Here is a 144,179-nt window from a genome sequence, read left to right as displayed (position 1 = left end):
CGCTGGATGTTGGTTCATTATGTCTACCCGCAAATGCGTGAGAAAGGTTTAGACGATTACTGGTTTCAACAAGGTGGTGCGCCATGCCACACTGCGAATGCAACAATTGAATTTCTGCAACGGCAATTCCCGGGACGTCTAGTGTCAAAAAGAGGCGACATCGGCCAGTCGATCACCTGACTTAATCCCCCCGGACTTCTTTTTGTGGGATTGTCTGAAAAGTGAGGTTTGCGCCAACAAGTCGCAGACTATTGACCAGCTTAAGGCAAACATTCGTGCCAAAATCGTCGCTATAAAACCCGAAATGCTTGACAAGGGGATGACAAACGCAGAAAAAATATCGCAGTTTGTGATTGCTAATAAAGGTGGCGACTTGATTGATATTGTGTTCAAAAAATTGTTTTAATAAATTGTAAATAACCAAACCAAATAAAAATCCCTCACTTATACAAATCAGTTGTTTTTTTTTTCAATATTTTCATACCGACATAAAAGTCTTATAAAAAAAGAAATCGTAGAAAAATTAGTCGTTGTGCCTAAACTTATCCAAACTGTACTATTCAATTGGTGTAGAAAGAGCAAGGAGAGCTCTTTTGATAGTTGCAAGAGAAAGGTCATATTTCCCTTTTTTTTTAATTTTCTTAATTTTGTTTAAATTTTGCACACCTGGTATTTAGGATAACAGAAAGCCCTTATATGCATGCCAATATTGAAGAAATGTGTTATGAAAGCGTGAGCTACAGTAAATGAGTATCTAATTCAGTAAAATTAATTCAGTAAATTAATATATCTTCAAGCAAATTAAAAGGCTTCATTTTCTTCTTTAATACACAACTAAATGTTTAATGTTTATTTTTTTTCTTTCTTTTAATTTTCTCAACTGTGCTGCTAGTGTGCCTTGCACATTGTCCTGGTGACACTTTAAATTAGAAAGAAGACGCACAGAGTAACTTGAAAAGCATAGTATCTTCCAGGGCATTTGTACATATACATAGGAATAACACCTAAGAGTACAACAAAACAGACAAACTAACTAATATTTCTTTTAAACACATTTTTCCTAACTAAATACATACTTATAGTCTATTTTTCCCAAGCTCACTCTTTTCACATACATTTTGTTAGTGTCACCCGCAGTGTAATCTCTTTCCCCCGCAAATGCCAACCCTAACGTTTTGTATAAAAACCCCGCTATAGTTGAAACTCGTTTATAGTGTTGTTGTACTAAGTAAAAATTAAGCAAAAGTGCGCTTTAAAAAAAATTATAAATGTACCCATTTTTTCCCGGCCTATTCAATGGCGCTTGTTTTGCTTTCTTTCCAAGTGCTTACTTATTTTCTCTCGTACTTATTTACGAGCAATGCAAAAATATCGCCCTGAGCCAAACATTCGTTTCACTACTTTTGAGTGTACAGTAGATTTTAATGCAACCTGCAACGACACTATTTTCTATTCGTTGCTGTTATTTAGTAGCATAAATTGTTGTTGTTGTCGCTGAGTTTATGTTCAATGTTGTTGCTAGCTAGTGCTGCTGGCAATGGTAGGCCATTTTTTGAAATTGCAACGCAGCAGCTCATCAAGGCGACACCGACAACCTCTTAGTATGTATGTACGATATAATAGATGTATATGTATTGTATATACATACATGTGTACATATTCATGTGCATGCAAGTGGCGGTACAACAACAACAAACGTCTTTCATATCGAAGTGCATAAAAGAGGCAGACCGAGTAGCTTTCGGTGAATGTAGGTAGCTGGTAATGGAGGTGCCAATGGCGGACGCCTTCGCTTCCACTCTACCATAGCAACAGCAACAGTAACAGCAACAAAATCAGTCGTTATGTTGATTTCCGTCGCTGCGTCTATTCGCTAGCGAACTACTATATAATGGTGGCCTCATTAGATGATGTGGCTCACAAATAGTGCAAGGATTCTATTCCTTTTTTTCATCTTTGTTTTTTCTATTCCTACGCGCACAAAAATAGTATTGAAAATATACGAAAATATGAAAATGCTGGTTATAAATTACTTAGTGTAGGTGTATATCGCCACGGCCTGTCAACATCCACACGTCCCTTATATGCATTTTTGTTTTAGTACTTACTTAATTACTTAATTTTTTTTTTGTGGCAATGGCAATCAATCGAATGTTCTTTGTTGCATTTTTCACAAATTATGAAAAAGCCGAAAATTAACAATCAATGCATCGTACGTCCGCACTCATGGCCTTAGATATATGTATGTAGGAACTCAATAAAATAGGACAAATACTACAATTTATTGAGGAATATGTACAGGAAGGGATCAGAATAGATCTGTCAGGTCACAGTGCTAAGACCCCTCACAATAATAGGTGCTTTCCATTTCAATTCAACCGGGCTATTCGGGTCATGTTCTTCGATTTCGATGTAACTCAAATATGTTGCTCTCTGGTCAAAATAATGAGACACGTATTTTTTTGTTCGCCCGAAAAAAATTTTTTTCCAGATTTATCGGCAATTTTGTTTTTCGGCTCAAAATTGATTTTTTTTAATTATATAAGAAAACGGTTTTTTTTAAAGGCTCATAACTTAGTCAAAAATGAACCGATTTTAATAATTTTGGCGATAAGCGAATTAAGCGATTTCATGTAGAATCAATGGCAAAAAAGTAGTTAAAATTTTTTTATTTTGGAAAAAACAAAAAGTGCGAAACAGGCTTTTTACTCAAAAATTCCTGGGCATTCAGCTCAATTAAAGTTTGAGATGTCCTTTTGATTTGGAAAAAGTTAAAAAAAAATACACTTTTTGAAATATTGTATTTCGAAAAAAATTTCAAATTTTTTTGTTTTTTGCAAAATAAAAATTTTTCAACTACTTTTTTGCAATTGTTTCTCATGAAGTCACTCGTGCAAGTAATGACGATCATTTTGAACCCAGAATCATTACAATCGGTTAATTTTTGACTAAGTTCTGAGCATTTAAAAAAAAAAGTTTCTTATATAATTAAAAAAAATCGATTTTGAGCCGAAAAACAAAATTGCCGACAAATCTGGAAAAATAATTTTTTCGGGCGAACAAAAAAATACGTGTCTCATTATTTTGACCAGAGAGCAACATATTTGAGTTACATCGAAATCGAAGAACACGACCCGAATAGCTCGGTTGAATTGAAATGGAAAGCATCAATAATAATATGTATGTATGTAGGTTGCTATATTAGTTTAGTGATATGGCAACACTACTGCAAATATGTCAAATTTGGCATTGTCATCACAAAGTTTGACATTTTAATAGCAACCATACTCAGAAAATGTTTTCATACGAGCGACTTTTGTGTTGTTTACAGGTTCTTGAAGCATTCACCTTGGTCAAAAACTGAATTTAAATCGTGAAAAATTTGCGTACGACGATTTTCCATGATCGGCTAACATGTTTTTTAACTTACCAAATCGTTCAAAAAATGATGAGGATATGGGTAGTTATATACATATATGTAATTATGTTATACATTCTGTTAAAAAAATATCGGGAATTGTACAACTGTCCTCTATAGTGTCGCAGAGATTGAGCATGATCTGTCAATTAGCTTTTTTTTGGATTTATCAGTATTTAATTATGTCTGTCAACCGCAGGAGAGCTCTGCGATTTTTTCTATGGATAAAAATATCGAACAAAGAGTTTGTCTTAAATTTTGTGTTTTGAACGGGATTTCGTCTGCCGAATCATTGAAAATGTTACAGAAAGCCTTTGGCGAGCGTGCTTTATCAAAAAAATGGATCTACGAATGTTATAAGGCTTTTGAAGAGGTCCGAGAAGTCGTGAAAGATTTGCTCCGATCTGGTCACCCATCAACGTCTTCAACAGATGAAAACGTCGACGAAGTCAAGGAAATGGTGCTGTTTGAGGGAGGTAGCTCGTGACCTTAGCGTGTCATACGAATCAATTCACAACATTCTACACCATTTATTGGACGTGAAACGCATGGCGGCTCGATTCGTTCCAAGAGAGTTGAATTTCTTTCATACAATTCATCGGAAGAAGGTGGCTGAAGACATGCTTGAGCAAGTGAACTCAGACCCAACGTCCACATCATCATAACAGGTAATGAGACGTGGGTATATTAGTTTGGCATGTAAACCAGTTAATAGGCGGCTGAATGGCGCTATCCACATGAGTCGAAACCCAAAAAACCAAGTCAAAGTCGGTCAAAAGTGAAAGTGATGCTACTCATTTTCTTTGATTATCATGGTGTTGTGCACTCGGTATCTCGAAATTCGTTCCAATTAGTTCTACGGTAAATAAAGAATATTATTTGGAAGTTATGCGACATTTGAGAGTGAATGTGCGTAGGAAACGACCCGATTTGTGGATGGAAAAATCATGGATCTTGCACCGTCTCACAAGGCTCATATTGTGTACACTTTTTTGACCAAAAACTCGACAAATATCATCGAACAACCACCATATTCACCGAATTTATTCCTATGTGACTTTTTCCTTTTTCCAAAACTTCAATTTCCACTCCGTGGATGCCGCTTTGTGTCGATAGAGGCCATTAAGAAGAACTCGCTGAAGGAGCTGAAGAAGATCTCTTCAAACGCATTTAAAATGTGCTTTGATGACTGAGCTAATCGTTGACAAATTTATATTGCTTCGAATGGAACCTATTTTGAAGTCGGCAAAAAAAAATTTTATGATTAAACAATTATTTTGGGTGTTATTGCTCAATCAGGGTAAATTTTTTTGACATAATGTACTTAGTCCTGCCATAAGTTCTGTTACAAGTTAAGTCCGTTATAGATATGAAATTATAATATTTTCTTTTAATGAAGTCAATTTTATATAATCATGTAAATATCAAAAAAAAAATTTAATTTTCATTCGAAATGGTCATCACATGCTTTTACACAAGCCTTCAAACGATTAGCCCATTCAGTTATTGCAGCACGCACGGCTTCCATGGATATTGACGTCGCTGTTCGAGCCAAATATTGTTTGAGACTCTCCCAATCTCTGTGAGGTCTTCGACATTCCATGTTTTCCAATTCTGACCACAAACTGTAATCCAATGGATTCAGATCTGGACTTCCAGGCAGCCAATCTTATACGACTATGAACCCAGGAATATTGTTTTTTAGCCCCTGCTGAGTGGTTTTTGTTTTATGGGCTGGAGCGGAATCTGGCTGGAAGATCCAAAGCTCTCCATTGAAGAGATTACTGCTCAACCTCTTCACCACGCCTTTTAAGACATCCTCCTCGTACACCGTATTTTTTCATGGTAGAAATACGACCGCTATTAGAAAATACTTTTTCTATCATTTGGTGTTTCACTCACGGGGATTCGAACCTGTGCACTTCCAAATGGTAGTCATGCACCAGTTCATTCAGTTACGGAGACCGCCAAGTAGAGTAGAGCACACAAATCTTAAGGATTGAATAAAAAACATTTATATTGGCGTCAGAAGGCTGTTACAGCAAAGCATTCGAGTAGGCGAAGAAAACAGGAACTCTCTCTCTTGCCCTTCGAAATTGTAGAGCTGAAGTTGTAAAGGAGTATTTTAAACAAAAACAACGACTAATATTATAAGTGAAACTGAATAAGAAATGGTGTTTTAAACAGAATGTGAATGAATTTACTCAAAGTGCCTTTAAGTTCCTGATTTGAGTTCTATGAACACTTTTGGTTGAATGAGCAGGTTTTGTACGAATTAATTCACTCTACCTGAATTCTACTGTAAAATTTGTGTCCTTTTTTTAATTTTTAAAATTTTTTTAAGTTTTAGAGGTTGTTCAGGGTCCCTATGAAAAATAGTTAGAATAATTTTTTTAAATAAATAAAGCATTCTGCAGAGAAGATTAAATACTACCGATCCGTATACACCTTATACAAAATTTAGGAAAAAGTGTTTTCCCCATTGAAATCCATTGGTAATGGTATTGGCGACACAAACAAACAACTAAATAGGTATCTAATTTTTTAAGCCAGAGTACAAATAAAGGGCGATGACAACAAGAAAACCACAAAACACTTTTTTCCCCATCCTAATATGCTTCTACATGGCAGTCAACTACTTTTCAAGTTCAATCATTTCGATCTGTGTAGACAGATAATCACGTCTATTTGAAGGCCAATGACACATTTCAAATATTGATAATTAAAACCTGGCCTTGGCCATATGTAGATAAAAAATGTGTCGATACTTCCATTATCACTAAACCCAACACACATCTTTTCGTACATCTTGCATTCGATCTGCTTCGCGCATGTATAATAGGGTCGCCTTGACTTCCTCGGCTTCAGGCTTCCTCTGGCCATGACCATACTAGCGAAGAGAGCCTTCTTTTATTTTTTGCTCAATTGGCGTTATTTTAATGTATAGGTTTTGGAACTTTGTCCAATGGTGTGATCCATGTTGACCGTCTCAGCATTTTCATTTATGCAGCTTGAAGTTTTCTTTCGTGTGGATTTTTTAGAGCCTAGCATTTAGCTCTATATAACAGGGGGACGCGCAGCCGTTTTATAAATTTTGCCTTTTAGATGGAGCGGCATCTTTCTGTCGCATAGTACGCCGGTTAGTGTTTCCTATTTTACCCAATGCTGCACGTTTTCATTGCTTTCTCCGGTATTTGTTACAACGGAGCCCAATTACTTAAACATAAAGACCACGTTTAGTGGGCTGTCGTCATCCAATAGGAATGATGACCTGCTTGCTGATGTTGAATTGGTGGAAAACTCTGCCTTTTTCCTATTTATTTCCAGTCCATAAGACACAAGTTTGTTTTGCCACTGATTGAGTGTGCCTTGAATATCGTCTGGATTTTCGCTCACCAGCAAAATGCCATCTGTGTAGTGTCCACGGAGCATCGGGTTGAGTGTTGGCGGTTTTGTAGTCTTTTACTTTGTAGACTTTTACAGCAAACTCATCACTTTCGCCAGCTACTGCTCTAACTTTTGTACATAGTTACGTTGTCATACATGTCCCGTATTAGTACGTAATATTCTGGTACTCTCTGTGCCCTGAAAGCCTGCCATATTAGCTTATGGGGTACTTTGTCGAATGCTTTTTCAAGATCTATAAAAATAAAATAGAGAATTTTCTTATTATCCCTATACTTCTCTATTAGTATTCTTATTGTGTGAATAGCATCACTTGTGGATTTGCCAGCCATGAAACCACACTGATTTTACTGATCTCTATCAACTCACGTAGTCTATTATGTAGCACTCGCTACGAAATTATGGAGAGAGCAAGTATCCCTAGAGTAAGTTAAAACTGTGGGCAAAGGTTTTGATAGGTGAACATACTTAATTTTAGCCTTCTAGACTGAATGGCGTCGCCATTTTGTTAGAGAAAGACGACGAAGAATTTTCTATCACTTAACATAATTCCGCTAAAAGTTGCTGGTTTATTACTCGTTCTTTTCGCTTAAACAACTCATCTTTACCTCTAACATTTATGAAATCAAAATTCTGTCAGAGTTATATAAAAAAGTTATATGAAATTTTTATGAAAAAAAGTTATATGAAATTTTTATGAAAATTTATATTCTTATTAACTTAAAGAGCCTTGAGAAATAATTTTGGTTTTTTAACTTACAACTTTTCTCGCGAGAATTCAAGTGTGAAAATTTGCTGATGTGACAAGTCATAAATTTTCGATTATATGAATATGATAAACCTGCTGACTGGCGTTAATACACTTAATCATGGTTGATTAAAAGCCAACACAAACAATTTTTTGGCAGTTGTGGCAGCAGCCTCTTTACGACCAATTGTTTATACTTGTATGAGTGGGTTGTTGTTGTTGTTGGGGAAAGCGTGTAGCATGATAAAAATGATGAAATTACTTAATGGTGCGGAAATGTGATGATAAGAAAAAGAAGAAATATGTACTTTTGTACGATTTGCCGAATTCTTTATTTTTTCTTGCTAAAACCAGTTAGCTTGAAAGGCCGAGAAAGATTTATACATAAAAGGGACGAAAATAACTGAAAAATGAGGAAAAGATGTAGTCAAACAAGAATATGAAGATGTAGATGAAGATGTAGTTAAACATGAAGACAAAAATAAAGATGAAGATTAAGATGAAAGATGAAGTAGAAAAGTGCAGACAACTCTGATTGCCACTTGGTACTGTGCGAATGGGCTATTGGCATACCCTAACAAAACTGTTATTGTCCTCTTTACTAATACATGAACGACTCCTTCTGCCCAAGCTTATAGCACTCACAATCCAGCTATCCAAAGAAACCAAACATCTTAGAGTAATCCTCGATCGTAGACTCTTTTGGATGTCACATTAAAACAAAGACATTCACAGCACTGAGAGCCTTCTGGCAGTGCAAAGGTGCCTTTCTCCTAGCGAGATCCCATGGATATACACAGTTATGATAAGACCTATTATCACCTATGCAAGATTAGTCTGCATGAGTAAACCCTCTCTCAGGGGATTCGGGAGGACCGTATCTAGACTACAACGCATCTCTTGCACCGAAGCTTTTCCGACTACTTCAGGCCCGGCATTAGATGCTCTACTTAGTCTACCACCACTTGATGTTTTCATGCAAGGAGAGGCCTTGAAGGCCATCTGCGAGCTGAAACACAATGGGGATTGGTGCGGCTCTGTCCGGCATTGGACAACATAGAAGGCATGGACTTCGATCGAATGATCCTCTCCATGCCACTTGACTCCATGCCATCAGGAATCGTAGACAGGTACAGTGTGGTGCTGCCAGAGGCTCAATTGTGGTCAGCACTGTGAAACACTGTTTTCGCATTTTCGCGGACGGCTCCAGGAGCGAGCGCGGTGCCGGCTCTGGTGGGTTTGTGGAATCCAGTGGGACAAAACTACACTAAGCTCTTGGAATGTATGCATCTGTGTTTCAAGCGGAGGTGTATGCTATTCAAGGAGCAATGAAGGCAGATCTGTATGTGTCTGCAGCGACAGCAAAGCTGCGCTTATGGCCTTAGATAGCCGAACAATTTCTTCAAAGGTAGTTGAGTCCTGTAAATCTAGGCTGAACTATGTCGGTAATATCCTGATGCTAATATGGGTCTCGGGACAAGTGGGTATGTCGGGTAACAAGACCTCTGGCTCTTTAGCTAGGATGGCCCGGAGCCCGTTTCGCCACTCCCTTATTTAGCCATCAAAGCCACGGTTATCAAATAGATCACTTTAACCCACAAGCGAGCTTGGCAGACTGAGAGCCGAGCTACTGTCACAGATTCTCCTCTCATGAAGCAGAAGAGGCTGTAGGCAACTGGTTGAACTGATGACAGGCCACTTTCTATGAGCGAAACACTTGGAAAAGATTGGCATCTCAGACAGTGCACTCTTCCCAGCATATGGAGAGGCGGATGCGATGGCAGACCACCATGAAACGGTACCGAGAGAATTTCGTTCGGTTTCATGTTGGTATATTAAAAGATATGGCTTTGTCGAGTTAGATACGATGGCAAGAAGAAGCCATTTGTATAGAAACTCCAACAGGATAGCATTCCATAAAAAGTGTTGTCCGGCGATATATGTAGGTATGTTCCCCTCACCGCTCATATCCACAGTGGATAAGCAGAAACTTTAAATTTAAAATTTAATTCTAATACCGGACACACTGTATCTAGTGACTAGCTTCAGAGAAATACCCGATCTGAATTCGATTGAAACCTGTGGGAAATGATTAACATGAAACTCAACTGCCAAAACGGACTAATTTTAAATCTTTTGCTTGCTCTAAATATGCGTGTTTGAGATTGAGGCAATAAATTTTCGTGTTTAAAATTTTCCTATGAGTCCAACATCTTCTTTATGGAATGTTGAAGCTTTAAGTGTTTCTTTGTCCACCAAAATTGTTTGAATAAAGGTTTAGGAAAAAAAGTGAAGGAAGACTTAAATATATATATTAATTTTTGATTACAAGTCAATCGTTCCAGGTAGCCCTAGGCCGGTTTGACAGCGTTCCTTCACTTGGAACCAAGTTTTACTACTGAATGGTTGGGAAATATGCTAGAAAACACAAAAATGTCCAATGCCTGTCAAAAAAAAATATAAAAACATGCAAAAGAGATAGTTCCCCTTCATGGCATTACAGCTTAGGTTTTTTATGAGGAGCTTTTTCATGGCAGAAATTCATTTGGAGGTTTGCCATTGCCTGCCGAGGTGCGACCGGTATTAGAAAAAACTTTTTTCTTCATTTTGGTGTTTCACCGAGATTCGAACCCACGTTCTCTCTGAATTCCGAATGGTCAGTCAGGCACAAACACATTCGGCTACGGCGGCCGAATTATAAAATAAAAAATAATAATTAGCTGCGCATTTACCAGCTCCAAAATTAGAAGAGTCCAAAGAAGCCGATGTGTAGTGTTTTAAATTTCGAAATACCTTAATTTTTTTTAACTATTAACAATATGGCAATATGAACAGATTAGGAAAGTTAAAACAACCCTGTATTCGTCAAATAATTTTAAGTGAAACTACACCCCCTTTTTTGTATCATGGAAAAACTTTTTGCAGAAGCATAAGGCGGAAAAATATTAAAAAATGAGATGGACGAATTTTTTGAATTTCATGATCATTGTTAAAAATCCTATGGTAATTTAACTTTCCGAAATTTCTCCAAATTCACTTAATTTAATTGGTTTTTTTGATTTTTATAGCTAAAGTTTAAGTTAAAAATCTTTCCGTGTTAGTTCCGTATAAATTTAGATTTTTTTTTAATTTATGTATGCACTACAAGAACACTATTTTCAAAGTTGTTGAAGACTATTCTTAAATTAAATTTTGGACGCAGCTGTAAACAGCTTGTTTTATGACTTTTTCAATTACTTAGATTGGTTGGTTAACAAAACACATCTCCATAATTTCAGGTAGAGTCCAAATTCCATTCATTTGCACCTGACACATAAAGAAGTCTAATATACGAGTTTAAGTAAAGTTGAAAAAACGTAAAGCAATTTACATTTATTGTAATTTAATGTACATAGGTTGAATGCGAGTTGAAATTAAAAACGTAATGACATTAAACAGAGCCATGACTGGCTCAACGGCGCTGATTCGGTCGACTGTCGCTGTGCAATCATTTGAACTTCATAGATAAGCGAACGACTGGGTTTTAAGTGAGGGTGGCTTGATGACAACGCACACATGCACAAACACTTATATATTCAACGTAAAAGTGCAGCATTGACAGTGTAAAATATTTGTATACATAATTTGTGCGCACACATACATACACACTCATACACTCATATATAGTATCGCAGTTAAATACAGTGGGGCAAATAAATTGCAACGGTTAAACGCATTTTAACTCACTCAACGGCACACATTCCGACATAACTTCACTACCACTTCCGCATATTTACTCCCACCATTCCTTGCCCGCTCTATTCTGCTCGGTGCAAATGAAGTTCGAGTTAAAAATCTACTCCATCCATCCTCACATACCCCACTTTGCTGCTCGTTAATTCGACAGCGCGATTTTCATTAAACAACGTCAACACCAGCCGGCCAACTTAATGCACTCAACCCGAGGCGGCCATGCCTACGCCTACTCGTAGTTTATGTGTGCGCCCATATATTGCATGTGTGGCAAATAAACAGCATGCTTTTACACGCACACATAAATGCCTACGAGCGTATGCGTGTAGGTGGTTATAGTGGCTTACTCGCTGTTCGCATCAATACTCGTTTGTTTTTAATGAGTTTACTGGCAGCTTTGGTGTTGAAGATTTTGTTAATTTTCGGCGAAAATTTGTTGGCTCTTTAATAAAGTCGGAGTGGTGGCAGTTTTTCTGTGAGTTAAATACGAGCTGAATACAGTCGAATTTTTGTGAATAGGTATGAATGTATGTATGCGCATACAATGTACATTTGTAGTATATTTATGGGGCAAGGAAATGGAAAAATGAACTTTGGAGGAATTTTATGATAGCTAAATGCTTAGAAATGGTATTTCACTATTCGGTTTATAGCTGACACTGCCTTTACTATAACAGATGAAATAAAGAGGGTCCTTAAATTGGTGTTCACATCCCCCGGAATTTTTTTACCAATACCGGATGCCAATTCTCATCACACTTAGCATGACAAAAAATTAAAAAATACAATCATGGGTCCAAAATTGTATGCCAAAAAATATAAAATGGCGAATATAGCTGTAAATGCCATTCTTCAATTCGTATAATAAACTTACCCGATAATATCTCGTGGCTCCACGATAATCCTATAATAAATTTGAAAACAAAAAAAATATTTTTTTTTTATATATTTGGGACCTGGGATAGTTTGATTTGATTTGTAATATAAAGTCCGACGAATGACCAAACATAAATTTCAAAGCCAATAAACTGTACCAAGTATATGTAATTTATTAACTATTCTAGCAACTCTTCCTAAACCTACTTGCGCGAATGAAAAAAGTGTATGACAAAAAATGGAAAATAGTTTGAAGTGAAAATTGTATTAGCTCAGGCGATTAAAGCAAATTTGTTTACGATTTCTTTAAACCAACATAGCTTAAATCACCCATTATTAAATAGAGGAAATAACAGGTTTCAACCAAAAAGTCTTTTGGTCTTAGTATTTTCGAGGTAAAATAGATTTTAATTTACAACTATGTACATTGAAAGAAGGTGCCAGCTACTACCATTGCACTACCATTGGAGACGATTCCTTAGCAATAACTTTTCTTACACAATTATTAAATTATTGGCAAATATGAGTATCATTTTATAAAGGGATGGAAAAGAGAGTTTTATTTTTAGAAAAAACGAGATCTGTGAAGCGTGTGCAATTTTTCCAAAGATATTTGAAACACTGAACACTGCCTTCTCTGCTTTATTACGAAATTATTTCTTCTTCGGTGGTCCAAGTAGGAGTTCCCGCCATGACGAGGACAATTATTCTCGCTGTGCTAGTAACTTAAAATTTAGTTGATTTACCAGGTAGATACCTATGAAATGAGTCTTTCAGATATTAGTCCATAGATGTCGCCAGGAGTATTTTTAAGCCTTAATGTCTTGTTTTTTTCGTTTATCATCTGTCAACAATATTCGGTTCATTGTTTGTTCCGTTTCATACAACAATGCATTTTTATCGCTCTTAAAAATGTCGAATTTCAAACTACAATTTGCGGACATCTTGATTTTCTGTTATCAATTGAAGAAAAAAGCTTCTCAAGCTCATCAAATGCTTATAGAAGCTTATGGTGGGCATGCTCTAAGTAGAGCACAGTGCTTCAGGTGGTTTGAAAAATTCCGAAGTGGTGGAGAACGAGGACCGTGGCCGGCCAAAATAGCATAAAACCATTTCCAAACGTTTGAAAGACATGGGAATTGGTGGAGACGTACGATTGGGAACCGCTGGTGTATGCGGCTTACTCACCAGACTTGGCGCCTTCCGATTATCATTTGTTTGCATCGATGGGCCACGCACTTTCCGAGCAGCGCTTCAATTCTCACGAAGAGGCAAAAAAATAGCTCGATCATTGGTTTGCGGCCAAAGACGGCAAATTTTTCTGCCGCGGCATTCACAATTTGCGTTAGAGATGGGAAAAATGTGTCGCTAGCGATGGCTATTATTTTGAAGATTAAATTGAACTAAAAAAAGTCTCATTTCATAGGTATCTACGATGGAAGTCGAAAAAATGAACGACCGTTTTCGAGAGTTGCACATTTTTTATTGTATTATTTGAGGTTAAAAAAATGTATTCCCTACGTTTTTGAAATATTAATTGAAATGCAAATTATTTGCATACATTTCAAACCTAATATCACCAAAAACGGATGAAAAATAAGAAAGGAACACAATATTAAGCTAAAATAGTTAATTACAAACTTTCACACAAACACGCAAAAAGTACAAGCGTAATGTACTGCATTCGAAGAAAACTGGGATAGAAAAATTCGGCGCATGTACGTACTTATATTTCGATTGAACCAAGTAGCGTTCACACGCTGTTTTATTTCCTAATAGCTACTTTTCATTGAACTCTATTGAACTCTTTAAAGAACCCTTATATTCAATATTTCGACACGAGAGCTGAGCTCCACCAGGTTGTTAGTTCTGCCGAAATTTAAACCCTTGGTATTTAGAAAAATGTTCAATTAAAACCTTAGAAGTGGTTTACTGTTCATCTCTGCTGTGAGCGCACATAACTATGGCCCGATACCTTTAAAAATTGAGGGCATCATAAGCTTTACCGACTTGCTGTGCCCAGACACTGTTTAATTTTAGATTGTTTAGCCATCCTGAACCAAGTGATTTGATCAAGGAACGAATATGGAATTGGTCTTTACTCGGTAGATCTGTACACTAGACAGTTATATTATTATCTGATAACTGAAGCTTCATCCAAGTTGTCTTTGCTATAGAGAGGGCGAGTAGTGTTCTAGTTACATTGTAGTCCGTTACGGACTAAGAAATGGCCTTACATTCGATGGTAGGGTGTACGAAATATTTACTGGATATACAGCGCGGGCCCTAACAACTGTTGTACTTTTTTGAAGCTATGCTGTGTAAGAATAAACGTTAATAGATTTTAATTAATTATAAATTGTGTTTTTTATGTTTATTGCAAAATTAGTTGGTAGTATTTGAAAGCGTATCAGCTGCTATTAAATATTTGGAAGCCATGGAAGCAAAAGGATTTTTTTAATATATTTTTTGAAATTGTATTGCACATATATAACAGTAGTTAAGATCATAAAACTGCGTATGAGATAGTCCAAGAGGGCTAGGAAATATATGTATCAATATGAAATAGATATCTGTACAGTCTATAATTGAAGCAAATAACCAATTAACCAAAGGAAATGACCATGCTCCTTCCGTCCCCTTGGCGCTTATATACAGCCAAGGGCTACTCTAGCGGTATTACACTAAATGCTGGTTCTATACTATCGGAATTACCCAAACTGTCAATTCAGCGGCATGCCTCAACAATTTTTGGGAAAAGTTTTATGCTGTGGCTGGAAGGAAGTTCAGTGCTCTTCCAGTAGATCTGTGGGCGGCAATAAGATTGAACACCTTAAGTAAGGGCTACCCAACCACGGTATACGTATTTTGGAACTTTGCGGACTGTATAGGTGGACTATACACTTCCGCCTACAACTGCCATCACACTGTTCAGAGAGTGAAAACGCGACGATGTAACCACATAAACAGATCTCTCAGAGCTTGAGGGTGAGGTAGCATCTCCTTCAGCTTTCGGCTCCATGAATACTTCAGTGTTTGGCTACCATGGAGAAGGACTTTTTTCTAAAACAGAACATGACAAAAATTATTTCCGTTCAATAATAAATATAATATTAAAATAAAAATTTTGTAATATTCATAATTTAATTTTTTTTACTCGATACTTGAATATACGCGATACTTTTACCGATATTTATTCAGTACTAACTAAAGAAGCAAAACAAATGATGCTGAACAAGGACAAGGCGAAGTACCCCTGTTATCAAACAGTCGACACAATCGCGTATCTGCGCCCACGTCACTGTTGACAGTTATTATTTCGAGGTTGTAAGAGATTTCGTTTATTTAAGAACCAGCGTTAACAACGATAACAATGTCAGCCTTGAAATTCAAAGGAGAATCTCTCTTGCCAGCAAGTGCTACTTTGGACTAAGTAGGCAAATGAGTAGTAAAATCCTCTCTCGACGAACAAAACTAACACTTTATTAGGGCTGTCATCATGTCCGTCCTATCGTATGGCCCAGAAACTTCCGTAATGAGAACATCCGATGAGATGTCCCTTAGAGTGTTTGAGAGAAAGTTATTACGAAGGATTTTTAAACCTTTGCAGGCGATAAAGCAATGAGTTGCATGCGCGATTAAAAATCCTGCGACTCCTCTGGCTGGCTCATGTCATCCAAATGGATGCAAACGCTCCGTCTCTAAGAGTATTCGATGCGGTATCAGTTAGTGGTAACAGAGGAAAAGGAAAGCCTACTCTGCGGTGGAAAGATCAGGTGGAGAAGGACTTGATTTCACTTTGTCTGCTCACCTGGCACCAGTTAGCACGAGAGAGAAATGATTGCAACGCTATGTTAAACTCGACCAAAATCGCTTAAACGATTATCACGCCAGTCAAGAAAAAGAAGTTTCATTACTCGATCCTTTGTTCCCATACCAGAAACAAGTAAAAGCTTGTATGTTTATTTTTATCGGTATCGAATGATGACAAATTTGTCATCAGACATATCGTTCAAAAAAACTGCAAAAAGGTTTTTACAAAAAAATTAAAATTTCAAAAACTCTTCTTTAAGAAGATAAAAAGAAAAAAAAAATATTAAAATATCAAAATTATCCACTTTTCTTTGTAAGTACATTCAAATCACTAAAAACTTGTAAATTATATTTGTTTATTGGTAACGTTTGTACGACCATGCTCAAACGAGGGTCATTTTACTTTAATACTATAATTTTAAATATAAATATATCAAAAAAAAATTTTGTTACTACTCGCCTTAGTGAAAAAAAAAATTTGCCAACAAAATGATACCTACAAATAAGTTTAAGGGTGTCATTGGTTTTCAGCGCTACCGACACCTTTAGTCATTTATTATTTGTAAGAAACTATTGAAGAGCACAAAACGCCTCAAAAGCCTTACAAGCTTTGCAAAAATGGAAAAGGGAGAGCAAACAGCTGAAGAAGCCAATTTGCTACTGTATTCATATATATAGTACGTACAACTTATGCCTACTCGAATAAATTTAATGCACAATTGTTCTACACAATAGAACTTCACATTTTGTTCTATGTAACTTAAAGCCAATCTAAATCACCAAAAAAGAAACTAAAAGACGAAGGCAACCACCAAACATTTCACATCGCCAAGGACATCAAAGATAGCAGTCGATGGGTGGCATTTCGCTCAATGATACAATTAAGTGGTCACAGACAATTACGCCAGACATACAGGGGCGTTCAATGAAATAGAAACACCACCACATTTTTAGTGAAAAGTAGAAAGAAATGGTAGGTACTAGTATCACTTTATTAAAAACAAAAATATGCACTATTCTGCAGAATTGGCAAGCAACTGGGTGAAGTTTGTCTTCTGCAGTGAATAAACGTGAAAACTTCGGGAATATCCGCAAGAAGATGAAACGCCAATTCCAGAGAAATGTGCCAACTGCTTTGCAGAAGGGTAAAGTAGTTTTGAGAATACTTAAAAACATCCTAAAGGACCGATTATCGATATTTCACCGATGACTTGTAAAGACGTTCTAACAAAAACAATATTAAAATGGCAATTTTAAGTTCGGTCAAGACACATTAGACAGGTAGTAACAGTAAAACAAAAGCAGAAGGAGCAATGTGTTTTGTTTTTGCTTTTGGTACCTAAGGCGGCAAAATCCAGAGTAATAAAATATTTATTATACATTAAATAGAAAAAAATCAATTCAGTTGCTCTCCCGCTCCTACCTGCTCAATGGGCTTTCGGTCAGTGTATAAAATAAAATTTTATTTCCGGATTTTAATTTTAGAAAACTTTTTTGTGAACTTGTCCCGATCGATTCCAATTGTTTTCTACTTTATTTTAAAATATTTCATTTCATACTTCAATTCCAAGAACATTCGTTTTGTTTGAGTAAATTTAAAAATGTTACAGTATTTAGAAAAGCCGCCAAGCCTAATTTTATAAAAATTAACAACCATCCTTTATTTACAATTTATTTACAATATAGACATGCATAAAATATAAAGTGTTCAAAATGAACATAGAGGAACAACAAGTTCTCTATTTTTGGCTAAGGTTGTAGCCTGGTTTCAGGCTACTTGGGTTGCTTCCAATTCTCTTGTGGTACAGCGAATTCATGTATTTGTGGACGTCCCTGTCTGCTTTGACTCCCAAGGGGTGTAACACAGTTCTGGCGATTTCGTTATTTGGTCGACGAAGAATATGGCCTAGTCAAGTCCATTTTTACTCCGAATTTCTATTTCGACTGGCCTGGTGTCTGTGCCTAACAAAAGCTCTTCATTTGAAATATGGTTTGGCCAGAAACTTCGTAGTATTTGTCGTAGGCATCGGTTGATAAAAATTTGGAGTTTGCGACTTATTTCCTGTGCCAAGGTTCAAATTGTGTCCCATTGCCTTGGCACTGCAGTTCAAAATTCTTATTATTGTGCTCAGTGAGATGTTACTGCATCTCCAAACTTTATTGGGTGTAAAAAAGGCACTTCTCACCATATTTGTACGGCCGTTGATATCTTCTTCGGATCCGCCATCTTTAGTAATTTTACTGCCAAGGTAACAAAAGCTGTCAACATCTTCAATGGCCTGACATCAATTGAGAGCGGGTTTACATTTGATGTATACGCATACGCTTGGTTTTTCGTGTATTGATTTTAATATAATAATAATTTGCTAAGTGTTTAGTCGAGCATTTCCACTAAGAAGGTATGTACGGCCTCATATTTTTACACAAATGGACTTACAGTTTTATGCCAACACCAAATAGCAGATAAACATTTTGTGAGAAATAATGTGAAAAAACATAGAATTATTGGAAAAAGATGAAAGGGAAAATATTTTTTTTTTAGTGCACGAATTAGTTAATTAACCACCTAATTTGAGAGAATCAACTTTTTTGAAGGATATTATCAGCGGCGAGTGTTCAGCAGCAAAAAATTCTGGGCGAATTAGTAGAATTTCTTTGCAGATAAGCTGAGCAAATGTAACTGAGTCGTCGTCAAAATAATCCTGTCTCAGAATATGGCGATGCATAAGGGGCGAAGATCTCGGTTTTCCTTATATTGTTGATCGAAAATTGAGATAGGAAAAAAATCAGAAGTTACAAAAAAAAGTTTTCGAGAACATTTTAGACGCTAAACGTGAAGATTACACATTTCTGCAAGTTAAGGCTCCATAACATACATTGAAAAGGATTAAAAATTCTTGCTGAAGATAAAATTAATTTTTTAGTATTTAAAAATTTTTAAATTTAACTTTTTCAAAACGTGCTTTCCGGTGCCTATCAGTTTTTCTTCACTACACATAAAGCGGCTCCCTTAAATGTGGAGACTCCCTAAAATGTGGAGATGCCCCATTTGTTTGGTAGCATAGAGACGTTGTATATTTTTCATGATTCAGCGTTTTACTTTTAGTTACACTAATCGAGTCACTACTGTAACTGTATTAGAATAGTGTGAATAGAAATAAATTCTATTGTCAATATCACACTTTTATTCCACGCATTAGAATCAGGTTTTGCCTTAAATAGTTTGCCTTTTTCTTCTGCCTTTCCACCGATTTGGCGACATTCGGCAAAAGGCCATTCACACACACTCTTCCATTGGCACTACGCAGGTAAGCGGTGAATCATGTTGGGTGATAATAAATGTTGTTTGCGGTTAAGGGTTAATAACTACAAAAGATGCGCCACAAAACGTGGCAAATAACAATAGAGTGCGAGCATAAAAACGTCACCAAAACGGCAGTAAAGTAAGTGTAATAAATAAAATACAGAAAAAGGAAAGATGTCAAAAGCAGACAAAGTCTGTCGACAATCTATTTGGAACAAACAGAGCGGGTAGGCAATTGCAAGAGGCTTTTAAAGCCCTAATATACCCATAGAAAAGGCAATTGACTTGGTATTAAAGTGTCTCAAACTTTATTCTCCTAATACTGCATGTGTGCTTCGAACTATTCGTTTTCATTTTTCTTTTTTTTTTCTTTTTTGAAACTCATTTATTTTTTTTTTTCTAACTATTTTTCTGCTGCTGCTGTCATTTTAAGCTTTGAGCGCATTACGAGTAAATATGTGTACTGAAGTGGTAATGCAGTAATGCTAATGAAAAACTTTGCCACCTCACATGCACTCGCCGACCTAAGGCATTTATAGATAATGTAAGAGATATGTAAGCTCTGGGGTTGTTACGTCCTTGGAGTATGGGCTGGCTGGAGTTCACATGTGTAGCCACTTATTAGCTTGCTTGCGCTTGTACTATATGCATGCATTTCCCTATTTATGTATGTGCGTGTATGAATTGGTTGTTTGTATCTTCTTGGCTGCTTGCTGTTGGATATTTATGTGACTTACAAGTCCCACGCAGACAGGCGTAAATTTGTCAACGCAGCAGAAATAGCATCAGTACAAGGACAACAAAGGCGATGCAACATGCGAGTGTAGTTTAACTGCTGCATTTCCTGTTCCCACCGCAGCAACGCTACGGTTGTGATGCAGAACAGTTTGAGGAAATGTTTAATAGAATAAGTGCACGTTAGTAAATACATTTATGGAAGGTACCTAAGTACTTTTAATAAGCAGCTTTAAATAAATTACTCCAGCAGGGATTCTAGATAGATCTTTTTAACTAAAATATTACTTTAATTGATTAAAATTTTATTAATTTAGTTTTACGTGTATTGAGTTATAAAAATTGTATTAATTTTCCAATAAAAATAAAATAAATTAATTAAAAATTGCCATGTACACTTCTGTTAGGTGTTTAGCCGAGCTCCTCCTCCTATTTGTGGTGTGCGTCCTGATATTGTTCCACAAATGGGGAGTCCTACAGTTTTAAACCGACTCCGTATGGCAAATAGTTTTTTATGAGGAGCTTTTTCTTGGCAGCAATACAATCGGAGGTTTGTCACTGCCTGCCAAGGGGCGACCGCTATTAGAAAAAACTTTTTCTATTATTTGACGCACTGCCGAATGGTAGCCACGCACCAACTTATGGCTATACGGCTACGGCGGTCGAGTTTTTCTAATAGATGCCTTTAATTATATGTATCTCTAATGCATAGGGTTTCCCAAGAATAGGTGTTATTGGTGAATGGATTGCGCTATCGAAAGATGATTAACGATTTTTTCTGGCCGGAATTGGATGGAATTGATCTGGACAACGTTTATTTTCAAAAAGACGGCACTGCGTGCCACACAAGCAACGAAACCATTGATCTTTTACGGGAAAAGTTGTCGGACCGTTTTATCTCTCGAAGAGGTGATCACAATTGGCCACCGAGATCTTGTGATTTAACACCTTGTGACCTTTTTCTTTGGGACCACGTGAAAGAGAAGGTCTACGCCAACAAGACCTCAAAGATGGAATTAGTGAGGCCATCGAAGACATAGGGCAGCCACTTTGCAATTCGGTTATGGAAAATTTCAAGAAAAGGAAGGCCAATTGTCTAAAAATTGTAAAAGAGATGAAAAAGACTTTCAGGCACGTTTGTCGATTTCCCAGAAGCTAAGCATGGCACGCGCTTGAAACCACATAAACAGGCTGCATACAAAAATAAGTTCGATCTATGGGTGTCACACGAATTAACCAAACAAAATGCTCATGATGCAAATTACTATCGGCATATTTATGAAACGTGGCTAAGGGGAAAAGATGTAATCGAATAGACATAAGCTGGCGAAAACGGAGGTCAAACCAAGATTGACAGTTATGAGGGATTGTAGTTGGTATTGCTAGGGAATCATCTGCGCTGAGCTGCTTACTTAAAGCCAAACCTTTAAAATTGCCCACAAGCAAGCTTTGGACCATAAGAGAGGAATAGTGCTCGACCAGGATACCGCCAGGCTATATAAATCAATAGGGTTTCACTAAAAGTGTTGTGAACTTGGCTGAGTTGGCACAGTTATATGCAAAATAACTAAATAAACATAACCCAATACCGGTCACTGGCCTTGGGAGACCATGCCAGGAAGATGGAGTGGCCGTACAGCTGCAATCAAGAAGAATCTAAAGCAACAGTCTTTCACTATATGTGTGAGTGCCCAAGTCTGGGTGCTGTACAACATAAAATGCTGGGTGAATTCTCGATAGTTAATATGGAGGAAATTACAAAAAAGAAAATTGACAACAAAGGCAGATTCGTATTCAAATCAAATCAAATTCGACTAATAAAAATCAGTGGTGCTAGTTGGGTCTGGCTGTGTCACTCAGGCAACACCTTCACCACCACCACACGAGTTCGCGCAAAGAATTCGCATGAAGTGAATTTCCATCTGCGAATCGCAGCTGAATTACAACTAAATCGACTTATTTCTGAAGCGAGCGCGAAGCGAAACAGGTGGTGGTCGAATCCTAATGAGCCGGCATACGTAGTAATCCAGAGGATTATTGTCTGGGGAGTTAGGCAGCCATATGTTCGGTGGTTGTAGAAACTTTCAGCCATCCAATCTTGTGTCGCCATCGCTTTGTGTGAAGAAGCAGAGTCTTGTTGAAATATGTATGGGCTGTCATCGCCTACACTATTAATCCAGGGTTTCACTACTGCCTCTAGACCCTCGATATTTGCAGCAGAATTCACAATCCTTGAGTAAAGAAGTGTAGTGGCATGACATGTCCTTTTTTGCTCACAGCATCTAGAAGCATAACAGTGGCTAGAAGCTTCATTTGCCTGACAACAGTAGCCTCTGTAGGATTGGAACTTAGGCATCTGTCATTTCTGCGGTTGGTCTTTTAGTCTTGGTCAAAATGTTTTTCGTCAGAAAATCAAAACATCTCAGGCACCTCAGGGTGTTTAATTTTGTTTATAAGGCGTTTTGATCGGATAATTCACTGTTTTTGTGTTTACTCTGACATAAACTGTCTTCTGCACATAATATGGAGATTTACTGGAGATTTTCATGGACAACTCGGCAGATTTTTAATCAATTTCTCTATTGCGAACTGTTTTTTAAACATTAAGCAATATTTTTACTTAAAGCTATTTAATTTATTTAACTAATTTTAAGATACATAATAATTTATGCCGTCCGCCGTAGCCGAATGGGTTGGTGCATGACTATCATTCGGAATTCGGATAATCTCTGTGAAACACCAAAATGAAGAAAAAATTTTTTCTAATAGCGATCACCCCTCGTCAGGCAATGGCAAACCTTCGAGTGTATTTCTGTCATGAAAAAGCTCCCCATAAAAAATATCTGCCGTCCCTCTATTTATGGAACAACATCAAGACGTACGTCACAAGTAGGAGGAGAAGCTCGGCCTTTTTACTAATTTATACTAATTTATTATCATATGAGGTCTTTTGCAGGTCTGGTGAAGCTTATGAGATTTGCAATTATTTCTGTGATAAAAGCTTTTGAGTGCGATTGGAGTCGTGTGTTGTGTGATGCGTATTTTTGTATTTCTTCAGTTATTGTGAGTACTTTGAGATCTCCGTGAATTTGTGCATTTGTAGTATTATATAATAAGAGTAATTTGTGATCGTTCTGAGGGTTTTCGCGTTTTCGTTTTCCATATCGGGTTCAAGAAACCTGAGTAAAGTGATAGCTTACTTTCGAGAGAAGCATGAGAATTTCGATATAGTAGCCAATATAGGCTTCTAAGTTTTATTTCTAGAGCCTTACGTTTGGTGAAAATATGGGTTTTCCATATGAGTTTGCTATCAAGAGGCATAGCTTGGGGGATGATTATATTAATGAGCTTAACGCGAGGGCAAGTTTTTCGATTTAGTGTAAAAGTGACTTGAGACGATTTTCTCTCGTTGGACGTACTGCGCCACTCTTCAAACCCTTTTTATTAAATCCCTCCTGTAGTTTTTGGTAGGCCACAGGGGAGTCAATTGTGAGTACGCCAGTTCCGACTATTGGTTCTCCAGAAACTGGGCCCATAATACTACCTTGGGGTACACCAGCTGAACTTGCACATAGTTCAGACTGTTCTTCGCCTTGTTTGACAAAGAAATATCGATTTTCGAGGCAGAATAATAATTATGTTATAGTTTATTGGTAGAGTGTCTTTTATTTTATAGAGTAAGCCATAATGCCAAACGCGGTCAGATGGATATATCGATCGGTAGATATATCGAGAAAAGCCGCTGCGCAAAAATTTTTTTTGTTCAAATACATACTTTGTGTATGCTGTTTATGAGTCTATGTACTTGATCGATGATACTGTGTTTTTTCCTAGAACCGAATTGGTGATTTGGGATAATATTTCGGTCTTCAATTATAGCCATCATTCTTTTGAGAAAAATGGATTCCATTACTTTAGAGGCAATAGGTAATAGGCTGATTCGACTTGTTCAGCGCTTTTTCTTGGTTTAAGAGTAATTTTTTCTTGTGGTAATTTTCATTGAGGGGAAACAAAGCCAGATGTGAATGTTATGGAATTATATATAATATGTACGAAAGTAGGAAAGTGAATCCTTCTTCTAAACTCGTCAGATAAGACCTCCAGAACCCTTAAGCTTCCTCGCAAGAACCCACTTGTTGAATAAACTTTGCAGATCGAGCAGTGTCAGAACGTGTCCTCGTGTTTTTTGCGTTTTGCAACAGATTCTGCATCGCCACCTGATGCTTCCAATACACGGCGAAACTTATGGTCGATTGAATAGACACACTTAAAAAAATTAGGAATTTCGAAAACGGTGTAATTTGCACATATAAGGACGAAAACTGCATACTCTTCATTTCATGAATTAAATTGTAGTACTCCGTGTCTCATCTTAAAAAGAGCAAAAAGAAAAATAATGGTTTGGCCCAAACACTCGCTTTCCGGTTAGAAATAGCTGCTATTCGTGTAAATGGTAACTTGCATGATAACTGGAGACCTGTGTGAGTTATGGTGATGTACAATACTTTTTATGGGCATTTGATGCTCATTTTATTTCACGTCTTATCCTAGTTTCTGGTGCAATTATGCTTTATTACATTCTTTTCCTATTATTTCTGTCCTCTCCGTAATTTACTATTATTTTTTCACAAGCACAATTAACATTTTATCTACCAACAGAGTTTTCACATGAACTCTTCATGAGCCGGCTCTCCGATTCGTTGACAGCGTGGACAGCCCATGAAAACAAAAGTATTCACAAATACCGTTGTAATCATAATACTGGCAGAAACAAAAGCATAATTGGAATAACAATTTTAAGCCGTTTATCACAAGCGGATGTGTTTGTTTCCTTCGCTGCTGAGCTTGCGCTGCAAGGAGACTGCTTGCTTTTATTCTGTGGTAGCATTGTCATTTTGCTTTTTCTCTACTCCATTTTCACTTTCGCATATTCACTATTTTTTCAAAATTTTCTCTACCTTTATCCATTTCAGAATCCGACTCAGTGGAGGCAAAAAAATCATTAAAGTTTTCAGTGCACTTATTTGTCCAGTAAACCAAAATCGCCAATTTTTTTAGAAATTATGCAGTTGTTTTTTTTTAAGGTCGGAAGTGAACTGAGAGTAGGCGAACATGGCGCAAACCACGACTAAACCACCCATGACTCAGTTGATCAGTTGATTAACATAACGGTCAATTTCGATTATTTCTGTGATTTTATCGACATTTTCCTTAACATCAAAAATTCCTGAACAGAATCGACGAAACCATTGCAAGTATTTTGCAGTTACAGTATCGGCACCATAAGCACCATTCACAATTTCAGCGGCCTGGCTTGCATTTAAGCCTTTATCAAAGAAAAACTGGGAAATGCCCCGAATTTTCTGTTTGTTGACCTCCTTGCAAAAGCAAAAGAATTTTTTAGTGTGAAATGTCACCTTGACCACGAGCACAAACTTCAATTTGTTTGATCGATACTTTAGGAGATATCGATTACTACATCCATCTATCGAGAAAATAATGGATTTCTTTTTCCCAAACTAATTTTTTGTGGATTTGTTCAATGTTGAAAATTTTAAAATAGAGTTTTTAAAGTGAAATATCATCGGTTAGATTTAGCCCTTAAAAAAAATGCATTCAAATTTTATAAAATTAAAAAAATTAAAAAAAAACTTAACAAATTATTAAAATAAAATTTTGTAAAATTTTTCAAGATTTTTTTTGTCATTTTTGGCACTTAAGTTCCCTTAGTAGATGTTATTTATGTTATTTTAATAAAATAAACCATTCAAAAAAATATTAAAAAAAAAATAATTTTTTTGGTTCAAACTTTTTCGGAAAAGATTTTTTTTCGTAATTTTTGACACTGTAAGAAAAAGAAATATTTTTTTGGTTACAACTTTTTGGGAAATTTTTTTTTTTTTGCTACTGTAGTTTCCTCAGTGGAGTACTTACGACTACAACCATTAACCTTTAAAATATATTTTTGACAATATGAACTTTTTCACATTTTTTTTTTAATAAAAAAATATTTTTTTGTGGTTCAAAATTTTTGGGAAAATATTCTTTTTTTTCGTCTCTTTTGGCAATGTAGTTCCCTTAGTGGAATATTTACGACTACGTTTAATATATTAAAACCATTAATTTTAAGCTTTAAAAAATATTTTTCATAAAATAAACTTTTTAACAATTTTTTTTTTTTTTTTTTTGAAAAATAAAAAATATTTTTGTGGTTCAAAATTTTTGGGAAAAGATTCTGTGTTGTCATTTTGACACTGTAGTTTCCTCAGTGGAATATTTATGACTACCTTTAATATTATATTTAATAATTAATAAAACGTGTTTTTTTTTAGTCCAAACTCAGAAAACTTTTGCTCATTGGCTAGCACAAATGTAAACGTATGTGCGTATGCATGTATCTGATGTGGGTGTCGTTGAAAACGATCATCTAAACGCATAATTTCTACACAATTCCTGAAAATAATATCCAAAGTCTGCAGCAGTCTACCTTTCGAAGTTTGTTTTTATGTCCTTCTATTGCTGTTGTTCTTGTTGTTATTGTATTGTGTATTCAAAGCCAACGCAGCAACTTTGCTTTCCAACACATAAGGAAGTGATAAGTCGTCAATGGCAGCAAAATGCGTTCTATAGTGCGGCTATAAAGTCAAACCAATACATGAACACCCACATACACACATCCGAATGCTTGAACCCATTTGCATATGCTACGTTTTTTTTTTCACAGCATTGGTTTAGTATTGAATTGTGGAGGCCATCCATCAGTGGTTCTCACTCGATTGGTCATATGTGGGTACATGCATACATATAAACAACAAACTCGCACGTGTATGTGCACTTTACGCCATTCACGCATATGCTTTTGTTTTTTTTTTCTTTATTTTTTGCAGCTGCGTTGTTCACATCTCTCTTTCACCGATTCTACAGGATGTTTTTGCTACTCTGTAGGTATTTTTGTGATTCGCCCGAAAATGTTTGTCATTAAGCTCTTACCAGCCATTGTTTCTATCCCGCTACGAAAAAGCTGCAATGTCAAAATCATTCACTAGTGAATTTCGCATCGTAACAAGATTAATGATGTCATACAATGTTCACTTGAAGCGCTGAAGGCATCAAGCAATAGTGGCCAACAAATTGTGCTGGACATCTGATTGGCCCATTGTGCATTGAAGTGTAAGCGTTTGCGATGAATGTTCATATTCACTGGAAAGTTGCATACGCTTGTTATGATAAGAGCTGCCTATGAATGGTAGCTTTTTAAGCGAATTCTGGAACAGAAAACGTGGTGATGGTGGCAATAGCTAATCAACAATATTCAAAATAGTTTATGTTAACGAATGTCACGTGACCCAGAGTGCGGGTGAAATATGGTTAGCTTAGAAGGGTTGCGCTTAAAACGGGTTCACTTGGTGTACAAAACACCTTTTGGGATGATCAGGAGAGGTATCATTAGGTATCATTCTTAGGCTATTCTGACCTTTGTGCTAATCCAAGGAGGCTCATCAGCGATACTGTTCTTACTAGGGTTCATTCGATCTCCACAGAGTCGCGTTGCTGTGTCAGGAAATGATTTCCGAAGACCTATCCTTACATACCTTTAAACCCCGCGCACCTTTCGGCGAATCGAATCAGCTCTTCCAGGAGACTATTTCTAAACTGTTTAGATCCCCTCCATTTGTGGAACAACATCAAGGCGCACGCCTCTAACAGGACGAGGAGCTCGGCCAAACACCCAAAAAGGGTGTACCCGCCAATTATATGTATATATTAGATCAACGCCAGAAATCTTAAGAGGCCTCTTCGAAGTGGCTTCTTTAGCTTAAGTAATAATCATAAGTGACGGCCATGTGACTAGTAGTCCTTTACTTCCTAAGTAAATACGTAAAAAGTTGTATGTTCGCTTTCGAGAACCTCTGTATGTTTCACATTTTTCTTATTTCGAACGTAGGCCCAAAAAAGGAACGCGATAATCTGCAATTTAGTCCGTCTAGCTGCCTAATCTTCTTCTCGACTTACAAAAAGAAAAGATCCAGAGGGTATTGCTTGCTTCAGCTCGATTCTTTTTTCAAGCCTTAACTGCACGCAGCCTTCTATTTGCTCATTTTCCGAGGCACCACTATCTCCAAGTTCCAAAATTGGTTAACGCTGTATTTTCCATTGGATTTTAGGGATCTTCAATATTATTAAACAAATTTTCAGTTGGGCACTGCAGATCCAAAGAGCAACCAGAAGAAGACCGAGTTTAGAACCAGCCGTATCCATCATACTTACCAACTTTTCCGCCACATTAATTGCATAGACCTCGATTTGAGAAGTAAGAGAGAGGTCTGTAAGTAGTTAAACTTCTGTTTTAGAGAATTGTTGGTAAAAGAAGCCAGATCTTTGCCAATGTATTTTTGAATCATTTATGAAGAGTGGAATCTGATTCTGACGACAGCCAGTTCTATACAACCGGAGCAACCCAGATTAGGCTGTTTCAACAACAAGTGGAATCTGGTCATCGCTTAAAAATTGCTATTCATATTCTAATAGTCCCTTTGGTTCCATTCAAGACCTAGCTTCTGCGCGATATCTGCAGCCTGTTAAGCACCCTAAGTCTCAGTACAGTGTACTTTACCAAAAGGTTCCCGGAATATATTCAGAAAATTCGAAACGCAAGTTTATGCCTCAAAAGTGATATTATCGCCTTCAAAGTACTCCGCATCAACAGCAACATATTTATGTTAAGTTTGATCGAGCTTCAAAAATTTCCGGAACTTTAAGTATTTTTGGTGCAACCATCCGAACCGTCTTTGATTTTTCCTTTACTTCATTTTCGTTGTAAAAACGCGTTCCCCGTAGTGGGTTTTTGACTCGATCACACAGAAAAAAAAACCCAGGGAGCCATATATGGTGTTTTCGATGGCTGTTGGATGGTATTCGTTTCATTCTTGGTCAAAAATTCACGGACAATGATGGCATTGTGCGACGCTGGGCTGTCATGATGCGAAATCCGCGAGTTGTTTTCCCACAAATCCTTTCTTTTCTGGCGAATTGCTTCACGCAAACGTCTCATAACGCCCAAATAATTGTCCTTATTAACTGACTGAACATCTGGCAAAAATTGTGTTGTATATTATCGTTGTAATCCATAAAAACCGTAAGTATTGCTTTCTTTTTTGACCAAAAACTACTCGGTTTTTTTCTTGGTTCATGTGAGACTAGCCGATCAATCGCCTGATGTCTGGATTGCGTGTCGCACTCTTAAACCCATCTCTTGTCTCTAGTAATGACGATTTGATGAATGTTGGGTCGGATTCACCCTTGGAAATTATGTTTTGGCGATATTTGATATTAACGCAGTCCTTTTTTGCATGAAATTCAGATTATTTGTGGCCAACTTTCCAGCAACATGGCGCAAAGCCAATTCGTTAACTCCAATACCCTCAATGGATCCATAAGCAATGTTCAAGTCCTCTGCCAGTTCTATAATGATTAATTTTTGGTTATTAATCAACTTTCACTTTATTGACGTTTTTATCAGTTTTCGATGTCGATGGCCTACCATTATGTTCGTCATCGCCGATGGACTCATGATCTCTTCTGAAGCGTTCATGCCGCCCGTAAATGGCTGTTTTCTTAAGAGTAACATTACTGACAGAGTTTACCAAAATTTCTAAGGTTTCCGCACCAATGAATCCATTTTTAACGCAAAATTTTATACAAACTCCTGATTGTAAATTCAATTCCACTTTTAAAACTGTAAAAATCGAAAACGCGAGCAGAGATAGATTTACTTAAGATGGCGTAACTTTTACAAATGTCAAGCAAAGGCAAGATAAAATTTTGATAGAAGTGTTACCACATCAACCTAATAAAAAACAGCAGTGCTCAAATCAGTTGACTTAGAGTATCACCTGGCGGTTGTTCTGGGAGCTTTTTGTTCAATGTGGTATGTCTGTACGTGAAGTAATCAGAATTAGTGCATATGAAAAAGAAATATGCACTTCAACCTTGACGTCCATTATGCTCTTATTCAGCTAATATATCCTGGACTCAATCCTCACAGCCCATTGAGGTCTTAGATTTCCAAATCATAAACCATTTCAGCGGATGTCGATTGTGATGAATCGTTGCCTAAAACTAGGGCATAATGAGACATATGAAGGATAGTTGAACAACACGAGCTTACTTTTAAAACTGTAAAGCATCGCAATACATTCTCACCTACTCGTAAGGCATATTTACGTAACACGAATATGTACAGTCCTTTGCCAATTTATTGACTGCATCAACTAGTAAAAAAGTGTCTACGTACGGGCGGAGTTGAACTTTTTGGACTATTACAAACAACCGTCAGGTGTACAAAGTTATATTACCCTAATGCACTACTCTGTGCACGGATATGCAAATAATAGGACTATGAATAAGTTCGTGCGGTTTTACAACAGATGGCGTAACTTGATTATTATTCCATCGATCCACATTTCCAAACATTCATTGGAGAGCTACTGTCGTAAGGCACAAACGTCAGTATAAGTTTTTTATTTGAAGCGTAAACAACAATATTTTTACCACACTTGAAAATGTCGAATTTCGTGCCAAATAATGTGTTTTTGCGTGGAATTCTTCTTCATTATTTTAATATGAAGAAAAAAGCAGCCGAAAGTCATCGTATCTTGGTGGAAGTTTATGGTGAGCATGCTCTAGCTGAGCGAACGTGCCAGAAGTGGTTTGCACGTTTTAAAAGTGGTGATTTTGGCTTGGAAGACGAAGAACGCGAGGGTGCGCCGCCAAAGTTCATGGATACCGAATTGGAGGAATTGCTCGATCAAGATCCGGCTCAAACGCAAGAAGAGGTTGCAAAAACTTTGGGAGTTGATCAATCAACCATTTCCAAACGTTTAAAAGCCATGGGAATGATCCGAAAGGTAGGCCATTGGGTGCCGTATGAATTGAAGCCAAGAGACGTTGAACGCCGTTTTATGGCATGCGAACAACTGCTTCAACGGCACAAAAGAAAGGGTTTTTTGCATGGAATTGTGACTGGCGATGAAAAGTGGGTCCATTACGACAATCCAAAACGTCGGGCAACGTATGGATACCCTGGCCATGCTTCAACATCGACGTCGGCGCAAAATATTCATGGCCTGAAGGTTATGCTGTGTATCTGGTGGGACCAGCTGGGTGTTGTGTATTATGAGCTACTGAAACCGAATGAAACGATTACGGGGGATGTCTACCGACGACAATTGATGCGTTTGAGCCGAGCACTGCGAGAAAAACGGCCGCAATACGCCGATAGACACGACAAAGTTATTTTGCAACATGACAATGCTCGGCCACATGTTGCACAAGTGGTCAAAACATACTTAGAAACGCTCAAATGGGATGTCCTACCCCACCCGCCGTATAGTCCAGACCTTGCGCCATCCGATTACTATCTCTTCCGATCGATGCAACATGGCCTGGCTGACCAGCACTTCCGTAATTACGATGAAGTCAAAAAATGGATCGATTCGTGGATTGCGGCAAAACCGACCGAATTTTTCACAAAGGGAATCCGTGAATTGCCAGAAAGATGGGAAAAAGTAGTAGTAAGCGATGGACAATACTTTAAATTTGTAACCATTTTACGTCAATAAAGTTTCAAATTTCGAAAAAAAACCGCACGAACTTATTCATAGTCCTATTAATTGTAAGAAAAAAAAAATTAAAAAAAACAATGTTCTATCGCGACCTAACACAACAAATCACAACCTGCCACTGTAATGTATCTAAACCGCCAATGTCATCACCGGCTATGTTCCTAATATTGAGAAAATGTTAAAATCACGTAGCCTTAGCCACGTAACTGGTTTGTGGCACAGACGATGAGAATTGGCAATATTTTCCTTTTCAATTTGCAATAAAATAACTGCTTGAGCCGAAGGTGTTAGGAAAGTAGAAAAAAAAATCTTTCTCCCAATGGAACAGATAAGAATTGCAACAAATGTCGTGGCACAGAGTGATAGGAAATACATAAACAAACAAGATTTTGTAAATATGTGTAGTTGTGTAGCAGAGCAAGTTTAAAGGAATAGGGAAAAGTATTGACGGTATTACTGGTGAAAGATTGAACTTCGAATTATAAGACAAAATAAATTTTTTATATAATATTTTTCTTTTCAGTTTAGGGTTAAGAATTTATGTTTTTAATATTAAAGCTTTGAATGATGATTTTAAAAGTATGCAGAAATAATCACACATTTCACCAAACTTAAATTGATTTTTAAGAAGAGTAAAATTTATTGGTATAGAACGTACTCTGTGGGCAAAAAGTAAGGTGAATTTATTTGTCAAACTTCGCGGGATTAAAATTTCGCTCTAGTTATTATATTTTTTTCATGAGTTGGCAGCACTGTTAATAACATCTGGGCCAACTTTCATGTGAATGTCATTATCAGTAATATATTTACGCTTGTGCTTACCAAACGACCAAGAGTACATTTTTCGATTTTTACAATGCGTGATTTGATTGAGCAGAGAAGTGCCATCAAATTTTGTTTACGGAATGAAATTTCGGCTGCGGAAACGTTTAGCATGTTGCAGAAGCCATTTGGTGATTCGATCATGTCGCAGAAAAATATTTATAAGTGTACAAAGACTTCAAAGAGGGTCGAGACGGACGACCATCGACGTCAACAGATGACCAACACGTCAATAAAGTGAAGGAGTTAGTGCTCAAAATCGTCGGTTGACTGTTAAAGACCTTACTGATATAATCGGAATATCAGAAGGATCTATGAAAACCATTTTGAAAGACCATTTGGGCCTACGAAAAGTCAAATCTCGTTCTTGGAAAAAAGTCGTCGCGTTGATGTGTGTGAAACAATGCTTTCAGGCTATCAGGACAAGCTCAAATGGGAGATGAGACTTGGATTTATGTAAGTCGTTCAAAAATAAAGGTCATGATGACAGTTTTTTTCGATTTTCGTTGTGTGATGCACTATAAATTCCTTCCACCTGGCCAAAATGTCAATAAGAAATATTATTTGCAGTCGATAACGCCCGCTGTAAGTGCAAAGGCATTTTGAACCTTAACTTTCTTCTTCTTAATTGGCGCTATAACCGCTTATGCGATTTTGGCCGAGTTTAACAAAGCGCGCCAGTCGTTCCTCTCTCATGCTAACCGACGTCAGTTGGACACATCAAGTAAAGCCAATTTATTCTCCACCTGTCCTTTCCAACGCAGAGGAGGTCTTCCTCTTCCTCTGCCACCACCAGCTGGTGTTCGGACGACATGACCCAGCCAGCGTTGCCGCTGGATCTTTATTCGCTGCGCTATGTCTATGCCGTCGTAAAGCTCATACAGCTCGTCGCTCCCTCGCCTAAGATATTCGCGTTGCCAAGGTGCAAAACTCCAAATATCTTGCGCAGAATCTTTCTCTCAAACACTCCAAGCGTCGCTTCATCGGATGTTGTCATCGTCCACGCTTCTGTGTCATACATTAATACAGGCATAATGAGAGCCTTTGTTCGTCGAGAGAGGACTTTATTACTCAGTTGCCTACTTAGTCCAAAGTAGCACTTGTTGGCCAGAGAGATTCTACGTTAGATTTCAAGGCTCACATTGTTATAGGTGCTAATGGTGGTTTCTAAATATACGAAGTATTTTACAACCTCGAAGCTATAACTGTCAACAGAGACGTGGGCGCCGATACGCGAGTGCGCCGACTGTTTGTTTGATGACAGGAAGTACTTCGTTTTGTCCTCGTTCACCTTCAGACCCATTCGCTTTGCCTCGTTATTCAGTTTGGAGAAGGCAGAAAAACAGCGCCCTATGATGTCAATATGAACCCTATCTCACCCGCCAAAAAAAAAAAACAAATGGCTGTCCAAACCATGACAGAACCGCCTCCGAAAGTACAAGTCGTTCTCTCGTCCTTTGTCTTCCTTTTATCATACCAATACATTTGGGAACCATCTGGTCCGTCTAGATTGAACTGTTTTTCATCGGAAAAAATTTATTTTTCCCATTCATCTTCCCAGAATTGGTGCTTTTCAATGATTGTCAATCTGTCCCGTTTGTGTCGTGTGGTTAACTTAAGTTTAGGTACTCGTTGTACATATTCCAGCTGGATTCTACGTAGACACCAGAACCGGAGCCGTGCTCGGTCCTGGAGCCAGCCGTGAAAATGCGAAAACAGTGTTTGCCAGGCTCATTTTCAGAGTTTGACCACAATTGAGCCTCTGGCGGCACCACACTGTATCTCTTTTCAAGTACGACTCCTTCTCAGTTGTCTCATGCCGGATAGGAGCCGTGCTAATTCCCATTGTGTCTACTTGGATGAAAACATCTAGTGGTCGTAGACTAACTAGGGCATCTAATACCGGGCCTGAAGTAGTCAGAAAAGCTCCGGCGCAACAGTTGAATACAGTGCGTTGTTGTCTCGATAAGGACGTCCTAACTCCCACGAAAGAGAGTCTACTTCCCCAGAACACTATTGCATAAGTGATAATAAGTCTTATCATGGTTGTGCATATCCATATGATCTTGCTATGAGAAAGACCCTTTTGCGCTGCCAGAAGACTGTCACTCTTTTGGATGTCTTTGTTTCAACGTGTGACTGCCAAATGAGCTTTTTATCGAGGGTTACTCCAAGATATTTGATTTCTTTGGGTAGCTGGATTGAAATTCATTTTAGCTTAGGCAGAACGAGTCCATCAAGACTTCTCCTCCTTGATAGGGTTTGCCGATAGCCCATTCGCAAAGCACGAATTGTCAATCATATCCAGATTTGTATGCACTTTTCTACAGATGTTCATAAACGAAGGGCTCGTTAACAAACAGGCAACGGTGTTCACATATGCTTGTGCAGCATTTAACGATCGATTACCTTACACCAGAGCAATGGAGACAACACACTGCCTTGGTTGCAGCCTCTATTAACCCCGGTTGACACCAGCAGATCTTCCTCTGCTCACACCGTGACGATTCTTTGGGCCAGCATCGAATTAATCCAATTCGTCAGCACCCAGTCTACGCCATGCCTACGAGCAGAGCTGCACATACTATCAAAAGTGGCAGGGCTATTTAACTTATTTATGTATTTATATCTAAACGTGTAACTTCCCAAATATAGCACTAAGTTTTGATTTTCTACCACTTCTCTTGGTACATCCGTACTTTTCTTTCAAATGGAAGTAAAGCCAAATCACAGTTTGCTTTAGTAAATATCATCATAAACATCTTATTCTTGTAACTTTTTCGTGCAATGTATACCTTTACTTTTATTAATTTTTTATATATTTACTTTTTTGATTTTCTATTGCTACACTTTTTTACATATTTATTCACACAAATTTAGCCATAGTTTTAGTTTTTACTCACGTTTCCACTTTTAACTTTAATTTAAAAACACGTACCAAAAAAACCGTTTACTTTTTTTTTTAATCTTCATAATATATCATATGTGCATTTAGTATGCGCATCCTGCCAGAAAGAGTACAAAGTGTAATCTTCATGTTAGTCATAATAAAAATATTAATTTCCCACACCTGCATTTCAATGCGAAACTACTTCAGCTTAGCTTCACACATAGCATACATTTAGGCACTGATGCGCACCACCCATCATTTGTTAAGTGTTTTGTGGCAACTTTGCGGAAAGTACTAACTCTTATTTACATACACGTATTTTGTTTTTTTTAATTTCTGTAATCCGTGCAACATATCTTTACACATTGATGCACATACTGAAAACAAACTAGGAACAACAGCAACCACAATGAAAAAAGTGTTGCAGTCAAACTAACAAATTAAAAAATGCAAAACCGGAAAACAAAGTAGAAAAGTAATGTTTATTTACAACGTAAAAGCTTGAGTGAATGTGGGCATTTGGGTTTATTTGCTGGTGTTGCTCTTTGTTGAGACAGGAGTTAGCCACTTGACATAGTATAGGAGGACGCATAGTCTCCGTGGGATCGAGCGCAAAACTAAAGAGCAGATCTAAATAGGATTTTTTTTCAAAGAAATAAAGCTACAAATTTTAAATTTGAAGGTTATAATAGCTATTCATTTAAATTTATTATTTTGAATATTTATTGGCAAATCATAGATTTTCATTACCAAGGATAAGACCAGTGGTGCATTAAACAACTGCTGGACCCGGCAGGGTACAGACTGGATTTAAAGGATATTCACCTTCACGAACCCTCGTCCCGGAAACCGTGTTTGGGGTCAAACCACCATCCAAAGCAAACGCGATCTAGACACTTTGGCAAGTTAAGCTCCTACTTATCGAAAACTGTCCTACCTCAACACGTGGTCTGCATGCAAAGATGCTCGGGTATTGCACTAAACACCTCTTCACAGGTTTACTCAAACATACCCATCTATTAATATTAATAATATTTCTGTCCGCTTTGGTCCAGCTTATCGAAACAGTCTGTTACCTGAGCTCATCGTTAGATGATATTCACGTTGACAACTGATCACTTCACCGCTCTAAGCAGGTATATATAAATTACTACAACAACAACACCAAAAACAAACAAGGATGCGATCAATCGGGAAGACAACATCAACTATGGCGACAGTTATGTTTAATGGCGTAAGTAAGATTCTCACTAAACAAGACTAAACGCAAAGAATGTTATCGGTAAACGAGTGCACTTGCCTGGTAGGAACATTTAATGGTTTATTCAAGTGTGAATGAATGAATAAAATTGAGGTTTGCCCTTTGATCTCTTCACCTTTTTGCGCTCTACTCATCACAGAATCTCATCCAAATCCAGTTCCCTTAATAAACTTAAGATAGAGTTGGGTTGGGCTGAGCGTATATGCCTTTTTCTGGCTGCAACCGGCCGAGATGCCTCAAGTTTCTCCATGCTATAGCATCACATTCAAGAAAAAGGTGTGTTCGATTCTCCCGAGACTGGTCGCAGAAACGACAGGAGTCAGCGGGCCATATCCCAATCCTGTGCAGATTACAGGACCATCTGCAATGACCTGTGAGAATACGTGTGAGCATTCTATCCCTATATTCATATATACGAGGTGTGTTCAAAAAGTATCGTGAAGTTTGTGTTCTGTCAAAAATTATTTATTTATTCATTAATATCTATTTTGTCCCCTTCAAAGTAGTCCCCATGAGATATTATGTACTTATGTCAACGTTTGTTCCAATCTTCGAAGCACTTCAAAAAATATTTTTTTTTTTTTATCTTGTTCAGCTCCTCCTTCGATTTCGTCTTTATCTCGTCAATCGTAGCGTAGCGTCGTCCTTTCATGGGCCTCTTCAGTTTCGGGAACAAGAAAAAGTCACAGGGGGCCAGATCTGGGGAATACGGTGACTGTGGCATCATTAGTGTGTTGTTTTTGGTCAAAAAGTCGCGCAGAAGCAACGATGTGTGAGCAGGGGAGTTATGGTGATGCAAGAGCCAATTTTTGTTCTTCCACAAATCCGGACGTTTCTGGCGGATTGTTTCGCGCAAACTGCGCATAACTTGCAGGTAATATTCCTTATTGACCGTTTTACCATGTGGAAAGAACTCATGATGCACAACTCCCCTGCAATCGAAGAAAACGGTAAGCAAAACTTTTACATTCGACCGCACTTGGCGCGCTTTTTTCGGTCTTGGTTCGTTCAGCAGCTTCCATTGAGATGATTGAGCTTTGGTTTCCACGTCATAACCATAAACCCACGATTCGTCACCAGTTATGACCCTCTGGAGCGAATTTGGGACAGAGTCCAACATCTCATTAGCAATTTTCATGCGATGCTGATTTTGGTCGAAATTGAGCAGTTTGAACTTTGCGGCCAAAATCATTGAAAAAAATCAAATGGCATGAGCCAATTGATATGTCTAGGTCCTCAGCAACTTCTCTAACGGTGATTCGACGATTGGCCAATACCATTTTCTTCACTTCATTAATTTTTTCATCTGTTGTTGAAGTGCTCGGGCGTCCGGCCGAACGCTTTTCGTCGTTCACATCTTCCCGACCTTCTGAGAACATTTTGTACCACCGATAAACGTTGCTTTGGTCTAAAGTAGCTTCTCCGTGTGACACAGTCAATGTTCGGAATGCATCCGTGCACTTAATTTCGGTTCTTTGATCCATCTGGGGCAGGTAAAAATCGAAGACGAGCCGAAACACGTGCAAGCAAAGCAGCTGTCGACAATTAACTGAACATTCAAAATAGCCGAATTCATCGGCATGAGTGAGAGACATGAGTACCAACATATCGCCACAAAAAAATCGAAATTCGAATATACGTATCCTGCGAAAATTCAAAATTCGCGATACTTTTTGAACTCACCTCGTATATGTATATAATTAGCGCTTACACCTTTTTTGGTTGTTTAGTCGAGCTACTCCTCCTATTTGCGGTATGCGCCTTGGTGTCAATCCGCAAATGGAGTCACCTACAGATTTAAGTCGACCCCGAATAGCTTTGGTTTTTTATGAGAAGATTTTTCACGGCAAAAATACACTCGAAGGTTCACAATTGCCTGCCGAGAGGTATCCGCTATTAGGAAAAACCTTTCTATCATTTAGTGCTCCAAGCTCATCCCGGGTCACACCTATTATCTATATTATTATTAAACTTAAAAATAACCCGAATTAAATTCCATGTATTAAATTTTGTTTCCAATTTAATCCCCCATAGCCTCAATACACTTGTCAATTATTGAAATGCCCACTATAATTTTGACCGTCAAAACATGTTTTTTGTTTTAAATACCGTCTCTTGCATATTTCCTGGTCATCAAAAATTTAACTTCTTGCATACCTATGTAGTTATCGTGAAGCTCTCATGAGCTCGAAAGCCTCTCTTATTTTTATATAGCGCAAATGGTATTCCCTACCCCACGAAGTTCATTCTGCGTTCATAGTAACACATTAAAAGAAACACAAATTGCAACCAGGATAACTAACAAAGAGAAGCGGGTGCCCACAGGAAATCCATGAACGGTCATGCAACTAAACATTGATGTGCAGTCATTCAATGAAGATATGCAACTTTTTTTGCAAGTTAAACTTTTCCTGTGCAACGTTCTATGAGAACATACACACGCACAAACATATGTACATGCGTGCCGACATACTTACATATGAATTGCATGTGTAGGTATGTATATGTGTCTATGTATATGTACTGCCTATGTAAAAGTAAATTATTAAAAAATTAATGGAGAACTTTAATGTTGTCTGGCTGGCAAAAATAGTGATGCCAGACCCAGATTCTGTGAAACAAACATTGTTCTACAAGCCAAAAACTAAGCTAAGGACTTGGAATACCAAATTTTAGTACAAGATGAAATCCAAAATAAACAATACTGAGCTATAATAGAAACGACAGAAGCTTTGTTCTGATAACTTCGAGTTTATTTATTCAAAATAGTCCCCCTCTGGCCTCGATACACTGTTTTGCGCGATCTAAAAGTTTTTCAAAAGGATGTTTCAGGTCACTGACCGGAATGTTCTTCAGGATATCGGTACAATCCTTTTGTATGGCCTCTATGCACGCAATTCGTTTTCCTATCATGGCCAAATGCAATTTTCCGAATAGGTAGAAGTCACAGGGAGCCATTTCAGGCGAAAACGGTGAGTTATTGATCGTTAAAATGCGATTTCTAGTCAAAAAATCAATCACAAAAGGGGATCGATCGCGGTATTCAAGGCAAATTCGACGAATGCTATGCAACAAATGCTTCAAAACGCCAAGATAGAAAATTGCATTGACGATTTGACCCGTTAGCATGAACTCCTTGTGGACAATTCCCTTGGAATCGTAAAAACAAATGAGCTTCGACTTGATTTTTGACTTCTCCAAACGCGAGTTTTTGAGTGGTGGCTCGTCTGGGGCCTTCTATTTGGCTCATTAACGCTTAATTTCAGGTTGGATGTTGGAAACACCACGTTTCATCATCAATTACAATTTTGTAAAGGAAGTTCGCGTGTTCTCTCGCCTCTTTAATAGGTAGGTCTTTCGAATGTTGAATTCTGAACAATTTTTGATCCTCAGTTAACTTGTGCGGAATGAAACGTGCACTTGAATTTCAACGATTCCCGATTCCATCAATTTCAACGATGATTTCGGTTAATTTTTGATAAATTTACGAACAATTTCGATGGAATTTTCGGTGATTACAGATTTTGGGCGGCCCGTATGTTCATTGCCATTTATGTCCTCACAACCATCTCTGAAACATGTAAACCACTCATGAACTTTGGTACGAGATAGACAATCATCGCCATAAACTTCTTTAATCAATTCAAATGTTTCGGTAAACGTTTTACCGATTTTGAAACAAATTTTGATATAAGCTCTTTGATCGAAACTCATTTTTCTTCCGATGACACAAACATACTGATACTTTAGACGCAATAACTTCGCTTCCCCTGAACCGAATATCACCAAGCTTTCATTGGAAGTCAGCTGGGGATTTAACTTCCAACGCACTAACGCATTAAAAAGATGGTGCCATCAAAAACATTTTTATGACGCCAGTCGTGCTTATTTTGGACTTCACCTTGTATTACAAAATATTGGTTGGAGTACTGGCGGGACACTGTCTCACCCCACATCACACAGCCAAAATGGGATTAGTCCAGAGCGATGCCTGTAACACATGCAACGAAGCGAATGCTAGCGTATTACTCTGCCACTGCCACTTGTAGGACTAGGAAGATGTGCGCAATGAATTATATAAAATTATATCTTCGACTCCAAATGCATAGCACTGGGCATAGGGCCCTACGGGTCGAAGTGAAATATTTTTACACGTCAACCAGCACTAAACTAACCTACAAAAACAATTGAAGGTAGTGAACGAAGGCAAGACGAGGTACCTCCTGTCATCAAACAAACATTCGGCGCACTCGCTTATCTGCACCCACGTCACTATTGACAATTATTATTTCGAGGTTGTAAGAGACTTCGTTTATTTAAGAACCAGCATTAACAACGATAACAATGTCAGCCTTTAAATCCAACGGAGAATCTCTCTTGCCAACAAGTCCTCTATCGTTGAACAAAGCTAATATCCGTTATATTCCGTGAATAATTTTTTGTATGCAAACATCGTCCAAAAGTGAAATTATGGGTAAAATACGCACGAACTTGTGGACTGACCTGATACTTTATAAGTCTCGCATCACGCCCGTCCTAGTGTATGATGCATAACCTTGAACGATGACGTTATGCGGACCTTTGCCTATTGAAGACGGCGAGTATCGCAGGCGATGGAACTTTGAATAAAGGTCCGAAGACTCTTTTGGATAGGTCATCTCATCCGAATGGGAGCAAACGCTCCGTCTCTGAAAGTATTTGATGCGGTACCAGCTGGTGGAAGCAGAGGAAGAAGAAAGCCTCCTCTGCGTTGAAAAGATCAAGTGGAGGAGGACCTTACTTCACTTGGAGCGCACGAGAAAGAAACGACTAACGAGCTTTGTTAAATCGTTTGTTAAAACCATTTAAGCGATTACCGCGAAAACCAAGAAGAAGACAATTAATTCCCCGCAATCAGCACAGTTTTGTGTTCTCAAAAGCATTCAATAAAGTTAGTCATTAAATTTTGACTTCTAAACTAGGAACTAGCTAGTTTGCATTTTCGTTCAATATTTTTATCTTGTGTAAAAATCTACTGTGCAGTCGCTTTGTTAACAGTTGTTATTGTGCATGTACTCCAATGCCAATACTTTCAAAACGGCGTCCGGGGCTCTCACAATGCAACTATTAGGCCCTTCTTCTTCTTAATTGGCGCGATAACCGCTTACGCGATTTTGGCCGAGATTAACAAAGCGCGCCAGTCGTTTCTTTCTCGTGCTAACCGGCGCCAATTGGACGCACCAAGTGAAGCCAAGTCCTTCTCCACCTGATCTTTCCAACGCAGAGGAGGTCTTCCTCTTCCTCTGCTACCACCAGCTGGTACCGCATCGAATACTTTCAAAGCCGGAGCGTTTGTATCCATTCGGACGACATGACCCAGCCAACGTAGCCGCTGGATCTTTATTCGCTGTGCTATGTCTATGTCGTCGTAAAGCTCATACAGCTCATCGTTCCATCGTCTACGATATTCGCCGTTGCCAACGTGCAAAGGTCCAAAAATCTTACGCAGAATCTTTCTCTCGAACACTCCAAGCGTCGCTTCATCGGATGTTGTCATCGTCCAAGCTTCTGCGCCATACGTTAGGACGGGCATGATGAGAGTCTTGTAGAGTGTTAGTTTTGTTCGTCGAGAGAGGACTTTACTGCTCAATTGCCTACTTAGTCCAAAGTAGCACTTGTTGGCAAGAGAGATTCTACGTTGGATTTCAAGGCTGACATTGTTATCGGTGTTAATGCTGGTTCCTAAATACACGAAGTCTTTTACAACCTCAAAATTATAACTGTCAACAGTGACGTGGGTGCCGATACGCGAGTGCGCCGACTGTTTTTTTGAAGACAGGAGGTACTTCGTTTTGTCCTCGTTCACCACCAAACCCATTCGCTTTGCCTCTTTATCCAGTTTGGAGAAGGCAGAACTAACAGCGCGGTTGTTAAGGCCGATGATGTCAATATCATCGGCATACGCCAGCAATTGTACGCTCTTATAAAAAATTGTGCCTGAGCGATTAAGTTCTGCGGCTCGTACGATGCTCTCCAACATCAGGTTAAAGAAGTCACACGACAGCGAGTCACCCTGTCTGAAACCTCGTTTGGTATCAAACGGCTCGGAGAGGTCCTTCCCAATTCTGACGGCGCTGCTGGTGTTGAGCAACGTCATCTTACATAGCCGTATTAGGCCCTTTGCTATTCGTTATTTTTATCAATGGAATATCAACTTGTTTTATTAACTCTATGTAGATTTGTTCTATATTCTGCTGACTTGAACATCTTTTTAACAATTTAAAACTCCTCAGCCTCCATGAAGATCCAAGTTAACCTCAATAATGTTTCACCCTGGTATCCACAATTCAATTTAAGAAATTGCCTTCACCTATCATTCTCCAAAACGCGTGTCGATATCCCCACTTATTTTTATTGCATTGACGGCACTCGGCTATCCGCTCTTAACGAGATAAATGACTGAAGTGTAATTTTTGACTCGAAATTTATATTTAATACCCTTCTACGAGTAAATTGCACCATTGCTAATCCGTATTTAGTACCAGCTTTTATGTATCATTTAAGCTCAGACTTCACAGATCTCTATACTTTTCAGCTATTAGTCACTCGTATGCTCCAAGGTGGAATATGCGTCTTTTAGCTGGAGACCTCATCACGTATGTTTGTCATACGAGTGGGTTCAAAAAACGTGCGTGCATCTTACTCTTCGCTCGTTGAATTTTGCCCTTCCAGTTCCCTCAAACAGAGCTAGATGTGCACTAATTAGTTTAAAATCTTTTCAAAACAGAATCAAATATTCTTTCGATTACATTTGTTTTTGACTTTATGAAGGGTGTAATTGATTCTCCATACCTTTTAGAGCGGAATATACCCGGTATATTTTCTCAGTTGATCTTCTTTGTCTTTCCTCTACTTCCTCAACAAAGAAAGGAGAAGTTACCGATTCCTAGACAATAAAATAGTTCTTGGATGTTGGATTAATGAGAACTCGAAGCAGTCCAAGAAATTAAGACTCAAATAAAAATGGCAAGATCAGCATTCTGCAACTATAAAGAAGTGCCCTGAGGTCATAAAATTAGCATGCAGTAAAAAATTCTTTCGTCAAGTACTACGTAGGCAGCTTCTCACGACGTTTAAGGGGGGGGTAGGGTCACAAAATCGAAATTTTTTTTCTTCACTCATCTTATAGTAAATCATTTCAAGAATGTTGTGTCAAAATTTTAAGTAGATCGGAGCAGAACTCTCAAAGTTATAGCCTTTGTAGGCACTCTACCTCGAATGCGGAGCATCGATAATTTCTCAGAGTCATTTTTCAAACGCGTTTTTCCCGAAACGACTTCTTAAAAGTCGGTGCCAATCACAACTCCGAAACTATTCAACCGATTCTTATCAAATTTGGCACACCTTTTCTAAATCAAAAATACCACCCCCCTACACTGTTTTTTTTTTATTTTTTGTTTTTTAAGGTTGTTTTTCACTTACAAATATGGCGAAATTTTTCGCCAAAAATGCTCGTTTTACGTTTTTTTGCCACCAAAACTTATATACAAAAATGAAAAAAAAAAAATTTTATTAATGGAGGGGGGAGCATTACGTCATACTTTAACTGAAAAATTCGACTTTTTTAGTTTCAGATGATTCTACGACGAATGCCGATTGGCACCGCAGAGCACCTCTCGAAAAACATATCTCCAAAAAAACTCTGTCATGGGCTTATTTGTCAATATTTTATTATTAATATTTTTTAAAAACTTATTGAAAAGATGTACAATAACATGTAACTGATTTTGTTAAAGTATCTTAAGCCATATTTCTGTAAAAAATTCACAAAAAAAGTGTTTTTTTTTAGCGCTAAACCCTACCTCCCCCTTAAGCGAAGAAAGACAGGTTACTTAGGGCATATTCTACGAAATCGTAAGAACAAAATGTTGCAGTTCATCCTGGAAGACGAAATAGAAGGAAGAGGATGTATAGGAAGAAATCCAATATCATGGTTGCGTAATATTAGACACTGGACAGGCATAAGAAACAGCAGAGAGTTGTGGAATGTGACAAGAGGCAGAGAAGCTTGATTGCTGCCTGGTTATCAATAAAAATAGCTCTGTTGGTCTAGTTGAATTCAGGGTTAAGGGAGCACACCTTTCTATTTCCTAGTCTTCGTTTTAAAAATAATTACTTACGTTCTTGCCTAGTGCTTCCCTGGTCTGCAGACACCAGTACCTTCATCGGTGAGTGATCCGTTCGTGTATGATGTTCTGTTTTACATAACCCTTCTGAAGTTTATTTATTACCCAGTTCAGTCTTGGGAAACCAGATCATCGCTAACATCATGTCCGATTGCATTGAGATCTCAGGGATTAGTACAGCAAGAGCATCAAACCTCCTGCGATTTTCATGAACGCCTGAGCCAATGGTAGCTTTAGTTGTTCCTAAATAATACACAAATATTATATTAATAGTCCATGATTTGTAAATAAATTCCACGTAAAATGATAATTAAAATTTCTCCATCTCAGCTGAGAATTGTAAACAAAAAAATATTAACTCTAATTCTTTTGGTTACGTATATTTATTTTCTAAGATGTGTTAATAAATAATATTTTTTTTTATTGAATTTTTATTTTTGGAAGGGTTAAAAGCAAAGTACATTTATGAACAATTGTTGAAAGTGTATAAGTACTTCTCGCCATCAATTAGTACAATAGAAAGATGGGTTACTGAATTTACACATGATCGTACAATCCTTGACGACGATCCACGTCAAGGACGTCCATAAACAGCGGCAAACACGGCAAAACACATTCGAATGCGGCCTTCAGCCATTTTGACAATGGCTAAAATCCACGAATTAAGGCTCGAATTATTGGAATATCCACAGTATTAACGAGCTTTGGCCCCTAGCGATGACTTCCATTTGTTTCCAGACCTATAAAATGCATGCGTGGAAAGCGTGCTTCATCAAATGATGAGGTCATAACAGCTGTCGAAGCGTATTTTGAAGCTCTTCCAGATTATCACTTTAAAGATAGAGTATATAAATTGGAATCTCGTTGGAACAAGATTATTGATGCGCAGGGAGACAATACTGAATAAAAAGTGTATTTCTGTATGTATGTGTATCATAAAATTGTGTTTTTCTTGTCGAACCGCAAACCTATCGAATAACCTAGAATATTCTTGGTGGAGCAAAATAAATCATCTAATTAGTTTTTAAATCACTTTTTTATAAGTATTAGATAAAAAACGAACGTGTGAAGCACTATACTTTGACGTAGCCAAAGCTATTGACACAGTAGGGCACGCAGGAGTTCTACAAAAACTCTTGACTTATTTACCAACAGACTACTACAAATTATTGAAAATTTATATAACTGGAAAATAATTTTATGTAAAATTCGAAGATAAGTATTCTGATATACTAACAATGGAAGCAGGTGTACCGCAAGGTAGTGTCCGTGGGCCGCTTCTTTACCTTCTTTATACAGCTGATATCCCTACATCGGCAACTAAGAACTCTCTAATAGCAACATTTGCAGACGACACTGTCTTGCTAGCATCAGACAAAGATCCAAGAACGGCTGCTTATAAACTTCAGGAATTACTTGACAACACCACTCAATGGTTCGAGAAATGGGGCATTAAAATAAACGAAGGTAAAACCGCCCACTTCACATACACTAACAAGAGAAAAAACAATACAATCCAATATTCATAAAGTATCCACCACAACACAAGGGCAAAATACTTGGGTATGATTATAGACAATAAACTTAACTGAAAGTTACACATTGGACAAGAACGACGCGAAATCAAGACTAGGTTTAAACAACTTCATTGGCTTTTGGGAAAAAATTCAACGCTCTCACTAATATAGAAAATAAGATACAAATATACAAAATAATTATAACACCAATATGGAAATATGGCTCAGAGCTTTGGGGAACTGAGAGCAGTACAAATATAAAAATTATACAACAAACGCAAAATAAGATACTTCGTATAATATCAAAAGCAGAATGGTATATACTAAATGATAATATCCATCGAGAACTTAAGGAGGAACGCCACTGTGAAGGGTAAAAAAATAGTCGATTTTGGGAATTTTTTTTGTTCGAGGATCGGACAAAAGGCAATATATTATATATGTATTAAGCTATATTGATGTAAATTTTTATTAAAAAATATTGAAAATTTACAAATTTATGTAAATAAACGTAACGAGTTAAAAAAATGACATCTTCTGGTAGCAGAGATACAGCAATGAATAATCATCTGAAATCAATAACCCAAAAATTGTATTAATCTACACAATAGTGGCTATCGTTATACGTAGCCTGTTTTTTTTTTTTTTTGGACAAAATGGTGGTGATTTAAATGTCAATGTGTGTTTTTCACCATTTTTTATTTTCAACAAGCCCAATGCGATAAAAAAAATTTTGAAAAAAAAAGAAAATTAAAATGGGTTCATTAGTCTTCGAGAAATCGTTGCCACCGTATAAAAAAAAATTCGTTTCGAGAAAAACGCTTTTGAAATAAAGCATCGTATCGTAAGCGCTACGGGGCCGAACCGACGGGCGCTCACTTAAGTGCACATAGAATCGGGAATAAAGCGAATTTCGCTTTAAAATTTTTACCACATTTTCTTGAGTAGTTATACTAACAATTTATACAAAAAAACGATTTTTTTGAATTTTCACAGTGGGAACGCCTCTTAAAGTAAAAAGAGTCCATGAAGAAATACGCAACAACAGCTTAAGACACACAAATCGACTACTAGAACATTCTAACAGGGAAAATCGGTAACTTTCATTAAAAGAGGAAACCGAGACGAGGAGACTTAAGCGCAAACGACCAACTTCAGATGTAAATGGTGTCACAATTTTATGAATAAGAATGAATAAATATATAATTAAATAACGAGTTAATTTTTAAAGCAAATGTATATAGGTTTATTGGCTTCTAAATACTGTTGAAACCCAAAAAGAAAGAAAAATTGTAAATATTTTAAGTTGAAATAGAAACAATAACAAAGGGTTAAAAAAAACAAAAAGAAAGTAATAGTAACTTAAATATAAATAACTAAGTTTAAAAATAAATATTTAAAGTATCAAAAATCTTTATTTTGTCCTTTTCGCGCTTCATTGCATCATACAATATGTTTGTATATTGCAGCTGTCTAGTTCCCAAGTGTCAAATATGATTGACGTACGATGTCCTTTGCCAAAATTAAAAATTTTCCAATAAGGCGATTCATTTTGCGCCACCTTGTATCATTAATACTATCATGCAAAATTATAAAAAAAAAATTATATTAAGTTATTTTCGGGTAGTTTTCAAAGTTAGTTGATGCGCTTATAATTATTTCACTGAAGTTATGCACCTCAACTAACTAAAGACTTCGAGTGGGAAATGGTAAGAACTTTTTAATTCATCTAATACAATATTTTGTCATCTCCTTTCGACATCTTTTCTCACTTTTATAAAGAGCCTTTATTTGAAAAAAAAGTTGTAATAGGCTTACTAAAAAGGAATGAAAGCATTTACTTAATCAGTTTGAGCAGTAGCCAATAACAACGAGGTGCAATGCATTTATTCCCCGCAATATAAATCTTAGTCGCAATGTAATTAAGTGCAGTAGCAGCTGAATTTGTATGGAAAGTTGTATGAAGGTGTGAAGCAGAACTTAGATTTCTGTTTCTAATGCGACGGTCCTGTTTATGGAAACTTTTTTCAACTTTTTGAGAGAAATATAAGAGCTTGTTTTTCGTGCTCATATTTGGTTGCCCAGTTGGCGTAGCGCCAGCAACATGTAGCCAGCCTCTGCGTGTGGGTGTGTTTGCGAAATGGATGCGTTGCACAGCAAAATGTCGCCTAATTAACTAAAATGCCATACAAACAAATACCAGTAAATTTTTAACAGTTGCAACGGAGTACTTAGTTGCAAGGGAGAAATAGAAATTTGCGGCAAAATTGTTTTTCCGATTTTTTTGTAATAAAAAGTAAAAGCTGAACACGAAAAAGGTCGACCTACATCTACTAATGTGCTGCTTCGTAATAGTAAATCATTAAACATTACACTTCCGATCTGCCTCCCAACGTGGGTGTGTGCACACTTCCATAGATAGGTGGCATTCAATACTGGGTACAGAGCAATTTTGCTAAATCATAGTGCAAACCGGTAGCTTGTAACAAATTGGGTGTTATTGAGCGGAAAGTCTGTTGATAAGACAACAAGACTTCTTACTCATATCAGCCGCAGTAAAAGCGGCAATTCGTTGTAGTAGTAGTAGTGGTCGTAGTAGTGCCTTTAACGGTTATGCAATAGTCATTCGTCATTTTCCACGCTCATTGAAATGTGTCATCAACATTAACGATGTCGCATCAACATTTTTCCATTGTCATCAACGCAATCAGCATCGAAGAAGGCCGCGTCAGTTGATGTTAACGCAAGCAAAGTGGAGGTTTTATCTATTTAGTATGTAAACGATTTAATGGCGGAAGCAAAGATAGCAAAAAAAAAAATATAAAAAAATAACACCAAAAGTAAGCAAAAACAAAGCACGTCAAAGAAAAAAAGGAAAAGTGAAAAATTAACTACACCCTCCTAACCACAAACAACAAACATCATTAAAAAGCCAATTGAGCCGAGCAGAAGAGATAGATGGCACCACCTTCCATGTACGCGCTTCACCAAATACACGCACACACACGTACATTTTTTTTCCTCGTCCATACTGTACAACAACTCACTATGTGCCACCAGACAGTTGCTTGTAACTGTCGTTAGCACACGCGACATTGTTGGCATTATAAGTGCCAGCAAAATGCCAACGCCAGAAAACAACAACAACATCAGCAGGCTTCATATCCTAGGGAAAGAAACACAACCCCCGGTCGCCGTCAAAGGTCAGAGACCAAAGAGTGTTGCGCGTGAGTGCTGCTGTTGGGTGATTTGTCTGCAACGCATCAAGCTGCAGTTTATGTTGTTGTTATTATTGTAGTATTCGTTAGTCCTTTTTTTTGTGCTGCTTCTGCTGTTCAATCGTCTGTGGTTTCTGTTTTTAATGTCCACTTTGGTGCGACGCATCGAATTAGCTCCTGCTGCCAGTTTCCGACCAATCGTTGAAATGTGTGTGTGTGTGTATTGGTGTGCGGCCAACTAATTGCTTGGGAAAGCGTGAAAATGATAAAACAAAGTGGTTAACCAAGGATATTTTTCATTTGGTGGTTGGAAAAAGCATGAAATTCGAAAAGGTATCACTTAAAATTTTATGAGGAATTTAAAAATCATGGGCCTATTCTAGATTAGCCCGAGTTAAAGCATTAAGCTAGTAACACAAGTGGCAAGAGTCTAGAGTCCTTTTTCAAAAGATCATCACTGCGTTCTACTCATACAGCCAGATGTTATAGGATACGACACTCGAAGTGTAACCAACTTCAGACCGCTCGCGCAGCCGATGCATGGGTATCAGCTGTCTGTTAGTTGGCTAAATGACAGTCCAGGGTATGTTTAACAAGCGCGTAATAGTGGATTTCAAGCGTAGTAGTGTGATTGTGGCTTTAAAATCACAACCAGCGATTGTTCGTGAGCTCGAGCACCTTAAAGTAAATAAAGTTTTTGTTTATCGTACCATCACTCATTACAATGATACTGATAGCATCGCGAAATGTTATGGAAGTGGTAATCAAAAGACTGCAGCGCAACGTGAAATGGTTCAAAAAGTGAAGAAGCGACTTGAGCGAAATCCCCGACGAAGTTCCAATCAAATGGCGAAAGAACTGAAAATATCTGACCGCAGCATCTGCCGCATACTGAAAAATGATCTTAAAATCAAGCCTTTCAAAATCCAAAAGGCGCATGATCTCACACCAAAGCAGCAACAAGTCAGACCTGAGAGAGCGAAGAAGTTGCTTCGGTTGAACGAAAGCGGTCAATTTCCGAACATTGTGTTTTCTGACAAGAAAAACTTTTAATAGGTAATAGTTTGGGCCGCTGTAATCGTAGATGGGCGCTCTCCAATCATTTTCATCGAGCCTGGTGTCAAGAAAAATGTGCAATATTATCGGGAAAACATTCTGGAGATTGCTTTGAAGCCGTGAGCAGACAAACATTTCAGTGGCAGGCCATGGACTTTTCAACAGGACTCGGCACCGTCTCACAACGCTCGAGTGAACCAAGAACGACTAAAAATCAATGTTCCGAACTACATAACGTCCACACAATGGCTTTTTAGTTCACCAGACGCGAATCCGATGGATTATTCTCTTTGGGCCATTTTGGAGAGCAATCTCCGAACTAAAATATTCACCAGTCTCGAGACGCTAAAAAAAGTCATTGTCCGCGAGTGTGCCAAAATACCTGCAAGTCACATTCAGGCAGCTTGCGGTTAGTTTCTGAACCATCTCAAGGCCATAGCTAAGGCAAAAGTAATTCGATTCTTAATTTTGTATTATTTTCACACATTTTTTACTTTGAACTGAATAAAAGTAATTTTGCAAACTAAATGTATCGCCTTTTTAATTGATTACACTTAGAGTGCCGGACCCTGTAGTTTATTTAACGCGTCCACCCATAGCTATATCGAATTATTCGTATGGTTACTTATTATTTAATCTATATTTTGAGCGTTAAATAGGTCAGGAAAAAGCCTACTGCGGTTCATAAGACGTTGCTCCGTGTCGAAAATGAACCATTGCCGCTGATTTTCTTTTCCTAGAAAAGACCCAAAAACCTCTTCTGTTCTTAAAAAATGTGTACAGTTAAGCTGCTCCTAGCCAGCTCATCAGCAAATTCATTACGATGACTTGATCTTTTCTCTGCACCACTTTTCAGGCCTAGATGTCACTCTCACAAAAGCCAAAAACTGAAGCAATAGCAATACTCGACGTTTCGGGGTTAGAACTGTTCCTCAACGTTCTGAGGTTAGAACTATGTTATAAGCCTCTCAGGCTTCTTAACATCAGCCTTGAGCCTTTTCACTGAGTCCGATCACGCCATAGACCTATCAATATGAAGATCCATTGTGGTATTTCCTTCCACTGTTTTCGGAGAGAGAAAAAAGTATATAAGTTGTTATCAAAGAAGATTATTGAGCAAATATTATTTGATGTTCTGCAGCTTCCTGCATCGTTGAAGGAATATAAGAGTACAGAAGAAAAGAATATAAGTACATGTAAATACGTTTTTTCTAAGGTCTCAATTCAAGCGTAACTAGAGAACTCTGGCATATGGTAGATAGCTTCTCACTTTCAGAGCACCTGTTTGACATGATTTGACCGCCCCAGTTATGCCAATATACGCCAATCGCTGCAACTTGCTCATTGTTATATCCAGACCGATTACATCTCGTAAAAGCGGCCTCGTTACCCTTTATTAGGAAACAGATGGCTAAGTCTTATATGTATATAGGCCCATACTAGGTAAAAATCTGATCCAGTGGGTCAATGTTGCAGATAGAGTATACAAAGATACGATAGCGCATATTCCTGTGGCAGAACGATTAGGAAAACGGGGGCGATGAAGCCTAGGTTTTCTACGTGATGCTAAACCTTCTTCCAGTGGACGTGCTTGCCCACTAAAACGTAAAATTCTAAAAAATGAGTGCCAAAAGAACCCACTGTGGAATATTAACCGAATTGTTGAAGATTCTCTGATTTAGTGAGTTATATAATACATATAATATCGACCACAACTGTCATTATCAACGACCACAACTGTCACGTAAACACAAATAGATCGAAGCGGAATGATAAAGTCTCTGATAGTACATATTTCAACCATCTTTGGATATCCTTTTGTTTACATCTTCCCGACTATTACAATGTTTTTCAGGCTAAACTTATGACTATCAAGGAACCGCGATATCAGTAAAATAAGATGCAATATCTGAAAGTGATTGGTTGGTTGGTTGGGTAATGTGGTGATTCATCCAGAATCCAACTAGCGCTTCAGTACCATTTTCTTTCCACATCCTCTCTACCAACTTGTTTCAATTTGTCAGTATTGACGTTCATTTGTGGTTGTATGTCCCTCGGTGCTTGTGGTCTGGTTTCTCCACCTGCATTCCGCGATTTGTAGATATTTAAGGAAATTGCATTATTGATTGCAACCAGTGGTTTGAATACCGATTCTGCCAGAATGTTATTCATGGTTTTTCGTTTAATGTTCTGATATCTCGGTACCCAGATTAAGGTTTACACTCGAGATGGTAAGGCTATTTCTACTTTGTTCCACCAGTTTAGAGGATGTTTTAACTGAATCCAGTGCTTGGATATCCGAAATGAAAGCGATGTTGCACTTGAAAGAGTAGTCTGCAATTAGTAGTCTACAGGCTTCCCCAATTGCCAGTACTTCCGCCTGGAAGACACTGCAAGTAATAGGAAGACGCTCAGATTTTTCAATTCTAAGTCTATGAGAATACGAGGGGTGCCTTTTATATGTCGGGATTAGAGAACAAAAACAAATTTTAATCATCGAAGATCTATACACTTTTGCATGCGTTTGAACCAATTGTCGAAGCACTTTTGCCACTCTGAATGAGGTACCTCCAAAACATGCATTCTGAATGCCGCAACCGCTTCTTCAGGTGTCGAAAAACGTTGACCTCTTAGTTTGTTTTTTACGTACGGGAATAAAAAGAAGTCATTCGGTGCCAAGTCAGGACTATACGGCGGATGACCCATTAATTCGATGTTTTGGGTGCTCAAAAATGCAGTTGTTTAAGCCGATGTGTGAGAGCTCGCATTGTCCTGGTGAAGAGTGATCCGTTTTTGGCGATTGGTTTTCCTAATTTTTTGGAAGACAACTGGCAATTAAATGAATTTACTGTTCTGCGTTGTTCTAGTGGTATGGTGGGGACATGTCCAGTTTTTCCGAAAAAACAGGCGACCATTTGCTTGGAAGTGTTTCGTGCGCGAACAACTTTTGTTGAATTTGACTCATCTTGAAACACCCATACAGTCGACTGCTGTTTACTTTCGGGCTCATACACGTAGATCCATGATTCATCACCTGTCACGATGTCATAGACGTGTTTTGAAGCCCCGCGATCGTATTTTTTGAGCACTTCCTTCGACCAATCGACACGAGTCTTTTTTTTTGAGCGATTGACAAATTGTGTGGCATCCAACGCGAACAAATTTTTTTGACAGTCAAATGTTTATGCAATATTGAATGTAAGCTGGCCCCACTAATGCCTAAGATTATCTCAATCTCACGATAGGTCACATGACGATCTTGCAATATCAGTTCGCGCACACCATCAATGGTTTTCGGAACAACAACTAATTTTGGACGACCTTCACGAAATTCGTCTTGGAGTGAACTACGGCCACGATTGAATTCACCATACCATCGATAAACACTGGTCCTTGATGGAACTTCATCGCCAAAAAACGAATTAAGTACATCCATGCAATGTTGCTGAGTTCATCCACGTCGAAAGTTGTAAAAAATAATCGCACGAAAATATTCACGATTTAATTCCATTTTTGGACCGAGATGAATCTTTTAAGTTACTGTAAACAACACAAATAGCGCTGGTATTTCAAAACGTTCTGAGTACGTAAAAGCCAAAAAATGTCAAACTTTGCGATACAGCTGTCAGTTGCCAGATTGCAACACCAGGGTTGCCAAATCCCGACATATAAAAGGCACCCCTCGTATATACCAGCTCCAATGCCTAAATCCATTTTACCATCTGTGTAGATTGTAGTATCGAAATTGTTTAGTAAAAGCCCCTAAGTAAAGTTGGTGTACATCTGTAATGTTGTTGCTGCGGTTGGGACAATAAAATTGTGTCGCCTGCAAATGTTGCTATAGTTGAGTTGCGTCTGGGAGTGGTATGTCAGAGGTAAATAAGACGTATAGTAGTGGTCCTAGAACGCTGCTATTATTGGATATATGTGTAAGTATTTATCATTGTATTTAATGTAGAAGCATCGATCGCTAAGGAATCTCTGGATAATTAAATAATAGTCCAGTGGTAATATTGTCCTGATTTTATGCCACAGACCTTTGTGCCAAACTTTGTCAAAAGCTTTTGCGATATTATTTATTATCCATGCCTCAATAATTTTTTGTATAACTCGATGTATTTGTTGGATAGTTTAGTGTTGTTTTTTTTTTCGAAAACCGAATTGAGGATCTGGGTAATTCTGTCATGTAAAAGTTTTTCTGCTCTTTTAGATATAGTCGGAAGTAGGCTTATAGCTCGTTGAATGAATATGTATGTATGTATGATGTGAAGTTAAAACTGTTGGATTTTTAGGCGGTTTTGGTAGCACAATGATTTCTGCGACTTTCCTTACTTTTGGGAAGTATTGTAAGCGGAACATAGTCTTAAACACGTTTCTAAGGAGTATGTAAGCCTCAATTGATAGCTCCATAAAGGCTTTGCTTTTTTAGATTTAAAATGTTTAGAATAAATTTTATGTAGTAGGTATGTCCATTGAGCTATTATGACTTACTGTATAGGGAAAAAGTCTTGAATATGCATAGATAAAATTTTATCATTTACCTATCGCTTTTGTTATTAATTAATTAATTGATTTCTGTTGCCCCAGGGGTACTTTTTTATTTTTGTTCTGTATCGATAGAATTTACGTGAGCAATAGTGTTGCATTCATTTCTTTCGAAAATCACGCTCGCAGAACTCATTTCTTTACACCCTTATACCAACTTGCACCGGAAATAAATTTGTTGCATACCCACGGGCGTTTGAATTATGAAATTTAGTGCAATTTTCTTATTAGCTGGCACGCCATTGTGTAAAGTACACTGTGAGGTGTGTATTATTTGGGAGCTACACGGATAGATAATTCTATTGAATAGTTGGGGATATTGAAGCGATAAATTACCACAAAATATGCTCACATTTCAACAAGTTAGTCCTTTTGTCTGTACGACTGTCTCCACCAAACGCCAGCAATAAATACAGTTCATTGTGCGAGCTATGCGTATGCAAGCAAGTGTGCAATAGCACCTAAAGGAATTTAACAAATACCCACTCCACTCGTCAACAATTCCCACTCGAGGATCATTCCAATGCAGAATTTATGGTTTGTAAATTTCTGCAAGTAGAATATTTGTTGCAACGTCCGAGTTAGCACACAGGCGAATACATATCTAAATATACATATACATATTTGTGTGCATGATGTCAGCGCATGAGATGGGTTAAAGAAATGCATGCATAAGTGTTTATTTAGCTATGATTGTGAGCACAGTTGTATGTGTATGTGTGTGTTTGTTGCACAAATATTTGTCGCCTATAAATCACATGAAAATTGCACTAATTGTAATGTTACGCCTATTGTTCAACGATAATATCCTTTTAATCCTTACTGTCACACACCCACACATATGTATATACCCAAGCATAGCAAGTGAAAAGAAAAGTATGCAAATTGTCGCTTACATATACATACATGCATTCATGAGTGTGTGCTTGTTGGTGTGCCTGCGAGTGTGTGGGTGTGAGCACAGCGTGGACACTTGCGAAAATTTTCGAGGAATTCCAACAATGTAGACGTTTTTATGCTAAAACTATTTTTGCATTCAAAAGCATGGAGTAGGTGTGGATGGCAGCGAGCCAACAACAGCAGCGCTGCACAAATCAAAGCGAATTTTTTCGTTATAGAATGGCTGCGAGCCTTTATATAATCGGGGTACGATTTTTTCGGTGCAAACACTTTTGTTCGCATGATTTTTTTTTTCAATTTTTATTGGTACTCTTTTCTAAATTGTCGCGTAATTTCACTTGAAGTAAGCTCTCCCCACCTGCTACAAATAGCCGGTAAAATTTATTTAGCGCACGCGGAAAAAATAAACTTTGGAATTTTCATAAATTCCTACCAATTTACATGAGCCGTACAAACAAAAATTCACAAAGAAAGCTTATACGGAAATATGAGCTCAGTCAAAACTGCTATAAAACGCACAGTGGGTAAAAGTGTTTGAAATATTATATAATAAAAAAAAATTAAATAATAGCAGCGAATCTTATAAATATTTAGGGTTTCTGCAACTTAAAGGAATCAACTACGCTCGATTGAAAGCTGTATTAAAAACGAGACTAAACAGTTGAAATAAAAGCAAAGCAATTAATACCTGGGCCATACCTCTTTTGACTTACTCGTTTGGAGTAATTAAATGGTCTCAAACAGATATCCTTCGGATTGAAACGCTGATACGCACCACTTTTACTAAGTTCCAAAGCCATTACCCCCAAAGCGCTATGGAAATAATATCGCTTCCTCGAAACGCTGGTGGGAGAGGCATCATTAATGTAGCTCTTCTACACTTTTCGCAAACGTCGAACCTATGTTCATATTTTCTTAACAGCGAGTCACCTGTATTTAAGGCTCTCGTTATGGCAGATATTGGCTTTACCCCACTCAGTTTGATAGAGCAGGACTTCCTGCGTTTGTTATAGACATTGGCGTCCCATTGAACAAAAATATTCATGAAACTTACGCAGAGAAAATCAGCAAATACTCCGATTTGGGAATTGACATCAAGCGGCAGTGGAAACTTAGGAAGGTCTTTATATTGCCACAGATCATATCGGCCCATGAACTCGTTCACGTAAATTTGACGGAAAACCTCAAGAAACTCAAATTGGAGAAGCACCTTATCTATGGTCTCCAAAAAGACGCTCTGCTGAATTCTTGCCACATCATAAGAAATTTCCTTTCGTAAATTAGTATATATTTATTGTCACACCTGTACCTATTAGTTCTATTTTAATTTAGAGTAAGATAGTTAAAAACTTTATTTAAAAAGTGCAAACATCTGACTTGCAGCTAAACTTCCGCCTCCCAAAGAATGGGATGTTTAAACATAAAAAATAAAATAAAATAAAAATATTACTCAGATAAAGTTAAATACAAACGGATAAAAGCATGCCATAAGAAGGGTGATCCTACAATCTGTGCCAACTACCGTGGAATTAGTCTTCTAAATATCGCCTATAAGGTTCTAGCGAGCGTATTGTGTGAAAGGCTGAAGCCCACTGTCAACCAACCGATTGGACCTTATCAGTGTGGCTTTAGACCTGGAAAATCCACAATCGACTAAATATTCACAATACGCCAAGTCTTAGAAAATCCCCATGGAGAATCTACACACACCATCTTTTCGTCGATTTCAAAGCTGCATTCGACAGTACGGAAAGGAGTTACTTGTATGCCGCGATGTCTGAATTTGATATCCCCGCAAAACTAATACGGCTATGCAAGATGACGTTGCTCAATACCAGCAGCGGCATCAGAATCGGGAAGGACCTCTCCGAGCCGTTTGACACCAAACCTCGTTTCAGACGGGGTGACTCGCTGTCGTGTGACTTCTTTAACCTGATTTGGGAAAGGATCGTGCGAATCGCAGAACTTAATCGCTCAGACACAATATTTTATAAGAGCGTCCAATTTAAAGATTTTGATTAAGTTTAATTTAAAGGTTGATTATTTGGCGGAGTTCCTGCTCAAATTTGTGGTGTGCGTCATGATGTTTTTCCACAAATGGAAGAACCTACAGTTTTTGACGGAAGAACTTTTTCGTAGCAAAAATACGCTCGGAGAGCCGAGGGGCATCGCTGTTACCGCTTACTTGACCTCCTGAACACCACCATCTCGAGTTTCAAATTAAATTTAAAAAATCTGCTGCAACGATGGAATGCTCTCTCTTGTCTCATGAACGAGACATGAGTCGGTGCGTTGTCATGGTTCAAGATAATGGCTGAATTTCGGCGAGAGAAAATGCGTACTCACATCCGCTTCAAGATACGTCAAACTGTCCAGCCACTACAGAAACTTCTCTACGATTAATCACATCGTGGATATCAAAAAACAAACTATCGCCGTATTCACTGCATTTTAAAATGATTTCCGAGGGTTTTTTGGCAAATTGCATTAAAAATTAGACGGAAACACGTTGCTAGCAGCCTCGGTAGTCTAGGTTCACTAGCCTGCCATCTCAGAGGTTGTAGGTTCGGTCCTCGTACTTTTCCAAATTTACCAACTTTCCCAGTTTCTAAAAAAAAATCCTCCGATTCCATTCCTCAAACCCGAAACCTTATTTTTTCTATCTTTACTCCCGCACAATAGTCAGCGCATTTTTTGCATTCTGGCTGCTAAAGCAACCAAAAAACAAAGAAAAACACACAGTTATACATTGCATCTGTGGCGCCAGCCAGAGGAAGCAGGCAGCCGCAGTAATAGCGCAGACACACGGAATTTAGCAAATTCCTCAACCATCTGTGCGATCCTTCTGCCAGAAAAATGTGACACATAGATGGCGCTTCAAGCAGTAGGAAGGCTTTGTTCCTAAACAAGGATAGGTGGGCATTCCCACTACTTAGGACTGATAGCGGCTGGCTAATCGCCTGTCAGAAATTAAAAATATCATAGATTAACGAAACCAACGCAAGACTGAGTCTTGTCGAGGCCTTATGCTCCCGAGAGGAGTGAACAAAAAAAAAAACGTTGCTTCCAATGTAAGTCACTAGTTTTTACGACTTTACTAGAAAAGTCACTTTTCAAAAACACCCATAAAACACTTGCGAGAAGTGATATCGATTTGAAACATCGACTCAAACTAAAGAGAGGCCCCTAATTTTCGGACAGTGTTGCCAGTTTCCGAGTTATAACTTAATTCCCGGAATTTAATTGCCTCACCTCGTAGTAAGACTAATGCATAACACTATATTTAAGCAGACTTTATGTCCAACCTGTGTTGACCTTAACAGAATATTAGCCTTAGCTCATTTAATTTTTTCTTTAGAATTCAATAATTTACTATTTTTAATTTTCGCAACAACCCAAGGGCATCTATGTTACTCTACCGATATTTAGAATATTTCACGTAACTGTAAGTTTAAGGGGTTACATACGTCCAGTAAATTTATTTTAATGTTTCTTTACAAAGATTAGCATATAAAAAATCACATGACCCAAAGTACAATGGGTCTGCATCATTTCTCCTTGAAATGTTGATGGACCTGTAAACAGAAAAAAATTCTTATAAAATAAATTTGTGGTTATAGTCAGTCGAGCCGGATTTTTTAATTTCGAAAAATTTTGCAATTTACGGCATTTAATGTCATACTTTAATTATGTTTATAAAATTTTTTTATAAAAATATCAAAAATCCGGCTCGACAGACTGTAGAGTAAACACATTCAAATATTTAAAAACAAACACTGTATGAAAAAATATTAAAAACTGTATGAGTTATCATGTAGACCGTCCGGAAAAAGTAAATAGTTTCGATAAAAACGAGTTTAAACTTTCTGCCTCAAACGAAGGACAGCTACCTGTGCGCATCAACTCTCGTCGAGCAGTTACATTTTCTACCATAACTTTGTATCAATGTGGAATTTTTACAATCGACTTTCACAGAAATACGCCCAAAGCTATAAAGAATAATAATCTGTAAAAAAATCGATTTTTTGAAAATTTTGGACGTATGTAACCTCTTAAGTATTAAAAATGTGGAATAAAATAATATAAAAATCAAGAATTTGTTCAGAAAAACTAAGAGTGTAAAAAAACAAACTATTTCACGGAAGCCAAAAAACATTTATAGACAAATTTACTTTTCCAAATCCACTGTCATATCACTTCAAACATGTGTGTGTGCATGTGTGTAAATAGCCATCTCATTGTCTAATAAGCACTTAACGAGATAAGCCCAATTTCATTTCAAAGGAAATTTCGTTAAACTTTCTCGCGTAAACTTTTTGCCTCTATTTGTTTCATTTGGGGTTTTTTTGGCCTGGAATACGAGTACCCGATGTCATTTGATATGCTTTGGAGCAGCTGTGAATAAGGCTTGTCAAAATTACTCATACGCCACTGCACTCTACCCTAAGCCTATTTTAAATCACAATTGGTGAAAGTTGAAATTGAAATTTAAATATAAAAATTACTATTTGCACAAATTTGCGACTCATGAGTGGTGCACTTGAATAAAGTTATGTACATATGGAATTTGGAGAACTTCCTCCTACCTACGAAGGAATATTTGTGAAGTTAAGGCTGCCTCTTCCCATTTATAGTAAGTCAATAGTTATGTTGTGTATTGCTGTGGTATGATACCAATAATATCTACTAAATCCTTGGCATGGACACTTGTACATCAAATGGGCGTAGTCATCTTATTGTGTATTGATATTGGATAACCTTTGCTAGGTGACCAGCAAGAGACATAAAATAATTTTTTTAGACTAACAAGTAAGTATTTATTAAGGCTATACGTCTATTCGATTAATCGAGTAAGTTGAGAAGTATGTGGATCATTAATCAATTATTTGATTAACAAAAGTTTTGCTTAGCAAAAATGAGCAATACTTCAATAATTTAAAAAATTACCATTCAAACAACTTTTCACTTTGTTCATATGTCGTGTAATAATGCAAAGAGTTCCAACCAGTTTAATGTTCGCACATTTTAAGTTTCCTCATTTTCATTTTTACAGATATTAGTTTGAAAATTCGGTGGATTCAACTAAGTATGAGAAAAAAAATTGCTGAAAGCAACTCTGCAAACTTCGAAAAATTGTTTTATTCGAACAACATTTGATCGCTTTTGTAATAATCCATGATTTCCAAAAATGTTGCACGATTTTTTTTAATTTAGCACCCCGATCTGCCATTTATTTCCTCAATTATATTTAATATATAGAACTATGGACACATGTAACTTTACCGCAAATAAGACACACTTTTTTTAAAGCATTCCGCACTAATTTCAAATGAAGTATATTTTGCTGTAGAGGCACGTGGAATTTTTGGATTTGTAGGGTGTGAACATAGGAACACTGCTTCAAATCGTTTTTCACACGCTTAACTCATTTTGTAAAACCAACATAAGCTTTCTTAGTTTCTCATAAAGCTAACAAATTTCACAACGCGATTGCGAAAAAAATACGCGTATTTAAAAGCACTCGCATTTTTTTATAACGAAACTCTAAATTTAAATTTTGGGACAGACTGTAATTCCATTGCTCTCAAAGCCTCATGCCTGAAAGTATGCAATGAAAAATTTTAATACACCTATCCTATATATATACTATTTTACAACAAGAACAAGCACATATGATTATGAACGTGAGTAAATGCACATTTAATAAAAGCGGCACCATGAACACATTTCATGCATACATATGTAGATATATACATACATACATATAAGGCTCAACATAAACGCCACATTAATTCTTATACTCTCGCAGCACTTTGCTCCCGCTGCAGTTCAAATGCTGTTACATCAAGGATGATAAAATTGTGAGAGTAACTGCGACTGTCACGTCACCAAAGCTTTGACAGAGAAGCGAATCAAATGAAAGCAAAATGTGTAAAGTGAAGTTAGTTGATTACGATGTGGTTAGCAAACAAGAATGATATTAACAACATTACGCCCATCAGAGAGTGAGTGACGTCACATTAGCTGAATTGTGCAGTGCTGCCAACCATTTGCTTTTTGTGATAAATTTAGTGCTTTTTTATACCTTAACTGCTAAATTTTTTAAGTTTGATGTTTGTCTCGTTTTTTTAATTTAAAGCTATCGAAACTGTAATTAAAAAAAGACTGTATTATTAATCAAAAGAAGGTTAAAAAAGGTTACTCTGAGAAGAATTTAGTGCTAATGAAAATTTGCTGATTCTTATAAAATTTGATATTTTGAAAGTGCAAATTTAATTTTTTGCTTCTTTTAAGTTAATGCAAGAATATTAAATGTTCTTCTGGCAACTCTTCTTAACATTGAAAACCTTTTTACACATTTTAAAAAGCGTTTAAATTTACTGAATGCGAATTAAACCATAGAAGCGTAATCGTTTCTTATGGTCCTCAATCGTTAATGCGACATAGGACATCAAGAGGTGTATTTATAGTAAAAATTTGCAACAAAATATCAGAAAATACTGAAGAAACCTTAAGGGCATTGTTTCCAAAAAGAGGACCTTATCTTATTACATAACCTCAAATATAACAAAAAAGAGTATCTCTTAAAAAACCCCAAAGATTAAATTGAACATAACTATAACACATTTAATTAGGAAAACGCACATTTTAAAGACAATTTGTCACGCATGCAAAGTTCTTTAAGTAATTCAATAAAAAGTTGGTATTTTATTTTCTTTAAATGAGCATTTTAGTGGATTTTTATATCTAAAGCTGTAGTAGCGAGAGAGAGATTTGACTGCTGGAAAGAGAAGAACATCAACAATAACCTCAACCGTGGATAATGTGGCCAGATGTTAAAAAAAGTAAAGTTAAATAAAACTGAGTGGATTATTGAACTAATTGCTAAGAAATGTATATTTTGCAAGATTATAAACATTACATTTTAATTAGAACAGGCTATAAAATTTTCGTGAAGAAAGAACTAAAACTCCGAGACTAAATAACATAAAAAATGCTGAATCAAGTTACGAAAATGGTAATCTGGCCATACCGGTTAGCAATTGTGCTAATATGACGTCACTTCTTGTCAAATTCGCTGAAAGCAAAGTAACGGTACCACGATAGGCGCCATCTCATCATTATTTCCATCAAGGTTAGCAAATTATGGAAAATTGTGTGTTTTACAAATGACCAGAACGGGGATTCAATCACGAAATTTGTATTGATTTCGATGAAGGCGGTGATCTACTGTATGCAGTATAGAAAGAGCCTCTAATACAAAGATCCCATACCGCTGGATTAGCTCATACTAGCTGCTAGTACATATACAAAATTCGAAACAATTTGAGTTACCGCGAGAGTTACAAGCAAGAACTTGTTTTACTGCCACAAGTCGTGTAAGAATGAGTCTTGTGGTGCGTGTGACCACTGCCCCTTTTTCTTTCACTGAGATTACGTGAATCAACTGATAGCCCTACCAACTGCCCACTAGAATTGGTTTTTTGTGGCCGGAGTTTCGAACATTTGCACTTCCGAATGATAGTCATGCACCAACCCATTCGGTTACGGTGTCTTCCAAACCACCTTTGCGTAGAGAAAACACCTAGCCAGCTCATCAGCCATACAGTTTTCTTTTACAATGCTTGTGCCTTTGAGCCCATTTAGTAAACATACTTTAATAAGGGTTAAGCATGGATGACCATCACGATGTACAAAATGCAAGGATGTGACCAACATCAGGCCGTTAAACGGGCCTCAAAGTACGTTTACAAATGCGGTAATTAGGAATAAATCCACAAAATTAATCTGCCCGTTCACATATGGCAGATTACCTGCGAAATTGACAATCAGCTGTCAATACTGTTGTAAAAGGTCTATGAAGAAAATTGCTTTAGTGGAGTAGTTTTGAGTTTTTGGTTTGTTTAATTATTATTAACGATATGAAGAAAAGATAAGGGGAAGGAATATGGCAGCAATACGCAAGCGAAATTCGATATTACATTTTAGAGTAAGCAATAAGAGGGCCCACGTTTAAGGACACACTTTTTTTTTTTGTTATATGGAAGCATAATTAATAATACTTTACAAAAATTTTATTAGAATTATGTCTACAAACCTTTTTTTTTTTTGCTGGCGTCCATTTTACTTAGTTTTTACTTTGACGTCTCCCTTTCCATTCGTAAAAATAATTATCTATAACACAGAAAACACAGGGTGTCTGTAAAAAAGTATGATATAAGATAATTTTATAAACTCAGATTTCAAGAGAGATATTTTAAATGGGTGATCTTGGGAGTTAAGCACGAAATTAGCGAATTTTAAGGAATATATGTACTGATTTGTTGAGGTACCAGGGATTATGACAGTGATTTGTTTACAACAGAGGTCGGCAAAAACTGAGAGAAAAGAATTCAAAATGTGTGACCACCATCAGATAGTTAACCGGTTCTCAACGAATTTGAAGGGATCAGCTGATTTGCGGACGCAACAGTCGTTTGTTTGCGACTAAACGGAGATTGTATTGGTGATTTAAGCAGAAATCAACGTAGGCATTGGTTATGTTACTCTGTTCCCGTGTGAACAACCAAAGAGAATAGCTTACCGGGTTCAGCCTTCAGCTAGGGTAAAAAACGAAATCGAGCGAGTAAACTGCGACTTCCAAGGATGATGGATTACTAGGTTTGGCCAATAACAAGATGAAAAACAAAATTGTGAGGAGAACTTCGGCTGCACGTCACGGGAGTATTCGCCAGCCAAAATCTGCACGATAATTTCACATACATATATTCACACACTCGTCCAATCAGTCATTGTTCAAGCGCCAACGAAGCAGCATGAGTGAAGACTATGTACATTTTTTTCGTATATCACCAACACAATCTCAGTTTTTTCGTATACAAACCGTTATCATGGCCCCTGGCACGTCAGCCAATCATCTGATTATTTCAAATTTATTGAGAGCCGGTTAACGGCCTGATATTGGTCACACCTTCTGAATATTTTTCACCATGTGAACAACAACTAATTAGAAGGTCATAAGAATACGTGTGAAATGAACGGACACAATTCCTCTGTCGAATTCGCTATAATGGGGCAGCCGAAGTTATTCTCACACTTTTACTTTTACTTCGAATAGCCAAACATTGTGCTCCATCACCCTGAGAAGATCATCTAAAGGTTAAGGGTGTTTGCGCGATCGACTCTTCGCTCATTTCCCTTCCCACCTCATTTGGCGCGATCAACTGCAGCTGAGCTATTGCTTGGTATATGCGTTTCATTATATACAAATGTATTCGGTTTGTCGCATTATATGAACCGATAACTGTAACAACTGTATTTTAAAATAGTAGAAGTACCAACGATGTAAATGCATACGTGCTAAAAACCACTTGCCTAAATGCTTAACATTTTTAATACAAATTTAATACATGGGCGGAAAAGTCCCAGTCCTCACACATAGATGGCACTAGTTTTATTGAATTCATCTCTTTTTCAGTTAATATTAAGCTTAAAAAGACAGCTGTTAAAATTTCACGATATTCTATTCATTAGTTCGTGAGTTATTGTGCTAAGAGTGGTGCTACTTTTGTTATTTTCAAAACAATATAACCAAAAAAGAATTTTGTGTTTTAGTTTTGCATTGCTTCTTGATGGGAAAAAATAGCGTTTAAGCGAATCAATGGATTGAAAAGTGTTATAGGGAATCCGCTCCATCAGAAACACCAATGAAAGGATGGTTTGAGGGCTTCGTGAACTGAACGTGGTCGCAGAGACACCGATGATGCACACTGCAGTGGACGTCCAAATGAGTGATGAGCAAATCAGTAACACCAGAAAACAACAAACAAATCCACAAAATCGTTTTGAATGTGCAAAAGGTGAAGGTGCGTGAGTTAGGTGACATCGTAAAGATATCAAAAGAACTTGTTGGCTTTATATTGCATGAGAATTTGACAATGAGAATTTGACACTCTGTTTAGAGTGGGTGCCGCGTTTGTTCACTGTTGACCAAAAACAAGAACGTGTTGATGATGGAAAACAGTAGCAAAACTACAAGAATTGAACTTCGAACTGCTCCCACATCCACCTTATTCGTCAGATTTGGCGACTAAAAAATAGGATCGCCGGTAAGAAATTTCGGCCGAATGAAGAGGTTATCGCTGCAAGTGAGGCCTATTTTGAGGCAAAAGATAAATCGTACTACAAAAGTGGTATTGAAATGTTAGAGCTGCGCTGGAATAATTGCGTTGCTCTTGATGAAAAAAACGTTGATAAATAAAGTTAATTTTGAACAAAAAAAAACGTGTTTTCTTTGTTAGGCCCGGGACTTTTCAGCCCATGTGTTATGTATGTGCATATGCAAAAAGCATAAGTGTATAAATTCCGCAAGGAAAATAAACGGTTCCTTTTTTCGGAAAGTGGAGTTGTTGTTGCTGTTCTAGCAGCAAAAACATTCCCCATGTATATAAACAATGCACTCAAGCATAGATTATTTACTTAAAATATAAAAACAGTTAACTTGCTGGTTTATAAATATAAAGGCGCGCTTTTGCGAAATCATTAGTTAATCTCATTAGTACCTCGAACTTTCAAGACTACAAACATGTTGCGGTGCAGCATAAAACTTTTGTTAACAATTTTCGTAATTTCAACGGTGCAGGCAGCCCCTTCTCATTGTTCCAGTGAATGCTTGGAGAATAAATTAGACCTAATATTAGAAAAGTGAGGTTTACCTCTTTTTTTTTTTTTTGTCTGCGGATATTTTTGCCTTTACGACTATTTGACTATTTATTTGGCTTTCAGATTGGCGGTATATAATGGCAGTGTGGGACATCTAACCTCACTACCAGAAATCGAAACACCAAGATCATGTTTAGATGAAAAGAACCAAAAAGACAAAAAGGATGAGAAATCAAAGCGTTCAGTGGACAGCCGTCACATGCGTCATTATCGTCGCCGCGATACCAGCAGCAACGAAAGCAATAGCAACAGCAACAGCAACAGCAATAGCAATAGCAACAGCAATAGCAATAGCAACAGCAACCCCAAATGTTCCGAGCGCTTAGCACAGATTTGTCAAAGTAGCGGTATAAGTGAAATCCAGGTGGACGGTGGTGTATCACCCTTCAAAGTGCTCTGCGATGACGATCGTTGGGTGGTCATCATGCAGCGTTTGGATGGTTCCGTTGCCTTTCACAATCGCACCTGGGACTCGTACAAAATGGGTTTCGGTACTATTAGTCAAACGAGCGAATTCTTCTTGGGCCTACAACATTTGCATGAATTCACTGTTAATGACTACTTTGAGCTACGCATTGATTTGGAGGATTTCAACGGTGTAGAAAAATATGCACAGTACAGCGATTTCAACATCCTGGGTGAAACTACCGCGTATAAATTAGGCGTCTTGGGAGCTTACGAGGGCACAGCTGGCGATTCGTTCAAGTACCATGAAGGTCAGCAATTTAGTACGGTGGATCGCGATAATGATGCCAGATCGCAGGGTAGCTGCAGCGAGGAATACAATAGTCCAGGGTGGTTTAAAAATTGCATGGATGCGTAAGTATAGCGGAACTTCTTTACAGTTCATTCGGTAGCATTACAAATACCTATAATAATTTTATATAATAATACTATAGCAGTCTGCACACTGAGGTCGTTATTGTCATATTTCGTTATTCCGTTATCTTTGCTGTGTACGAACTATGCGACAAATAATGAGCTCTTGTCAGTGTGAGGCCAGCTTATGTAAGTAATCTTCTATTCTAATTTATGATTTTTCTTCTTATTTTCAAGTAATATTCTTGGCAACTATTTGCAAGGCGATACAGATAAGTTCAAGGAGGGCATGTTTTGGGAAACTTTCCGTGGTCCAATGTATTCCCTTAAGCGGGTTAAAATGTCTATACGTGCACGGTGTTAAGATTTGTAAGAATATTTGTGTATCGAAAATGTCATGAATAAAATATTTGTTTTATTTGTTAATTTATGTTTTTAAGGAAAGTTAAACAAAAAAATAAATATATATCTCCTATTTTTAAATTAACTACTGGCGATCCTCATATTATTTAATTTACAGTAAAAGCGTAAGAAAGAGTACAAATTTTCATATAAAAAAAATATAAAATAAAATTTGGCTTAAGGGCATAAAAAAGAAATAATATAATTACTTTGATATCAGCTAAGATGAATTCTTTCATTTGACTTCATTTGATTTTTTTTTTTCATAAAAAAACTTCGCACCTTTCGATTCCCTATCTGCTAAATGCAAGCAAACTGGTTTATTTTAAGAAACTTCACTCCGCTTTTCCTCTATTGTCAGCGCAAATAGTTCCGTTATTGAAAAATAAAAACGCTATACAAGCATTTGGACCTCTTGCATATGCTTCTCTTTACAAAAAATGCAAAAAGCTCTGATGGAAATTTGTAGCCCGCATACTTCTCTGAAGTTTCCGCTATTATCACTATCCAGGAGGGTTAGCAACCACTTAAAAGCAATGGAAGACCTATACCCGCTATATCGTTGTTGTTGCAGTAGTGCATCCAGCTCTGTCAGGCACGGTGAAGTTACCGGTCACAGGTCGTCGTCGTCGTCGATCTCATCTAACGGTAGGCTATTTCAAGGGGGTGAGTTTCCGTAAGCCTGCATAATGGAACGTTTGAAATTACTTTAACTAAAAAGAACTAAGTAAATAATTGTTGCTTACACTTCTGTTAGGTGTTTGGCCGAGCTCTTCCTCCTCCATGCGTCTTGATGTTGTTTCACAAAGGGAGGGACGTACAGTTTTAAGCCGACTCCGAATGACAAATGGTTTTTTGGGAAGAGCTTTTCATGGCACTCGTAGGTTTGTCATTGGCTGCCAAGGACCGCTATTGGAAAAACTGTTTCCATCATTTGCTGTTCCATGCGGCCGCCGTGGCCGAATGGGTTGGTGCGTGACTACCATTCGGAGTTCAGAGAGAGAACGTCGTTCCAAATCTCGGTGAAAGATCAATAGCGGTCGCTCCTCGGCAGACAATGGCAAACCTCCGAGTATATTTCTGCCATGAAAAAGCTCCTCATAAAAAATATCTGCCGTTCGGAGTCGGCTTGAAACTGTAGGTCCCTCCATTTGTGGTACAACATCAACACGCACCACAAATAGGAGGAGGCGAAAAACCCAAAGACTGTGTACACGCGAATTATATATATTTTTATATATAGGTATATATATATATATATTTATATATATGTATATATGCATGAATATTCGAACCTATGCACTCCCGAATAGTAGTCACTGGCCTACGCGGCCGCACTAGAGAGTAGAATTAAACTTAAAAGGTCATAAAATTTACTATTTATAAGAGAAGCGCTATTCAGGGTTCGCAGTTCGTAGTAATACTCAAATTAAAATTAAACCTTAAATGTTTCACTTAAGAAATTTATGTTGTTTGATGGTATGAACCACAATTTGGCATATAGAAAATTTTAATATATACCAAAAAATATGTTTTTCATAATTAATTCGTATCGTGGAATCTCGCAGAAAAGTCCTTTGATCCAACTTTAAAGGCATGATAAGTAGCCATTGAAAAATAATTTACTAATGCGGCAAATCGAATGAATTAAAGAAAATGGTCACGCTACGAATCAAGAGGTTACAACTAAAAATCAAATATCCAGAAATATTGTGATGCGCTAAATAAATTCAATGAAGCAAATCAACCCAACCAAAAATTTGTCAAAATACAATCAATAATAGAATCAGAAATGAAAATTCATTTTAAACTAATCGTCAAGATATAAAAAGTGTCAGTTACCACGCCCGACACGTAGAAAGCATTCCATATCAAGAAAAGCGCAAAAGAACGGAGTTCGTATTACACGTGTGCTGTTTCATTCACGAAATCACATTCAATAGTTATAATAAATCACAATACTCCGTATAATTCAAATATTAATAACAAATGCACAAAGCACCAGAAGGAAAGTTAAAATTTGCTGCCTTTCTCACAACGTCAAACGGTAGCGGAAAAGGAAATTAGCGCAATGTTTGCCCATGTACACCCTGTGCTTAAATTACAAGCTAACATGGATAACTAGTAATAGTCAACTTTATATTATAAATGTGCCTGCTATTATTTAAGTACATTTATATTATTTTAAATGACACATGTTTTATTTTATTTTAAATTTCACATGTTCCAAATATAGCATAATATTCTTGATTTTGAATGAAATCTTTTCTAATTTATTAATTTTCACATGATATCGATAACCAGTAACAACCACCACCTCAGTCAGCTGATTTCTCAATTATCGAGAAATGTCAATTTTTCGCTGACGCAAAATGGAATTTTATACGCGATGTAATTGAATATTTTTCCAAATTGTTTTTAAGGTTTCTGTTTTTGCTAGATTATTAGAACAATTATAACAAATCTTATAAGTTGTGCTAAACAGGTGAAAAATTATTGGAAGACATGAAATTTTGTCTATTTATCAAGCGTGTATTTTTCTTGGCAGAAAAGTCGTATCAGCCCAGTGACAAACATAGAGAACAATAAAAGAGTCGCCAAAGGCACCGGCTTGGGAATAATTCTACAGAAACACTTATATTTCGAGCAATGCCGAAAATGGCACAAGTAAAGGATTTACATTTAGGTAAAACCTTGAATGATTTGGAAAAACATTCCGAGATTCCAGAGGCGCGGACGAAGAAAACTCATATGTAAGCGCATACACATGCAAACATATGAATAATTATAATGTACATATTTAATTGGCCATATGCCCAAATAAAACTCATTTCAGATTGGTGGAGTCGGCTCGAAAGCTATTACGTGAAGCGGACAAATATTTTCGAGAAGGTGATGAAGAACTGGCCTATGTATTATATATGAAGTATTTCAACTTACTTCATTGCATACATTTGAAGCCTGACTACCCAGAACATAAGCAGACTGTACGGCAAATACTGGGCGGCAATTCCAACAACAAATTGACCATGAACAAGCTGGAGCAGCTTAGCTCTTCACTGAGTCGACGTTATGAAGCAAAACAACTTGCTAATGGAGCCAAGCAATCTGCAACATTAGTGGCACCTACATTGAAATATAACGAACGTGTACGTGACTACAACGAGCTAAGCGCTTCAGAGAAATTTGACCTGTTGAAAGGGGATACGCCAAGCACAGCGGCTACGAATTTATCAGGTAGTTACTACACGCTGCAACCATTGGGCGTCATAAAATGTGAAGAAATGTTTGAGCTTATGAAGAAGAATAATGTGCTAATAATGGATTGTCGACCGGCTAAAGATTATGAGACATCTTATCTAACATATCCCTACTGTTTTAATGTGCCCGAGGAGCATATAGTTGCAGGGTAAGTGCGCAACTTTATAATTCTATATATCATATAAACATTGAGTGTAATTTATAGCATGTCGGCTGGAAAATTGCAAGACAAATTAGACAGTAGTTCAAAAATTTTATGGTCGGCGCGCTCAGTAAAGGAACAAATCGTCTTAATGGATTGGAATACAAGAGATGCCAACCCTTCGGCAACTTCGCCTATTGCCATACTGCTTGATATACTACGGAATGTAAGTTTTTTTTTTAATTTGTATGCACAAATATCACTTACATATAATATACATTTGTAGTGGGATCCCGACGTAATTTACCGTTCACCTATTAAAATTCTACAAGGCGGCTATGAGTTCTTTATTATGATGTACCCGACCCTGTGCACCAATCCTAGTGTGCAAGCGCCTCAACAGAATAACAATGATTTGGATTTAATAGATGACATTGAATATCCTTCAATAAATGATATTACAATGAAGGAAGATATAAGTGGTCAGAGCTACACATCCAGACCAGGAAGCAGTATGTCGCGTCCACTTACCTTCACCGTCTCACAACCACCACCGAGCGTAGATCGCACTAGTAAAATGGCTGCTATGAAGACGTATGAACAAAAGCAAAAACCTATTGTGGAATTAGCTAAGGAGCAGGAGGAATTGTTGGAGAAAGCGCAAGCTAATGATGAACAATTGAAAAAGGCTTCACAAAAATTGGATACGATATTCGAAAAAAATAAGCATAGTCCAGATAAAAAACCGATGACGGCAACCGAAACAGAATTGCTTTACTATATAATGCAGTTGGAAAGTGAAGCTGCAGATTATGTATGAAAATTTAAAGTTTATATTTGTAAATTAAATATTTTATGACTTCGTTTTTTTTCGCTAATTTACAGAAAACTGAAAACGATCGTCTGCTAGATGAAATTGAAAAGTATAAAAACTTTAAGAAGGAACAAGGTGATGAGTTAACGCCCAACGAAAAGGAAGATCTTGAGAATACTGCACGCCAGATTGAGCATAAAATACAAGAACGACAAAAGCTCAATGAGCAGCTAGAACGGGAGAAAGAACAACGTGATCAGCAGTTAGCTATGACCATTGCGCGCGCAAGGGTACCAATAGACAGAGGAGATGATATGTCCAAACCAAAAATACCACAATTCGATCGATCTGTGAAACCGCATTTGTCCACAGTGACACAGAGCAATGCCACAACTTATATAGTAGATAGACAACGCGATTTCTCACCATTACCCGGTGCAATGGTAAGTACGTAGACGCACGTTGCAATGCATACAAATGAATCACGTTTGAAGTGTCAAAAAAAGATTGAACAACGTAAAAGGAACTGGCAGACTCATGTGCGCCGCTGGCGTCACGGTGTAAACAAATTTCTTGTTTTCTTATTTATTATTGAGCCGTACACTTAAACAAATGTGATGAATTGTAGGGCTTGCTTACAAACTTACTCACGGCATGTGAAGGTACCCCACAAGATACCAACCACCTATTCACATGCGCTATTGAACGCACCCACCTAAAACTGCTCGCTCTCTGGATGCAACCCGTCGAAACAGTTTTCAGTAAGTTTCCTAGGCCTAATGTTAGATGTGTTAGACGATATTGTTGAATGACAGCATCACTCCGGCAGGGCTTATTGTACTGCTACAACAACAACAACAAATTTACTCAGTACAGAGGCATGTAAACCTACATAAAATTTGAGCAATAAAATATAATATCTATATTTTAGAAAAAAGATTCTTCGAAACTTCTATTGCTCCAGTTTATCTATAGCTGCCAAATTTCTAAAAACGAAAAATGTTTTGCGAAATGTTAAAACAACAACTATTATACCTATTTATATATTCACATGTGTATGTTTTTAAAATCGATTTGAGTACATAACACAATATCTGCCCATTTTGCATCATTCCTTTCTTAGTCACGTTTCGCAACATTATACGAGCGTCTTTTAACGACCATGTCAGCAGTCTAGGTTGAATGTGTTAATGACCGACTCTTATTTTCACTAACGTGATCCTCCCCTCTGCAGCTGTTCCATGCGCTCATATACTATATACATACATACATACATATATGTTCAACGTGCAAACATACGCGTGCACATGCACTTACTTACAACAAGTACTGTCTTCTGCCACTTGAAAAGTGTGGAATGCGCCAAGTTTCAATGGCCACCTGCCTATCAAGCCTAAAAAATCAATGTTTGTTGCGTGTGTGCATTTGTCACACACTATTACTCGTGCATATGTACATACATATGTACATGTGCATGTACAAACACACATGCCAATGCTTGCCAGTCACAGCGCCTAAGCATAGGCTAGTTCAAAAACTGACTTCATACTATTACTTTCTTCTAGTGTGTGCCTTTGTTATAGTTAAATATTTTTTAGATACCGCTTAATTTCATATTCTCATGCGGCGCATATGTTTAGGGTAACCCAACTGTCATTTGTTAGTCCGTCTGACCATTGGTGTTTTTTTTTTTGTGTGTGCTGCTCAGCGACTTGCCCAATAGATAACTTGTGTGAGGTACCTTAGTCTGTCGTTGTCTCTACTCAAAGCATGTTGTTGTGCGCGCAATCCGAAACGCCACCAATCGCCAACTCAAAGCCAAACATTTTACAATCGTTTACATATTTTACAAGCAACAAAAGTAGTATTAGAAGTAATAATTTAAGATGATTGTGGTTGCAGGCGTGAAATTGAATATACCGGCGACGCATATTTTAATTTACACATCATTTTTTCCACTAAAACGGGTGCGTTAAAAGATTCCTTTGCCATGCATTGAAGGATAAATTATGTCTTGCATATTTTTCGGCTGCACGTAGTAGTAAAAGTGTATTGGGCGCACAGTTGTGTTAAGTTGCAGTTAAAAGTAGAATGTGCTGCTCTAAACGAAATCCTTTTGAACATTTGAAGCAACTGCTAACTGAAAACATAATAGTTTATCTTATTAAAAAAAACATAATTGAATCGTTTTAATATCTTAATATTATTTTTAAAGGCTTGTTTAAAGTTTTAAAAATGTAAGCTGCTCATTTCGTTTCAGTTTATTCTCATATTTGAGCACTTTCAAATAAAGAAATCCCAGGCTGGAAGATTTTTAAGTGTAACACATGAGCGGAAAAGTCCCGGGCCGGACAAAGAAAACAAGTTTTTTTTTGTGTTTGCTCAAAATTAGCTCTATTTATCAACGTAATTTCCATCAACACCAGCCAGCGCCGCTCTAACATTTCAATATCAATTTTGTAGAACGATGTATCTTTTTTCTCAAAATAGGCGGCCTTAGTTTCAGCCTTTCAGTTTTCTTATCGGCGAGCATTTTTTAGGTCTGCGAACTGCCAGTAGTCGCTGGGAGCCCAATTTGGCGAATACGGTGGATGTGGGAACAGTTCGAAGTTCAATTAACATAGTCTTGTCATTGTTTTGATTGACTTGTAACACGGTGCGATGTCTTAATGAAACGAAACAGTGAGCAACTACTTCGAACAGAGCTTTCTCATAGTGAAATACTCATGCAATATAAATCTAACTCGTTCTTTTGATATCTTTACGATGTCACCTAACTCACGCACCTTCACCTTTTGGACATTCAAAACGATTTTGTGGATTTTTTTGAAGTTTTCTGGTGTTACTGATTTGCTCATTACTCATTTGGACGCCCGTTGCATTGTGCAACATCGGTGTCTCTACGACCACGTTTAAAGTCAGCAGACCATCGTTTTGTTGTTGTTTCTTAGGAAGCGGAGTCCCCATAACACTTTTCAAGGTATTGCTTCGCTTGAACGGTATTTTTCCTCATTAAGAAGCAGTGTAAAATTAAAACACGGAATTATTGTCGATCCATTGTTTTGAAAATAACAAAAGTAGCGTCACTTTTAGCACAATAACTCACGAACTAATGAATAGAATATCATGAAATTTTAGCAGCTGTCTTTTTAAGCTTAGTACTAACTGAAAAAGAGATGAATGCAACAAAATTGGTGCCATCTATGTATTAGGTCCGGGACTTTTCAGTCTATGTGTTATCTTATTAAAACAAAATAATTAAAAATATTAAAATAAATAATTTTCAATCATTTTAACATCTTAACATTATTTTGAAAGACATTTTTTAAACTTTTCAAAATGTAAGCTGCTCATTTCGTTTCAGTTTATTCTCATATTTGTACACTTTCAAATAAAGATATCCGAGGTTTAATGATATTTAGGTTTACATTCCTTTATTATTGGCGCTTTCGCCCTTTTTGGGTGTTTGACCGAGCTCCTCATCCAATTTGAGGTGTACGTCTTGATGTTGTTCCACAAATGGGGTTACCTACAGTTTTATGCCACCCAAGAACGGCAGATGTTTTTTAAAACGAGCTTTTTCATGGCAGAAATACACCCAAAGGTTTGGCATTAACTGCCGAGGAGCGACCGCTGTTAGAAGAAGCTTTTTTTATCAATCGATGTTTTGTTCCCGGGGTTTCAAAGTCGTGCACTTTCGATTGATAATCACACACCAACCCATTCGGATATGACGGTCGCCACCTTTATTACTGTACATAAAAAAAATAAGCGTCTGTGAGTGTGACGTCTTAATTATTAACTGAAGCTATATTTCTAAAGTATTTTAACATGATTTTAGACGCTGGAGTCACTGATTGCCTCTTAAACATATATTTTAGGCTTCATATATGTATGTATTTGACTCTTTATATTTTATTTGAGGTTAGAAAAATATTGTACGCTATTTAAGAGATTTTTCATCATACAAATATAAAATAGCGTCTATATATATGTATATATATATAGATAATTGGCGCTTACACCCTTTTTGTGTGTTTGGCCGAGCTCCTCCTCCTATTTGTTGTGTGCGTCTTGATGTTGTTCCACAAATGGAGGGACCTACAGTTTTAAGCCGATTCCGAACGGCAGATATATATTTTTTATGAGGAACTTTTTCATGGCAGAAATACACTCGGAGGTTTGCCATTGTCTACCGAGGGGCGACCGCTGTTAGAAAAATGTTTTTCTTAATTTTGGTGTTTCACCGAGAATCGAACCTACGTTCTCTCTGTGAATTCCGAATGGTAGTCACGCACCAACCCATTCGGCTACGTCCTAGCGACTATTTTGGGCTTTAAATGTAATAATAATACTGCTTAGATATTTAGCATTAGACAAATTAGTAAAATACCTACAATTTATTCATACATTTTAGAGAAAATGCCCACTCCTCACACGGTTACATATTCAATCAATTTACAAAGCTACACAAAGAAAATTTAGTACTCATGACGTAACAACACAAAAGGAATTTGATCCTGGTGATGAAAATGATTGTGGTAACTTTTTGCCAAAAGATACAACAACGTTTTTTGACCGTATACAGATCAATTTAGATAGAAACGTGGTACTGGAAATCCATTCTACGTACCACTGATGAGAGACTCCAAAGTCGATGGCGATGCATTTTTTATTTTAATTTTTATTTTTATTGTGAGAAGGTGCGATTTCTTATCATGCAGCAGAACACATCTATGCCTGCGGCCATAAGTTCAGAAGAAAGAGAGTCAGTGGCAGGTTATGTCAGTTCCTTTTTTGAAATTTATTGCCAAAATAATGAGGAGTACTTTCCCAAACTACTTTTCGTGTGCTGACACGAGAAAATAAACTTTTTCGCAGCAAAATGAGTTGGCAAGAATTTTCCTTGATATTTCTGGCCGAAAGTAACATTGCAATTGATTTAATATACTTTCTAACATTTGCTGGTCATGCAAATTGCTTTTGAGAAATGGACTGCTGAAAAATAAAAAGACGCTTTCAAACTACTTCTCGGGTGCTCACACACATATCTGACCGCAACTTAAATGTAAGAAAATTTTTTCAAGTTTAAAATAGGAAATTAATGACCACCTTCATAAAAATTTGTTTTTCAAATCCTTTATAAAATGCCATTTCCAGATAATTTTTCTTTTATAAAACCTTTCCTTTTTTTATTTATTTACAATATTTTTTTTTTTTTTACTTCATTGTAAATTTATACGAGTATTAATCAATCTCGCTTTTAATGTTCGATTCAGTTCCGTTTGAATGTGTTAAAAATATCGATTTGTAAGATGTGGCATTTTTTTTATTATTATATTATTCACCCCTAAAGACAGTTGCTGAAAGATTCGAGTCAATACTTATTAGTTATTTACCATATATTCATTTCGTAAAGAAATATTGCAATTTTTTTTGCTGAATGACAAAGTAGTAACTAAAATTATTCGAGGTCAGCTCCTACCACTCCTGTGTGTGGTTCCCATACAGACAATGCATAGTTGGGCCGCAAACAAAAACTCATTTTTAGTTTTATAAATAAATATCAATCAGTTCAAGGTTACTCACATTTATTTTTACTGCTTTCTTAGGGCCGCGGCTTGACCGGCTTAAAGAACTTGGGCAACACCTGCTACATGAACAGTATAATTCAGTGCCTCAGCAATACCCCACAACTCACCGAATACTGTATAACCGACAAATATAAGAACTACATTAGTCGCAGTAATAAGACGAAAGGTCACATTGTCGAGGAAGTAGCGGCCCTCATTAAAGTTTTATGGAATGGCAACTACAAGTGTGTGGCCAGCAAGGACTTGCGTGTAAGTATATAATAAAATTCAAAATATAAGCGAAGTGTATCACATTTGCACATATGTACATATACACCAGTGTGCACAATAATACCAGTGACTCATATTGTAAAATTTTGACTATTTACTTAATTTTGCCCATGTTTTTCCTTTTTTGATAAAGAAATATAGTTTACATTACAACAATACCCATATAACTTGAAGTTTCAAACTTTAGGCATCTTCTTTGCGCTAAGCGTTAGCAAGTGGCAACTACTATAAATGAAAATATCTTGGCACCGCTGGAATAGAGCTGCCTAAAATTGCATTTGTTTGTAAAATAGTCGCTAGCGGCAAATCTCGCTCGCTAACTTTGTTGTTGTTTTCGCATACAAATTTTTCGTCAAGTTAGTCGTGCAGAGAAGTAGCGAATAGAAGAGGCCTTTTGTATACAATTTAAAAAAAATAATTCAACAACAAAGTTTTTAGAACAATTTCATGTTTGCCATTTTATGGCCCATTAAATTTTTGTAAATTAAAGTGCAAATTTGAGGTGCTAAAAAATCGCAATGATTTTTCACATTTTTTCTTTTTTTTTGTTGGTCTTGTGCACTTTCTCCACATAAAAAAATCAACTCGAATTCTGAACCACTTTAAACTGGCACAATATTATATAAAAATTGAATGGGGTACAAAACTGCATACTCAGAAAAATTCTGACTAAAAATTTTAAATTTTTATAAAATTGTTTGAATTTTTTTTTTTTTTTTTTTTTAATTTATAAATTTTTTTTAAATTTATACATAGTCTGAATGTTCGAGTTATATGGTTTTTGTGATAGTATTAACAATATAAAAAAATAAAAAATTGTCAAAAGTTTGCAATACGCCACACTGCTATTATTATGAACACACGTGTATATGTATGTAATTTGTCCTTACGCACATATAGGCATACTTTTGTCTATAAACAGTATGTGATAAATGTGTGAATAGCTGGTTGGTCTATTTTTGGTTTTTATCTGTCCATATAAAACACAAAAGAGTTCATTAATTAAATATTTTCCCCTCCATCTTGCCCTCCACACCCATCATCAATCCCGACACAGTACGTTATGGGACAATATCAGCAAATTTTCCGCGGTATCGAACAGCAGGATTCGCACGAATTTCTGACCATACTCATGGATTGGCTACATTCTGATTTGCAAACGTTGCATGTACCCGAAAAGACACGTGATAATATAACACCTTCCGAGAAGGCGTGGCTGGAATTCACCAAAGCAAAAGAGAGTCTCATATTGCATTTATTCTATGGCCAAATAAAAAGCACCGTTAAATGTGTCGACTGCAACAAAGAGTCCGCTACTTATGAGTGTTTTTCGAATTTAAGTCTGGAACTGCCTTCAAATGCAAACGTTTGTTTTCTCACCCAATGTATGGACATGTATTTTAGTGGTGAACTTATACATGGCTGGAATTGTCCGAATTGCAAGAAGAAACGTGATGCTGTGAAAAAGTTGGATATTTCAAAACTGCCACCTGTCTTGGTAATACATCTCAAAAGGTGAGAAATGAGTTGTCATATTTCAGTTATACAGTAAATTAGATTTTTTCCGGACGCATAGTTAAGGGCAGGGGGGGCATAGTGCACTAAATAATTAATACGATAAGCAGATAGTTAAAACACTGAAAAACTCAAGATGTAGTGATAATGAGACTCTTATTTCAACTACCAATTTAGTGGTAGTGCAGAATGCCCAAACCTGGTTAACCAGTTAACTGTGTTTGACGAGTATAGATAGGAAAAAAAGTGGTTACCTTAGGTATTTAAGTTGTAATAGTTGTAAAAATAAAACATATTCTTAAATTTCAATATGTTTAGAATAATTTGAGACTATGCCGGAATAAAACAAAAAATAAAAAGTAATAATAAAGAAAAATAAATATATGGAAAAATAGTATGCGCTTGGCAACCATCGTTCGATTTTCGCGACACAAATTTGTGCGCACTGGAGCACATTTGTAAATGAAGCAACATAGTTAACTGGTTAAGGGATTAGGCCACTGTAGCGACGGTAAAAACTGTCGCTTCTTGTGCATACAATAATTCTTTTTAATATTATAATTTTTATTTTTATTTTTTTTTTTTTTCTTTTTTTCTAGTTCTCTTTTTACATGAATCTGATTTAGCACCAGTTAAAAAGAAAAAAAAAATCTTTTTTTCACGATTTTCAATATTTTATGAATCTAATAGAACAAATAGAGAGAGATTTTTCGACGCAAGCGTTTAAATTAGTCTCAGGAAAAGTCTTTAAAACTCAGTAGATTTTGCCCTCCCCGTTTAATAATTTATTTCTTATAATATATTTATTGAATTAAAATATGTAAGCACGAAATAATTTTCAGTGAACACAAAAAAAAATTTTTTTAATATATTTTTCACCTAATTCCCTTTTTACACGAATTTTTTGGAAAGGTACTATCGTGTAAAAAGATAATTGGCAAATGCTTTTCCGCTAAAATTTGAAGTCAATCAAACGCATTCGAAAAAGGCATTTTTTCCAACTTGCTCATTAAACTAGTGTAGTTAAAGCTTAAAAAATACAAATTCTCAGAAAACATGCTTAAGCTTTTGGGCCTAGATATAAAATTCATATTGATCTGAATAGTTTACACTTCGTTAAAAAGTAGTGTAGATTTCTCACAGATTTCTATAGCATTCTAACTGTTTGATCTCCTATATCGACCTAATTTTAGATTTTACGCCGATACCGACGCCGTTGGCAATTCGTACAAAAAGAAGCAAAACTATGTTCGCTTTCCGCTCGAGAATCTCGATATGACGCCTTATATTGCCAAATCCGAATCGCGTTCAGCGACACCGAAAACGTATCAACTTTATGGTGTCTCCAACCATTATGGCTCCATGGAGAGCGGTCACTACACAGCCTTCTGCAAAAGCGGCAATTATGGCAGGTATGTATTTTTAATGAATATACACATGTATGTGTGTAGAGGTGTGGGGGGATGGAGGTAATATTAATGTACGCAAATTCATTATGTGCGAGCTTTCTCACATACACACACATACATACACGTATAGTTGTTGTATTAACACTTTTTTCATTCTTATTTACCAGATGGTTCAAGTTCGATGACCAGGTCGTTACACCGCTTGACACTTCCAATGTGGTATCCAGTGCTGCCTACATACTCTTCTACACTTGGTTGCCGCCAATTCAAATAACCGATAACAACAATACGAACTAGCCTTCAAATCACTTGCCGGATACAAATATCAAACGTCAATATGACAAAAACATCTTTACGATTGCTCTATGGAGTTTTGGCTGCTTGCTGCGTGAATGTTTGGCTGCTCGAATAAAGCAAATACTTACCATAATTACAATAACTCGAGCTATAGCCGCATCAACAATTGTGGTTTTCGCAAGCGGCACTGATAAGCAGTCATTGCATTTTTTTGTTAGTTATTTGTTTACGCATTGTATGAAAATCGTACACGGCGGGTTGGTTGTGCATGCGTTCGGACTAGTCGCAGTTAAATAACTTGAAGTTGTTGATTTAAAAACAAAAGGATTTTTTTTTTGTTTTTTTTTTTTTGTGTAATTGTTTTCCAATTTTTGACTATTATTAATAATATTTTAGTTCTTATAAAAGTCTTATGATAAAAACAAAAACAAAATCAAACGACGCTCATACTGAACGGTACAACGTAATTCAAGAGAGAGAAAAACAAAAACATATTAGAAATTTGTTTCTATTTCCGTTTACTTTATTGATTGTTATTGCATATTTGAAGAGATGTTAATGCAGGCAACTGCAAGTATACATACATATTTACATTTATTCTACAGTTTATGTACAATGTGAAAGAACCATACATGCATTCGTGTGTATGTGCATACATACGTACATGCATACACACATATACTCCTACATTTAACAATCGCTTTAAATATTTCCAGTTACTCCTGCGTCGTTGGTTATGCAGGCGAACATATACTTACATACATACATGAAATAAGCAACAATATATAAATATAAATAAAAAATTTGAATTTTATGCAATATTAAAACTAACACTAAAAAATCGTTTAAAACTAAAAAAAACCAAGAAAAAAAAAACAAAAAACAAGTTAAACAAAGAAAGCAAAAACGAAATAGCATAGTAACATTAAATTTAAATTTTAAATGAAATTAAGACTACACGTGCATTATAAAAATTAAAATAAATAAAAATCTTTTTGAAGGAGTATACTATTTTTAGAAAAAGTAATACGAAACTGCTGTATGAAATATGCAAATAAAATATACACAAAAATAAAAAGAAATATGTATTTTATAATATATATTTTTTTTCTTCGAAACATGGGCATGTTCAGCCACGCAATTGCAACCTATTGTACTTCACCGCGAGTCTATAATTCCAATAAGGCTTCCAATGAATTTGAGCACGTTTTTAAGCTTTTTGGACTTAGAATCGCCCCACATAGATGAGTGAGTCTTCATCTTTCGAGGACTGCACATCCGTAGAGGATGTACTCAGGTGACAGGCGCTTGTTTCTGCTGGTCGTAGTTTCTTGTTCGATACCTTCTTGCTTATGCTCTGTAGCATTATTCCATATGACGCGATATTTGAAAAAGTGAGAAAAAAGTAGGGAAATGAGGTATAAGTTGCGACGATGTATACAATTATATATACAACACTGCCTCAATTATCGAGGCCCGACCCCACCATATTAGGGATATTAAGTTGGTACAGCATCAAAAATTTGTCTAAAGTTATTAAATATCATTTGCAAAAGTTTGCAAGCCTACCTAAGTACACAAATACACTTCTTACAAATAGTATTATGACTCTCATTGAGCACCTAAATTCTATACAAAGGCATGAACTGTTTTTTTTTTATTCAAATATCAATAACACTAAACGTAAATTTTCCCCCCATCCAAAACAAAAAACAAATTTCGCAAAAAATTACGTAGAAAATCGTAAGAGACTAAATATGCAAATTTTTTGTTTCTTCATGTAAAGTAAACCAAAGAAAAAAGGAAACATTTCGCAAAACTTCTGTCTATTTAAATTTCTGGATATGAGAAAAGTTCTTAAGTCATAAAATGAAGGCTATTTTAAGCCTGTCGACTGACATTTTACTCACCATAATCAATGTCAGTCTTGAAATCCCACGGAGAATCTCTCATGCCGACAGGTGCTACTTTGGACTAAGTAGGCAATTGAGTAGTAAAATCCTCTCTCGACGAACAAAACTAAAACTTTTTAAAAGTCTCACTCTCTAACGTATGGCGCAGAAGTTTGGATGATGCCAATTTACGATGAGGCGTCATTTGGAGTGTTTGAGTGAAAGATTCTGCGGAAAATTTTTGGACCTTTGCACGTTGGCGACGGCAAATATCGCAGGCGTTGGAACAATGAGATGTATGAGCTTTACAGCAGCATAGACATAAGGTAGCGACTAAAGATCCAGCGGCTACGTTGGCTGGGTCATGTTGTCCGAATGGATACAAACGCTCCGGCTCTGAAAGTATTCGATGCGGTATCAGCTGGTGGTAGCAGAGGAAGAGGATGGTCTCCTCTGCGTTGGAAAGATCTGGTGAAGAAGGACTTGGCTTCACTTGGTGTGTCCAACTGGCGCCGGTTAGGGCGAGAAAGAAACGACTGCGAGCTTTGCTAAACTCGGCCACAATCGCGAAAGCGGTTATCGCGCCAATTAAGAAGAATCAACTAAGCTTTGCTTAATAAAGGGTGTTTTTTTGGAGGTTAGGTTTTCAAGTTGGCACTACTTTTTTCGTAGATGGTCTTTTTGACAGCTGTCACTTGATTTATGCTCAGTTTGGTTTGCCATTTCATAATGAATAGACTTACACCTGAACAACGTTTGCAATCGTGCAAATTTATTACTGAAATAATGGTTCGGTTCGAAAAATAAAAACAAGAAAATTTTGTTCAGCGATGAAGGTCACTTTTGGTTGAATGGGTATGTCAATAAGCAAAATTGTCGCATTTGGAGTGAACATAATCCACAAGCCATTGCTGAGACGCCGTTACATCCTCAAAAAGTCACTGTTTGGTGTGCTCTATGGGCAGAGGGAATCATTGGTCCATATTTCTTTAAAAATGAAGCCGGCCATAATGTTACAGTCAATGGAGAGCGCTATAGAGCCATGATTAATGACTTTTTCGTGCCTGAATTGGACGATGTTGATGTGGACGACCTTTGGCTCCAACAAGACGGCGCTACATGCCATACAGCCAACGCAATAATCGATTTATTGAAGGAAACTTTTGGTGAGCGCATTATCTCGCGCCGTGGACCTGTGGCGTGGCCTCCAAGATCGTGCGATATAAAACCGCTGGACTATTTCTTGTGGGGCTATGTGAAGTCGCTTGTCTACGCAGATAAGCCCGAGACGATTGACGTCTTGGAAGAGAATATTCGGCGCGTTATTGCTGACATACGGCCTCAATTGCTACAAAAAGTGGTCGAAAATTGGGCCTCTCGGCTGGAATTTATTCGAGCAGCCGCGGCGGTCACTTGCCCGAAATCATTTTTAAAACATAATGGCAAACCCTTATCTTTATAATAAAGCTAAATTCTTGGCCATAACATTAAATTATATACGTTTTATTTCATCTTGAAAACCTAACCTCTAAAAAAAACACCCTATATATGGGCATGCCGTTGACCTGCCTTCTTATAGCCTGGCAAAAACATTAAATAAAAAAATTGTTTTGAGAAAATATGTTAGCGCTACAAAATTTGTGTATTGATTTTCGTGGATGGGGTTCGGAGATCGAGCCTACATAAGAGAGAAGTAGTGGCAGTTCGAAATGGAACTTTGATTTCCATTTTGTTGCCCAGTGTAACTGTAGTCATTTAAAAAACAGCATAAAAAATACGCTATAAATTTTTCGACGAAAACTGTTAAGTAACAAACCTTGGTCAGACTAAAATCCGGTTTGTTCCAATAGTTCATAAGAACCAGTTTTTAAGTTCACGCTTAAGTTGTTGCTTTAAAGTTTTTCGAATTATTATTCATGCAAATAATATATATTTGCACCTTAATATAAAGTAAAATATATGATATTTAAAATAATTTTACAGAAATGGCCACAGAAATCCGAAAATTATAAAACTTCGAAACTTAAAAAAAAATCTCTGTAGAGAAATCTTTTGCTTTTCTCCTCTCTTACAAGCTTAAAGATTGAAACTATTTTTCCAGGTATTTGCAAACTTTTGAGTCAAAAAATAATGTCCTTTCATACCGTTGGTTGGACGTAGCAAAAAACTGTACTCCGCACTAATATTATTATTTCTACTTTCACACTCTCAGCATCGAATCTGCAATTCACCGTTGATTATCCTTAGTCCTGCCATAAGTTCTGTTACAAGTTAAGTAGATATGAAATTATAATATTTTTTTGAATGAAGTTAGTTTTATTTAAATTTATAAAAAAACTTAAATTTTCACACGAAATAGCCTTCAAACGATTAGGGCATTCAGTTACTGCAGCACGCACGGTTTCGGATTGACGTCCCTGTTCAAATCAGAGATTGTTTGAGAGTCTCCAAATTTCGGTTAGGTCTTCGCCATTCCATGTTCTCCAATTCTGACCACAAATTGTTGTCTAATGGATTCGGATCTGGACTTCCAGATGGCGAATCTTCTGCGGCTATGAACACAGGAATATTGTTTTTTAGCCACTTCTGGGTGGGTTTTGTCTTATGAGCTGCAGCGGAAGCTTGCTGGAAGATCCAATGCTCTCCACTGAAGAGAGTACTGCTCAACTGCTTTAGAACACTTTCTAAGACATCCTCCCGGTACACTTTTGTTCCGGTCTCTCATTTTTCGCAGAAATGAAGAGATGTAACGCCTTTACAAAACATTCCCCACTAAAGGTGGCCACGCTGAACCTTTGGATCAACATTTTTTGCGTCTTTAGAAATTTTAACATAGCTTTTGTCGTTTTGCTTATTAAAATCTTCTTCGACAGTGAAAATTTTATCATCTGTGAAAAGAATATTTTCATAGACGTTGACCGCGTGCCACCGAAAAAGTTGCTTGCATCTGTCGAGTCAAACGCGTTGCCAAAAGATGACCAATTGAGCGACGGAAGGCGTTCATGTGAATAAAGCAAAAATAACGAAACTTTTTTCAGCGAATTCGTTCTCGCCGTATGCATTGTAAAATTTGTCACAGAATTTATGGCAATACTAAGTATGTTTTATGTTTGCACGTCATTTTGAAGTGTTTTATATATCTTTATTGAGTTAATTGTATACGCAGTATATAACTTTAGATTTTTTATTAAATTTTATTCACAATTGGCATTAGTAGATCTTTCGTGATAAAACTCAGCTTATAAGTCTAAACAAGTCAAGGGTCAAGGACTATAATTTATTAAAATACATCATTGAATACAGTTACTATTTGTCACAATTTGAATCTAACATTTTGAACCTTTAATTCTAAAAAAATCCAAATTAAGCAAAAGGCCCACTTCCAAGTATTAAAATTTAATAATTACTACAATAAACATTTTACAAAACCCATTTCTATTGCTTTTACTTTGTGTTAATATATATATATGTAGATATTTACCGAAAACGAAAACCATGAAAAAGTATAGCATCTTCCATATTAACGTAATAGATATTTATAGCAAATCATATGCTTTATACTGTTTCGATAATGCCCCGCCGTCTTTGATCACTCGACGCTCCTTCCTCGCTGCCAATGAACGATGTCTCCTCAGAGTTGGCAACGGGTACTACAACTTCCTTCGCAATAGCAACACCATTTAGCTGTGACGCGTGCAGCGGCGCCGGGGAATGCGTCTCGCGCGGTATACCATTATGCACCGGAATAGCGATCTGCTCATAATTTAATGCGCGTGACGGCGTGTGTGCACGTGTTGGCGTATTAACATGTGAGGAGTTTGCACGTGAATGTGGACTGTTGTTACGCGAATGTTGAAAGTCCTCAAGTGGAATTTCTTCAGAACTATAACACAAAGTGGTATTTGAAATTCCTTTTTGACTCACTCGCAAATGCCATGTATGCTTACCGTGGTCTGGGTACGCGCGGACTACTATCACGCGAACGTGTTGAGGCCCGATTCTGTGAATTCTCACGCGACTGTGACGAACTGCTAGGCGAATGTTCGCGTGCTGTCGATCCATTTGATTCACGCGTTTGTGATGTTGATGATTGTGAGCTGGAATTGGAGTTGCGTCGACGCGGACGACCGACATTTTCATTACGTATACTGAACAAAAAATTCCATTCTATTAGTACATTAAAAGCTTAAAATCCACTAACTTACCCTTCAATGGAACGATTCTGCGCCATTTGTATGCGGCACACGCCGCCGCTATTGTTTGATTCACGTTTTAAAGCTGCAGCAAAGCCGGGTACACGATTCGCTGTGGACAATATGGGACGGTGTTCGCGTGAAGAACGAGAACTGCTGCTAGCGACGCTACCAGCACGAAGGCCAGCCACGGCATAGACGGGCGAGTCGATTACTTGGCCCGGTATTTCGATGAGTTGCGCAATTTGGTACATTTTCTTCTGACGTGCCTTGCTGCGGCCCTGTAAGATTTGAGAAGGTTTAAACTTGCACTATTTATATTGGAAATATCTACCGTACCTTCGTTAACCTTTGCTTCGCAGCCATGCAGCGTATGTGATCGTCGAATAGGAATTTCGCTGATAGTAGCGGCGTACGATTGTGCGTCGCGCCGCCACGATGTACAGTGATGTGCAGGCAGCGCGAATCATCCTTGTCGCCCACCACCTCAACATCCTGCAGGAAGCCCACAAATTTAGCTACACCCCAGCCAAGCAATTTGGCATCTGGCTCAACGAGTATTAGTTGCAGCGAATCTATGACAAGAAATCGTCGCTGCTTGGTGCTGTCCTTGGTGATAACAGTGCAGGCAATCAAGTCGCTGTTATCTAGAGCAAAGAAATGCAACAATCAAGATATCAATAATAAAAAAAATTGTGCTAAATGTAAGAGCCGCATCGAAAAGTCCATGCTACCTGGTGCATAAATTAAACAAACGCACTTACTTAAGTCCAGTACGTTGTCAACCTGCACTAAATGCATAGTGTTTGTCAAGGGCAGCAATGTTTCTTTCTCATTTAAAAACTGTTGGCATGTACGGCGTAGCAGAAAGAAAACACGTATAGCGCGACGCGCTTTTTCCACTTCACCGCATGGTAGACGGCGTGTGAAATTGATGCCCGTCAGTGGAGTGCCAGTCGGTGGTAAGAGTATCGTTGAATCCATACACAAAAATTCTACATTCAAATTTGTTTTGCGCATTTCATTAAACTCATCCTCAAAAAGATCAAGAAAGATGTCTTCAGATTTATAGAAATTACGCAGTACTACCATAGACTGATTACGCGCTGAAAACAATGCGTCTTGTTGCACTTCTGTGATGCAGGCCTCATCGGTATACGGCTTGCTGAAGGTCACAAGCAGTTGCAATGCGATTTCAATTGTTATGAGACGTATGCGGCAGGCTGCGAAAAGGATAAAGAGAAATTTACCGTTAAGAATATAGAGTATTTAATAACTCGAATTTATTTACAAGGCTGATTGGAGAGTGAAATTATGTGCAGCAGGCGTTCTATTAGTTCCGTTTTATAACTATAGGAACCCTTGGCAGATTTGGAGAGCACTTGTTCGAACCACTCGTTTTTCACACCTGTGTGATGAAGAAAAGTACATTCGAGTTAAAAGTACGTTAGTTTAGTGCGAAATTTTTTAAAGTAATTGATGCATGATAGACTAGTTATACAGATGAAAATATTTACATAAAATCGAACTGAGAGTTTTACATACCATCTACAGTGTCGGTTTATGAAGCATAAAGTAGTGAGAAACACATCACCATTCGTTTTTTTAATGGATAGCATTACAAATGAAAAAGTAGAAAATAATGAAGAACAACATGGTGCGTTAGTAAGTTGATATAGCGTTTGTTATAAGATGAATAGGCGGATGTGAGCTATCACTTAAAAATACACAAATATGGTCATATAATTTTAGTTATGCTCACATTTCAGTGTGTATGAAATGAAAATTTGTTTTCCTACACTTACCTCTGTTGTAAGCCATCGCGTAAATGAGGCACAACGCCAAAAGCGCCAGATAATCATTCTCTGTGCAATCCAACGCTGATAGCACCATTTCTAAAAATGGCCGGCTCAATTCACTATATGCTTGCGTGGGCTGCACGAGCTTCTGTAGCTCTTCTTTCTCTTCGTCAGTGATGTTACCCAATTTAACATTATTCAGCACAACTTGCGCCGCGGCACTTGCACTGCCTACAGAAATTTTACGTGCTGACAGTTCGGCATCACTATCTGCGCCTTCCGTTGCTATTTTCGTTGTTGTTGTTGTTGTTGTCACAACTAAATTTGCCTCTGCATTTGTCGCCAAAGCCAACGCAGCACCACTTGTACCAGCAGTGGCCTCAACCGTATTTAAATTATCACCGTCATAGCTATAACTCGACGAGTTCGCACCCACAGTCTCTAGTGCTTGTTCCAGACTTTCACGTGGCTCACCAAAGCCAGGCACAACAGCTAAACGATGCTCTACATAAGCATTTAATATTTCAGCAGCGCCCTCTTTAAAAACGCCGTGGTCGCCATTGAGTATTACCCAAGCCAAAGCATGCACAAGCGGTGCATGCGTGATCACCAGGAATACCAACGACAACAGATACAAGGCGACAATGGATGAGACACGTGGATTGTTGATATCTTGTATGTCGATATCGACCGGTCGATTTAAGACCGCAGCTAAATTTTGTGTAACCACGGCGAGTGAGGTAGGCGGTGGCGCAGGTGTAAGTGAGAAGATATATAGCGGCACAAAGAGCTTGTGCAGTAAATGTTCCGTAAGTACGGCATTTAAATCGTCTATTTCGAGTAGTAATATATCATTAAGGTAATGCAGATGATCGAGATGTTCAGCTACCAAATTGGAAAGCTTCTGATTCGATTGGTGGCTGCGAGAAGTGTAGAAATAAGTATATTTTTTTATAAAGATAAATTGTAGTGTCTCACTCAATGTCAGTGCGCACACAAGTGTCCAACTCCAAAATATGTTTGCCTATAAACCATACCAGGTTACTGAAATAAGGCGCAGCAGTTCTATGGAAACACAAACATTTATGAAATGATTAAATTACATTTACCAAACCAAAAAAATTATTTCGACTACATACTTGTCTCTGATAAACCGCAACATGCTGGCATTCTGAACTTTATATACATTCAATGAGATGGTGCGTACCGCTATCCGTACCATAGACTCGGGATGGTTGAAAAATTTAATAGCCTCTGTGTAAAGTGGAAAGTCATTTGTATGCTGAAATCGTTGAATAATTACATGTTTATATGTAAATATATAAGTAATTCAATTAAATTCAAATTGCATTCATACTTCATTGTAAAAGAAATGTATGGTATGTGTATTGAGTTTAAGGCTCAGCGTTTTTAGAAATAAAATGTAATAGCCCATTACATCCTCGTCGGAGAAATCAAATTTATGCACAATTATTGAGTTGACATGATTATTGCTCAAGAGATAATCTACAAATGCAAATACAAAAAAAATCACCACAATTATTTCTTATTACACTATAAATCATAAATTTGCCCAGGTGTATTTACTTACACAACGATGTCTCATTACGTATGTTTTCAAACAAAATATTTAAGGTTTGCAATAGTTGCACACACACAAAGCTCGAGCCTCCACTTTTTTGACGCATTATGTGTAAAAAGTAGGACAGCATATTTTTCTCAAGAAAGAAACTGCAAATAAAATATAATCGTATAGTTAATCAGCACTAGACAACGTATTGTAAATATATACTATAAAATGTTTTCGTTACGCACTCAAACACAGAAGAGTCATGCTGATCTCCCCAGATCAGTATTTCTGCAATGCAACGCAGAGACTCCACTAAGAGACCGCGATTACTCTCCGAAACTGTGGTATTTTTTTCTAGTATACTGTACAGGTACTTAAGGTGTTCCAGTGAAAGGCGATTCTTTGGGCGATTCCAATTCCCTCCAAACCAACTTCGACTCCGAAACATTTTGTTTTTGTTGTACAACCTGAAAAGGTTTGTAGCTATTTTTCACAAAAAGTTTTACAACTGGGTTAAGTGTTGAAGCCTCGAGTATGTTCCTCTAATGTACAAGTACTTGTTGACAGCGTTAGTTTATTTTTCCATTTAATTGCGTTTTTACTGCAACTTTTAATTGCTTCCCTCAATACAAAAACTAAAATTTTCCCCTTCACCCTTATTTTTATAAAAAGCCTTGTGCCTTGACAACTGAGCAAAATCGTTGACTGTTGTTGTTGTTGTAGCAGTCTGTTGTCATTTCCTGTCATGAACATATGATCGGCTCTACCTGTTTGTAACGGCGTGATTTGGCGTCAGCGCCGGCTAAACTGCAATTTACGCAAGCCTATCTGTGTAATATACAGTAAAATTATATGATATTCCATTATTTAAATCTAGACTTTGTTATTATTGGTAAATATAATTTATTTGTTCGTATAAATGCGTGTTTTTTGTTGACCGTCATAAAAAACTATGAATGATTTTGTTCTTAAAATTTATCGATACAGTGTCGATATACATATAACTCCCTCATCGATATGCAAGTCTTCCTATTTACTTGATGTTTGTAAACAATGAATTCGCCGAGTACTGCAAAAGGTAAAAGAGATGATTTATTTCATTTCACTAACTAAAATGTTTTCTAGTCACTCACATTTAAAAAGACGAACACCCGAAGGCGGAATTCCACGTCCAGATTATATCGAACACCTGGTGGAAGAGTATCTCACCACTACCAACGTTGGTAAAAAAACCATTAACCAAAGCTATAAGAATAAACAAAGTAGGAGCAATTAAATTTTTAATTCCTACAGAGGCAAAGGAGCAAGTAACAGCCAATTTAGCTAATTTTGCTTATGATCCAATCAATTGGGAATACCTATGCGAAGCTGGTGCTTTGGATGTATTTGAGGACTGCATTAAGAGTCCAAATGAGCGGTTACAACTACACGCGCTTGCTGGTTTTTGCAATATGTGCTTAGGTAATTTATATAAGTATTTAATTTGGTTAATCGACGAGTTCCTATAAACTATTTGGTTTTTCAGATACTACATCGTTTAAGTTTATTACTAAATCTGAAGTTTTCGGCCCAATCAACTTATTAATGCAGACTACAGAAACCACCGACATATACCTCAATTGCATTGCTCTTTTCTACCAGTTACTCACTGCAGACATTTGCACGCAAAAAGAAAAAAGTTTAATTGTCACCCCGCCCGTGTTGAGAACAATTACGAAGCTGAAAAACCTAAGCCCTGATCCGCGTGTTAAGAACCTTGCCACGTTATTCTGCGAGGATTTCGGTTCGCGCATTGAAGAAAAGGAAGATTTCAAAAATGTACTTTCAGGTTTTAAAGCGCCTCAACAGTCAAATAACAACGAAGTATAAAGAGATCAAGTTAGTTAAACGCTTCACCCAGCTCGAATTAGACCAGTTTTCATCATTGACAGCCGATAGCAATCCCATACATAGTGTAGACACTCCAATATCCGAGCGTAAAGTACATGGAGCTTTTCTCAATGCAATTGTGGCTGGCATTATTGGCACTCAGATGCCCGGAGCGGGAACCATTGTATTAAGTCAAAAATTTAACTTTCCGAATGCATGTCATGTGGACGTAGATACTTTCATTTCGGTTCGTTTAGTTAAAGAGCGAAAAATTTCGCTCGTAGAATACGAGTGTCGCCAAGGCGAACAGATCGTCTTCATTGGTGAAGCTAAACTCTTAATAAAACGATAAATATTCCACATATAACTAAAATAAACATTTTTATTTACAAAGATAAACACGCTATTTTTTGGATGCACGTTTGCCTTCTCCCTTCTTTGGTGGCGCCTTGCCACGCAACCTTCGCATTCGTTTCATTTCCTCCTTAAAGTCTTCATGCTCATCACGGAATAAACCATAGGCGCGTAGATTTTTCATCAGAATATGTGTTTCCACATGCCTTGGATACCAATTCTTCAAAGAATCCCGCTTATGCACTGGCTCTTCAGCGAACATACGAACTACTTTCATGGACTTATCATTGGTGGTACGCGCCACTTCGCCGAAAATACGATTGGAAAGAAAGTTCATCCGACGTGCATATTGTGTACCCAACTTAATTAATTCATTGTATTTGTTGCCGGACATTGTAACTTAATAAGTCTGGAGTCTAGTACTAAATAATGCTTCAAATCTGGGACTAAAATATTTGTTGTGGTTATGTCATTTATCTGAGGATATCAGCTGTTGAAATTACATCACAGTGTTGTATTCGCAACGACTGTTCTGAAAGCATATTGTAAACTTGTCTATTTCTAAACTTTTTGAATGTATCAATAGGTGGCGCTTTCCGAAAATCGTTCCGGCTAGGTAATATTGTGATTTTTGACATTTAAACTAAACAAACTAATGAAAACGAAATACCACGTATTAAAGGTCCGTGCGGAGATAGATTCTAGATATTGCGTGTACGAACGATCGGGGGCACAGATCTTGAAAGTATGGAGAGTGACTGCAGATAGCCTCTTCTCAGATCATATGTACCTGGTGTATAGTATATCATTACCAACTAAGCAGGGCAAACCGGTTCCACCCCGCCGAGACTTAAATTGGTATAGGTTCGAGACAACATGAGCCAGCAATCTATCTGGCTCGATGTAGCAAACCAACTCAGAGCTCCAGCTCGACTCAATAGTAGATGAGATGATTTTAGCGTTTCAGTGCATGGTGAAAGCAGCTTGCCCCCAAGGCCGAAAAAGGGGAAACCGAAACCTCTATGGTGATCCTCTGATATACCAAATCTGTGGAAGGAATGAAGAAATACAATGTAATGAAGCAAAAGTAGTCCAACTCTTGGGACGAAGATTTAAGTATGCCATAAGGGCGGCTAAAATATGATCTTGAACATTTATCAAGAGATAGAAAGCAGATAGTTGCTCGTGCTCCGCTGCCAACCTCCCGTTTGGCTTAATTCATTTACATGGGGCTCTCATTCGTTTCATCGTGACAGCTTATACTGGCGTACGTTTACATTGGTGAGTGTGGGCATTAATAATGTATTTTGTTAACAATTGCGGGCGTCACCAATTCGATAACTATGGTTTCACAGCTGAGAATAGCAATTCTATTCAGTCTTGCAAGTCATCATGAATCGTTTAAACCTTAAATTGCTGAAATTTGCTTTCAAAAAAATAAATCTGTTCGCGAAATTTAAAGAGGACTTCGTTTATTTTACGTGTGGCTTACACGCTGGTGGCATGATGCCCTTATTTCTTTCGAAATAAGCAGGGAGCTGCTGTCACGTCAATGGCGAGCGCTATCACGCGATGCTAACTGAATTTTTGTTTCCAAAAATTAATCAGCTCAATATCGACGACATTTGCTTTCAACAATTTATTTGACTGATCGAACGAGCTATGTAACTGGTAGCCGTGGTGGGCATATGCCAGATATTATATAAAAAAAAAAAATGCCATGGAATTATTTACCTGAATATTAAAATTCATTCCAACAATATTTATATTTTGTATTATCATTTCAAGTTCTTAAGATCTTAAAAAACACCCGATATATATTTTCCACAGACCAAATAAATATATAAATAAAAACATGGAAGCAAAATCTTGCCGTGATAAAACATTATACATATATCCTTCAGATTCGTTTCACAACCAAAACTTGTTTAAACATTCAGAAGAAAGATGTCGCCCTCGTTAAAAACTTGTTCGCTTATGAGTTTTGATAAACCGCAGCTTACTTCTATGAGTTCCCGTTTGCTAACTTTCTTTCCTTCATCATCGCTTGATGAGAACAGAGCAGTCTGAAAACTTTCTGAAAAATGGTAAGAAAATACATGTGCAGTTAAATAAGTTAAATAATTTGAAATTTTTGTGATCAACTTAAAATTTATGTGCTATTGTAAGTGTATTCGTTTATAATGTGCAGTAGTGATATACAAATAAATTATTAACTATGATGGTTTTCTAACCTCGAATAATTTTGCACACGTGGTTACATTGATTTTATTTCAATTTAATTTGTCATTAATACCGGTAATCTTGCTATACAATCTTGTGTGTAAATTCTTAAATATATATGACTTTTTTTTTTCTTTTCTAGTCTCATCGTAAATTCTCCGCGCCACGCCATGGCTCTATGGCATTTTACCCCAAGAAGAGGTCTTGCCGTCACCGTGGTAAAGTTAAGGCCTTCCCCAAGGATGACCCAAGCAAGCCAGTACATTTAACCTGCTTCATTGGCTACAAAGCTGGTATGACTCACATTGTACGTGAAGCCGATCGTCCTGGATCCAGTAAGTTTTTATTTTTTATTACATGAATTATATATAAATATTTATTTCTTGTGATGAGAAACAGTTAAAAATTTATGGTTAGAAAACAAATGATATCCATGATTATAATATAACTAGGGCGGACTGATTCAATTTATCATCATAAAAATTGATAGTATTTCAACACGTGGCCTAAATTCTAGTATTTTCATATTTACAGAGATCAATAAGAAGGAGGTTGTTGAAGCCGTAACCGTTTTGGAAACTCCACCAATGATTGTTGTTGGTGCTGTAGGTTACATTGAAACTCCCTATGGTCTTCGGGCTCTTGTAAATGTATGGGCTCAGCATTTGTCAGAAGAGTGCCGTCGTCGCTTCTACAAGAACTGGTATGTGAAATTTTAAAATAATGTCTATTTTTTATGGGGAGAAAATTTATGTATGAACACGTGTTGCTTTGTTTAATTTAAATGATGATAGATGGTAACTGACTTCTTTGAAGATACTAATATTACATTACCATCCCTGCCTGCCTTCCTTCTGACTATTTTAAATAAATCAATCGTGTATCAAATGCTTAAATGATAAGTTTTCTCCCATGTTGTTTACTCGATTTGAAAATTTTACTAAATAAAATATAAAAATCAAAGCTCTTCGATCAGCATGCTGAGAGGGCTTTTAAAATATGTAATAGTCGTGTGAGCGCCATATTGTTTACCAAAATTCGTAAGGGTTTTGGTATTCTGATATGTGTAGAACTCATTCGTGACCACGGCATGGAAGACTCTGATCTCCGCTCGCTTTCAATTGCGATGAGGTCGACTTCCTTCTGTTCTTTTTGCAAATTTTCACATTAGCAAAGAAGTTGAGTGTACGACCACCCACCCAATGGAGCTGAGAGTAAACTTCAATTGGCTACATATAATTCGTGGTTATTGCACTGTGCTATTGCGCGTCCATTGAATTCTGAGTTTGACGATTGCAATCTGCTTCGATTCAGGTACAAATCCAAGAAGAAGGCTTTCACCAAGGCCAGCAAGAAATGGGAAGTTGACTTGGGCAAGAAGAGTATTGAAAATGACTTCCGCAAAATGCTCCGTTACTGCAAAGTCATCCGTGTTATTGCACACTCGCAGGTAATTATTAAATCTACAATAAATTTTTATATAAACTTTTATGTATTAAACGCGACGTCCTTGGATCATGGCGTCGAATGTCCTCTGCAATCTTAGGATGAATGAGTGCGTTTGATGTAGTGTTCCTAAAAGGCGGTCTTGCTGTGATGTTTAATGCACAGTTATATAACCGCAACGTCGCAGAGCAAATTGCCCTTCGGGTGGCGATTCTTGATATATTCCAATAACTGCGCATAGCCACTTAGGCCGTAACCGCACAGTTAAACCATATCACGGACAGTACCAATCTTAATATAAAATTTGATTTGCTTTGGTTATATTAGTTAACTTAAACACAAATTAAAATTTGATTTTAGATTCGCTTAATTAAGCAACGCCAAAAGAAGGCACACATCATGGAAATCCAATTGAACGGTGGCTCCATTGAAGATAAAGTTAAATGGGTGCGTGAAAACTTGGAAAAACCCGTGCAGGTCAGCAATGTCTTTGGACAGGATGAGATGATTGATTGTGTTGGTGTTACCAAGGGTAAAGGTTTCAAGGGTGTCACTGCTCGTTGGCACACAAAGAAATTACCACGCAAGACGCACAAAGGTCTTCGTAAGGTTGCCTGTATTGGAGCTTGGCATCCATCTCGTGTGTCCTTCACCGTTGCACGTGCCGGTCAGAAGGGCTACCACCACCGTACCGAGATCAACAAGAAAATCTACCGCATCGGTGCCGGTATCCACACCAAGGATGGAAAGGTGAGCTAAGAAAACAAAAATACTCACTCAACTTTCAACTGCATTGATGATAAACTCATAAAGTTCCGACATCAAACATAACTTTTATTGATACCAAAATGATAATCAAATGATAGGACTGATTTTTAACACTGAAGAAATAGCTGAGAACATTTCGTAACGTATTCTTATTTCTTATTTGTTTAAATTTTTGCAGGTTATCAAGAACAACGCCTCCACTGAGTACGATTTAACCGATAAGAGCATCACCCCCATGGGTGGTTTCCCCCATTATGGTGAAGTCACCAATGATTTCGTCATGTTGAAGGGTTGCTGCATTGGCTCCAAGAAGCGCGTGCTTACATTGCGCAAGTCGCTATTGAAGCATACTAAGCGTTCTGCTTTGGAACAAATCAAACTCAAGTTCATCGACACATCGTCAAAGATGGGTCATGGTCGTTTCCAGACCCCAGCCGACAAGTTGGCATTCATGGGCCCACTCAAGAAGGACCGTCTCAAGGAGGAGGCTGCCGCCGCTGCTGGTGCTGCCACCACTTCGGCCAGTGCTTAAAAGAGCATTGGTGTCTGTTGATTGTATTATCCACAATATCATCTACAATACCACATTGATTGTGGTGCAAATAAAAAGTTTTAGTAAAAACTGAGTCTTTATATTAATCTTGGCAAGGGTAAATTAAATGGGCTGAAATAGTTATTTTTAATGGGTTTTAGTCTCTGGTCTTGTGCGTTAGGTCATATATATAGACTAGTTAAAAAAAAAGCCTATCCTTACGGTCGAATCGAACCATTTTGAGTAAAAAATTCGACCAAAATACCGTATGAAACCAACAAAACGGCGCGGAAGCGCTAGTTGGATTCTGAACTATTCACCACTTCAACCATTTTGTGGCAGGCAACTATAGATACATACATAAAATTTTTGCATGCATACATTTAGGCGAGAAACTTTGAAAAGCATCATAATTGCATAACAGTTTGAGTAATATGTGGTGAAGAGCAGTACGCAGAGAACGTTAAATATAGAGAATTCTCACGAGCTACGAATAGTGTGAATTGTCAAAAATGAAGTGAAACCGCGAACACTATTTCACCTCGCTTAACTCGACAGCGGGGAAGTTCTTAACAGGGCTGATTACAGTGAATTATGTACAAGTACATTGGCTCTGCTCAGTTTTTGGTTTCTGTATGAAATCAAATTGACGAATGCCGACGGCATTTTGCAAGGCATTTGCTTGTGCATTTTTATGTTCCCTTGGTAAACGAAAATTTATTCAATTTGTATTTTCAAACAAAGGTGATGAAGGAAATGATTGAATTTATTATATGCGCCAAATCAAATCAAAGTAACTTTATATTTTGATTTAATTTACCTCTCACATTTTGGTATGTGCGTTTTAGTAAATTTAAAACTAAACAAATTTGATGAAAATTTTTACTAATATTTTGAGTCGAAATTAATTCATAGCATACAAGTGTTTTGGTATATCGACATATGTACATATTTACATTTGAATATGCATTTTTTGTTCCTTTGGCAAACCAAATCTTTTTCAATTTACATTTTATTACAGGGAATAATAATATACATACATTTGTATGTATGCATTTTCTAGATAGTATAAAACTTTAAAATAAATAAAGGAAACAAAGAAACGTATTTGCATATATGGGACAACTAAATTCAATTGCATCTTTATTAAATATATATATGTTGCACGCATATGTGTGCACTGAAGCAACATGACCTACCTCACTAGCATCGCCTTATATTTCATGTAAATAACCTAACGATCAAATTCCTGCCTCACAAAAGCTAAAACAAATTTCTTTTGAATACTCATGTACATATTTGTATGTGCGTATGTACACTTGGTGCCCATATCCCTTCAAACAAATCAAAAAATTCTGTATACAAAACGCTTCATTACCAGGCACACAGAAAGATGGCATATGCAAATATAAATATTGAATTCAAGCAAAACAATGCTTATTAATATACACATATGCATGTACATACAAGCGCACACACAGGGCATTCGCTTTATTCCTCAAAATGCGTATGTCGTTCAAAGCTAAAATTCTATGCCTAGCGACTACAAGAACAAAATGCAGTCATAGACGCAGGCGTAGCGGCCATCATTCTAGTTGCCATAGCGCTGAACAGTCGCGGCGGCGCCGAACAGTTTCAACTATTGTAGTGTGCAACAAAAACTCATCTTCAAAAAATTCATTGATAAATTCGAGCTCATAGTTCTAAGAGCAAGAATTTTCATTCATAAAACGAGCCGCCCATATGCCAATTTTCTCGACAATACGAAAATAGTCAATATTGGAATATTTCGCGTAGAATTATTTGCCAATATTTGATAAATCTTCAATTTTTGTCAAGTCGAGTGCCCGCGGCTTCGTACATATGTATGCATCAATATATGTACGTAAATATGTGTATATGCACAATGCTGTGCCAATGAATGTGCGCTGCGCCATGAGTGCGCGCTGGATTTCTTGCGAAGTTTTACTGTTTTATCTTGAGCTGTGGCTGGTGAGCACACATACACACAGCATATACATATGCGCAAATGTATATAAATTCACAAATTTACATTTGCATATGCCATCTTCCTGTGCGCCTGGTAATGAAGCGTTTGCTATAGAGGATTTTGATTCAGTTGGAAGGGATTCAACAAAGTTTTACAGACACCAGACAGACAGACATAACATATGTACATAATTTGGATGATTTGGAGAAATTCAAATATATAGGTCATATTAAAAAGCTACCTAACATTCTTTGCTTCTAATCACCAACAAATTCTTATCGACTGCTGCTAAATTTACATAATTCAGCCCCTCACTGTTAATTTTTGTTGAAAAATCTGTCTATGGTGAATTGTCTTCGCGAGACGAGTACCCCTCGAAAATGAACACTTTCCAGTCATTAAGACTTCTCTATATTTAACGTTCTCTGCGCTTGCCTTTTATAAACGGTCTTGCGAAATGGACGCTTGAATATCAGTAGTGAATAATTCCTCGACGGTATCTTTTTGTTATATCATCATTGACATTTGTCAAGTAGACAATGCACAATTTTACAAGATAGAACAACGCGTTAGAATTTTTGGAACTTACTATGAAAATGGTCGAACTTGAAGAAGCCTTACACAAGCCTCCAAACGATTAGGCCATTCAGTTATTGCAGTACGCACGGTTTCCATGGATATTGACGTCGCTGTTCGAACCAAAAGATTGTTTGAGACTCTCCCCAGATCTGTGAAGCCTTTGACAGACCATGTTCTCCATTCTGAATACAAACTGTAATCCAATGGATTCAGATCTGGACTTCCAGAGAGCTAATCTTATACGGTTATGAACCCAGGAATATTGTTTTTAGCCACTGCTGAGTGGTTTTTGTCTTATGGGTTGGAGCAGAATGTTGCTTGAAGATCCAAAGCTCTCCATTGAAGAGAGTACTGCTCAACTGTTTCACCATGCCTTCTAAGACATGCTCCTCGTACCCTTTTGACCCGGCCTTAATCCCTTTTTCTTAGAAATGCAGAGATGAAACGCCTTTACAAGACTCCCCACTAAACCATTAGGGAGGCTGGATAGTCTTTGGAAGTCTTTAGAAGTTGGAGCATAGATTTTGTCGTTTTGTTTAATAAAAACGTCTTCAACAGTGAAATTTTTCTCATCACACCCAGTTCCTTTACTAAACTCAGGATAGAGCTGGGTTGAATTGAGCGTCTATGCCCTTCCTCTGGCTGTAATTGGCTAAGATATCTTAACCTTCTTCGCACTATAGCGCATTGGAGTCTCCTGAGATTGGTCACAAAAAGACAAGAGTCCGTAGACCAAATCTCTACGATGTGCAGATGACTTCGCAGTCTGCAGTGGCCTGTGAGAATGCCCATGAGCATCCTCAATTTATCCTTGGTATGAGTTTTTTAAACCTCTTTTAGTTGTACCCTCCTAGTAAGGATTTCGCTTGGCGTGGCCCCATAGTTTGGTGTCAGCAAACCTCCCTTAGCCCTAGGTCTTCCAGAAAGGGCTCTTGCCCTCGGTCGCAGCCTCTCTCGCCAATGCGTCCGCTATTTCGTTCCCAGTTATACCCCTGTGTCCTGAGACCCAAATTAGCCGGGTGCAATTGTGCGTTCCTAGTAGATTAAGTTTCTCGATACACTCAAGGACGAGTGAGGATTTGATCTTACAGGACGATAGGGCCATGAGTGCCGCCTGACTGTCACTCAGAAAGGCAATTCGCTCGTTCTTGACATTTCTGTTTAAGTTTATCTCTGCACATAGACAAATGACACACATAGCCGCTTGGAAAACTGCCCATCGGCTAAGAGCGCTTGATTCTGGGGTACTGGGGCCGTAAATTCCAGCGCCTATGCCTTCTGGGGTCTGCGAGCCATCTGTGTACCAGTGCAGAGTACACACCTGGAATTTCTTTTCAAATGCAGGTCTACTCCAGTTCAACTTAGGTGCTCAGTGCAATTCTGAACTCCTTTTCGAATTCGATCACCTTAGTGATATCATCTCTGGGGTAGTTGGGTGAGTGGGAGCTGCGGCTTTAGCACTTCCGCGTTTTTAGATGACATCACTTTTCCTCTCCCGAAGCCTTCCCTGCTAATATTCAGCAGGGTTCGCTTGGGTGATTGTTGAATAACTATATGGAGCGGAGTCAGCTCCAGCATCATCTCCATCGCAGCTGTAGGGCAGGTCCACGCATGCTAAGCACTGAAGCTTAGTTAGCGCTGCCCACACCGTCGAGAGAGCGACTCTCGATGCTTAAGCGACCGCTCCATATGTTACCATTGGTCTTATTATCATGATATACATCCATCTCAGGATTCTTGGGCTAAAGTCCCAAGATTTTCCTACTAGACGTTTGCAGATTATGAGAGCCTTTGTTGCTTTGGACAGGATTGCGCCAGCATGCCTCTTCTAGTTAAGCTTGGCACCCAGCACAAGGTCAAGATACCTATTTAACTTCGCTGACCAAAACAATAGCCATAAATCTATTGTCTATGCTGTTGCCTTTCATTCTAGGTAAGGCTCTTTCCACGGTGAAAGGGAAGATGTCCACCCCAGCACACCATTTTTTTGTCAGGTTTAAAGCTCTTTACAGGATATCGCACCTGCCTCTTGCTATAATTACAATGTCATCCGCGTATTCCTCACACTGGATTCCATTGTTTATCTCAAGTGAAACAGGTCGTCTAGCACTAGGCTCCACAAGAGGGGTGATAAGACTACCCCCTGCGGACAACCCTTACTTGTTTGTATGGCAAGACTAAGTATATATGATGACCACGTTGTTGGTTATTAACATAAAACCCCTGCAGAAAAGTTATGCAACAAGAACAAACTAGAAACGTACCCACTGAAGTCGATTCTATGTTACCGGAACGACCCGAATTTATATCCGGCTAAGACTGTCAATTCAGCAGCATTCCCCATAAAAAGTAAACCACATAACAAATTAAAAATCGTATATACTTACACATGGTAGAAAAAGTCTGCGTTCACCCACTGTTATAAAGTATTAAAATAATTTAACGTGTTTATCTTAAAACTCTCAGTTATTTCTTTTCACTTATTTCAAAGAAAATTATTCGTAGAGGGTATGAACAAAATTTTTTGGAGTTTGAGCTGCGTCGTGTTCAGATAACGGGATTGTAGTACAGTTACTTAAATAGGCTGAGCAGAAAAAGTGTGCGTTCATTTCGAATAGTGACGATTATTTGCATGGCAATTACGTTAAATTTAATTTTAAATCATTCATGTAGTTGACGCGGTTAAGAACAAATCTAAAGAGGGAAAATTGATATTAGAAATACATTTTTTGTTACTATGGACCAAAGGCGAAAAGAAATAGATATTGGTGAAAGGAAAATCATTGTAAGTTTGTGGCAAAATAGTAAGAGCTATCGGGAAATCGCGAAAATTGTTGGGAGGCAATACTCCTCGGTCCAAAGAGTGATAAACAACTTCAAGCAAACGAATTGTTTGGAGTCTAAGCCTCTTTCTGGGCGTCCAAAAAAACTGACGGAAAGAGAAGAACGCAACATAACTATTCTTGTGAAGTCTAATGCACGACTAACAGCAAGCCAAATTTCAAAAGACATAGAAGTAAACTACCAAAAGAAAGTACATCCAGATACAGTAAGAAAAATTCTAAAAAGAATCGGATTTCACGGCAGAGTGGCCCGAAAAAACCCCTTCATATCGCGAGTAAATCGACTTAAGCGGATGGCTTTCGCCAAGGAATACGTAAACAAGCCACCTGAGTTTTGGAATAGTGTGATTTTTTCAGATGAGATCAAGTTTTGCATTTTCGGAATAAAAGGTCGTAAAATTATTTGGAGGAAAAACGCAACGGCACTTGAAAAGCAAAATCTGGTACCTAAGGTAAAGCATGGGGGAGGAGGTGCCATGATATGGGGGTGTATGGCTAGTTCGGGCGTTGGAAATATACGGTTTATTGAGTCGATAATGAACAGACATGATTATCTCGATATTTTAAAAACGAATTTGAGAGAAAGTGCCATCAAACTGGGACTCGGTGAAAGATTTGTTTTCCAACAGGACAACGACCCGAAACACACAGCAGAGATTGTTAGGTTGTGGTTGTTGTATAATGTTCCAAAACAACTTCGTACACCCCCACAATCACCTGACCTTAACCCCATTGAGCACTTATGGGACGTTCTAGAAAAAAAAATACAAGAGCGAACAATAACTAGCAAGGAAATGCTTAAGAACGCGCTTAAAGAGGAATGGGAAGCCATAAGTCCAGAAATAACAGCCAAACTAGTTGGATCAATGAAAATACGCCGTCTAGAAGTCATAAAAAGGCGTGGATATCCAACTAGCTTTTAAGTTTAAAACATTTCTATGATCTGAAGCCTTTTATTTTATTATTATTGAAGTGAACGCAAACTTTTTCCGTTTAGTTTGAATGGCCTTTTTAATTTTATGTGATCTCATTTTAAATTTGATTTTGTTATTGGTAGCGAAATATGTGTGATAGTTACGTTTAAGTGAACTAAATAAAACTCATTAAAAAAAATTTCTGAAATATTTATTGTTTTGAACTTTTTCTAATGCAAAGAATATTTGCATAGGTGAACGCAGACTTTTTCTACTATGTGTATATAATATACATATCATATAATTGGCGCGTACACCCGTTCTGAGTGCTTGGGCGAGATCCTCCCCCTATTTGTGGCGTGCGTCATGATGTTGTTCCACAAATGGAAATCGTATAGAGACGCTTTAATTTTAAATGTGAAAGCGTCGATTTCTAGTTCTATCCATCGATTTAGTGTTTCACAAGACATAAATATACAAAAATGTCCATCACACAACTTCATAAACAAGTAAATTCATTTTGATAATTTTTTTATATTTCTAATATTTAATTTTAATTTTTATATCTTTTTTACATTTAACTTAAATTAATCAGTATAGCATCTGTATATTAAATCGTTTAACTAAAAGAAAAGATTTCTCAACATTGCATTAGTTCGCATATCACAGACAATAGGATCTCGTCATTTAAAGTAAACCAGTTTTGTAGTCATTTTAATCTTAACTTACATACAGCAGATATCCTATTGTTATGCAATACATTTATGTATATTGAAAAAATGTGCATTGCATGAGTATGTATGTAATATCTATGTATGTACAAACTTAAATGTTGAGACGTTCAGAGATGGCCTCAAATTGCTAAGAAATTATTTGAATAGTGAATGACAACGGTGCGTTGAGCAGAGTGGAATTAAGTGAGTGTGACACGTGATTGATGATGATAATGATTTCAAGATCAGTGTTACTGTCATCCAAAGAAGCTCCAAAGTGTTATTGTAATTTTGAAGTGGCTGTAGATGCAATCATACATACATACATAGGTGTATTGACACTTTACAAATTATAAAAATATGTCTTAGTTATGCATGACTTCCAAGACATGAGAGGCCAAAAAATACTCAATTAATCAATAATTGGAGCATGTTTTTAGTTGGAAACTTTTGTACTGAAAAAAAAAGAAAAAGAAAAAACATTTAACCAAGGAAAATTAAAAACGAATATACTTATAGTAATACATTTACAGTAACGGTAGATGAGAAAATTACTTTTTTTTATAATTATTTAAGTATAATATGATTTACTGAATAAGGCTAGTGCTGATAACAGATGTTTATGTTTATTAACTGAAGTTTATCTGGTCACGCCAAATGTTTTTGAGGTACTGATTTTTTTTGAAAAAAAAATTTCAAATTCACATTAATCACTGACAAATACACACAAACATACACTATTAACTAATGTAACCTAAGTGCTACAAGTCAAGTCAGTATTACTTTTCTGTGGGTTTTTTGTCCTTGAACAGATAATCGTTTGCCATCGTATAAGCCAGGCCCAAAGTTAGCGCTCCGACTACGGTACCTTGCGCGGCGACACGTAGCTGCATTAGGAAAACACTTGTGCTCATGGTGCCGCGATTCTTATATTTATAAGCGCCAATTACGCCAGCTGCTACGAATCCAGCCAAACCTGCAATGAAAACACACATGTAAATATAGGTATTTAAGCTATTTATTATATTATAAGAGGAGGGTGGGAAAAAATGTTTAATAAAGTAATACCAAGAGAAAGCGTGAAGAGCTGGAATTGAAATTAAAAAACTCTAGTACCAGTTCTCTAACATCAGTCAAAGTTTGTTTACCCATTATTGAAAAAAATAAATAATAGAATTTAATTTACTGTAGACAAAAATTTTCACTCTGCCGATCACAACCAATTAAAATACAATATGAAAAAAGTTTCAATGCAACGAAAAAGGAAGTAAACAACCAAATATAACGGTATTTTTACGGTAAAACATCGCTAAAATGCTACTGGTGTACGCTGTAAACTTTATTTTGACGCGTAAAATAAGCACTAAATTTAGTTTTTGTTTTAAAACTTTTGTTGTTGTAATTTATTTTTGTTGTTTCTAGTATTAAGTAGAGAATCAAATACTAATTTAAAAAACATGAAATTAAAATATATTTTGTTATAAAAGACTGAAATAAAATCCATATTATAACAAAATGCTTTGTACACTTTATTTTGACGCTCACAGTATCTACATAAATACATACATATGTAATGTATGTATGTACGTTAAAAAATTTGAAATGAGATGTAGGTCAAGATATTGTCATTTCTCAGAACAATTCTATTCAGCCTTTGGTTTCGAGCAAACAATTACAATCTTTTTTCCCAGTCCAACAACAATAATGCATTGGTGCACTCAACTTTTAGTATTTACGGCAACATCAATAGACAATTTATTTTGCATTTTATTTGCTTTATTCATTTTTTTTTAATTAAATACGAGGTAGCTCAACTGAACAAATTTTTAATCTTTGTAATTTTTCCTTCCAACATTTTAATCCGCTGCTCGTAAAACTTGCAAATTTTTACTGATTTGGCGTTCATGTACTTTTTTTGATATTTTTCTCTCTTTGAGAGCGAATTCTCGGAAATTAGCTTACTGGATAATTTTTTACATGAGCAGACCGAATATAAACATAATCAATTGTTTGAGCATGAAAACATATACATACATATAATTAGACACACGTGCCTACAATTCACAAATTATAACATTGGCAGTTGTGCTCAGTACGACTCTATATGTATATACAACTGTTGTCAGCTAATTAGAAACGCTCTCTTTTGATAAACGCTTGATGAGCATAATATTAAACTGTTTAAATTTACTGTTATTTTTTCTCTTAAAATCATTTGCACTGCTTTTGTTACTCTATTTACTAACCAATGCGCCTAGTTTTGTAGTTGAAGTACCGTTGATATTATCCAACGCAGTGCATGGGTTACTTAGTTAAACCAAGAATTCAATCCTCGCTACGTTTCACGGGTAGTGAAGCATTGTGGAGGATCAATCATGGTGTGGGGATGTTTCTGGTGGAATGGTGTTGGCCCAATCCATAGGATTGATGGAATTTTGAATAGGGAGAAATACGTCGATATACTAAAAAATGTAATGTTGCCTGTTATATGGAAGTTTCAACAGGATAATGATCCAAAGCACACGGCAAAGTTGACGAAACAGTTTTTCGACGAAAATTTCATCAATGTTTTGGAATGGCCATCATCCAGTCCGGACTTAAACCCAATAGAGCATCTCTGGGGTGACGTTAAAAAAGCCATGAGTGCCAAAAATATCCCAAATATGGATGTCCTTTTTGCCGAAGTAAAAACGGCATGGCAAGCAATACCTGTGGCGCGCTGTCAGAATCACATTACATCAATGCGCAAACGATGTGAGACAGTGTTGAAGCAAAAGGGTTATGGAACCAAATACTAACATAATCTTTATGTTGATCTGATAATACATTACTGTTTCTAATTAGTTGCCCTATCCAAATCGTGCATTTCACATGCTTTAAAAAAATATATATTTATTTAATAAAGAATTGCGATTAAATTGTTTTCCACTAGTTTTTAAGTTTATCATATGTTTAAATAAAATTGGCAAAAAGTTATGAAAATACGTGTTTAAAAGGAAAATGGAAAATTTATTTTGAAATAAGTGTCGTTTCTAATTAGCTGTCAACAGCTGTATATGACGTGCCTATTTACATATGTATGTACATTAGGGTGGTCCAAGATCCTATGGTAAAAACTCAAGTTGGATGTAAAAGCCAAGGGACCCCCCAATTCTTTTCTATTTGATATAAGAAGTAAAGAGCTAAATTTTCAAGGTCATAAGTCACTTGGAAGGCAGTGCTCAACGCTGTTTAAAAAATGAAAATGGGAGTTTTTTTTACAATTTTTGAAAAAAATGACAAGACATGTTAGAATACAAAAACTTAAATTTATTTGGTTATTTTACATTATAAATCATGTTAAAAATATGTACATTTTATGGTGAAGACCATAATAATTAAAAATGCAAGCTTTTACATTTTTTCTTTAGAAGTGGATGGTTTCTGTAGGCTTTCTAGAACGACCTTCTTCGTTGGTTCAGTCGGAAATTGTTTCCGATTAGCCTCTACAATCTGCAGCAACAGCTGTTTTTCCTCCTCATCATTTGTTATGAGTTTGTTAAAATCTTGAAATAGTTCAACACCTCTTTCTGCGATGTCATTGACCACTTTGATTTTATTTACAGTATTTTTTGCCTCTTTGAATTCTGGCGTCTGTTCCCATTCACTTGGGTGCTTGTTCAAAAAGCTTTGCTTAATATTTAGCTTAGTAAACAACATCATTGTTCTACTATTAGCGAAATCTGCCAATTCACATTCATCACTTAATAAATTGGCATTTCCTCTAATCATCCTGGGCGGTGCAGGGACAGACATCTTATTCACGATGCTCACTTTGTTTTCAAGGCTCACTTTCGTGGAAAAAAGTGATAATCCGACCAGTTCGTCGGATAGATACCACAAATGTTGCTGGAACGCTTTTTTGATGGTTTTGGCTATCTCTCCATCAATCGAGCTATATTTCCTAGCCTCTTTCCAAAACATTAGGTCGTTGAAAGCTGCATTGGCGCTGATTGGAGCCTCAACCCAGTTTTTCACGTACAAAAGTGCTCCGAAACGGACAAATCTGTCCAAGTTTTCTTTCTCCTTGTTTGTGAGATGGTAAACTCCCTGACCTTGGAAAAGGTACAATTTAAATAAGCTTAGCCATCCACCGAGCGTGGTGTATAGGCCCAGGTGCTCTCCAGTGAATTTTTTCTATTGTTTGTCCCAACACCAACAGTGTCAGTTCAATAAGTTCGAGGTAGTCATCTCGAGGCTGGTCTTTCTTACTAAGATGATGTATCAGGGATTCGATGGCACTGTTTTTTAACTCAGCTTCTCCAGGGGAAAAATTTAATGGTGTGTAATCTGATCGATCAACTGCATTCCATGATTCCTTTAACCTTTTAAATATGGGAATTTCAGGAGAGCTTGAAGGTCCCAAACATAATGTAAGTACTTTGCTCAAAATGATTTCCATTATGTGATGGCGACACGGCAACCATAGAAGTTCTTTGTTCAGCGTATTTTCAATGAAAGTGCATGCACCACTCTTGACACCAGTGTTGACGGCTGTTGTGTCAAATCCCATACCAATGATTTTATCATCAAGATTCCATGTTTTAAGAGTTTTAAGTACTGCATCTCCAGTTTTCGAACCTGTTGCACTAGCCAATTTTGGCACCCCCAGTAGTTTCTCATTTCCACCAGCATAGGAAACTAGCACTGGTAGTCTATCTACTTTTTGTGAACCTAAAATGTCGGGCAAGATTTTGCTGTCCCAATGAACAACAACTGGTTCTTTGATGTCTAAGTTTGATTTCATCTCTGTTGAAAAATTCTACCTTGCTGCTTCTCGTTTTCTTTTTATAGAACTTCTTGAAAGCGGCAATGCCGCAGGATCATGGCCAAGTGCGGCGGCAATAGGAATGATAAGCCTTACAGCTTCACGATCGGAAACTTTATTCCTGTCTAAAGCCCCTACCACATTCATGTCAAAAAAGGCGTTAATTACCCGAAAGTATGAGTTTTTTATAGAAATTTATGAAAACTAAACGTTGTTGAGCACTGCCTTCTATATGTTCTAGGGTGCTAAGATTTTGCATAGCTTATTATTTTATTAGATGTAACAAAATGAGAGGGTCCCTAGGTCTCTAAAAAAAACTTGAGTTTTTTGGACCACCCTAATGTACATACATATATATTACGCCATAAACAATGACGAATCAAGTCTACACGCGCCGCTGATAAAGTAGGCTACAGATGACATACCGAACATTTTTTCCGCCACTGTGCAAACTTCAAGCATCAACACAAAATGAGATAGGCCCTTATTATGAGCAACATTCGATCTTCGACTGTAGTCGAAAGTGCTGATCGAACGAATTTTCATTTGGTATTATGGTGCTCATTCGTTGAAGAATAGGACTACTGTGAATTTCGATCGTTCGACGCATTTACAATAGATAATTTTTTCTCAGCTGATACAGGAAATCAAAATAAAAGAAAAACCGATTGTATTGAAATTCTTTGCTAACATTATTTTTAAAAGTTAAAAAAGTATTTTTTGTGAAAATGAGTACAACGGAGTTGTGTTTCGACGATTCATCGGACGATGAAAGATTAGTGGAACTAGCTAGAAGTAGAAAACAGTTGAGGGGCGCATCCAACCCCCTAGAAATGGCTTCCACTGAGTACGTTTAGAATTTTCAAAATGTGTTGACGTACTTAATATTACAGAAATTTCCTTACAGTTTTTTAAAGAACTTTAGATCATCTAAAGAGGCGTTTATGAACCTACTGTCCAGTACAGAAAACCAGTTGCAGCAGTGCACCCGAGCCAAGAGCTCTTCACTATTCTCCAAAAAAAGCAAAACAAATTATTAATGTGTGTGCAGCTTTGCACAACATTTGCTTGTTTTATAATGTTCAACTTCCGGATGAAGAGTTATCCGATGAGACCCTCAACGATGATGCTGAAGATATTGAAGTGGAGCCAAATAACGGAGAAGCAGAAAACATAAGAAATGAAATTCTTAGAATATTATAGAAAAATCTAAAAAGTATTAAGTAGAAACCTTTACGCCACAGTTGCTGTTTTATTTTTGTTATAAACTTTCTTTATTCAATTACTCGTCATTCCAAAAAAATATGTATTTCAGTTCCTCTACGTATTTCAGCCCAAACCTGCCAAGGGAAAATAAAAATGTATTTCTATAAACATCACAAAAAAACCATTATTAACCTTAATCCATTTTGCTGCCGTTCTAACTGGTGGTCCCAAGCAATTCAGCTCCGTTGTAAATTCCTCCCATTTTTTTGCAGCTTGAACTTTGGTGCAAATCCCTTTTGCGAATTGTGGATTCTCTTCCATTAATGAAACTAGCCTTTCTAATTGCTATTTGGTACTCACGACTTTCGACCTGCATAAAATTAACAAAATTAGTATATATTTATTATTTGGTTACTATAAAACCATAAATAATCGCAAACAACTTACATTTTAACAAGTTTACCCCATATACGCAACACAATCGAAAGCAAAATTGCATTCGACTCTAAATTCGGTATTCAACGAAAATTTCGACAGGGCTGCACCGCTCATAATACCAAATTGACATTCGATTTTCGATCTTCGACAACCAGCGAATATCGAAGATCGAATGTAACTCATAATAGGGGCCATAGTTGTTTTTGTTTTTAATGTAATTTTTTTATTTTTGGCGAACATGCCCACCAAGGTGGATTTATTAAGGTGATGGCAACCACCCAGCTGAATTTTCCGCCGTAGATATGATCAACGTCAAAATGATATGATTTGTTTGTATATATTTGTACGCTTACATTTGAGCTATTGGTGCAAGTATAAAATTTATTCACGTATGCCAATTTATTGACTCGCGGTTGTCCTTTAATTCGAATATGCAGGCATCTTCAAAGCAATTTCCCCAGGCCTACAATTTAATAAATTAATCGGAAGTACTAAGTAATTTAAACGCGAAGCTTGAATTGCTTTATTTACGTTTCACAAGCAAATCACCCTGAAAACAAACAGGTGAGTTTTACGTGATGCCCACACCAAAGGTAACAACAAATACATGTATGTTTTTACTTATATGTGGTTGCCCTCACCTGTAATAAATTCGCCTTGATGCCCACAGAGCCACTTCTCTGCTTGGCTCACTTGACAAAAATTTCCATGTGAAAGCAACAAGTTATCGAGCAAGATTCACCACGTATACCTCATGAAACTATTTCACAACAAATGTACTTTTAGGCAGCTTTATTTCAGCGTTGCTTATTTACATCAGTTTTTCATCTACATACAGGTATATACATATATATCCTGCTATTTCCAAGTTTCTACATATATGATATGAATTATGCGCTAAAAATTGACAGCGGAATTTAAAGATGCTTTATATAACAGTTTTGGGTTCTCTCTTTTAGAATATTTAGGTTTTAAGCCAAACGAAGTTTTGCCGAGTCTAGACTGATATTCACATTTACACACATATTTAAATTTAAATATTCTAAATCTGCCAGGCATATGTATCCTTTTACCATTTCATTTAAGTTTTTCTCATTAGTGATTACTTGTACACGGCAACTATGAAAGCGAAAGCACACGCTCAAAATTAATAAAATACATATACATGTATATAGTTGAGAAACATGTGAACGGTAATCATACTGTACGTGAATCTTTGAGCGCCAGCTGTCTATGCGCCAAATAAAAAAAAAAGCCGATATGTAGATAGCTGAATTGGAATTCACCCAGCAACTTGAGACAAATGTTCACGACAATTGGAATAAGTGGCATTAAATAATATACTTAAGAAGATAAAGGTAAATTTACAAATGAAAGTTATGACTGCAATTCATAAGAGCAACACATATGAGCAATTCATCCAAATCATTACATCACCAATTTGGTTTTTTTAATGGAAAGACACATGTATTGAACACATATAACGAATTCGAACGACTATTAAGGAGACTAGATTTTACTGCAAATATAATTTAATAATTGCGACAGTTTGATGTTCTTATTTCCGTTAATGCAAGTCTTTCAAAATGAATCATAGAAAATACAAGACCCTGAGCAAATAAAATAAAAAAGAAACAAACGCTGCGAGCGGAGAGTATATTTACGCTGTTATGTAGGCAAAGAGACTGTTCACGTCTGTTAATTTGAGATTATCTATTTCCTGCTTAGGAGAAGATATCGCACTTTTTACTACATTTGCAATTTTTTTCTCAATCAGAATATCAAATATGCTAAGTACACATTATATTATTTCAAAGTGTAAATTATTGTGTAATTATCACAAAAACTGAAAACGGCTTCTGCACGCGTACGACCCTAAGCATGGCCAAGGTCAAGGTGCAAATGGAATACAAAAAAATTCTTCCCACAGCAATTGGAGCGCGTGCAATTATCGTGTCAAAGTGTTAAGTTTGTTGTCGTGTCAGCAGAGACAAGTTTTTACAATTTATTTGCTTCAAAGATTTGTTTGTTTAAACTATAGTTAGTTATATAAAACTTAAAGGTAGTTTACTAACCAATAACCATGAACGGTGAATCCTTTACTTTTCTTGAAAGTTTTCCGCCCTGACTTTCGTCACTACTATTCTCAAAGTATGATTTTGAACTCATTATTATTTATTTGTTTAGTTAAAATATATCGGGAAATTCACTAAGCACAAATCGACAACTTCACTATTTTTCGATCTTAATGTATGCCGTCATCTACTGTATAACTTTATAGAAATGCACTTTTTTCAATCGTAAAGATTACTTCTAACGATAGTGGTCGATTAATAATTGTATAGATATGAACATAGTACAGATGTGTAAGTGAAATCACTCTCAGCTGGTTGTCAAAAATATCTACAGCTGACATCACCTGATTCAAAGGCGGTCTTTTTGTAACATGGTTGCATAAAAAATAACTAAATTTCATAGAAAATCGTATCAAAAAGTCTAAAAAATGTCGTACAAATTTAGATATTTCTCAATAAAGAAATCATTATTAAAGAAAGAAATATATTCAAAATATTTGTTATTGTAAATTTCTTTATAGTAAGGATATTACAATATTTTGTATTTTTTTCGATATTTTTTTGCGCTTAATGTTACCATAAAAATTCTAATTGAACATTGCAGACCTAGGTGCCTGTCAAAAAATAGGAAGAAGAAGACGGTTTTGAGCGAATATAGTCCCAGTCATATAAATTGGAATGGAAAAAACACAGAATTAGCCCCAATTCTGTTGACTGCAGAGAACGTAGATGAATTTACGTTCTCTGTTGACTGTTTTACAGGAGGAAATGTGTGCAAAATAGTTTTCAGTCTACATTTTTTTTCCTTTTCATACAGGGTTGTACATTTGACGGTGGGAGTTTATTTGGCTATAATTATTACAATAATTTATTTTTTACAATTCATTGTAAAATATGAATATTTTCATCAATCATCAATTTAAATGACTTCCACGGAAAATGCGTCAGGAAAGATCAGCTGCAGAATTGTATGGAAAATAGTAATTAGTTCTGTAAATAAAAGTCGAGTTTTCGAAGAAACCACTCGTCTAAAAGCGCAAGAAATTACGTAATAAGCTAATCAAAAAGTAACGAATAAAAAAAGGAATAAAAAAAAATCGACAATAATGTTTTGAAACAAAAATTATGTATTTATAATGTTGAAGGAAATAAGTTAAGGTCGGTTAATGGTTTCAGTCCTTTCTAAATCAAAAATTTGGAGTCAATTCCAAAAAAACAGGTCAATATCTGGAAGTCTAAAGATAGAAATGGGCGACCCACACTACTAATATTATTCCTGTTTATCATATACATATATATATATATATAATATTATATATATATACATATATATATATATACATAATATATACACGATATAGAACTAATTCTATAAAATTTAAAAAATGTTACGCATTAAAAAGTAATGCAGAGCAGATGACGATACGCTTGCTTGTCCGCACACAATGCAACGAGTTATTGTCGAATTACGAGTTCTCAATATGTCGATCGAAGAAAAGTGTGCAACAACGAAGGGTATGCATCGGGTGTTTTTTGTCTTATATGCTACGATAACGATACGACCCGTGTGCGAAAGCCTTTACTTGTTGTTTTCATTAGCGATTTCGCATCATTTACGATCATTGTATTGATCCATAAGTAAAAACACTCTCAGCTGATTGTCAAAACTGTCTTTTATGTAACATGGTTGCATAAAAAAATGATAAAATTTTTAAGAAAGTCGTATCAAAAAAACTAAAAATATACAAATTTAGATATTTAAAAATTACAACTATATCGGGAAAAACTTAATTGAAATCGTAACTAAATATCATAAAGAAATTGGCCAAAATTGGATATGTGCGTTTCAATACAATAGTGTGGCTTAGATATAACTGTATATAACCCACCATGATATATCCCCACTAAAATTCCAAACTGTATTAACCATTTATGTAACTTCATCCTAGATAGATCATAGATTGGCGCCACTGTCAATTCAGGACGATACAAAAATATTATTTGGTTATTTGCCTCACCCTGTGCCACTTTTGAAATTTACTGGATAAATTTCGCCTCCGCCATCAGCTGTTATTCTAGCTTTGCCAATAATTCTATTTTAAAACAATATTACAGTGAATCAGTGGTGAAATAAGGTCTGTTTTGACAATGGCAAGCATAAGATCGTCCGCCTCTACGACTAATTGGAATCCAAGTTATGACGTTTTATGCAGTGACAGTGAAGATGACGACGATGAAACCAAACCAAACTATAAAGGCCGCGAAGCGCTAATTTTCGTGCTTGACGCTAATCTTTATGAGGAGTATGAACGGTTCGTAGTGGCTTTGGATATTGTGCGCAAAGCTCTAATATCTGGATTACTAGTAAACTCCAAGGACCTTATTGGTATCGTATTTGCCAACACTGCGAAGAATACAGATCCATATGAGGCAAGCAGTTTGGATAATATTGTGGTTCCACCAAATTGTGCTGTATTCCTGCCATTACGGGAGTTATCCAAGTCCATTGTGGAACATTATTTGCGCTTTATGGAAACCGCGGAGCAAGGTTTCGGTGTCGATTATGGCATAGTAGGCAATGGTGGAAACAGCGACTTCTCGGTTATGCTGCGTTTGTGCATAAATCTTTTCGAAAATGCTGGATACAATTTGGTTTCATCCACATTGGTTTATCTAACTGATAGGGCAACACCTCATCCAACAACATCAAATTTATATCAAAGAGCTTTGCAAAAAGCAAAGGATTTGGAGGGAAAAGAAATTGAATTTCAACTGGTGCCTATGGTAGATGAATTTGACTATGAGCCTTTTTATAAAGAATTTTTAACGCTTGTCGAAGGTTGGCCTAATAATTTTCTGAATTGTTATTTTATTAAATATATATTCTTTCAGATGGTGATATTGAAGCATTTGATCCGCGAAATCCCGAGGAGTTGCGCACGTTGTTATCTGATCGTAAATTGCGCCAAAATGTGCTGAGACGTTCACTGGGCCACTTTAAATTGTCGCTGGGTCCGGACTTGTTCATATCAGTGCAATACTATAATTATTTCAGAGCTCGCTTCATGCCGCGAAAAGTACGGCTACTACGTAAAGACAACTCCATTGTGCAGCAGAAGCGCGTAATTATGGTGCGCAAACAGTCTCAAGAAACAATGGATATCGTGGAAGAACATCAAGTTAAACAAAGTGGTGGCTGGTATGAAATTAACTTGGGTGATATGCCAATACGCATTACACCAGAGCAAATCAATCGTGTGCGGAATCTGCATGCGCCAGGCATGATGCTACTCGGTTTTAAATCGATATCGGAAATGCCTGAAAATTGGTACTATAAGCCACAAAACTTCATGTATCCCGATGATAAAGGCATTAGTGGTTCGAAACGTCTATTTCGAGCTCTGTGGGAACGATGTATGGCACGCGAAAAAATTGCTATTTGTTTATTGATGCGCAAACGCAAATCAATTCCTCGATACGTTGCATTGCTACCCGTGGAAGGGGGTGACCCTGAGGGTGACACATCTCGCCCGTTGCTCTCAGGTGATGGTTTCAAAATAATTTACTTACCTTTCGCCAAGCACATACGAAACATTGACTTCACTGATTGGAATACTATGCAGAATGAGGCACCCGAAGAAGGTGTACAAGTGTTCGAGAAAATAGTTGGTAAGTTGCGTACTAAATTCCAATCCAATTTGCTTGTCGACCCTACTGTGGAGGCTTTGCAGTCCAACATACTAGCTCTGGCACTAAATATAAAAACCGATAGTGCTGGTCTTAGTGGAATGCCGGACACAAAGCGACAGGATGAACGCATTGCCAAAATATTGCCGCGCTTAAATGAAATCTTTGGTGAAGATGCAGAAAGCCCAAAAAAACGTGCGGCTTCTGCTAAAACTGGTGGCAATGCAACTAAGGTACCTAAGTTAGATGTGGACAGTTTGAAGCAACTGAATTATGTTGAGCAGCTGGCAAAGAACGATACTCTGAGTAGCTGCACTATTGCACAACTGTGTGATATTCTGAAAACACATTTTGATGTACAGGTTCCATTGCGCTCGAAGAAGCAGGATTTAATTGACCGTGTAAAGGATCTGATAGATTGATTGTTGGCTTACATAGAATGCCTTTGTTAAAACACATTTCCAGTTACCCAAACTTAAAAAGGATATTTTAATTATATTTGTATACATACATATAAGAAAATGAAAACGAATTTGTACCAGCAAAATATGCATATAAATTGTTTGAGGAGTTTTTTATTAAATATGTTTTTATGCTCTCAGTTTTATCAATAATTTAAAGTTTTACTGTCTTATGGTGGGTATTTTGAAACAGCAGCAATTTTAATTTTTAAATCCGTATATAAATATATGCGTTTGTTGCGAATTCATTTTCGGTCAAATTTCCTACACCCGAAAAGCGAATCGCTTTTACAACAAGAACACAAATAATGCAAATATTGTGTGCACACTTCCCTGATTCACAGTGGTGATACACCTATACCTATGCATTCGTATGTGCATTATTTGTTGGCAATGCCCCTTATTTTTCGTTATTTTTGCATTGTTGCATTGCTTACGATGAAAAATTAACAGTTAAGTGCAATTCATTGCGAAAAGGTCAGCGATAAGAAACTTTATAAAAGCAGCAGGAGTAAGTGCACTAACTAGAATGTGGAAAACTATAAGGGAATTTTAAAAATGAGAACGAAAGGGGGAAAATGCATTTAATAAAAAATGATGAATGATGTTGGTCGAAAAAAGCAAAGAAAGGCAGTTTGCACGTGCCATTGGCTGAGTCGACGAAATGCTGGTCAGCACAAAAGCAATATTAAAATAGTAGGAAATGTTATATGCATACATATGTACGTTAGCATGCATGAGTATGCTTGTGTGTAGTCGAATAACTGGTTTCAGGAGCGGCGAATGCAAATACATATATACACTCAGCAGCAAAACTGTGCGTACAAGACAAAGTTAACTTTTCACTCACTGAACAGATAATCCATTCCAAATGTTTCTAACTTAAATTATTGTATTATTTATTTAGTTCATTATTATAATACACATTCTTTTGACGTGATAACGTCTTATAATTCGAAAATGTGTCGTTACCTTGCTCATTAGTGTTACCTTGCTCATTGCCGTTACCTTGCTCATGTGTCGTTACCTTGCTCATTGCCGTTACCTTGAATAAACTGCAAGCGAAAGCGCGGAACGAACGACAAAGCAAACAAAGCAAACGAACGGCAACGTTCGACATCTTGCTCTCTCCTACTTAAGTGAGCGTATATGTGTATGTATATGCGCATATGTACATATATAATATAAATTCACGTATTTGTATTTGCATATGCCTTCTTATTGATTATTATTAATTTGATTTACTTGAAGAATTTAAAATAACACCAAGTTTGTTAATAATACCTGTTGTTTTAATGTTATTATTATTTTTTGACGTGATAACGTCTTATAATTCTATGTAGCCGGCTGCACGCACCAAAAAATGCGTCGTTATCTTGTTCATGCGTCGTTACCTTGCTTGAACAGCATGTTATGTTATATTATGATATGTTATGTTATGTTATGTTATGTTATGTTATGTTATGTTATGTTATGTTATGTTATGTTATGTTATGTTATGTTATGTTATGTTATGTTATGTTATGTTATGTTATGTTATGTTATGTTATGTTATGTTATGTTATGTTATGTTATGTTATGTTATGTTATGTTATGTTATGTTATGTTATGTTATGTTATGTTATGTTATGTTATGTTATGTTATGTTATGTTATGTTATGTTATGTTATGTTATGTTATGTTATGTTATGTTATGTTATGTTATGTTATGTTATGTTATGTTATGTTATGTTATGTTATGTTATGTTATGTTATGTTATGTTATGTTATGTTATGTTATGTTATGTTATGCTATGTTATGTTATGTTATGTTATGTTATGTTATGTTATGTTATGTTATGTTATGTTATGTTATGTTATGTTATGTTATGTTATGTTATGTTATGTTATGTTATGTTATGATATGTTATGTTAAAGTATATTATGTTATGTTAATGTTAACTCATTCTCTATATCCATACAAAATATCTATCAAACAAATAAAATTAAAATTTTGCAACCATTCAATCAGTATTTTCTTATGACGTTATCACGTTAAACTATCGTCAGTAAACCGACTTTACAGACAACCTCTTTTTTTTATAAAGATTTTTACCAAAAACAGAAACATTGTACAAAAACAACAACAAAAATAAAAAATTTTCAAGGATATTGAGCGCAAAAGTCTGCGTACAAATCAAGGCAGGTACAATACTAAGCACTTAGAACTACAATTAGTAAGACGTTGGTTAACCTTTCCTTCCGATAACCTCTAGTGAACGTCTTGGTATAGATTCCACTAGCTTCAACATTTCTTCGGATGTGATTCTTTTCCACTCATCTATCATTAAATTCTTGAGCATTTTTTTGGATGTAACGGTATGCGAAAACTACGCTCTATAGGACTTAAATCAGGTGACTGTGAGCAGTTTTAAGCTGTTTATGGACGTTGTATAACAACAAAGCTTCGTTCGTTCATTGTCTTGTTTAAATAAATAATCGGACCCCAATCCTAATTCATCCACATTTGGCTTCAAATTATCTTTCAAGATACCCAAATACACTTTGTGATCCATAGTTGCCGGTATAAACTCTAAGTGTCCCATTCATTTTGCACACATGCGATCCCAACCCATTACTCCGTCTTCGCCATGTTTCACAATCGCTTTAAAGTTAAAAATTAAGGGCGGTGACTGGTTTTCTCCACATACAAGTGGTCTACCTTTAATGCCAAAAATGCAGAACTTACATCCGTGAAAAGCACCTTATTCCAGAACTCTTTGGGCTTATTTACATATTCTTTGGCAAAGGCGAGTCGCTTTTGTCTATTTACTAGGTATACCACTGGCTTTCTTCGTGCAACACGATTATAAAATCCAGCCTTTTTCACAGTGCTTCGCATAGTATCTTTCCTAATGGATTTTAAAAACTGTAAATTAATGTTTTATGCAATTTTTCTTGCCGTAACCCTAGGGTTATTTAGTACTTGCTGCTCGATATATCGTTTCTCCCGATTTGTAAGTAGTGGACGTCGACCAGTTCGTGGACGGGATACGTAATCTCCACTTTCTTTAAAGTTTTTAATGACTCTCTGGACTGAGGAATTTGTTCTTGCGACGGTTGCTCCTATTTTGCGAAAAGTTTATCCCTCCTTCCATAACCTTATAATAATTTTTCTTTCACCAACTTCAATTTCTTTTATTTGGCCTCCATGATCTTTTACGCTCTTGAAAATTCAATAGATGCAATTGAAATTGATAACGTATGAATGATTTGGGCAAACTCATTATTCTTGGTGGAATATTTTAAGTAAGGATTGAGTGAAATTTGAAAAGGTATTTTGAAATTTTTTTTTTTAATATTTCTGACATATAACGGGTGATCAATCATGAGGTGTTTTTTTCAATAGTTAAAAAAAAAAAACAAAAATGTAAATTATGTTCAAAACCTTTATTTATCATTTGAAAGGACATTCTTTGACATTTACTTTTTGAATATGACTTCATTCAAATATTGGCCGCAACTACGCTTAAGGTGGTTCATTCTGAAGCTCCAATTTTCAATCACTCGTTCGAGCATTTCGACTGGTATGTCGTGTATAACACGCGTAATGTTGGCTTCCAGAGCTTCAATCGTAGCTGGTTTATCAGCATAGACCTTGGACTTTACGAATCCCCAAAGAAAAAAGTCCAAAGGTGTGATATCACAAGATCTTGGTGGCCAACTCACAAGTCCTATACGTGAAATCAGCTGCTCTCCGAAATGACTTCTCAATAAAGTCATTGTTTCACGAGTTGTATGGCAAGTGGCTCCGTCTTGTTGAAACCAAATGTCGTAGAGATCATTAGATTAAATTTCAGGTAGCAAAAAGTCCGATATCATGGTACGGTAGCGAGCACCATTCACAGTTACGTTACGGCCATCATCATTTTTGAAAAAATATGGACCGATGATTCCACCAGCCCATAAACCACACCAGACCGTTGTTTTCTCTGGGTGTAAAGGTAGCTCTTGAACCTGTTCTGGTTGCTCTTCATCCCAAATACGGCAATTTTGCTTATTGACGTAACCATTGAGCCAGAAATGCGCCTCATCGCTGAACAAAATTTTGCTCGAAAACAGCGGATCTTCTTCAATTTTTTCAAGAGCCCAATCAGCAAAACGGTGACGTGCCGGAAGGTCGTTTGGCTTTAGTTCTTGTACGAGCTGTATTTTGTATGCTTTTAAATGAAGATCCTTCCGTAAAATTGACCAAGTTGTTCCATACGACAGTCCAAGTTGCTGAGAACGGTGCCGAATCGATTCATCGCGGCTTTCACGAGCACTCTCTGCTACTGCCGCTATATTCTCAATGCTTCTTGCTAGACGTGGTCTATTCGGTCGAGAATTATCCACCAATGAATATTCGGATTCAAATTTGTTGATGGTATGTCGAATAGTGTTTAAGGCAGGCCGATTATGTTGACCATAATGCGGTCTAAGCGCACGAAAAACATTTGTCACAGAACGCTGATTTTCATAATACAGTTGAACAATTTGTAGACGTTGCGGTGTGAGTCTTTCCATGATGAAATGCCAAACGCTGTTCAACAAATCCACGATGACAGTTTGCCACAACTCGCGCGCGATCTGTAAAAAAACGCAAATGAAAAAAACTCCTCTTAATTGATCACCCGTTATTTGTGAGCATAAATGCTAGTTTGTACGCACAATTTTGTTGCTGAGTGTATATACATAAGTGTGTGCAGGAATGTCTCTATATTGCAATTTGACGTCGATACGAAAAAATGGTGAAAACCTATCCAAAGTACAAAAACAATTCGAACGCTTCACAAATATTTGTTTTTTCTTACAGTGGTCACACAATTAATTCGTACACTCACAATTTCTAAACAGATATACCTAATACTTAGCACGATTTGTTCAAAAGAACAAAATTTGAACATATTCGTATTCTTCTTAAAATTTGCGTCGATTTACTAGCTCGTCCTCTTTTATTGATATACAAAATGTGTGCAAATAGTGGAATTTTTATCGATTCATGGAAACTTTGCTGGATTGAACCAGTCTATAAATCAGGTGATCGGAATAACGTCTGTAACTATAGGCCTATTGTTAAGCAAAGCACTATTGCAAAGTTATTCGATCAAATAATACAAATAAAGTTATTTGATCATATAAATAAGGTTATATCACATTTCAGGTCTACCTGCTCTAATCTTGTTTTAGCTACAAATAAAATAATGAGTGCATTTAAAAACTGTTCCCAATTAGACGTAATTCATACAGACTTTTCGAAAGCATTCGACGAGGTGGACCACTCAATACTTTTGTATAAGTTGGAACACAATGGGATTCGAGGAAATCTCTTGAACTTCTTCGCCAGTTTCTTAAAAGGTAGGAGACTATTAGTGAAAATTGGACCCATTGTGTCTAAAGTTATAGTCAATGCATGGTTTGGTATACCGCAAGGAACTCATAGCGGACCATTGCTGTTTACTATTTTTGTAAATGACTTACCTAAACATTTCAAGTTTGCCAACTGTTTAATGTTTGCGGACGATATAAAACTACTTCAAGAGGTACATAACTTAAAAGATAGTCAAAACTTACAGTCGGATCTCGATGCCTTTCAAAATTGGTGCTCATGAAACCATTTATTTCTGAATGTTAATAAATGTTTTATTTTAACATATACCAGGAAGCCGAATTACTTTCGTGTTAACTACAAATTAAATAGCTGTATCCCAGTACGCGGCCGCCGTAGCCGAATGGGTTGGTGCGTTACTACCATTCGGAATTCACAGAGAGAACGTCGGTTCGAATCTCGGTGAAAACACCAAAATTAAGAAAAAAAACATTTTTCTAATAGCGGTCGCCCTTCGGCAGGCAATGGCAAACCTCCGAGTGTATTTCTGCCATGAAAAAGCTACTCATAAAAATATCTGCCGTTCGGAGTCGGCTTGAAACTATACATAGGTCCCTCCATTTGTGGAACAACATCAAGACGCACACCACAAATATGAGGAGGAGCTCGGCCAAACACCCAAAAAGGGTGTACGCGCCAATTATATATATATATCTTGGTATATATATAGAATATAAATTATATCTTGGCATTATTTTTGATACTAAACTTTCATTTACTAAACATAATGATTATGTGATATCTAAAGCATTTGCAATGGTTGGTTTCATCACAAGAAATTCCACTGATTTTAACACATTGACTGCCACGTCGGACACATATGTCCGACACGACTATTATTCTCTCTCGCCATGTCACACAGCAACGATTGACGATAAATATGATTTTATTGCAATAATAAAATATATGGCTTCCCATGAAATTTCTGTTATAGTGGCTTCGGAGCAGCTCAAAAAAAATTTTTCTTTTCGACATTCTGTAGCACAAATACTATCAACCAATATAACGCGATCAAGTCTTCTTGTTTACTGAGCATGTAATAAGCTTTGACTTGTTTCTGTTTGCAAAAATAACGGATTCAAGCATCAAAATACATTGCCGTCATATAACGTTGTTTGGTGTTTGTTTGCAAAAACAACATACTCCCAATTGTTTTGTTTTTGCAAAACGAAGTAGAGCTTGTATGACGACGATGTATTTTGATGTTTAGCCCATTTTTCTGTCGTGCATATATGCCCGCCATGGCCCTGAGTAAAAAAAGTCGGTAGGCGCCACGTCGAACATATGTGTGTGACATACTAATTAGTTAAAAACTGCCAGAAAATATTACCAGCACTACCCTAAATTCCAATTTTGACGTCTCTGATGAGATTTAAAAAAAAAAATGCTGTGGCCCCAGAGCATCTTATTTGCTGAAAGTGCCTTGGCAGTCAATGTGTTAAAGACCCTCAAACGTTGAAATCTCTCTATGTTGCCTTAGTACGGTCTCGGAGAGAGTACTGTTCATTAATATGGAACCCTTACTATGAGGTTCATTCGAGGAAAATCGAAAATGTACTATACAAAAGATTTTCACAAAAATAGCGTTGTTAATGAAATAAATGTACGCCTTCTTCTACATATATGCTGATGATATTGTTCTCTTAGCTGATAATTCCAATGTCATGTCATCTATGATTAAAAAACCAGAAATATATATCTGAGATGATGGTCTTTAGAAAAGGTGGTCAACTAGCCAAGGCAGAAAAATGGTGGTACAAAGGTGAGGAAATAAAATTGGTAGCAGAATATAAATACATATCTTGGTGTCATTCTCACATCCAAAGTGGCGTTTGGTAACCATGTGCAGGCCAAAAATAATTCAGCAAAAGCTAGCATTAAGGGGTAACACCACTGTAGAAATTTCAAAAAATTGATTTTTTTTTTATAAGCTTCAAAAATTCTTTGAACCTTTTAAAATAGAGAACAAAAAGTTTTGTACTTTACCGAAGTTTATTTCATAAATATTTTAAGCTTTTAACCAAGCGTTAGTGACTGCTACCTAACGACTTCTCCAAATTTCCAAACTTTAAACGCGTTTTTCTCAAAACACGTTTTCTGAAATTGGCACGCAGCATAACTCAAACAATTTTAAATATTTTTAATCAGGTTTTTCACTACGTCTGTATAATAACCTTCTTAAGAGAAGAGCGTAGGGGATTTTCGATAGATTAATTTAAACGATTGTTATAATTATTTAAGAGCCGTTTTTTTTAGTCCAAAATAGAGTTTTTTCCTTCAAATGCTTGCTAATTCCACAAAAATAAATATTTTTTAAATCCACTACGTGTTTCTCCAGCTATTCTTATCTAGATTAAGAAAAAAAATGTTTCTTTGTTCCAGATTAAAATTTGCACCCTCTGTGCTGCGTGCCGCGGAGCTCTTTCAAGAGAAACCACATTACAAAAATGTCTCCAATGCCGCCATTTTGTAAAATTTTTCGATCAAACTTTGTAGTTTTGTATTTTAGTATATAAGTAATAACTTCCCAAATCAGAGTGATTGTTTTCCCTTTCCTTCTATACAAAAAAATTCTTTAAAAATCGTGTTTATTTTACGCGTGTACAGTGGTGTTACCCCTTAATACATAGTACATGGAACAATTTCTTAGCTAAGCCATATATCTCATACAAAGCTAAATGGAAGCTGTTTCAGAATGTGTGCAGAGCCATACAAATATACACCGCTCAAATCTGGGGTTATACGCTGTTCGAAGAAGTAAATAAACTTCAGCGTTATTTTATTAAAAGAATTTTCAAATTACCCGACTTCACCCCGAATAGAAGATATCTACTTATATTCGTTAGAACTACATATGAAATACATTTGGAAAACTATCTATAAATACAACAGCAATAGACTTCCGCACAAACTTACACAGTCCATTTTATGAAAAAAGGTGTTTTGGCTCAAACAACTCAATGACTTAGGTATGGAGTTTGGCCTAAAGCTTGAAGAAAACATAACTGCTACGGACTGGCAAGATCGCTGTATCCGGTTTTTATCAAACATTAAACTACAAAATTTAAACATGGCAAAACAAAAAGCACTATTAAGCACCACACGAATATAATATACATATAAACATTAGTTCACTCAAAGGGAGAAACATACTTTAGAAAAGATATGCGGTTAGCTGACATAACAACAATATTTAAAGCAAGATGTGGTTTGTTAAAATTCAATGCAATAGCTTATGGAAACGCCGTAAAAATTGGCACACTATGCAACTCAAATGAAGAAGAAAACATATATTTCACTTCTTAGGAAGGTGCCCTGTACTGAAGGAAATCAGACAAAGATACTTAACCCTTTCGCTACATCTTTTTATTGCGCCATCCAAAAAATCCAAATTTTTGTCTGAGTATTTATTTTAGGACCAATAACAATACAAATATATTACATTTTTTTTATATTTTTTTTGTTAAGTGTTTTTTTTTTATGTTGCCATATGGCAACAAATGTTTTGTATTGGTTTCAATCGCAAATAAACTTCTTCTGCAATCTAATACAAGTTAACACCTTACGAGAAATTTATTGCCATATGGCAACAAGCTTAGTTTTAAAAATTAGCACAGCTTTTAAAGCTGCGAGCGAAAAAATATTTATATGCCAAATGACAGATTGAACATTTTTCTATATATATTACTTTATTCAAAAATTGTTGAAAACATTTGCCCAAAATGCCTCAAAAATCTAAAAATGCAAAATACAAATTTCAGAGTGAAGTGCTATATGCCAGAAGGCTTTCTTTAAAAATGTTGTATTACCGATATATAATGGGCGGTTATTATTTATTTTATTTCTGTTTAACCATTAAAGTTCAATTTTTGAAAATATGTAACAAAAAAGTTGATACTTTTTACAAGAGAGTGTTGACGGCCTTTTAAAGTTTACTGTTGCCATATGGCAACAATATCGCGAAAGGGTTAAATGCAGAGAAGCTAAACGACGCTCAAGTAATAGATATAGTATACTAAATGTGCAAAATTCGAGAACACTTACTGGTTTCATATACTCAGGCTGGAACTATACAGATTTACTTATAACAGAGTTCAATTATTAATAATTTCAAGAGCTGTGACAGACAACATCATTATTGTAACAAACATTTTTATTTATTTCTTTATTTACTTTAATATATTAAATGAATTAATGTATGAATCAAATCAATTATTAACCATAATTTTTTATAAATTAAATAAAAACTACATTAAATAGCGTTGTTTAAAATGGGCTGGCAAGATTATTCTGCCCCTTACCTGTATATAAGTCGCCGCAAATTACTTGGCTTACAGTCTTTGCACGATAGGCGAATATATTCCTCAATAATCTTTGTCTATAATATCATTAATGGTAATATCGATTTTTAGGAGTTATTAAGCCAATTTCAAAGCCATATTTCTTTTTATAATCTAAGAATTGATCGTTTATTCAATATTTCTAATAATACCACTAAGAATGCCTTTAATGAACCTCTTGTCCGATCTGCGCGATTGTGTAACAATTATTGTAACATCATTAACTTTAATGATAATGTTGTAAAATTTAAGCTTGATCTATTTACCATATTTAATTAAGTGAATTAGTCTGTAAGAACATTTTCTGTAGACTGAAGTAAATAAATAAAATAAAATAAAATAAAAAGTAGCATATTTATTCAATATTTAATGAACAAAAACTTTCAAATACATTTTTGGAATTAGAGAAGTTAAGGTAATAACGAAATAAGGTAAAATACATACGTACATAGCCACATAAAGAATATTTTATTAAAAAAATAATAGATAGAAAAAACGAGTATTTAGTACTTTGTTGGGCCGCCTTAACTTTGATAACTGCTTCCAAACGTCAATGCATACTTTTAATCAATACCTTGGTTTCATTAGCTGTAATTTTCTCCCACTCAAAACATAAAGCTGTCTTTAACACGTTGAATGCTATGGGGTCACCGGTGACTGGCGCTAAGTTGTTTTTAGCGCCGTGGGGGTCACTTAGGATTGGAAGAAACACGGGGTCGCGTCTGTCTTTGAATACTAAAAATGATTTCGTTTAACATTTTCGAGGCGTCAGTACATTTTTAACACCATTTCTAATAATGTACTGTAAAGTGTGAAAGAGTTTAAGGATCTCGGAGTTTTATTTGATGCGAAATTTTACTTCAGTGGTTTCATTGATTTTATTCTTTCAAAATCGTTTTCAGTTGTAGGCTTCATTCGTCGTTCATTCTGATCCGTATGCCGATAAACGGCCATTTACGGCTCTTGTTCGTTCTCACTTTGCGAACGCCGTTATTATTTGGAGACCTTACGACTAACTTTCGATTAATAGAATAGAGCGCGTTCAAAAAATATTCCTTAAGCAGGCATTATGTTCCCTACGATATGAGTCCCCTGTTCTATCCTATTCTCGGCTAAAGCTAATTAATTTAGAATCTCTTTCAGTTTGGTTTACTTTCAGTGTTGTTGAATTCATCGCCGACTGCCCGGATCTACTTGAGCGCATAAGCTTTAATGTTCCACGAAGGATTCTTCGCAATTTTTACCCCTTTTATGGGGAAAACTTTAAGACTAAATTTACGGGTAATGCACTCATTGATCGCGCACTAAGAGGCTATAATTTATTATCCAATTCCAACCTGCTTGATTTCGCTATATCCAGATCTAATTTTGTAAAAAATTTAAATTTAGTTGCTTAATATTGTAGTTATATCGATTGCTAATATTTTAGTTTGGCTTATTTTTCTTTACATTTTTGTCTATCTGTAAGGCAATTTGTATTGTAGGTTAATAAAAAATAAAAAATTTAATTAATTAAAAGAATAAATGAAAGAAAAACTTTAAACTTTTTGTTTAAACCTTTTAAGCTTAAACCTTTCTATTAAGTGATAATAAATATTTTTTTTTTAATTTTATTTATAAAAACTCCATTTTCGGAAGTATTATCAAACCGTTTCAGCTCGCGTAAATCTTAATATTTTTGGCGCAAGTCCTAAAATATAATAAATTTAATAATTCCAGTGGAAAAACCGCAATACTTTCTTTGGTGAGACACCCTAATGTACATACATACATATTTATCGATAAATTTTTATTTTTCGTGCTGTCGTGGCTTGTTTGAATTTAGTATGAACGATTTTTAGTTTCAGCAGATATTTCGATATAAATTTTTTTTTTCAATATTCAATTTTTGTTTTTAAGTTAATCGGTAGAATATACAAGTAGAGAAATTATTACGCAATCATATTCGAGTAGGGGCTCAAGAAAGAACTTTTATGAATATACGAGTACATAATAAAACGCGATCAGATTGGAAGTACTTTTTCCAATAGGAATTTAATTACATAATTTTTGTCAGTATTCATTGGCATTTCATCATGGAAAGACTTACGCCTCTACAAGGTTTACAAATCGTACAGTTGTAATATGAAAGTGTTCATCGCGCATTCAGGCCAACTTATGATGTACATAACCGTTCAGCGATAAAGCCCATGTCTCCCCAGTTGAAAAGCAAAATTATCCTCTTTGGCTGAAGAGCAACCCGAAGCTATTCAAGAGCACCTATTACATCCAATTAAAGCAACTGTCTGGTGCGGCCTATGGGTCGGAAGCATCATCGGCTCATCAATCTTCAAAGACGAGGCTAGCGCCAATGTAAGAGTGAATGGCAAACGCTATAACGACATGACAAACGACTTTTTGATGTCGGAAATTGAGGCCTGTGATCTCCATAACATTTGGTTCTAACAAAACGGTGCTACTTGCCATACAGCCCGTGAAACAATGGATGTACTGCGTCGTCGTTTCGGTGAGCAATTTAACTCTCGTCTCGGACCAGTGAATTGGCCACAAAAATCGTGTGTTATCACACCTTTGGACTTTTATTTGTGGGGGTATGTAAAGTCTAAACCCTTTGTGGGTAAACCAGCTTCGATTGAGGAATTGGAAGCCAACTCCACTAAAGTTGTTCACGAGATACCGACCGAAGTCCTCCAGCGAGTCATTCAAAGTTGGTGTTTAGGGATGCCCAAATTACGGCGTGGTTGCGGCGAACATTTGAATGGGATAATCCTCAAAAAAAAAAAAAAAATTAATAAATAAAAAGTCATGAAGGGTTCTACATAAAAATAATAAAGATTGCCCCATCAATTTGAATTTTCATTACTTTATGTCAATTTAAAATCCGATACCTCTAAATTGATTAGCCTTTAATTGCATCAAATTTGCTTTTCTTCTAATAGCTTTAAACCACTAGAAAAAGTTTACACAAAACTTTGTGCTTTAATACAGCCTATTTTTGTTGTTCTAATTTTACGGGCGCAGTTTTATCGTTTTGAAAAAAGCTAAGATTTCGAAAAAAAAAACACAAATAAAAGAGTAATTCAAATTAATTAGCGGAAGAACAGCGTGGAGTGAACACTTCCTTTTGCAATTTACAGCAGTGGACCATCAACGAATAGCGAAAGTGCCATAACATTAATGTAACACACAGAGCAATCAACTTACATACATCCATACATACATACAAACTAATGATGGTCAACGCAAATAAAACGCGACACCTGCCGTAAGTGCGCCACTAGAATAGGTGAAAGGCGGCCGCGCACACTACTGTTCGTCTACTGCATTTTACGAGTGGAGAATTTTTTTTGCATTGCGTACCTACACAAATACAAACTGCAGTTAAGGAGCGTGTATAGAGTGCAGCATAAAAACGGAGGCACCTTACGAGCATGGTATGAGTCGAATGTGATTTAAAAGAAAAAATAAATAGTATAAAATAAAAATTCCTACAAAAATGGGGTTACCCGGAAGGGGCTGACCATTCGTTGTGTGCATTATTGCGCAGGGGCATGTAAACGGGGCGTTGCTGTAACAGTGATGATGTATAATACGTTAAATGTACATCTACAGATCTGTGCATGTATGTATGCATGTATGTGCTTGCCTGTATGTAGGTTGATATTTTTTGTGAGCGGAACTGCGAGTAAAAAGCTTGAAACTTGAGTTCAATATTAACGACATTGTTTGTTTTTGTAGTTACTGTAGTCGAATAAATGCTTTCACATATGAGACGTACGGGTGGGATATTACAAATCGCCATTGGCAAGAAAACACTTATGCCTTGAATAAAATAAATCAGCCTCTTTGGAACACGATTCTTCTTCAAACTGAGGTATTTTGTTAATGGAACTGCACATTTTTTATGTCTTCGAATTTATAGACGCAAAAACATTTTGATGACACTAGGGTTGTATTAAGTCTAGATATGCTCTTCCTTTCACGAAATATTGGAATGTTTAAATGATAATGCACACACTATATAACGGAGATGGTGAGGAATAAGCTCGAATGGCAATAACAATTCAGTAGTTAATGAATTAATTATGATAAAATATTTTTATAAATTTTTTTAATATTACTTACAAATTATGGCGTGTTTTTTTAATTACACCGTACGATAAAATTCAATTTCTAACTAAATAGGATTCCGACAATGAATTCTGGTAGAGAAGCAAAAAAAACAAAAAAAAAAAATTACGTGTTTACGTCTAATTTTTGTTTTTGGGATGTCACAGTTTTAATCCGTTCACGCATTCTTATGGTAAATAGGCGATGTGTTCAGCAGTGGGGAGTTATTCCCGTAAAAGATCAATGGTTTGTTGCTTGCGTGGCAAGTAGCGCCGTCTTGTTGAAAATAAACGTTGCCCAGATCAATACCATCCAATTCCGGGCATAAAAAATCGTTAATTATCTCTCGATAGCGCAATCCATTCACCGTAACTGTTGCTCCAGCTTCATTTTCGAAAAAGTAAGGTCCAATGACTCCGCCGGACCATAAACCGCACCAAACAGTCACACGTTGAGGATAGAGAGTCTTTGCAACAATAACTCTTGGATTTTCTAAGTCCCAGATCCGACAATTTTGCTTGTTGACGAATCCACCGAGGTGGAAATGGGCCTCATCACTCAAAATGATTTTTCGATGGAATTCCGGATTATTTTCATGCACTTGAACGACCCAATCAGCGAAGACACGACACGTTGTTGATGATCGGCCGGTTCTTGAGTTCTTGTGCTAACTGGACTTTATAAGCCATAAGACCAAAATCTTTATGCAAAATACGGTGTAATGACGTTTGTGGAAGGCCTAATTTCAAAGAATGACGAGGAATGGACCTGTGTTTTCTTCAACACTTTCGGCTGTTCTTGAGCGACGTGCACGGGCTTTATTCTTCACACCAATAACTTGTCCTAACAGCTCGGATTTTTTTCACCAATTTCTGTATTGCGGTCCAACAAGGTGCTTCACGATGACCTAAAAATGTTCGAGTTTTACAAACCGTCTCTGCCAAATGTTCACCATTTTTATAGTGAATTTTAATCATTTCAATGTGTTGCTTAAGCGTGCGTCGTTCCATTTTTATTAATGGCGTAGTTTCTACTTGTCAAACAGCAAAAAATGACAGCTTCAAAAGTGACATCTACCGAAATAGCGGGCTATCCAAAATAACACTTGTTATTGGAAAACCCTTTATGTAAAAAGCAGCGGAGAACAGTTTTGTGGAATATTTTTACCATTCAACTCCTCAAGAGGTGACCGTCATTCGTCTCTTTTGTGGGAAAGGGTCAAAAATACTCATAAGAAAGAGAGAGAGAGAGAGATAATGGGTTCAAATGTACCATAGAAATACATATTTATCGTAACATTCTACTATAAGTCTCTTAATACACCAAAGCTCAAGATTTAACTTAAATGGCCGAAATAGTGAGAATTGAAAAGTAAAAAAGGTTTTGGTGAAATTCCGATATAAGTAATGTACATATGTTGCCGTAGATGGAAAATATTATCAAAAAATAATTAATAAAACTTTCATCCTTATTTCGAGTGTGCGTAATAGATAAACGACTGCCAAGCGATTATCGACTATCGATGGTATTATGGATGTCGAATTGTCGTTCGATTACTGCCTGGCAAAAATTATTTGTCGCTCACCTTTATACAATTTCCAAGGATTTCGTTTGGAAATGGTTAAAAAAATTATATACATATTTACATATGCTTCTAGAAATTACAGATGTTATGTTCTAAGTAATTGAAAATCAACTTGGGCGGGTGGTAAATTCCCAATTAAGCGAATATGCATCAATCATTACACACAATACCAAAATAAAATAAAATATAATCGACTCAATCAACAAAAGTCTATTCTACTACAAATCGAATTCAAGGATGATAGAGACTTGCTATTTAGCTATGGTGAAAAAGAAAATTCCGAGAGGAGCTTTGGCTGCCCCGTCACTTGGAGATTCGACAGCCGAACTTTTAACGATAATTTCACACACTCCTCCAATCATTCGTTGGTCAGACGGCAATGAAGTGTCATTGGTTGATTTTTTCATATATCACCAACACACCTCAAGTGTCGTCAGCTCCTCAAATTCGCTCAGAGCCGAAAAAGGGTCTGTTAAAGGGATCTCTTTTCACCATAAGTTGAAATTCGCATTGGGAGTGTTTGTGATTATTTGATCGCGTTTATCGCCGGATGCTTTCACTGATAAATGAAACAAATTTGGGCAGGCTATTTTATCTTGAATATATTACTTCCTAGGTGGCGTTGGTATCAAAATATATCTAAAAATCCTATTTATGGTAGGACGGCTTATATTCAAAACGTATACGAGGTGTGTTCAAAAAGTATCGCGAATTTTGAATTTACGCAGGTTACGTATATTCGAATTCCGATTTTTTTCACTCATGCCGACGAGTTCGGCCATTTTGAATGTTCAGGTAATTGTTGACAGTTGCTTTGCTTGCATGTGTTTCGGCTTGTCTTCGATTTTTGCCTATTCAAAAAGATGGATCAAAGAACCGAATGTTGTCTGTGTCATACGGGAAAGCTACTTTGGACCAAAACAACGTTTATCGGTGATGCAAAATGTTCTCAGAAGGCCGAGAAGATGTGAACGACGAAAAGTAAATGTACAAGTAAATGTAAAAGTTTTGATTACCGTTTTCTTCGATTGCAGGTGCGTTGTGCATCATGAGTTCTTGCCACAGGGAAAAACGGTCAATAAGAAATATTACCTGCAAGTTATGCGAAATTTGCGCAAAGCAATCCGCCAGAAACGCCCGGATTTGTGAAAGAACAAAAATTGGCTCTTGCATCACGATAACGCCCTTGCTCACACACCGTTGCTTGTGCGCGACTTTTTGGCCAAAAACAACACACTAATGATGCCACAGCCACCATATTCTCCAGATCTGGCCCCCTGTGGCTTTTTATTGTTCCCGAAACTGAAGAGGTCAATGAAAGGACGACGCTACGCTACGATTGACGAGATAAAGACGGCATCAAAGGAGGAGCTGAACAAGATTTTAAAAATGATTTTTTGAAGTGTTTCGAAGATTGGAACAAACGTTGGCACAACTTGTACTTTGAAGGGGACAAAATAGATATTAATGAATAAATAAATAATTTTTGACAAAACACAAAATTCGCGATCCTTTTTGAACACACCTCGTACATATACATATGTATGTACATTATTATTTATTACTTATTTTATTGTATTTTAAGAGTTCCGCCAAAATCGAGAACGTTTCTCAATAAAATTGGTTTTTAAAACATGTTTTTCCAAAAAGCCACCTGAATAATAAAAGAGTGTAAGCTTGAAAGGTCTGCATTAGGTAGGTAGATTGGTTAGATGGCAAGGTATAGGGTACACTAGAAGTAGCCTTTTTGATACTATAATGCGAAAAATTTCACAACTTAAAGGAAGAAAAACCATCTACAGCCATTAGTGCTATTGATGTTGGGGAGGAAAGAAAAGGAGGAACTGCCTCAGGCTATCCTAGAAAGACACACTACGGAACCTCACGCACCAAGCCGCCAGACCCAGACTTTTGTAAAGTACATAAGTACATATTCAACAGTCCATTTCTCTGATGGATCCTCACAGCTTCTGCAATGAGTTTTTGTATGGAAGTCCAAGCTTCTCCGCCTGAGTTCCGATCACACAAGAACTGGTGACCACCACTATGAGTTTGGAAATTGAATGGCAGGGGATTCACAGCACTTTAACCATCCTGCTGCTTTTGTACTGAGGGCAAAGTGTTTTTGAGATAGCACACGATAAGGTAGAACTCTTTGCGTTTTTTAAGAAATAAATTGTGCAGTTCCCCCTTAACAATCGTCAAGGGGCACCGATGTCTGAAATGAAAAAAAAGACTGAAACCGGTTCTGTCGACCCTTTCCTGACAAGCTCATTGGCAATTTCATTTCCCTCTATGTTCCTATGCCCTGAAACCCAGATAAGAGAAATATTTTCTGCACATTCGAGACGTTTGATCTCCTCCTTATAGAAATTGACCAGAAAAGAGCGGCAACATGGCGAGGACAGGGCCTTGTTCGCAGTTTGACTATCGGAAAAGATATTTATGTCTTCCCTCCAACAGCGATTCCTGCATTTTTCATTCCTGCATCGCATAAAACACTGCTTGAAAAACAATGATCTAGTGGTCTAGAGAAAACTCCCGCTCCAACTCCAGATCCCATCTTGGATCCGTCGGTGAAAACAGAGATACCTATGTCCATGCAGACTCTTTCCTCTTTCCAATCAAGTCTGCTTGGAAATATATCTCTCGCACAACCCAGTTTGCGGATGGAGAAATCTGCACGAAGTACAGGGAAGGAAGGAAAAATCTGCTTCAAAATGCTAAAATGTCCTACGGGAGATTGCTTCCAGAGGCCGACCTCCTTCAACCTAATAGCGCACTGAGCGGCAATGGATTAAACTTAAAGATCAATGGGAAGTGCAGAACGATGTTAAGTTGACTTTTAAGCCTAAACTTTCCTATTATCTGCAGTAATTTTTTTGGAAAAAATATTTGTTTTATTCATAAAGATTCAATTTTTAGAGGTATTTCCAAATTGGTTCAGCTTACGTAAATATTAATATTTTTTTGGAAATATTTTAGCAAAAGTCATAAAATATAATTAATTTTATAATCCGAGTACCGATTTTGTATGGAAAGGCATACATACACACACACTATAAATGAACATTTTCCAAAAAAACTACCCGCTACGATGCGCTCGGCCCGAGATATTTCGAAATTGGCTATTTACAGTCCGTTTTAATTAAAATTATGTCAGAATAAATGCCCCTAAGTGACTTTATTTGATGATGACAAGGACCGGGATCGCCTGGTTAGTTTTTAAAATATAATTTCGTCTTTAAGAGTCACTTTATTACTCGGTTACTGTTCTTAGAATGGTCACAAGTGAAGACGCAGTATGCAATTTTACCCCTGCGAGAGGACTGTCCTAGTAGCGTTGGACCTAAAAAAGGCTTTCGACACAGTCAGCCCTGCTACGCTACTAGATGACATTTTAGAGTCGGCACTCCCGCCAGGGCTGAAGAGGTTAATCGCGAACTACCTGAGTGCTCCTCATTCGACCCAGGGAAACTCCAAAACAGGGGAAATAAAGAAAGGAGTTCCGCAGGGTGGTATCCTTTCACCTTTGCTTTTTAACTTCTATGTCTCGAAATTCCCCCAGCCAACAGAGGGAGTCTCCCTTGTCTCCTACGCTGACGACTGTACGATAATAACGCCGGGCAATGACATTGATGGCCTGTGCGCCAAGGTAAACGACTACCTCGCCTGCCTTTCTCGCTTCTTCACTGCGAGGAACCTACAACTTTCCCCCACCAAGTCCACGGCGACCCTTTTCACCAACTGGACAAAGGAGGTCAAACTGCAACTTAAGGTAAAAGTCGATGACACACCAATTCCGACTGTAAACAACCGCAGAATATTGGGAGTTACCTTCGACAGTTTGCTCTCCTTTTCAGCGCACACAACCGCAATTGCCACTAAAGTCCAGCAGCACTTGAGGCAAAGACAAAGAAATGTTGCTGTCGACCTACAAGGTAATAGGTCGGCCGGTTCTAAACTATGCGGCGCCCGTCTGGTCACAGTGGACGAAGCAATCGACCTGCCAAAATACTGCCATAAGGACTGCGACAGGATGTCTCCTGATGTCCTCAATACAACATCTTCATGACAAGGCCCATATGCTGCCTGTGAAGGAACATAATAAACTGCTCAGCAAGCAGTTCCTGCTAGGGTGTTACCGTAGGTCTCACCCATGCAGACACCTGCTTTAGCCTGAGCCAACTCCCAGGCATGTCAGGAGGCACCTCCTTAATTACGCGGGCGAGATCCAGGGCAAAACATACTGCCAACTACTGGATCGGACAGTGTACAGATAGACATCAACGACATTCATCGGGACACCATTACCACCTTCTTAAGATCTCGACCCCAGAATGCCGTCATCGGAGTCCAACCACCACCCTTTGCAGACGAAGAGCTCCAACTTCCCCGAACCCGTAACCTTGGCATAACTACGTTCTGGATAGTGTAGCAGGCTAAACTCCTACTTATCCAGAATTGACCCCGACATACTAAACATATGTCCGGCATGTGAAGGCACCCCGCACGACACTAACCACCTTTTCACATGCCCCATCAAACCCACTCATCTAACACCCCCCTTCCTCTGGACCCAACCTGTCGAAACAGAAAGTTTCCTGGGCTGGAAATATTTTTCAATCACTCACAAATTTATATGCATTTATTTATGCCTACACAATAGAGTAAATATGTATGCCACAGCTGCGCACAATACTACATAAATAAAAAAGAGATAAAAAATACAAAACTTTTCTTTTATTCAAAAAATAAAAACAACCTAAACAAATTCGAGCCTCTGGCACAGGTAAGAGCCTCAGTGCCTGCAACGCAGCGATATGTGACAAATTGTGAAATTTATGTGAGATTTAAAAATATTTTCATTGCTGCTATGCGCCCTTGCACAACGCACACACACACATGCAAACATGCATGCAAAATTTATAAACAATGCTGGTAGTGAGTGCTTGTTTTGCTGGCTGCAAACACTATTTTTCCCAAAGATTTTGTCAAATTTTTTCAACACCTCCGGGCAGAGTTGCAAGCCTTTGTTGCATATTCACGAGGCTAAAGTTGAAAAGAAGCCATAGGAAGTGGCAAAAGCAGCAGCAGCAGGTATCATCTAAAAACAAGAACTACCCATGTAAGAGGACAAAAGGTAAACTCCGAATAAAAAAAAAAAACTTGAAGAGCTTAAAGAACAGAGAGGATATTGTAAAGGACTAAAGAGACTTGAAGCACAAACCAAAACAACTGGGATGCTGTCTCTTGTTTTTTTTTGCTTTTTGTCTTTGTTTTTGGGAATTATTAACAAGTAAATAGATTTTTTTGTTTCTTATTTTCTGTTTGCTTGATATTTATGGGTTAAGCATAAAATTTTGTTGTACCAAAAAGTGAAAGGAAATGGAAGTTGAGCTGCTGCTGCCGGAGTTTGCATATGGCCCACTGCAATATGTAAATACTATACACTTTTTGCCCTTATGCCTTTACGTGTCCTTACGCAAGCATAATATTCACTCACTCATACACTCATATGCACACACATACATATACATATATGAGTATTATATGTGTATGTACTTTATAATACACTGGAGTGCCTCTTATCTGGCACCAAATATACTGAACTTGCTTGCAGCTTTGGGCAACCCACTTCATCCTGTTCATTGCAATACATCTTACCCAACGGGGAGGGAGACTCATGCCACTTGCCGTGACCGCTTACCTTAGTTACGAGTTGATTGCCATGACAAGGTAACCATAGAGAAGCACTTTAAAATTTGCATTGGAATTGCAAGTACTGCATAGTTGCTGTAGTAATAAAAAGGCGAGTTGTGGAAGCACAGAAAATGTATCCGCCAGTACGAGGTAGAGGGGTTGGAACAATTTTCCGTTTGCTACAAGACAGTTGTCCGCTTAGTTGCACCCCATGCCAATATGCTATGCGAATTTCGGACGCATATACCCGTATTTATGCATGCGTGCAGTCATCAACATACGCAACATATTCATTGCATCGTGATTTGCTTACGGCAATCAGTTGTTTCCTTCATGCTTTGAGCTGCTCATATATTATTTTGGATTATTAAAGCAAGAGGATATACCGAAAATTGAGCAGTTACTGCTTGCCTTCACCTAGCCATGCTATGTTTATCCTTTGAGTGCCTTTGAGTTTTAGAAGTATTTATATAAAGTATTATATTTATACTCGTATACTAGATATGGTCTTCATTTTCTCATTTGAATTAAGTTCAATCCACAAACGGCTGGTGGTGTTTCAGGAACCTACTATAGGGTGATTCAACGATGATGCAGTTCTTTGACAGCAAAAATTTGTGATGTGCAGGTTAGGTTGGGCCAGGTTGAAGTAGTTGTTCTGTGGGACCCACTCAGGCGCATGGTTCATTGTGTTGCCGCGTGGGGAGCTTGTCCCTATCTCTCCTAAAACCAGTGTGTGCCTTTCAAAAATTGTAGAATATCTCTGATTTCTGCAGAACTGAGATCTTCAAACTCATTAAAAAATTGTTTACCCAGAATAGTAAACTGGCGTCTGGATAGAGCAGGACAGTGGCACAGTACATGCGAGACTGTCTTTTTCTCGTCCTCATCTAGATAACTTCTACAGAAGTCATGTGTTTGCACACCCATCCTTTGGGCGTGTCTACCTATTAGGCAGTGCCCCGTTATTACTGAGATCAGTGTGCTAAGTTTGTGTTTATTTTGGCTTAGCAGAGATTCTGTGCGTTTAGCATTTAGAGTCGGCCACAGTTGACGGGCGATTTTGCAGGTGGCTTCATTTCACCATCGTTCGTTTGCTTTCCTAACAATTTCTTCAAGGATGAGTAGGTTACATGTTTGTAAGGGTATCCCTATGTCATTGTCGGTGTACTCATTGGTCAATTTGGTGCCGAGTCTCGCTAGGTCATCGGCTCTACAGTTACCCTAAATGTCGCGATGGCCAGGAACCCATGTTACCTTTAGGTGAAATGACTCAGCCAGCTTAAGAGATGTGCGACATTTCATGGCTACCTTGGAGATTGGCGACTGTTTTGTGAGGGATTTTATCGCTATCTCTAGATGTTCGGAGTATATACCTCCGCCCACCCTGCTCTCGAGCTTTGAGCCATCTGTGCATACATGGTCTTACATCGTCCCGTTCTCACTCCCTTGAGGGTAGGAGGGTCGTAAACGCTGTAATAGCAAGTATAGGCGGGAGTGCATAGTACACCACTCCGGGAAGCCGGAAAGCCAGGATTTTACCGTGACTATAATCCGTGTTTGGCCACGTATTTAGAGTGTTCAGCCTTATTGCCGCACCGTGTGCGCTATATATTGCCTGCAAATCTACCGGAAGGAAGTTTAATGTCGCATATAATGCTTTCGATGGTGCGGTTGACATCGCGCCGGTTATTAGAACATATGCTAGTCTTTGAAACTTGTCAAGTTTTTTGATGTTCATACCCTTCTCAAGGGCATTCCAAATTATTACAATACCATAGTAGAGAATTGCCCACTGCTGTGCAGAGCCAATGTATCATTCTGGGTTCCAATCCCCATTTCTTCCCAATAAGCTTCCGTAGGAGTACAACACGGTCATAGGTTTGCGTGCTCTGTCTGCGACTGTGCGCCACCAATTTAGCGTCTTCTCTAGTTTGTGATGTGCAACTTGTTTTATATATTTTTTTCAGACAACCGATATTACAGGTTTTAGCAAATGACTAAGTTTAACGATATTCAGTTGAGCAACCCGCGAAAGCGTTCCAAACGATTTATGAAAATTCTAGTTCGGAAATAAGCGTATCCCGTGCGCAGCGTGATTTTTTGATCATGAGCTATTAGGCACATTTCCACCTAAACGGATATGTTAACAAGAAAGACTGCGATAAAGACAGCGATATTTGAGGTGCTGATTGTCTACATGCCATTCAAGAAAGAACGATACACTCAACAATAGTTTCTGGGCTGGTGGAATCATTGTACGGTATTCCTGCGAAAATGATGCCCCTGGTACGGTGAGTGGTAAACGTTTTCGTAACATGATAACAAAATTGTTTTGTCCTATATTAGATGCCATGGACTTGGGCAGTATGTGGTTTCAATAAGACAGTGCCACTTGTCACGCAACGCATCAGACAATCTTTAAGCCTCCAGAATGGATTATCAGCGAGGAATCAACGTGATGAAGTGACCGCCAGGATCTTGCGATTTGACACCATTGTACTTCTTTCTCAGTGGTCATGCAACATTTTGACCTAATTGCACGATGACTTTTCATCTTGGATTGTTGGCACATTCTCTTTTAGAAAAGCCTTCGAAATTCGTCGTCCATTTCCACGATATTTTTTTGCGGCTTTTCTTGCGTGTTTTGATGTTTAAGGGGGTCTTCTGGTCTCGAGGCCCTAAAATGAAGGGTTTTTTTGGGGATTGATTGTGACAAATCCTGTGAATATTTAAAAAAAAATTTTTTTTTATTTTAAAGGTACATGTCTTGGCTTTTAAAAAATGGTTTTGAGTTTGAAAAAAATTAACACCCGCGACCTTGAAATGGCGCTGAAGACGTCCACCTCCAAACGAAACAGGTCTCCATTTTGGTCACGGTTTTTCCACCTGGGTAATCAGAAAGAAAAAATTAGATATGCGTTGTCTTCAGAGTTGCCCTGGTTAAGTTTTCCCGTGACAGATTTTTTTTTTTTAATTTTTTTCAAAAGTTATGCAACAATTTGCAAAAAAAATTTTTTTTTGCTCATTTTTTGAACTTTAAAAGGTTATAAAAATGGAATGAAAAAAAATTTCAAAAATCGTACACGGGGAAACTTAGCGGTAAGTTTTCCGAACCTTTTAAGACCAAAACCATTGAAATCGGAGTATAACTACTATGAAAAGTGTGACCAAAATGCTTAAAAAACACGATTTTCGGGGAAACGCGTTTAAAGATAAAGTTTATGATAAAACGGCCGGAGGAGGGTACACTTCGGTGCCCAGAAAAATGTGAAAAAATGCGATTTTCAAAAAATCCTTTCTGTGGCGTATTCTCGCATACACATACAACAAAATTATGAAAAAAAAAAATCGATTTATTTTCGCTGGAGACCAGAAGACCCCCTTAAGCGGTCAATATTCTTTGGTCATTCACTTGAATATTCGTTCACTTGAATAAAAATACGAAAATGTGAATATGATGAAAGCGAAATGTTGAAAAACCCCTCAATTTCACTGATCGTGCGTGGATGCTTACCCCGTTGATTTCTTTACACTTCTTTCTTCCCTTTTTGCCATTACGCTCGACACCCAGGGTGAAAAGTCATTGTATACTAATGTTGGCAAAAAGTAAGGTGAATTTATTTGTCAAACTTCGCGGGATTAAAATTTCGCTCTAGTTATTTTTTTTATGAGTTGGCAGCACTGTTAATAACATCTGGGCCAACTTTCATGTGAATGTCATTATCAGTAATATATTTACGCTTGTGTTTACCAAACGACCAAGAGTGCATTTTTCGATTTTCATGCCATCAAATTTTGTTTGCGGAATGAAATTTCGGCTGCGGAAACGTTTAGCATGTCGCAGAAGGCATTTAGTGATTCGACCATGTCGCAGAAAAAAGCTTCTAAGTGGTACAAAGACTTCAAAGAGGGTCGAGAACGTGTTGATGACTTGGACGACCGGACGACCATCGACGTCAACAGATGACCAACACGTCAATAAAGTGAAAGAGTTAGTGCTCAAAAATGATGGTTTTCCAGCACTTGACTTTGTCTACGTTTTCATTCGTTGAAGACGTTGATGGGCGACCAGATCGGGGCAAATCTTTAACGACTTCTCGGCCCTCTACAAAAGTCTTATACAACTCGTAGACACGTGTTTTTGATAAAGTACTAACATAACTCGCCATAGGCTTCGATTCGGCATACGAAATCCCGTTTAAAACACAAAATTTGAGGCTAATTCTTTGGTCGATAGTTTTATCCTTACTGAAAATCGCAGAGCACACCTGCGGTCGACTGACATAATTAAATGCCAAAAATAAGCTATTTGACAGACGCCCAAACTCTGCGACACCATAGAGAACAGTTGTACCAACATTATAGCAAAAAAAAAATCACAATTCAAACAAAACGAAAACAATTCCCGATATTTTTTGACAGAATGTGTGTTCATGGCAGAAATACACTCGGAGGTTTGCCATTGCCTGCCGCTATTAGAAAAACCCTTTTTTCATTTTTGGTGTTTCACGGAGATTCAAACCTCCGAATTTAGAATGGTAGTCACGCACCAACTCATTCGGCTATGGCAAGCGCCGTAATCTAAATTGAATTAATAGAGCGAGTTTTCGAGAAGAAATCATTTTATGTAAATTTGGTGGCATTTTTTCACAAAAAAGCATTTTCTAAAAAACTCGCACTAAGACTTTTAATTATTTTTGTACTTGATTTTGTAGGCGGCCGCCGTAGCCGAATGGGTTGGTGCGTGACTACCATTCGGAATTCATAGAGAGAACGTAGGTTCGAATCTCGGTGAAACACCAAAATTAAGAAAAACATTTTTCTAATAGCGGTCGCCCCTCGGCAGGCAATGGCAAGCCTCCGAGTGTATTTCTGTTATGAAAAAGCTCCTCATAAAAATATTTGCCGTTCGGAGTCGGCTTGAAACTGTAGGTCCCTCCATTTGTGGAACAACATCAAGACGCAAACCACAAATAGGATGAGGAGCTCGGCCAAGCACCTAACAGAAGTGTACGCGCCAACTATATATATATATACTTGGTTTTGTAAGCGATTAAGTAGTCTTGAAGGCGCTAATGGTTTTAAAATCCTGATTTTGGATTAGTTTTTTGCGGAAAGCTTTACTTTTACAGAATATTTTTAATTTTCAAAAAGCGCGTCATAAACTGGCAATTCATAGCTTAGATTCAAGCAAGTAAAACCACAATTATGGGTTTTTGATTATTTTTATTATCTCCGCATATTTTTGTGAACAAATCGGATAAATTTCGTTGCATTATTAATCAAGATGTGACTAATTCGAGTTTTGGACAGTTTTACGACAAACTGAACGTAAATGCCATAAATTTTTAAGCTTTAGTTGTTTTAGAGTTTCCTTAATAAAAACTCGATGACTATT

The 144,179-nt window shown here is 37.0% G+C and overlaps 8 protein-coding genes and 1 non-coding gene across 14 annotated transcripts; 6 read left to right on the top strand and 3 right to left on the bottom strand.

The window, feature by feature from the left end:
• The first annotated feature begins 66,561 nt into the window (after positions 1 to 66,561).
• Positions 66,562 to 68,057, top strand: LOC129253288 (microfibril-associated glycoprotein 4-like). The gene is made up of 3 exons (XM_054891595.1): positions 66,562 to 66,733; positions 66,815 to 67,570; positions 67,808 to 68,057. Exons 1-3 carry the CDS (start codon positions 66,615 to 66,617, stop codon positions 67,932 to 67,934), a joined length of 1,002 nt encoding a protein of 333 aa, XP_054747570.1. The 5' UTR covers positions 66,562 to 66,614; the 3' UTR covers positions 67,935 to 68,057.
• A 2,265-nt stretch (positions 68,058 to 70,322) lies between these two features.
• On the top strand, positions 70,323 to 82,268 carry LOC129248874 (ubiquitin carboxyl-terminal hydrolase 15). Of its 3 annotated transcripts, none has more exons than XM_054888496.1 (10): positions 70,323 to 70,457; positions 70,526 to 70,725; positions 70,809 to 71,381; positions 71,439 to 71,601; positions 71,662 to 72,189; positions 72,261 to 72,632; positions 77,802 to 78,032; positions 79,111 to 79,568; positions 80,762 to 80,980; positions 81,145 to 82,268. In XM_054888496.1, exons 2-10 carry the CDS (start codon positions 70,622 to 70,624, stop codon positions 81,272 to 81,274), a joined length of 2,778 nt encoding a protein of 925 aa, XP_054744471.1. In that variant the 5' UTR covers positions 70,323 to 70,457; positions 70,526 to 70,621; the 3' UTR covers positions 81,275 to 82,268. The 3 variants fall into 3 exon arrangements, with proteins under 3 accessions (XP_054744471.1, XP_054744465.1, XP_054744477.1); XM_054888490.1 differs by having other exon boundaries at positions 70,324 to 70,457; positions 70,521 to 70,725; XM_054888502.1 differs by lacking the exons at positions 70,323 to 70,457; positions 70,526 to 70,725; positions 70,809 to 71,381; ... (1 more) ...; positions 71,662 to 72,189; positions 72,261 to 72,632 and adding an exon at positions 73,952 to 74,156.
• A 4,068-nt stretch (positions 82,269 to 86,336) lies between these two features.
• LOC129250199 (protein CLEC16A homolog) lies at positions 86,337 to 91,428 on the bottom strand. Of its 2 annotated transcripts, none has more exons than XM_054889835.1 (12): positions 90,974 to 91,428; positions 90,750 to 90,889; positions 90,516 to 90,664; positions 90,298 to 90,440; positions 90,137 to 90,223; positions 89,165 to 90,078; positions 88,651 to 88,767; positions 88,124 to 88,582; positions 87,699 to 88,006; positions 87,372 to 87,640; positions 87,114 to 87,314; positions 86,337 to 87,049 (listed from the first exon to the last, which is right to left on the bottom strand). In XM_054889835.1, the coding sequence occupies exons 1-12, from the start codon at positions 91,174 to 91,176 to the stop codon at positions 86,722 to 86,724; spliced, it is 3,318 nt and encodes a 1,105-aa protein (XP_054745810.1). In that variant the 5' UTR covers positions 91,177 to 91,428; the 3' UTR covers positions 86,337 to 86,721. The 2 variants fall into 2 exon arrangements, with proteins under 2 accessions (XP_054745810.1, XP_054745813.1); XM_054889838.1 differs by having other exon boundaries at positions 87,114 to 87,263.
• A 319-nt stretch (positions 91,429 to 91,747) lies between these two features.
• Positions 91,748 to 93,000, top strand: LOC129235607 (armadillo repeat-containing protein 7). 2 transcript variants are annotated; one of them, XM_054869536.1, is made up of 4 exons: positions 91,748 to 91,806; positions 91,854 to 91,951; positions 92,022 to 92,189; positions 92,254 to 92,723. In XM_054869536.1, the coding sequence occupies exons 1-4, from the start codon at positions 91,769 to 91,771 to the stop codon at positions 92,595 to 92,597; spliced, it is 648 nt and encodes a 215-aa protein (XP_054725511.1). In that variant the 5' UTR covers positions 91,748 to 91,768; the 3' UTR covers positions 92,598 to 92,723. The 2 variants fall into 2 exon arrangements, with proteins under 2 accessions (XP_054725511.1, XP_054725512.1); XM_054869537.1 differs by lacking the exon at positions 91,748 to 91,806 and having other exon boundaries at positions 91,815 to 91,951; positions 92,254 to 92,474; positions 92,566 to 93,000.
• On the bottom strand, positions 92,953 to 93,427 carry LOC129235608 (28S ribosomal protein S33, mitochondrial). The gene has a single exon (XM_054869538.1). It carries the CDS (start codon positions 93,343 to 93,345, stop codon positions 93,001 to 93,003), a length of 345 nt encoding a protein of 114 aa, XP_054725513.1. The 5' UTR covers positions 93,346 to 93,427; the 3' UTR covers positions 92,953 to 93,000.
• A 1,504-nt stretch (positions 93,428 to 94,931) lies between these two features.
• Positions 94,932 to 98,010, top strand: LOC129247070 (60S ribosomal protein L3). 2 transcript variants are annotated; one of them, XM_054885971.1, is made up of 6 exons: positions 94,932 to 95,038; positions 95,317 to 95,509; positions 95,709 to 95,877; positions 96,489 to 96,624; positions 96,981 to 97,370; positions 97,567 to 98,010. In XM_054885971.1, the coding sequence occupies exons 1-6, from the start codon at positions 95,036 to 95,038 to the stop codon at positions 97,918 to 97,920; spliced, it is 1,245 nt and encodes a 414-aa protein (XP_054741946.1). In that variant the 5' UTR covers positions 94,932 to 95,035; the 3' UTR covers positions 97,921 to 98,010. The 2 variants fall into 2 exon arrangements, with proteins under 2 accessions (XP_054741946.1, XP_054741954.1); XM_054885979.1 differs by lacking the exons at positions 96,489 to 96,624; positions 96,981 to 97,370; positions 97,567 to 98,010 and adding an exon at positions 96,139 to 96,482.
• On the top strand, positions 95,560 to 95,640 carry LOC129236633 (small nucleolar RNA U43). Its single transcript, XR_008581690.1, has one exon. It is a non-coding gene; the product is annotated as a small nucleolar RNA U43 (small nucleolar RNA).
• Positions 98,011 to 104,794: 6,784 nt separating the features above from the next.
• On the bottom strand, positions 104,795 to 113,758 carry LOC129253458 (HIG1 domain family member 1A, mitochondrial). Its single transcript, XM_054891835.1, has 3 exons — positions 113,486 to 113,758; positions 105,743 to 105,935; positions 104,795 to 105,414 (listed from the first exon to the last, which is right to left on the bottom strand). The coding sequence occupies exons 1-3, from the start codon at positions 113,577 to 113,579 to the stop codon at positions 105,396 to 105,398; spliced, it is 306 nt and encodes a 101-aa protein (XP_054747810.1). The 5' UTR covers positions 113,580 to 113,758; the 3' UTR covers positions 104,795 to 105,395.
• A 1,827-nt stretch (positions 113,759 to 115,585) lies between these two features.
• LOC129252986 (ATP-dependent DNA helicase 2 subunit 1) lies at positions 115,586 to 117,773 on the top strand. The gene is made up of 2 exons (XM_054891195.1): positions 115,586 to 116,324; positions 116,378 to 117,773. The coding sequence occupies exons 1-2, from the start codon at positions 115,634 to 115,636 to the stop codon at positions 117,592 to 117,594; spliced, it is 1,908 nt and encodes a 635-aa protein (XP_054747170.1). The 5' UTR covers positions 115,586 to 115,633; the 3' UTR covers positions 117,595 to 117,773.
• Positions 117,774 to 144,179: the final 26,406 nt, after the last annotated feature.

This window comes from Anastrepha obliqua, chromosome 1, assembly GCF_027943255.1.
Source record: "Anastrepha obliqua isolate idAnaObli1 chromosome 1, idAnaObli1_1.0, whole genome shotgun sequence".
In the NCBI taxonomy this organism is placed as follows: Eukaryota; Metazoa; Arthropoda; class Insecta; order Diptera; family Tephritidae; genus Anastrepha; species Anastrepha obliqua.
This window is presented reverse-complemented; position numbering and strand designations above follow the sequence as displayed.

Excerpts from the sequence above, each read along its gene's own strand:
- LOC129253288 (XM_054891595.1), top strand. The coding sequence starts at position 66,615 with ATGTTGCGGTGCAGCATAAAACTTTTGTTAACAATTTTCGTAATTTCA. Across the intron at positions 66,734-66,814 it reads TTAGACCTAATATTAGAAAA|ATTGGCGGTATATAATGGCA; the intron begins GTGAGGTTTACC and ends TTTGGCTTTCAG. Across the intron at positions 67,571-67,807 it reads TTTAAAAATTGCATGGATGC|TAATATTCTTGGCAACTATT; the intron begins GTAAGTATAGCG and ends CTTATTTTCAAG.
- LOC129248874 (XM_054888496.1), top strand. The coding sequence starts at position 70,622 with ATGCCGAAAATGGCACAAGTAAAGGATTTACATTTAGGTAAAACCTTG. Across the intron at positions 71,382-71,438 it reads GAGGAGCATATAGTTGCAGG|CATGTCGGCTGGAAAATTGC; the intron begins GTAAGTGCGCAA and ends TGTAATTTATAG. Across the intron at positions 78,033-79,110 it reads TGGCCAGCAAGGACTTGCGT|TACGTTATGGGACAATATCA; the intron begins GTAAGTATATAA and ends ATCCCGACACAG.
- LOC129250199 (XM_054889835.1), bottom strand. The coding sequence starts at position 91,176 with ATGTTTCGGAGTCGAAGTTGGTTTGGAGGGAATTGGAATCGCCCAAAG. Across the intron at positions 90,079-90,136 it reads TGTGTGCGCACTGACATTGA|CCACCAATCGAATCAGAAGC; the intron begins GTGAGACACTAC and ends CACTTCTCGCAG. Across the intron at positions 87,050-87,113 it reads CCGCGCGTACCCAGACCACG|TTCTGAAGAAATTCCACTTG; the intron begins GTAAGCATACAT and ends TTTGTGTTATAG.
- LOC129235607 (XM_054869537.1), top strand. The coding sequence starts at position 91,816 with ATGATTTATTTCATTTCACTAACTAAAATGTTTTCTAGTCACTCACAT. Across the intron at positions 92,190-92,253 it reads TTTTTGCAATATGTGCTTAG|ATACTACATCGTTTAAGTTT; the intron begins GTAATTTATATA and ends TTGGTTTTTCAG. Across the intron at positions 92,475-92,565 it reads ACCTAAGCCCTGATCCGCGT|CGCCTCAACAGTCAAATAAC; the intron begins GTTAAGAACCTT and ends CAGGTTTTAAAG.
- LOC129235608 (XM_054869538.1), bottom strand. The coding sequence starts at position 93,345 with ATGTCCGGCAACAAATACAATGAATTAATTAAGTTGGGTACACAATAT.
- LOC129247070 (XM_054885971.1), top strand. Across the intron at positions 95,510-95,708 it reads AGCCGATCGTCCTGGATCCA|AGATCAATAAGAAGGAGGTT; the intron begins GTAAGTTTTTAT and ends TCATATTTACAG. Across the intron at positions 95,878-96,488 it reads CGTCGCTTCTACAAGAACTG|GTACAAATCCAAGAAGAAGG; the intron begins GTATGTGAAATT and ends GCTTCGATTCAG.
- LOC129253458 (XM_054891835.1), bottom strand. The coding sequence starts at position 113,579 with ATGAGTTCAAAATCATACTTTGAGAATAGTAGTGACGAAAGTCAGGGC. Across the intron at positions 105,936-113,485 it reads TTCACCGTTCATGGTTATTG|GTTTGGCTGGATTCGTAGCA; the intron begins GTTAGTAAACTA and ends TTTTCATTGCAG.
- LOC129252986 (XM_054891195.1), top strand. The coding sequence starts at position 115,634 with ATGGCAAGCATAAGATCGTCCGCCTCTACGACTAATTGGAATCCAAGT. Across the intron at positions 116,325-116,377 it reads ATTTTTAACGCTTGTCGAAG|ATGGTGATATTGAAGCATTT; the intron begins GTTGGCCTAATA and ends ATATTCTTTCAG.